The sequence below is a fragment of the Urocampus carinirostris genome, chromosome 1 (genome assembly GCF_059441175.1).
Source record: "Urocampus carinirostris isolate Australia breed hairy pipefish chromosome 1, RoL_Ucar_1.0, whole genome shotgun sequence".
Lineage (NCBI taxonomy): Eukaryota > Metazoa > Chordata > Actinopteri > Syngnathiformes > Syngnathidae > Urocampus > Urocampus carinirostris.
Window position 1 is genome coordinate 26,712,963 of NC_142349.1, and position 144,179 is coordinate 26,857,141.

At 39.2% G+C, this 144,179-nt stretch overlaps 5 protein-coding genes and 1 pseudogene across 12 annotated transcripts; 3 read left to right on the forward strand and 3 right to left on the reverse strand.

Annotated features, from left to right (window-relative positions):
* Nucleotides 1–1,459: 1,459 nt before the first annotated feature.
* On the reverse strand, nucleotides 1,460–10,611 carry LOC148374117 (somatostatin receptor type 5-like). Of its 2 annotated transcripts, none has more exons than XM_088332707.1 (4): nucleotides 10,356–10,611; nucleotides 6,389–7,104; nucleotides 5,917–6,327; nucleotides 1,460–2,356 (listed from the first exon to the last, which is right to left on the reverse strand). In XM_088332707.1, exons 2-4 carry the CDS (start codon nucleotides 7,061–7,063, stop codon nucleotides 2,273–2,275), a joined length of 1,170 nt encoding a protein of 389 aa, XP_088188833.1. In that variant the 5' UTR covers nucleotides 7,064–7,104; nucleotides 10,356–10,611; the 3' UTR covers nucleotides 1,460–2,272. The 2 variants fall into 2 exon arrangements, with proteins under 2 accessions (XP_088188833.1, XP_088188823.1); XM_088332697.1 differs by having other exon boundaries at nucleotides 1,460–2,359.
* Nucleotides 10,612–15,208: 4,597 nt separating this feature from the next.
* Nucleotides 15,209–17,000, reverse strand: LOC148374118 (myeloid-associated differentiation marker homolog). The gene has a single exon (XM_088354420.1). The coding sequence runs from the start codon at nucleotides 16,786–16,788 to the stop codon at nucleotides 15,937–15,939; it is 852 nt and encodes a 283-aa protein (XP_088210546.1). The 5' UTR covers nucleotides 16,789–17,000; the 3' UTR covers nucleotides 15,209–15,936.
* An 896-nt stretch (nucleotides 17,001–17,896) lies between these two features.
* LOC148374119 (myeloid-associated differentiation marker homolog) lies at nucleotides 17,897–21,302 on the reverse strand. Its single transcript, XM_088354432.1, has 2 exons — nucleotides 20,945–21,302; nucleotides 17,897–18,560 (listed from the first exon to the last, which is right to left on the reverse strand). Exons 1-2 carry the CDS (start codon nucleotides 21,209–21,211, stop codon nucleotides 17,967–17,969), a joined length of 861 nt encoding a protein of 286 aa, XP_088210558.1. The 5' UTR covers nucleotides 21,212–21,302; the 3' UTR covers nucleotides 17,897–17,966.
* Nucleotides 21,303–26,964: 5,662 nt separating this feature from the next.
* On the forward strand, nucleotides 26,965–34,394 carry LOC148374120 (LITAF domain-containing protein-like). 2 transcript variants are annotated; one of them, XM_088354444.1, is made up of 5 exons: nucleotides 26,965–27,146; nucleotides 31,055–31,206; nucleotides 32,564–32,578; nucleotides 33,873–34,017; nucleotides 34,127–34,394. In XM_088354444.1, exons 2-5 carry the CDS (start codon nucleotides 31,065–31,067, stop codon nucleotides 34,230–34,232), a joined length of 408 nt encoding a protein of 135 aa, XP_088210570.1. In that variant the 5' UTR covers nucleotides 26,965–27,146; nucleotides 31,055–31,064; the 3' UTR covers nucleotides 34,233–34,394. The 2 variants fall into 2 exon arrangements, with proteins under 2 accessions (XP_088210570.1, XP_088210579.1); XM_088354453.1 differs by lacking the exon at nucleotides 32,564–32,578 and having other exon boundaries at nucleotides 26,974–27,146.
* A 2,069-nt stretch (nucleotides 34,395–36,463) lies between these two features.
* Nucleotides 36,464–62,948, forward strand: spag9a (sperm associated antigen 9a). Of its 6 annotated transcripts, none has more exons than XM_088332737.1 (31): nucleotides 36,464–36,986; nucleotides 41,402–41,522; nucleotides 45,179–45,249; nucleotides 45,334–45,422; nucleotides 45,529–45,679; nucleotides 47,040–47,126; nucleotides 48,497–48,632; nucleotides 48,752–48,845; nucleotides 48,922–49,043; nucleotides 50,337–50,348; nucleotides 51,113–51,170; nucleotides 51,275–51,427; nucleotides 51,508–51,559; nucleotides 51,625–51,755; nucleotides 51,833–51,889; nucleotides 52,753–52,917; nucleotides 53,027–53,156; nucleotides 53,302–53,391; nucleotides 53,476–53,592; nucleotides 53,705–53,882; nucleotides 54,358–54,576; nucleotides 54,636–54,840; nucleotides 55,220–55,324; nucleotides 55,418–55,498; nucleotides 55,613–55,680; nucleotides 55,805–55,953; nucleotides 56,041–56,212; nucleotides 56,295–56,408; nucleotides 56,875–57,051; nucleotides 57,214–57,351; nucleotides 60,332–62,948. In XM_088332737.1, the coding sequence occupies exons 1-31, from the start codon at nucleotides 36,687–36,689 to the stop codon at nucleotides 60,448–60,450; spliced, it is 3,861 nt and encodes a 1,286-aa protein (XP_088188863.1). In that variant the 5' UTR covers nucleotides 36,464–36,686; the 3' UTR covers nucleotides 60,451–62,948. The 6 variants fall into 6 exon arrangements, with proteins under 6 accessions (XP_088188863.1, XP_088188846.1, XP_088188855.1 ...); XM_088332720.1 differs by lacking the exon at nucleotides 50,337–50,348 and adding an exon at nucleotides 50,859–50,873; XM_088332729.1 differs by lacking the exon at nucleotides 50,337–50,348 and adding an exon at nucleotides 50,859–50,873 and having other exon boundaries at nucleotides 54,358–54,573.
* Nucleotides 62,949–116,130: 53,182 nt separating this feature from the next.
* On the forward strand, nucleotides 116,131–116,361 carry LOC148374122 (U2 spliceosomal RNA; annotated as a pseudogene).
* Nucleotides 116,362–144,179: the final 27,818 nt, after the last annotated feature.

Here is a 144,179-nt window from a genome sequence, read left to right on the forward strand (position 1 = left end):
ATCCATCCATTATGTGCAACACTTATCCTCAGCTATCTTCGGGCAGTGGGCAGGGGAGACCCTGAATTGGTTGCCAGCCAGTCGCAGGGCACACAGAGACAGACAACTCACTCGCTTGAATGTTTTTGGAAAGTGGGAGGAAACTGGAGTGCCTGGAGAAAACCCATGCAGGCAAGGGGAGAACATGTAAACTCCACACTGGGATGCTGTGGCAGCTGGGATTTGAACAATGGACCTCTGTACTGTGGGGCTGCGCACTAACCACCCAGCCGCCGTGACACCCTTAATATTGTCTCATCTCATCTCATTAGCCGTACCGCTTATCCTCATTAGGGTCGCGGGGGGCTGGAGCCCATCCCAGCCATCTCCAGGCAGTGGGCAGGGGACACCCTGAACTGGTTGCCAGCCAATCGCAGGGCACACGGGGACAGACAACTCACTCGCTCGCTCATTCACACCTAGGGACAATTTAGACCGGCCAATTCACCTGAAATGCATGTTTTTGGAATGTGGGAGGATACCGGAGTGCCCGGAGGAAACCCACGCAAGCACGGGGAGAACATACAAACTCCGCACAGGAAGTCTGGAGCTGGATTTGAACCCACGACAGGTTCCCATGACATGAACTGTGCCGCACAAGCGCTAACCACTGCGCTGCTGTGCTGCCCTTAATATTGTTGTTATCATTATTATTATTATTAATATTTTTTTCTTATATTATTATTATTATTGCTCTAAGACTGGAAGGCAACCAGTTCAGGGTATGCCCTGCACAATGCCTCAAGTCAGCCAGGATGGGCTCTTACAACCAGAACGAAGGAATAAATAGTATTAATGTTGTTGTTGTTACAATATTATGATTATTATTAATTTTATTATGTAGCAGTAGTAGTAGTAGTAGTAGTAGTAGTAGTATTAGTAGTAGTAGTAGTAGTACTAGTAGTAGTAGTAATATGTTTTGGGAATTTTCGGTACTGATCATGTGAAGGCAGGGGTCTCCAACCTTTTTCAAGTGGCGAGCTACTTTTAGTTACTAATTATTGCAAAGGGCACCCAGTTGATATGTGTTTCTAAAATAACTTATCATGTGATTACTATGTTGTTACCGTGTGATTACCAGGTTAATTATTGAAAGTATTGTTTCATAGACTCAGTCAAGCACCCCAAAAATAATGTTCCTATAAAATCAGAATTACCCATCACTGGTCTACTTTTTAAGAACACGTCCCTGGGCACCTTAGCTGTCCTTAGGGGGCAACCTAATGCCTTTGGAGACCCTTGTGTTAGACTATATTTTTGACATTCTCTACAACAAAAAGATGCAGAAGTAGACTTGATACGATAGCTATTAGTTTACGTTGTGACAAAACATCCTGAAAAGTGTCTCTGTTACTCTAACGATTAGTGGCAGAGCAAGGGTATTGAAGTCATTAGTTGATTTCAATTCATGACCGCAAGAGAGAAGCACAAATGAGTTTTTTTTGCCAAAAATATCTCCCAACAGGATACAGGAAACACACACAATTAACATAATGTGAGGAGAGTGCATTCACCGTACATAAATTGTATGACAGTATTTATAGCGACACCATTTAACAGAAAAAAACAACATAAGTTGTTGCTTTGCCCTGAGCGGACAAGAGGGTCTAACAAAAGCGAGTTGGCATGTGTCAAAGCTCTAAGCCAGACGATGACTATTCAAAATTCTCACAAAGCTTTGACGACTTCTAAAGTATCTTCACATCAAGTCTTCCCGCTAATGTTATGTTAGCAAAAATCTGCCTTTTACACAGAAGTCAGACGCAAACATTTTGAATAATTTAGGGATTCGCAACACAGTTTTATGTTTTTAAAGCACCTGCATGGACATAAGTTGTAAGCATTGAAAAACAGGTTATAGAGTTTTTAAATAGCAAAATAAGCAGAAAAAAAGAACATGAAAAAAGATAGTTGCTTTTTAAATGCAGCATGTGTTCTGTTGTTCCATACCACATTGGGAATACATGACTTCATGACACAGTTTATGAGCCAAGTTATTGATATTGCAAAACACATTTGCAAAAGCTATCAGACAAGGTCTTCCAAAATAATAGGGATGAAAAAAAACAACAATAAAATCCTCTTGCCTGGGTGAAAGAAACTTCAATATAAGAATGCAAAAATGTAACCCTCTAATGGACGATGAGTCCAAACTAAGAGACTCATCACTGGTCTGAATCTAGTTTTAAATACACCCGTTTTTCTTTGGCAGGGCCGTGATTCTCGTATTGTCTCAATGGATTGAATGTCCGTTCTGGCCATTTGAAGATTCGTCGTCACATTTGTTGCTTTTCCCAAATGTTTCCATCTGGATACACTGCTAACACAAACACAGACCACTGTGAACATCAAGTTGCAAAATTACCAGTGAAACAAGACAAATAATTTAGAAAAGACCTCAACAAGTTTTTAGGATGTTGTTGGCGTTTATGGATACTTTACAAAAGACTGCAGACATCTAAAACGATTATGGATATTCTTAAGTTAGTAGCTAAATTGCTGGCAATAATTGGAAATGGCCAAATTGGGCCCCTTGCACAACATTCTTGTTTCAGGTGGCTCACTGATTGTGGCAAATTTGCAATATTTAATTTGCCACAATATCATAATTTGTAGTCACAAAGTACATTGTTGCACATCAGTTACAGACTTGAGTTGTGTATTCTTAACTGGTTAGTTTTCAGGTAGTTTATTTTTGCATAAGAACATTTTGTGGTGGTTATGCACTCATAACAAAAATATTTTTAAAGGGACAACAGTGTGTATTATCTAGCGTCTCTTAGTGGTGGAAAAAATCATTAAAAAACAATATCGTTTAGATTATAAGCTGTCATGATCACCAATGTGATGCACCTGTGCCCGCTCATTTGGCAGCAACTGCCTTGGACTCTGATTGGCTCTCTGTCCCTATTTTAACCCACACCTATCAATCCCCTTTTGTCAGTCTGTCTACGAACCTCAGTTAACACTAGGCAAGCCTTTTTCGACCCTGACTCCCACCTGCTTTTTGCTCCCGTCTGTCCCCCGACTTAGACCCGTTTTTGATCCTGACCACGTCTACTCTCCCGTCTCGACTTTCGACCTCTTTTGTGCCCGACCACGTCTATTCTCCTTTCCTGGCTTACGACTCGCTTCTGACCCCGACCACATTTTTGCTCTCCTGTCCCGGCTACTGACCTGTTTTTCCGTTCCCGACACCGCCATCGCTCGCCACGCGTTCAGAGCGACCTGCTTCCCGCGTCCAGCAATCGCCGGCACGTGGGCACAACCCTTTCTCTTCCTTCAATAAAACTTGTGAGAAACGTAACGCAATTGGGTCCTGTTTTCGTTCTGGTCCTGACATAAGCAATAAACATGCGCTATCCTTTAAACGTGCACTCCTGAAAAAGATCAGAAATGAGCTTTTATTTTACATAAGATGACCCTTATCTGAAGGGAGCTGACATGTCCATACAGGCCTAAAAACTAAAAACCTCGTAAAAATGCTCAGCAAAAAATGTAAAGATAAATGGTGCATTTTGGTCAATTTGAGTCTCCGCAGTTTGTATTCTTCTTTGTGCTTTTTTCCATAGTTTTTTGGTGTGCTACACAATACAGTGGCATCTAGTGGTCAGGTAGTACACACTGTCCCTGTGAAAATCTCCAGAATAGAAGATTAATATTTGGTTTAAACATGGATTATTATGAGTTGCACTGTTGAGCCAGCACTTTGACAATGAACCTGCCTTGCTTATTTCTCTGTCACATTTGTACTTGATTTCCATAATAAGAGCTTGTTTTGTTGTTTTGAAAACAAGTTTTCATACAGCGGACTGTGAATATTTAAAATTGACACCCTAAGCAGAATGTTTAATATTTTGAGGATGGTAATGTTTGTATCTAGTTATGATAGATTTGATATCGCAGGTGTGTCATGATTACTCATTGCCCTCACCTGTGCCCGCTCTTTTGGCGCCAGCTGCTGCTTGTTGCCTGATTAATTTCCCCTCCTATTAATACCCAGTACGCCAGTCTCTCCCTGTCAGTCTGTCAGCGAAGCTCTGCATACGCAAGGGAAGCACTTTGACTCTGGCTCCCGTTGGTTTCACCCGTATACCACTCGTCTGATCCTGATTCCCCCGTTTGGCTCCGGCTACGACCCATTTTTGACCACCGACCACGCTCTGATCTCCTGCTCTGGCTAACGACCCGTTTTTGACCACCGACCACGCTCTGATCTACCGCTCCGGCTAACGACCCGTTTTTGACCACCAACCACGCTTTGATCTCCCGCTCTGGGAGATCCATTTCTGCATTCCGAAAACGCTCTGATCCCGTGAGCGGCTTGGTTCCCTCGTCCAGTGAGCACCGGATCGCTGGCATTTGTTTTCCTCTATATCTCAATAAACTTTGATTAAACGCCACGCATCTGGGTCATCCTACTTTTCTGTTATTCTCTTACTGAAAGGAGAATCTGGGTTAAAAAAAACAAGGTTAAAAATGGACACTTAAGGCCCATTAAGAACATTTAATTTATCATTGTCTTTTTGTCTCTCAAAACCTTAGTTTCATAGTCATTCATTGCAACAGGGGGAGTGTTCACTGTTTTACGATACACAAAATAACTAGTTAGTGGCTTCTGTCTTCCAAAAAACGCACATTATTAACAAAATACAGGTCAATTCCTCGCATTTTTCTGAACTTTGTCAACCTAGAACCTGGCTCTCCCCTTTTTTTAATTTTTACTTGATTTCATTTTTTTCAACAAATGGACACAATTTAGGACCAAAATAAGCTAACTTTGCTCATTGCAAAATCATGTACATTTGCCTTACAACTCAGATCTTTTTGCATAACTCAGAACTTATTGTTTACAAGGTACCACTATGCATTTTATTTATTATGTGTTCACTGTCTATTTATCCGTCGTACTGTCTACATGTGCGTCTTAGTGTAGTGTGTCCTAGTATAGTCTTTTGTGTTTTTTAATTTCTAGACACTGAGGGCTGAGAGAAACACAATTGAAATTCTCAGTTTTCGCAGCAGAATTGACAATAAAGCTGACTTTGACTTTGACAAAGGAGGGGGTCTCGCCCAGGGAGTAATTTAGTGTAGAACCCCCACTGGATGGAAAATATATTGTGCTCAAGGTTGTTTAATTTTTTTTCCAAGATTGAGTTTTTCTTCGGTGTTCCTGGTCATCATGTAGGTTTAAGATCGGCAAATGTTGTTACAACCTGTCAATTGTGGGCTTGTGCACCGCTTTGTGACTCTTATGATTTAGGGCTTTAAAAATTATTGTGACATTCTGTGACATTGTTAGGTGGCACAAATGGACTGCTCTAATATCTAATCAATGTAATCTAAATCTAATCAGTCTAAAATACTTTATAAATGTGACTTGTAGCTTCCAAAATGGCTAGCCCGAGTTTCGTGAAAATTCACACAGTTGTACTTTAGTCCTCCGCGAGTGTTGTTAGCTAGGTTTTGTGTTAAGGCACACCTAATAAATAACGACAAAATTGATAAATATCGGTTTTGGTGTGGTCTACTTTTGTGGGCTCTCTAATGCCCACCGGTGACCAAATTGTGTACTGCAGCTCCCACATCCGACATCTCCGAGCAGCCAAATACTATATTCCGTCGGCCCTGTTCATTTTGCTTACGTACAAAAGAAATATTCTTTGACTTGAAGTCACTTAGATCCCTTTATGGTTCATCCTCATCAAAAGAGATGGATTAGCACATTTTTTTGTCCAACATTATCATACAAATGTGAGTGTTAATATGTATTTTTCTACTCAAAGACCTATTTGATGTTTCCCACAAGGCTAGTTAGTAAATATTGGAGATTTTACTTCATATATGTTAATATTATATCTTTTATATCAATCATACCTGATTATTCAGTGTGTTTCCATTGTGGCTTCGATTACGGTCTGCGAAAAGCGGACCACGGATTTCCCGGCCTCCTGCATTTGTTGCTTCCCTCCGGTTGACAGAGGCAACCCCTTCATGTTTATGCAAACAGAGCACCTTCTGAAAGTTCTGTCGGAATTTGTCCGAAAGGAAGCCGTAGAGAAGCGGGTTGGCGCAGGAGTTCACGTAGGTGAGGATGACCAAGAAGAAGTAGACCCCCGCTGTAGCATTGTTCTCAGGGATGATGTGCACCAGGTTGACAATATTGGTTGTGAAGAAGGGCATCCAGCACAGGACAAAAACCAGGACAATGATCACCACCATGCGAGTGACCTTACGCTCCGATTTACGCCTCTTGGTCACCCCTGCACGGACGCCAGCAGACCTCACCTGAAAGGAAATATTGTAAATTAGCTCAAGGAAACTTTAATGGGAAAAGTGAGACCTCTACCTCGATGACAATGAGCAGGTAGCAGATGCTAATGACGAGTAGTGGTGCAAAGAATCCCAATATGGATGTATAGAGGATAAAAACAACAGACCACCAGTTCTGCATCTCAGGCCAAGTGATGTTGCAGGTGTCGATGTCCTCCTGGACATGGGAGTAGATGGTGACTGGGAGCACCACCAGAAATGAAACAAGCCACAGGACGCCGCTGAAAATCTTGGCCACCCGCGGTCGTCTCCACGAGGTACTTTGGATGGGATGAACCACGGCCAGGTAGCGATCGATGCTCATCACCGTCAGGCAAAATGTTGACATGAACTGGCTCATGGCATCTGCTGTCATACATACCTTGCAGAAAAAATCCCCATAAGGCCAGTAGTAAAGCACACTGTTGGTGCCCAAAAAGGGAATCCCCAAAATGTATAATTCATCCGCCACGGCTAAATTAAGGATGTAAATGTTGGTCACAGTCTTCATTTTGGTGTAGCGGAGCATCACAAAGATGGCCAGTGAGTTGCCCAGGAGACCCACGATGAAGACAATGCTGTAGACAACTGCCGTCACCAAACTGAAGGACAGCGGCTCCGTTGCATTGAACATTTTGGAATTGAAGTCCGGACCCTCGTACTCTGGGAAAGGGACTTCCCTGGGGACTGCCGTGATGTTGTACTCAGCCATCTTGAGGTAGTGTTATCCAAATGGATTATAGTTGGAAACACCTCGAAGTAAAAACAAATAGACAGTTTAAAATTCAAGAGCATCACATGCAGTTCACCGTGTGTCAGCAGACGTTACACCTGCTCATTGTTTGATTGAGTTTTCCTTCCACACTGAATACACCAGTCATATAATAACAAACAAGGAAGGAAAACAAGATTAATTTTCGAAGTTAGTCTACCACATTTGAAGTGATAATGAATGCATCTTTGTCATATAACATATCGCAGAAACAAGTGTTTACAAAAATGCCCAAATTGCCAATGTTAAATCTAATAATATTGACAATATTGGCCTGTATGGGCCTCTACTAGAGTAAACATGGAATTCTGAATTTGAAGAATGAGTCAAAATAATATCCAACTCTTTTAGATTTATCTCTGAAGGGGATAGTTTAGTGCTTGGTATTGAGGGGATGATGATATCAGTCTTGCTCCGGCTTAAGTTGACGACCGATCGGCTTGTCGTGTTCTAAGATATGTTGTTATCTGAGGGCAACATTAATGTCATACACCCTTAATACCAACTCTTAAAATGACCCTATCAGCTAAACTGTAAAATTTAACGTTTATTGAAGACAGATTTTTGGGGTGTAGGGCCTACAGTTACCTAGTAAGATTTCCCTTCTGTGTGCTTTGCCTACCAGCTAATTGTATTACTGTATGTAGTGTTAGAAATCTACCAAGAATATGATTATGTGTTGACACACATTTGTGACAGGAGGGGTTGATTACAGAATAATAATAATAATAATAATAATTTCCTTGTATTGTCATTCTCTGTAACAATGTACACAGAACGAAATGTCGATTGCACCTGACCCGTTGTAGCGAGCCGATGCAGCCGCAGCCAACAGAGGGCGCCGCCGACCACTTTTTAAGTCTTAGGAATGACTCGGCCGGGGCGCGAACCACCGACCTCCCAGTCTCAAAGCGGGCGCCTTACCATCTAGGCTACTGAGCTGGTTGGATAGAGAAAAATTTCGGACAGTGAATTTGTACACGGAAATTACAACTCGAGCACAGCAAACATTTTGAGACATATGATGATTATATTACATTTACCAAGTCTGTAAATGATGACAAACTGCCAAAATAGATTTTTCACCTCATGGCCATTCCTTATAATAATATATCTGTTCAGAAAATGTAATTTCATTGTCCGTAATACCAAAAATCGGGAACAGTTGATCAAGTATGTTGCCTTCAGAACTGCTTCAATTCTTACTGGCATAGATTCAACAAGGTGCAGGAAGTATTCCTCAGAGAGTTTGTTCCATTTTGGCACAATGGCACCACACAGTTGCCGCAGATTTGTCGGTTGCACATCGATGATGCGAATCTCCAGTTCCACCACATTCCTAAGTGCTATATTGGATTGAGATCTGGACACTGTGGATGCCATTTGAGTACAGTAAATTCATTATCATGTTCAAGAAATAAGTCTGACATTATTTCAGCTTTATCATCCTGCTGAAAGTAGCTATCTAAAGTTGGGTACATTGTCAAGTCAAGTCAAGTCATTTTTATTTGTATAGCCCTAAATCACGAAGAGTCTCAAAGGGCTTCACAGATCATTACACTATATTACACAGACCATTTTTCAGAATATTATCATACATTGTGATAATAAAGGGATGGAGATGGTCAGCAACAATACTTAGGTGAGCTGTGGCGTTGCAACAACGCTCAATTGGTACCAGGGGGCCCAAAGAGTGCCAAGAAAATATCCCCTATACAATTACACCACCACCAGTCTGCACTGTCGTTTCAAGGCAGGATGGATACATGCGTTCATATTGTTGATGCCAAATTCTGACCCTACCATCTAAATGTCGCAACAGGAATCGAGAGTCATCAGACCAAGCAACATTTGTGCCGATCTTCTATTGTCCAATTTCGATGAGCTTGTTCAAATTGTAGCCTCAGTTTCCTGTTCTGAGCAGAAAATAGCGGCATCTGGCATGGTCCTCTGCTGCTGTGGCCCATTGCCTTAAAATTTGATGCACTGTGCGTTCAGAGATGCTCTTCTGACTATCTTGTTTGTAACAGGTGGTTATCCGAGTCACTGTGTCTTTTCTATCAGCTCGAACCAGTCTGACTATTCTCCTCTGACCTCTACCATCAACACGGCATTTCTGCCCACAGAACTGCTGCTCACTGGATTTCTTTTTCCAGACCATTCTCCGTAAACACTAGGGATGGCCGTGTGTGAAAACCCGAGTAGTTTAGCAGTTACTGAGATACTGGACTGAGACCAGCCCTTCTGGCACCAACAACCATGCCACGTTCAAAGTCACTCATATCACCTTTCTTCCCCATACTGATGCTCGGTGAGAACTGAAGGAGATTGTCTCGACCATTTCTACATGCCTAAATGCAGTTGCCGCATTAGTATCTTACATTTACAGGTAGACTTCAATGAGATGAACTTAATAGGGAGTAAACAAGAAAACCGAATTCATCCCCGTGATCCAAGATCAAATGGTAACCAGTACTCCTGCACGGGCTGGCTTTGAGAGAGGGTATCAAATTCATATTCTGTGTCCTTATCCTGGGTGACCATCAATAGTTTCATAAATTTTAGCCTTCAGCTTTTACTACCTGGGGCGCTCGAAAGATGTTTCACAAATACAGTTACTGGTTTGATGTAAAGATTCAGTGACCCACGTTCCAAAACAGGAGTGACGTGCAACCCGTATCGCCATGTTGGGAAAACAAACACTGTGTTTGCTTCAGGCTACGTGCTGCATCTTGGGCCACCGGTTGGAGAGAGCTTTATTATTCATATTACCAACTGACCAAAGCGAGACTTTGTCTTCAAATTATCTATCCATGTATCTGTCTGTCCGTCTGTCTGTCTGTCTGTCTCTCTCTCTCTCTCTCTCTCTCTCTCTCTCTCTCTCTCTCTCTCTCTCTCTCTCTCTCTCCTCTCGCTCTCTCTCTCTCTCTCTCTCTCTCTCTATCTATCTATCTATCTATCTATCTATCTATGTAATTGTGAATTCAGTGCTTTTATAATACTGATAAAAAATGAAAAATAAATCAGCTTTGCCAATGAAAAACTACCAGGCTAACAGGATATAAGAATAAGCCCTTTTTTAACTTTGAAAGTAAGTACAATTATAATCTCAGTGTTTGTGTTGTGATGCCAAAATTATCCTAACATATCTATTTTTAGGTTATTTTACTTGACTGTTACTACACCCGGTGGTTGTTTGTATATTAAGTGATAAAAATAGGAATCACCCTACCTGTCTGCATTAACTTCATCTTCTCTGGAGCGACGCTGAGCTCACTCAGCATCGATGCAGTCTACGAATTCTGAAGATAAGAGAGAAGATCTTCCCAGCTCAGTTCCTGCGTCATTTTGAAGGGTCATTATTGCAGAGGTCAGTCTGCTCAAAAGCCCAAACGCGTTGGTGAACTTTGTCCTCTGCAGGTGGGTTTGGAAGCTCGAGACGGCACCATGATGAAAAACCGCATGTGTGCCCGCTGTGTATTTATTAGAGGAAAATGTCACCACACCCTCCACCATCCTGTGATGCAAAAGTCCCACCCATTTGTGGGTGTATCACAGCTGAACAGTGGCAAAGTACATGTTTCATCCCAAGTTAGTTTACTAACAAACAAACAAACCTAAAAGGTTCTACTTCTTTTGTATGATGGTTACTTATGATCTGATGGAAGGATAAAAATGACATAAGTGAGTGGAAAGGTTACAGGGGATACTGTAAGTGAAATTTATGTGCCTGACTTTCCATATGAGAAAGGTGTTTCTTTTGTTTTTCTTCACAGTGGTCAGTTGCTGACTTTTTTTTTAAATTACCTGTTTGGCTGGTTCCAATTTGGGCCAGGTTGTAAGTCAACACACAGCTGTGTATAGAAATTTACCCCGCAGGGGTGTGCGTTGCCAAACAACACAAAGAGGCTAAGATACGGCTCATTTAGGTGAGATCTCAGCTTGTAGGGTTGAACTGGCTTAAAATACACAGAACATTTGATGTTTGGAAGATTTGAAGAAAAGGACTGAATCAAGAAATGACACCAATATTTTGAACACCTGATAAGGAATTTTTCCGTGGAATTATTTATCCGTTTTTAACAAATATATATCATATTTCATAGGAGTTGCTACCGGCATCATTGCATGTCTGAAATCATCTTTTTTTTCTGGTTTTCCTTTTGTGTGACCTGTTTTTGTTGTTGATTTGATTTGTTATTTCCGCTAGTTAATCAATGAGTACTGTCGTTTTTTTGTGCCGTGCCTAAATAAAAAGCCACAAACAAACAAACAATACATGTCACCATACTTAAGTCCTATTCGTGTAGCTATGTCCCAGGAATAAATTCAGCTTTAGACATAACCAGGATGCATGCAAAAAATGACAATAATACTATATGTCATGTTTTGCGCCGACGGTCCTTCACCAACAGATGAGAGTACTGCCTCATTTTCCAGTTTCCCTGACTTTCCCGCGCTTCCCTAAGTGTTTTTGATCGAGACAATACGCCACTTCCTCTTTAAATACTCAAGCCTCGCGTACTTCTTTGCAGAACCGTCCTTGATTCCAGAAGTAATTTATATGTCAAGATTTTCTCATGCACCTTTTCCTCGACATGAAACTCCTTCCACCCTCTTCAGCTTCCCAAGTAGGCCCAGACCCCTCTTGTGGTTCCGGTTCGTCTCCCTAGTAAAGTTTTTTTATTGGTTGCTGTTTCATAAATAGACCCCCTCCCCCCCATTGGGGTTTTGGTTGTGCCTTGCATTCCGTCTCCCTGTTGCGTTTGGGTTTGTCAGACACCTTGTGACTCTATGTACATATTTTAAAGAATTGGACATGAAATTACATGGAAGTTCTATTTGCACTGCTATTAAATGTCCTAAAACACTTACTGAACTGTCATTTAAAATAAATACGTATACATTTTGTAGTTTTTGAGATCAGATCATTATTACTGCGCCAACAGAGGGCCAACAATAGGTAATATTCCCAAAACTATTATTTAAATATACATGATATATACTGTAATTTCAATATACAGTAATTAACTTAGCTCAGGTAATAATATTAAATAATATATAAGCAATATTTTGTTGTTGTTATCGCTGTGTTTCTCTGAAGATTATTCGACAGTCATGTTGCCTTCTGACGCTCAGGAACAGGTGCATAATTAGACACAGAAAAGACTCGAAGTAGAATAAAAAGGATTTTAACTACCATCCATTTAGCTTGGACTTCCCTTGGACACAAAAGGAGAGCCACGAAGCCCTTATTGGTTGGCTGTCCAACATGCACTCTTACATCCTTGTCAGGTTTCCAGAGTGTCTGAACACAAGAATGACAAAGTGTTCAAAATTGATGTGCCAGGTGTAGTGTTCAGGTCAATGGCCATTTACACATCCGCTGTGACCCAATAGTCAAAACCTAATTGTGAGGATGGCCACCACTCTCTCTTTTATTGCATCCCGTGAAGTGGCCCTTTGTTTTTTGTTTTATAAGTGTGGTAGAATACGCATTTTGGCAGGTTGCTCTGGTGTGAAAGATTTGTGCTAATTAGCTTGTTGTTGTGCTAAAACCAAAGGTCACTGCAATCATTTTTAAAGACGGAGCCAAGATTTAATGGCAAGCTGTACTGATGTAACTTGGCACTTGAAGCCCTGAAGGAAGTCTTTAGCTGTCATCGGTTGTTATTAAAAAAATACAAAATTAAGCTAACTGTTCCACATAAACCTTGGTGACTTTTTTCTAAGATCTCTAGAAGCTTGTCGTACTTGTCAAAAATCTTCATGTCCTCCCAGGATATTTGAAGTATTTGCCTTCCCAAAATATCCTTGATGTTTAGGGTATTCCTTTATTTATTTTTGTGTCCATCCGGGCACATAAATAAGAGTTGTCCGAGCACTGGCCCATGGTCTACCTGCAACCTGAGGGCCCCTCAGAATAGATGGTGCTTGAATTAATTTTGCAAGATACAAAGAATGTACATTGTATGGATTTACTTATTTTTGCGATATTGGAAAAAAATCTATATTTACTAGGGGTGGGTAATAATAGGATTTTTTATATCGATATGATCCAAGTATATACAGGGCAATATTGATCGAAACCGATTATTTTTTTGCCTGAAATATTTAAATCAATTCTAAACCTCCCAATTGAGTTAGTTTATAATTACGATAAAAACAGCTTAAAATATTCTTATTTTATCAAATAACCAGGGTTGGGTAGGGTTACTTTAACTGGATTACTTTCAATTACTTTTGGATTACTCCAATACCAAATATGCTAATAAAAGACAAAAGAAACTAAATATGAAGAAAATTATGACTCACAACACGTGGTAAGCTTTCTCTCCTGGCTTTGATCTCTTTGATCTCCGGCAAAACTAACATAATGCGACAGAAATAAATGAAAATAAATCCAAAGAGCTTGCCAACATCATTTTTGCCATTCTATGTATTCCGTTACTCCCCAAGCCTGCACAAAATTTAGTAACTTTTTTCTTTTTGTTCTCTATTTACTTTTTTCCTACGTTTCTTTCTTTTCTTTTTTTCTGGCTTTTTTCTAAATTTTTCCTTCTTTTTTTCTCTTCCGTTTGTTTCTTTTTTTCTCAGATTTTTACTACTTTTTCATTTTGGTAATTTGGTTTTGTTTTTGTTCTTTTCCCCCCTTCTTTTAAGTCATTTTATGCATAGTTTTACATAATATTTGGTCATGTTGGGATTAAAGAAGCAAAAACAACCTGAAGAGCCGTTTAGGACCCGAAAGAGCCCGTTCCTTTTAGTGAGCCGAGCCGAAGAAGCCGGTTCTCGACAAACTCGACTAACTTTACTCAACTTCATTCTACTTCGACTCGACTACAAAATACCGCATTTAGGACACAACGTCGGGGTAACCCGTGTATTTTTACCTTCAAGCACTGTAACTTTGACTTAAGTCGCTTCTTAATTAGTAATTTTGAGCCCTCATTTTTGTGCGCTGGCTAGATTTTCTTATGCACTGAGAATGTGCGAGCAGTGCGCAATTGCGCACGCGCGCAGCTTAGAGGGAACACTGGTCACGACTCGATTGTATCACGACTTATATTACAATTCTCGATAATTGCGATTCAACAGTGATTTTATATAATTGATGATTGCGATTTATTTTTCTTTCTTAAAAAACAAGTAACTTAAATCATAAACTCCTGGACAATGAATCATGAAAGATGTTCGAACAATGCACATCAGTCTGTAAAATTGATGGGCAGCGGCCTTAGTTCTCGTTGCTTGCTTTTTTCTCAATTTTTCTCTTCTGTTTGCTTTCTAGAGCTGTCACGATTAGGAACTTCTGGAGACGATTAATTGTCAAATAGTCACGATTGAGAAATATAATCCCCTCAGTATTATATACTAGTGTGATAATATCGGCTTAATCGTAATACTGAACACCTTGATAAAGAAGAGCAATGCTCTGGAACTCATTGCCGCCTGACCTCCGAAATTCTGCGACCCTGTCGACCTTCAAATCCGGAATCGAAACTCATCTTTTCAGACTTGTCTTTTTTTGACCATATGCCAGTAAGGTCTCCTTAAAATTCAGAATCCGTCCCGTCTACAATTATTTCTGAATAGCTGGGGAAAGCAGAGATCAAATCAGTAGACATTTATTATGACTGATTTTCACAAACTTTTACTTTACACCCACACTCCCACCCATTCATAGTTGAAAGCAATTTCTTTGATTCAAGCAAAGTGTCTTCTATTCAAATCACTTGAAACTTTGTCGTTGTTCCCATTTGTGCCCATAAAAGCAAAGGCTATAACTGCAACTGGAGAACAAACAACATCCCCTTTCACATTTGTTTTATTGAGGATATTTACTTTCACAGAATTGGGGAAGTTACTGATAAGAGCATTTCATCATGATTGCAGAAATCAAATTTATTATTTATTTTATAACTGTGGTGGTTTGCTAAAATCCAGATGGCACTACTTGAGTTTACCCAACTCATGTTGTTTTAATTTAGATATTGTCATGTTACTTCTTTATAAATCTAATTATGTTGTGTGGCACGAAATGTGAATTTGACACCAAAGTTAGGGGTTTACAGGAGATAGGGGTGACTTTTATGCTCATTTATTGAAAAAAACAAACAATTAAGAATACAACAAAGACCAAATAATATTGTGTTGACAATTTATGTAAAACAACTATTGTTGTGACTCTGTGCTACATGCAAAATTATAGTAATATAGTCGTTTATGATCCTCATAGAGTGATGCCAAAAGCATAATGATAATTATTGGATTCTTTTCATCCCATCCAAATCCAAAGTTCTATAGGTTTCTGCTATCTTTATGACAGAGTTCCTCTTTTAATAATTAACTAAATTCCAGTCTAGTACTGAAAACTTGAGATGTTCAATATAACTTATTTTCAGCCCAATACTGTTATGAGTAGGGATGAACAATAAAACTTTTTTCAGACAGATAAATTACACAACACTGGAATAAGCAATTCCAGATACCAAAACTTGTAGTAAGTAATTATCCTTCCCTCTCCCCATATTGACTCTTTTAGGAAATACATATAAATACCATGTTATATTATGGGCAAGAATTGTAAGATATCAATGACAATAAGTTTAGTCTAATTTAAAAAAGTGACCTTTGCCCATCCTTACGTTAAAGCATTTATCAACATAAACAAAGATGGAAAATCAACTCTAACTGTTTAAAAAAATCAAAAATGTTCCGTTGAATAAATAAGTACGATGACATAATCTAAAAACAGTATATCTATCAAAAATGTGTGGCACAAAATAAAAGCACAGGATCAAACAAGGTGTTTACTGCAGGCTGACACACAACACGAGTCTTATTGAGTAAATACAGTCCAGGGTGTAAATACAGAAGTTGAAAATTGTCATGAAGGTGATCAACACCAATTTATCCCACGAACACAGGAAGCCGCAGTTTACCGGTCTTGGATTGTTCTGAAAACTAAAAAGTGGCCAGATAACCATGGCTGTCATGTACATCAGTGCCGCTAAAATGTCATAAGCGATTACTATTTTGTCAAAGTACGGGATTTGTGAGTTCACTTGTCCAACGGTCAGGAGGATGATGAGCACGGCAAAGATGAAGCACAGGGCGAACACTGCCACGCACCACTGCAACTCAGGAGCGCCTCTGTACTGGCTTTCTTCAAGAGATGTGAAGATGAGGCAGGCCAGGAACGCCTCCAGCATCTTCATCATTCCAGGCAACGTGGAGAGGAACCCCCGTATCTGCCCACTTGGACGGATACGGTTTAGAGTCACCTCGGCGACGTACGCCCCGCAAGACGCCAACGAAACCACCGAAGCTGCGATCTGTCGATAGCAGACGCCGCAGGTGAAAAAAGTTGGGTAGATGATGGAGGCCGCAAAGCACATGAGGCTCGCCAGCATGGCAAAAGCGGTGGTGAAGTCCTCCCAGGCAAAAGGCAGCTTGCCGCTGACGGTGGTGAACTCCAGGATGAGGATGAGGAGGGTGAGCACAAAACAGAAGCACCAGGTGAACATGCACCACGACCAGTACGAAGAGGACACGTAGCCCGCCGACGCAACCAGGCTAAATGATATGCAGACAAGGACGGCTGCCAGCAAGCGCAGGAGGCCCACCGGCTGGCTGAGGGAGCGAACGTCAACCCCGATCATGCCTTCGCCTTATGGAAAGATCCTCGTACAAGACTCCTCAGCTCATTCCTTTACTTTGCTCTGGTAGCAAAGTCAAATGAGGAGCATATTCCGTGTCGACGAGAAACGCATCAGGATTGTTCCTTCAAACCAAAATTTAAACACCACATCCTTGGTTCAACTGCAAACTTTATGGCCTGGCTTCGTCATTGCTGATTGGACCTGCACTGGTTGTTATCAAGCCCACATCAAGTCAAACACCAGTTGGACTTTGTCCTTTCTTCCTCGTTCATGGGCTTATCAGCAACACAGTTATCCTCTGGGATGGAAAAAAAAAGCACTCAAACTACAACCTTTATTGACATCATGCAGAAACTACTGGAAATGCAAGCTTGTGCTTCAAGGCTCTTATCTATTAAATGTAAAAAAATATATATATATTTCACCGAGAAAAAAATACCGATGGGTGCTTAAATAAAAAAATTACAAAAAATAACAATACCTAACAGAAATGTTTATTTGTATTAGAAATACACACATTAATATAACTATGAACATTCTTCATTTTCATTTGTGTTTATGATTTTATGAACACGCTTTTCAAATGTAAAACATTAGATACTGATCAGGCCTTAGTTTAGAATAATGCCTATCAATTGACTTTTTGGACTAAAACTCACCTTCTTCCTTGTGAAAATTCTTGGATACTGTTGACGTGGTGCCAAATTTTGTCGTTAAACTATATTTTTGTTGCAAGTGAATACAAACAAATCAGTACAACTTGGCAGGGTAATAAATGTTCATCAAATGAAACTCAAAAACACACTGTTCTAAATATTTCAGGCCATATGATGAAACGCATGGCTGTTGTTGGCACACTACTACACACCCATGCAATCAGTCCTTGAAAGGTGAGGGGTGCGCCACTTTGGTTAACTAATCTTATCCAATAAATCACTCTTTTGTCGCATGCAAACCGTCAACTAATTTCACACTGGCAGGAAAAGCCTTTATTGATTTGATGTATGATGACATTTGTTGTGCACGTGAAAGCGCCAATCGGTAACAACATAGAAATTAAAGGCAGAGAATAGGTTGAGATAAGAGACATCTGTCTTAATTAAATAGCTTTAAAATGTATAGTATTACATATACATCCAATATAAATGTCAAAACACGGTTACAATCTAAACTAGACTTCAGGTTCTAGTCATGAAGAAGACCAGCCGAAAGGAATAAAATGTATCAACGATGTAAGCAATGAGGTTGACGCAGGTCATAAATGTGACAACAACCAATAAATTCCACCTACATGAATTTGGAAAGTTATTGCAAAAACTCGGTCTGGGGTTATCTTTTAAAGTGTAATAGGGCCAGATGACCACAGCAGTAATGTACATCAAAACAGACAATACATTGCACACAATAAGAACTTTATCAAACGGCGCTGGGAATAGGGCGAGGAGTCGGCAAATAGTGAAGATGATGACGAGAGTGGCGAAAATGAAGCACATGGAGTAGACGGCCACGCACCACTGGAGCCCTGGGTATAAACTGTAAGGCACGTAGGGCAAGCAAACAAAGATGATGCAGGCCACGTAGGCCTCCAGCACCTTCAAGAGACCGGGCACTGTGGAAAGAAAACCGCTGATCTCTCCAGGTCTGGCGCGGGTCAAGCCAACTTCTGTAGCATACAAGATGAAGGCCAGGAAGGACGTCACACATGCGCCAATCAATGTGGAACATGAAGAGCAAGTGAAGAAGTTGGCGAAGATGATTGATGCACTAAGCACCTTGAGAAAACACAATTTTGTAGACTCAGTCAGCACTGTATGACAAGAGTTTCACTTAGAGTAACAATTTAACGGCTTATACACCTTTCATGTTGCGTTAATGCTGTTTCCTGTCATATTGCCCCTCCCCTCCTTCCATCTATTACTTCTCATGATTTTATTTCATTACTTTGTTTATCTCCTAATATACCGTATTTTCCGCACTATAAGGCGCACCTAAAAGCCTTTATTTTTTTTCAAAAGCTGACCATGTGCCTTATAATACAGTGCGCCTTATTTATGGATCAATATTAATTCACAAAGTCTTGCAACTAACTTGCAGCCGCCGACTAGATTTTCCCCCGAACGCCAAGTAGTCCGCGGTGTATGCTGGGATTTATTTACCGGCGTTTCATTGGCTAACCAATGTGTCAATCATCATTTGAATAGATCACTATTGGCTAAAGTTATTCGGAGGTCAAGGGGAGGATCCTTTTTATCATTTACAGGCTGGCATTGGCTTAAACGGCAAACAAAGCCTGCAATTGGCCGAAAAAGATGTGTCAATCATCAGTTGAATCGATCACTATTGGCTAAAGTTATTTGGAGGTGAAGGGGCGGATCCTTTTTATCATTTAGAGGTTGGCATTGGCTTAAACGGCAAAACAAAGCCTGCAATTGGCCGATAAAGATGAATGCGTATAGCACGTGGCTGACGGCATACAGAAAGCATTTTTTTACTATTTTGTATTTGTAAATATTTTATTCTCCTGGATTTACTAAACTCACGGATATAAGAGGACCACGGCTGCACATTATTATGAACACAACGACTTCGGTGAGCTACTCCGGCTATATATATTATTCCTGTATCTTGTTTCAGACTGAACTCGATGTTTCTGTGATAAGCGGTGCAGATAATGGATGGAATGGAGTGTCTATTTTTAAATTAAACTCAATTCCAAGTGTTTATTGTCATATGCACAGTAAAGTTGCGAGCGAAAAAGAAAATATAAACTAAGGAATGGTTGGCATTTCTTGAATCCCAAGACTTTAACCTTCCGAATGATGGAACGATGCATTTGAGTGACATCGTACGGACACCGCATCCGCACGTGTTCTCGACACGTATTTGCGTCTTTGCAAGCTTTCGGAATGTTAAGGGGGTAATAAGTTTGACTGAACTATCTGACTGTTTTGTCGATGTTCCCATTGTAGCGCCTTATAATCCGGTGCGTCTTATATATGTCAAAAATAGGACCAAAAACTATTTTTTCGGGGTGCGCCCTATAACCGGGTGCGCCTTATAGTGCGGAAAATACGGTACATTCGATACCGAATGGGAAACAAAAACTGGAATTTGAAACTCTACTCCAAAAACCTTAAGCTTTCTTGCACCCAAAAGAGCCTTTCTGGACCCATTATATGACATCACAGCAACCAACAAAGGTCAACTTTAAGTCATCCGTCAAAGGAAGTTTGCTTACTGTTTCTTATTAATGAACTTTGCCCATGTCCATCCCTGCATGAACTTCAGCCAATTGGTTTATCTTTCATTTGTGTCAAAGTCTGAGAAACCTGTAGTCACGCCCGCAACGACCCTTTCCTCCTGTTTCCAACCGCAGTGGCGGGTTTCTGAAGAAAAACAAAACTGAAACTTGTCTAGTTGGCCCATCAGCAGATTCACACCACTTTTATTTAAGTTTATACTTTTAGATAATAAAGTCAGATGTACATATTAACTAAATTGCCTCAAATCAAAAAATCAAGACAAAAAAGTAATGTCTAAGTTATAATCTATCTTTTGTATATATATGCCATAAAGCCTCAAATATACCCCATTAGAGTAATTTTGAGTAATTTAAAAATGCTTCTGTAAATATACACAAGATTACCATGCTTTGGACAGCCCAAAAAATCTACCATTTTTGATAAGTTACCTCAAATGTAGATCTCGAAACCCACACCTGTCACTATGGCCGGCCATACGGGGCCTGGACCCCAACCCCAGTAAAGCTTGTGCCCACCATTGGAAGCCTGTTTTTAATGTAGTATAACATTTGTGCCCCCATGCACTTAATATATTGCCCACTGAGACTGATGTCCGGTGACGGGTCTGTCTGAATCCCAACCCTTATGGAGTTGGCCGATTTTATATTACAACCCCCCACTCCCACAGTGCTGTACAAATGTGCCACGCAAATTCGCAATACTAAAAATTCAATTTACTCACAGATTTACTTTGCGGGAAATGTATATTTTCTGCTTAATAGAAAGATTATACTCATACAAAAAGCCTACAGTTATTTTGAATTCTGAATGTTTTTGTTAAACCACAGTGGTCATCGTTAACCCGACCTGCGATATGCAACAAGTTATTCTGAAGTTCGAAAAAGAAGACACACCATAAGTGTGGCCAACATGGCGAATGCAGTGGTGAAGTCATCCCAGGAAATTGGCAGCTTGTCACCAAGGCTCAGGAACTCCAGCAGAAGGATGAGGATTGTGACAGCGAAGCAGAAGCACCAGGTGAAAAGGCACCAGGTCCAGAAGGAGTCTGTCGAGCTGCCGTATGAAGCCACCAGGCTTAAGGAGATGCAGGTAAAGATCACTTCGAAGATCCGCACGATTCCCACTGGCGCCGAAAGCGCCCTGGTGTCTATGGTCACCATGACGTCCCTGTTGCTTCCTGAAAGTTTTCGGATTATAGACGAGCCAAAAGTGTTTGAGTGTTTGACAGCAACACTTAAGCTGTCCTCAGTGGCCACTTCTCATCCTCTTTCTGCCGCGCCAACATGATCTGCCTTCAACGTGAAAGCGCCACTCCCTTCCCGCTTTCTGCACCCATTTCACATCCTCCAATGGCCGGCAAGCTGTGCACGTTGCAGTATAATTTTCACAATGTTTGCATTAGAGGTGATTGCTTCTGTTTGCTGATCTTTACACTTCCCAATTGCGCCCACTCAGTATGACACAGCTCAAAAGAATGCTTCTCTAATTAATCTGTCATGGCGTGGTAGTACATTAGTAACTTACATGTGAACATCTCACAGGAGCAATTGAACATGAACCTTCGTAACAGAACAAGGAAGGATGTGTGAGTATACGACCTGGAGATAAATTATACATTCACTTTGGACATACAACTGAACTTAGTTAGACTCTTGCACAGATATAGTCATTAGTATCTTTCATAAATGATGTCAATCCCATGTTATGAATTAGAGAATTTTCTCTTCCACCTTTTTTTCAGCTTACTTGGCGCTCTTTTTATGACTACAACCAAAACTAGACAAATCCCGCGGCAATTGTAAGAGTTGTGATTGATTTGGAAGATGATTCCGCTATGTATATATAGCCCCGGTTGTTAGCATTAGAAGTTAGCATAAAGTTTTTAGCTCAGAGAGATGTTTCTGTCATTTTTTACTTGGTTCTGTGGGGGGACTCCGCCCCCCACACCCCCCCCGGTACTGGCAAGTTCATTTGAGATGGGCCCACAACCGTTAGCAACAAGGATATGCCTTGTGGAGGTCTAAAAACACATTTATGGTAAAACCATAGTAATAACACTGTTATTACACATTAAAAACTTTTAAAATATACATTTTTAAATGGAATGGGCCGTTCGATTTGAATTGGCCCATCCGGAATGCATTGAGCCCATTCAATTTGCTGAGTTGTTAGCATGTTAGCATTAGAATAATTTTTCAGCATGAAGAAGTTAGCATTTAGCCGTTAGCATCACTTTTTAGCATGTATCCGTTAGCATAACTCATCAACATGAGGCCATTAGCATAATTTGTAAATATGAAGTCGTTACAATATTGCCATTACCAAAAGTTTTTAGCATGAAGAAGTTAGCATTTAGCCGATAGCATCACTCTTTAGCAGTTACCCATTAACATAACTCATCAACATGAGACCATTGGCATAATTTGTAAATATGAAGTCGTTAAAATATTGCCTTTACCAAAATTTTTTAGCATGAAGAAGTTAACATTTAGCCGTTAGCATCACTTTTTAGAACGTACCTGTTAGCATAACTCATTAACATGACACCATTAGCATAATTTGTAAATATGAAGTCGTTAAAATATAGCCGTTACCAAAATGTTTTACTATGAAGAAGTTAGCATTGCCGACAGTGTTACAGCTAGCTTGCGCAAATACTTGGGCTGGCTGTGACAGCCCAACTAATAACCAACAGTGTTTACAGCTAGCTTGCGCTAATTTTTGGGCTGGCTAATGGTAATGTGGGTCGGGCCCCCTCAAGCCACCCTGGACAGTCCCTGCTTACTATGACTACACTCTGGAAAAGCCCTCGTTTCCATGACTACCCATAGAAATGAATGGGCCCATGTATTTTGGATGGGAGAATCTCAAAACCCATTATTCCGGATAGGGACTTTTTTTGGTCGCCTTGTGTCGCTGTCAAAAGACAAGCCACAAGAGTCCCGGTCGGGCCGGAATTTTTGGTATATGAATCGATGGGGTACTCGAAAAGCTCTGGGAGGAGTTCCCCGTTAAAATTCGGCGGAAGAAGATAGATATAATAATAATAATAATATCTCGGGGGATTATAATAGTTGTGCTTGCTTCACAGCACTTGGCAATGTAGTCGTGCCTTGCTGAAGCAATCACAACTAATGACCCGACATTGCTAAGCCAATGGAAGATTGTATGGGCTTCTTGGTGTGGTTGGTGGTTGGGAGCTAGGTGTTAGAGACCCTGCGAAAGCAGACCACACGAAAGCCGATGTTTGTCAAATTTGTTGGTATTTATTGGGGGTGCCTTATCACACTGAAGGATTTTATACATTGGACGATAAAGGATTTTATACGATTGAACACAAATTACATTTAATGCAAAAGATATTCACTGACTGGGCTGTGGTGCGAGGTCAGGGAACCCTGGTGGAAAATGTTGTTTACAGGAACGGCGGGAATGGGACGTACGGCTGATAAGATAATCAGCACATAAAGACGCTGGTGACGCAGAAAGGCCCTGTAACGTAGAAACACTCGGTGTTGTTTTGAGTACCCCAGACATCGGGACTCTTCTACGAGATGGTGAAGCCGAGGGGGCTTCCTTGGCATGCCCATGGGAGGAGTTGGCACGCCATTATGCGGGGAGAAGATGGCCAATAGGAGAAAGCTTAAGGATCTGAGACAAAGGCTTCCCAGAGACTTCAACGTCGCTAATTCGGCCGTTTTCGATGGAGTACACTTAGTTAAATTTTTAGGGAAAATAAATCTGCCCCGGTGTGAAAATGTCGGCTTCCTGTTCATCTTTTCCCTCAAGAAACGAGCGCGCATAAATTGTTGGGTGAATGTAGGTTGTGTTTGGTTAATGGAGTCAGATAACTAATTTGAACAATTTGGTAAACGGTATATTTTGATATTCGATTCCAACAATTCGAAAATTATCTGAGGGCACTTATAGAGGCCTTAAGTGTATGCATATACCCCATCTCCCACTCACACACACACAACAAACATTTATTTTTTTAATGAGGAGCCACACCGTTTTCTGCTTCTGGTGGTTTCCAAAAAGCATCTTGATATGTTACTTTGTCTCTTCCTATCTATAAGCACCCATATGGAATCCTAGCACAATAAAAGTACACTACAAAATTAGAGCACCAAGCATGGACTGACACTTTTCCTACTCCGCTAGCCTTAGTGGCGCAGCTGCAACAGTTGGATAGATAATCCAATAACCCAAATGCAGCTGGTGCAATGTTTTGATCCAATTAGAGTGATTATCGGTTCAGTTTTCCCGGTGCTCTGCAGCAGAGTCAACAGGGCAGAAAAGAGTGCATAGAGACAAATGAGTGCAGAAAAGCTCGCAATATTTATGCTGCTCATGGTCTTTTGATCCCGGTTTATCTCTTAAAGCAATGTATGTTCACACCCACACACTTGTCCACTGACAACATTCAATTTGTTTTGTGGTGGTCGAATGCACAACAAGTCACAAACAGACACAACAGTTTAGAATGCATTCAATTCATGAACGAAAGTGACCTGCTGTAACTCTGATACCGAGTTATTTTGATCTATTAAACAATGACTGTAAATTTATATACATATTGTAATTGGAAATTAATTCATTAGTACTGTATTATTGGTTTGCCTATGTATGTTTTTTTTTGTATTGCAGTATTGTTACTGTTATGTACTACAGTATTTGCAATTATCTATCTAGCTAAAAAAACTGCTGAAAATGTATCTATTTTCTATGTATCATACTGACCTCTAGTGGTTGTGTAGTCTGAATGAGTTTTTCTTACATGTACTGCAGGTGGCGGTAGCTAGCGCTCAGAATCTAGCCTAGTGAAATTTGCAAATTGTTTGGACTAAAGGATTGGGACCAAAAAAGACGAGGCCAAATTATCATGTAATTATTATTATTATTATTGTTATTATTATCATTATTATTATTATTATTAGTAGTAGTAGCACTAGTAGTAGTAGTAGTAGTAGTAGTATTACTGTCATTAACAATAATAACAATAATAATGATGATAATAATAATAATCATTATCATCATCATCATCGTCATCATCGTCATCATCATCTTTTCTATTTAAAAAAAGTTCAGTTGAAAGATATGTTTACAAATGTTCAACTTGTTTCCTTTTTTTTAAAAAAAAAAAGAATTAAATTCACGAGTTCATTTTTTTAGCCGCTTATTGAAAGGGATGCAAGGGTGCTGTAGCCCCTCCAATCTGACTTCTGGCAGGGGACGCCCTGGACTAGGGGTGTTAAACTCATTTTAACTCGGGGCTCACACAATAAAACAAAAAAGAGAGAAAGGGAGAAAAAAGAAAGAGAGAGAGAGAGAAAGAGAGAGAGAAGGAGAGAGAGAGAGAGAGGGGGGGGTGAAAAACAAAAGAGATAAAAAGAGAAATAGTGAGCGATGGGGAAAGAAAGAAAAACAGAGAAATCCAAACATGAATTGAAACAGAGAAAGAGAGGAGAAAACGAGAAGGAGAGAAAGAGAAAAGGGGAGAAAAAATAAGAGTAAAGCAAGAGAGAGAGAGAGAGAGAGAGAGAGAGAGAGAGAAGAGAGGAAAGGAAAAAAGGAAGAGAGAGCAAAAGAAAGTAGAAAGACACACAGAGAGAAAGACAAAGACGAACAACGAAAAAAAAGAGAGGCAAAGAGAGTGAAAGAGAGAGAAAAAGGGAGGAAGAGAGAAAGTGAGAGAGATGGGGGAGAGAGACAGAGAGAGGGATAAAAGAAATCCAAGTAAAGCGTTTGTGAGGGGCACCTGGCTTTGGCAACATCAAGTGGACATATTTTAACCTGCAGCTCGTGTTTCTCTTGCCCTTCCCTCAGCGTTGTCTCGCAGGCCCGGTTAAAGCCCTTAGCAGGCCTGATCCAGCCCGCAGGCTGCCTGTTTGACACCCCTGCACGTTGCCAGCCAATCACAGGGCAGACAGAGACAGACAACTTACAGAAACTCTCCTGGGGTTTTTTCTACCTGCCAATCGACAAACCCTGCATGATTTTGGTACTTAAAAAAACTGGAGAGCCTGCTTCAGCACAGCTACGACATGCAAACTCCACACAGAGAGTTTGTAGCTGGAATTGAACCTGGGACGTCTGAACTGTGAGGCAGATGTCTGCTAACTTAGGGGTCTCCAACCATTTTCAAGCTGAGAGCTAATATTTGTTTCTAATTAACGCAAAGGCACACGGTTTGATATGTACTTCTAAGATAACAACGTATCATATTCTTAGTATAATGTTACTCTGGTTTTACCAGGTTAATTTTTGGATGTAGGGTTAAATAGAATCAGTCAACCACTAAAAAAGCATTTATTCTCACTTTTATCATCACCCACAAAAAAAACCCTGATCAGGTACGAGTCCTTGGTGGGGGGTGGGGGTTCAGGCCCCCTATGGCTTGCCCATAGTGACGGGTGTGCTACTGATGTCACGGTAAATCGTTCTCATGGGATCCACTCCATTGACCTCTCCTTGGTCTCCAACTAATTGTCATGAGGGCTTCTGTCACATGTTGTGAAATGCATGTGTCACAGGACTGTCAGGAAAAGTAAGACAGAAATGTCAAAATGGTTACATTTCTCTAAAGTTGCTCGTATGTCTCAATAACTTTCAGAATTGGTCATATTTTCCATTCATTTGGTGTGCTTTGCTTAAAATGTGTCACGTGCATAACTGAAGTGCAATGTGAGGAAAATAAGAAGTACAATAGTACCATTTCCTGCCGTATTGAAAAAAAAGTGTCTAATTAGGTGGAGTATTTTGAAGTGACATTTTTCGAAAAATAGTATTTTATTTCACCTCCAACTTTTTGGAAGACGCCAACTGATTGAAATGCGCAAAAACGCACTGAGCCTTGTGAAAGGGGAGGTTGGGTGGAAGCGATGGGCGGGGCACCTGACCAAGTTGAGAGCCGGGATATTAAATTGAAACACATAAGAGAATACATCCTCTTTTGGTCTTTATCTAAATGATCAAGTGCTGCTTTTGTCATCACTTTTGAGCGTGATTTTGTGCGTTCCTGTCCTCACCCGCTCACAGTCAAGAAGATACAGTGAGAAGGCTTCTCTCTCTTTGCTAGTGTAAAAGCCACAGGTAAGAAATAAACATATATATTTTTATGATCAAAATATGGCATACTGTTATTATTATGTTATGTTATCTTAAAGCATTTGAATGAAATCAGAATTTCCGCGCAGCTTATTTTGTGTTTTTCTCCTCCTTGTGCAAAGAAAAAAAATATTTAATCGGATCTTCATTTTAATATGCTGCTTATTCCTGATTGTTTATGAATTCATGTCGTTCTAAAATTTTTGAAGCCTCGGTGTTGTGTCGTACAAACCAGGGTGAGGCACTCGAGCAAGTAAGTCTGTGGTGAGCAAGAGTGCTTGAGTGGCTTCTGCCCTCTCTTAAATGATTTAGTATGGATTCTTAGTCAGACTCGGCATGGATGGCAGGGAATACGCAATGAGCGATACGGGATCTGGACTGGTGCCAGGCAATATGATCGCAGCTTTTAGACATAAAACATGCCTCGCCCTCCAATGAAATTATCGATAAACAAAGGTAGAGTGCTCTGACTTTATGATTCCTGGACCACGGACTCGGGGGCATCGCATTTATTTCTGATATTCAAACGATCTACTACGAATCATCAAAGTGGACACTATAAAAAGACGGCCCTGGTCAAAGGTTTAAAAGAGGGACAATATGTTTTGCAGAACTTAAAAACATTAATTATTTTCTTGTGATTTGAAATCCTCTACTATTTCACTATTTCCTAATTTGATGGGGTTCATAAGGTGGGGGAGTTCCTAGGTTATACATACACTGGACTGTGTTCGCTGTAAGATCAAACATCCAGTTCGATCCACCCCCCCACCCCCCTCCGGAGGAAGCAGAGCCTATTTACAACTAAAACATGTTCTTTGTTCCTTTATCTCTTTGTTTCATTATCCTCACTGTAAAATGTGGAACTGGAGTCGTCCAATTTCGTTGTTATAATATATCCCATGTTGTAACAATGACAATAAAGGCATATTCTATTCTATTCTAGTGAGCTTATAGTTGATTTCAAAGTAATCTAGGTTGTCATGTTCTGTACTTTCTGTTATGATCTGTGTTTTGGTGCTTATATTGGGATTTTGTTTTTCTTCAAAGATATAACGCCACAAATAATTCTTGACAGTATATAAAGGCACTCACATCTTCCACAGTTCAATTTGATTGTTCATTTCTCTTCTGGCCTAAAAATATCTGCATTATTTGATGTTAATTATAGTTTTGTCCATCAATACTTAATTAAATAATTCCAAATTTTTGGTCATCGTCCTGTCATTGCTTTCCCCTGTTTGTAACAAGGGGCCTTCACAAAAAATCTGAATGCCTTGGCTCATAAAATCAGTCTTTGAGAAAGCTGTTGGTTTAGCCAATCAGATTCCAAGCTCGCGTCTCAAAGCTAGCTAAATGTCACTGGTTTCACAAACTATGACTGGCTTGGAGCAGTAATCCAAGATATCTAACGCGCCAACAGCCGTTAAACAAGGGAATATATTGTTCTGTTGATTTAATCGCAAAAGGTCTGACAACTCCGAAGCGAGCAAGCCTCTCGCAAGCAGGAAACGGTTTTGTTCGCCATTTTCAGCCCAAAGGTAAGATCTTAGGCCTGAACCCAACCTTGTCGTGACCAATGTTCCCTGTAATTTTCCACGGGTCTGAGCGTTCACACAAAGTTGGTGAGCAACGCTCGAAACAACGGTGAGCAACAGCAATCCCAAGTGTGGCAACTAAGTCAATATCAAACATGTTCAAAACTTGACATCAAGTTACATTTCCGGCAATGCAAAACAATTTTTCACTTTTGAATGAATTGACTAATGTATTATTGCAAAGGTTGCATGGCCTACAAACATCATTTGTTTTTACAATTCTTTCACAAGATTTCCATTTCTTTTATTCTTTTGTCGCATAATACTAACATTTTTGGGGGCTTATTTAGTTGGTTGCACGATACAAAACAGTATTTAATCACATTTTTAGTGGTAGTAGAATGTTGGCAACAAGATTGACTTGGTAAAATTGGAAATTATTTGAATACAACACAAACTTTTTCTTCTTTTTCCCTGTTTTTTTTCCATTTTGTTTTAATTCCTTTAAAAAAATCTCATTGTGTTTATTATTTCCTAGCTGTTACTTTTTTCATTTTGTTCTCTATTTCCTTTTTTCCTTTTTTTCTTTCTTTTTTTTCTGGCTTTTTTTTCTGAATTTTTCCTTCTTTTTTTCTCTTTCTTTTGTTTCTTTTTTTTCTCAGCTTTTCACAAATTTTTCATTTTGGTATTTTTTTTGTTCTATTCCCTCTTCCTTTAAGTCATTTCGTGCATGATTTTACATAATATTTGGTTATATAGGGATGACAGAAGCAAAAACAACCTTCCTTTTAGTGAGCTGAGCCGAAGAAGCCGGTTCTCAAAAAATTCTACTGACTTTACCCAACTTCGTTCCACTTCGACCTTGACTTCCAAATACCGCAGTTAGAACACAACGTCAGGGGAACCCTTGTATTTTAACCTTCATGCACTGTAACTTTGACTTAATTCGCTTCTTAATGAGCAATTTCGAGCCCTCATTTTTGTGGCTAGATTTTTTGGTGCATGGAAAAGCTCTAGGTAGTGCACAATTGCGCACACATGCAGCTTAGGAGGAACATTGCGCTGGATAGATTTTCTTGTGCGCTGAGAATGTGCGGGCAGTGCGCGATTGCACACGTGCGGAGTTTAGAGGGAACATTGGTCGTGACCCAAATTTTGAGTCAGCAAGTTCAAGTCGGGCTGAGCGTCTCGCTGACTTTTTAAAAAATTATCCACCCATCATTTTTTATTGTTAATAAAGTCTTGTTTAAAGGAGGTTTTATTATGTGATTTTTTGTGTCGCGCGTAATCCCTTTTTTGTTTTTTGGGTGTGATGGCAATTTTGTGATGTAATATTTAAAAAAAACAAAAAAAAAAACCACGTTATCTCAAAATTGTTATCTCTCTGTACTGTTTCCCAACGGTTATTATGCCCTTCCTTATTGCTTACCCTTCCTTAAAGCTTACCGTCATCATTCCTTTCATGTGGTAAATTCAGTATTTTATGGTCTCACCCCTAAGGCATTTCCGTTATTGTTTGAATATATTTCCTGCTTTGTGGTCCTTTAATGTGTTGTTCAGCTAGAGTTAGTTCATTTGTTTGCATTTCATTTAATAGCATTCTCGTTGTTCTTTTCACACACGAGTATGTTCCCTGAAATGTACTTTCTTCATGACTCGTTCCATGCGAGTTAGTTTTGCTCTCTGTGTTTTTGGATTTAGATTTAGTTAGCATTTAACATTGTATAGAATGGATGAGTTACCAAGCCTGTGCTGGAGGGAGAATTTTCAATGTATTTGTAATATGAGGATTCTAGTGAACGTTGTCATTTTTCTGTGCACTATTCGATACAGATTCATTTTATGTAAATCATTTTAAAATCTTATTATGGGGTCTGTCTTTTCATGTTACATTGTTAAAAGGGCTAAAAATATGTTTACAAGGAAGAGATGAAGAAATACTCGGGTCAAAAACACTATGAGTCATGTTTTGTAAAAATTAACTGGTTTGACGTACAGTACGGACACTCCTTGAACACACAATAGTACGGACATGGAAAAAGCCAAGGAAAGCTGCAAGACCACAAAGAAGATTCAGGTGTGCGGCAGAATGGAAACATGAATTTTATTTTGAAAACCAGGATTGAAAACACCCAGTGTAATTTTGTCGCATGAACCACAGCAAAGAACTCTAAATATTGACTATACGTGTATTTGCTGAACCACACCTTCCTAGTCCAATAATAACATTTGAAACCCATTCAAGTGTTAAATGAGCTCTAAGTTTTCTTTTCCGCAACAAATCTAAACGTTCTGTCTGTCGGGTTTCTTTTCATCTGCACTTTGTCGGAACAATATTTTGATTTTCTATCCAAGCTTCCTAGAGATGGAAAAAGGATACCCTGGACAAGAAGCGGCTCCGCCTTACCCTGGACCACCCATGACTTATGGTCCTATGGGTGCTGCACCTCCACCTGGGATGCACCCGCCACTTAATGTTGGACCTCCACCTGTTGGATACCAAGGAGGTATGTTTATGCGGCATGTCGAAAATGAAATTTGATGATGCGGGTTGTAAGGTTCAATTGAGAATTGTTCTCATTGAAAAATCAATGCACATATCTGAATTAATAAAGAACTTTTGCATCAGAGCATTTGGCACCTGCGTAGGAATGCAGCTAATAATAATTTAAATAATCGATGAATTGGTCAATTATTTTTTCAGGATTAATCAATTAATCAGATTTTTAAAAACTTGTTTTCCATTTCCACCTCTTTAATATTAAACTTTTGTGCTGATAGAAAAGTAGTCCACAAAACGACAAAATATTATATAATATTAAATAAGCAAAAACCCAAGTGTTTGTGAAATAGCTTAACAACCAACAAATATACATACAAATGTATGCTATACATTTGCAAATATGTACGATATTTTTGTATGAAGTTTAAAACAAAGAGGAAACATCGGAGGATAAATTTACTATTTTGTCGGACCTTGTGTATTATTAATGTTTTTTTTCTTAATCCTTTTGCATGTTTACGTTTATTATTTGTTTCACTTGCACTGAAAGGAGAACCACTCCAATTTCATTGTGCTTGTATAATGAGAATAAAGTTCATTTATTCACTCATGCATCAATATACGATCTCTTTGTTCCATTATTATCATTATTATAACTTGGGCCAGTTTTCTAAGCACAATATTATTATTTTTTCTTTTGCTTTATATCCCGATAGTTTTCTTGCAAGTCATTATTACATGTTTTACCCTGGAGTGCCATGTCTAATGTTGTTGCATACAAAGTTTCATAACATTGACATCAATCACAATAAAGACTATTCTAATCTATTCTATTCTAGCCTATTCTAGCCTATCTTAATATACTATAAAACAATAATTTTACATAAAGCAACTGTGTCACATAGAATAATTGACAGTAATTGACAAAATCAAGATATTGTATTATTGCAGGGCAGCACGGCAGCGCAGTGGTGTTTGGTGTGGAGTTTGCATGTTCTCCCCCGTGCTTGCGCGGGTTTCCTCCAGGCACTCCGGTTTATTCCCTTGTTCCAAAAACATGCATGTCAGGTTAATTGGCCGGTCCAAATTGTCCCTAGGTGTGAATGAGCGAGTGAGTTGTCTGTCTCTGTGTGCCCTGCGACTGGGTGGCAACCAGTTCAGGATGTCCCCTGCCCCCTGCCAGAAGATAGCTGGGATGGGCTCCAGCACTCACGTGACCCTACTGAGGATGAGCGGTGCAGATAATGGAAGGATGGATGTCTTATTGCAGTTGATATATGGAATGTACTGCAAATTAATTGATTCTGTGGTGTTTTGCCTTTGTTTTTTTCTGCCACTCCCTGCATTCATTGTGATGCCAGGTGGATCCACTACAGGTGAGCTGATCCAAAATAGTAATGGTGCGATTTTTTGCAAACTGATCTCATCAGTACACATACGGGTATTCAAATATTATTTCAGGCTGTACAAAAATATATGTATAATGAAAAACAACAACAACAAAACATCAGCTACATTCATAAATTGCTTGTCTTTGTGTCCTCATTTTTAATCCTAATCCCGCCCAATCACATGTTTTGTGGTCAATTAGGAAACTGAGGAAACAAAGTTCATATCACAGCTTCTGTAGACGTCATATACTATGTCATATACAATTATTGGACTAAACAAGCTAAATGGCTTCTAATGACTTGTTATGTCAATGGAGATAGACCAGAAGTGGGCACTCTGGCCCTCAAGGGCTGAATGTCCTGCATGATTTTGGAGATTTATCTTACTCAACTCAGATAATACAAATGATCAGATTGTTAGCAAGCTGGCCGGGGCTTGGTAAAAAGCAGATACTCCTCGAAAATCATGCAGGATATGCAGTCCACGAGGACCAGAATACCCACCTTTCTGATTGGTACTGATGTCACGTGATTGCTGCTTTACTTAACAGCGTCCTCTGCTGATCAAGTTATGCAATTGCAGTAATGTGTGACCGTTCTTGTACCTCCCCATAATGCATCATATTAGAATATAAACAACGAATGCTACATTTTGTAAAAAAGAAAAAAAATCAACTAATTATAAAGGTGATTGAAATAAGAAGTTCATGATTAAGGCAAAGTTCTATTTGATATGTTTGGAAGTAGAAAATACAATTCTAAAATGACAACTTTATTCTTCTAGTCAAGTTTTTTTTTTAATTTGTATAGCCCATAATCACAACAAGTCTTTAAGGGCTGTTCAGTCTACAAACTTCTATTACGCCATATAATCAACATGAAATATAGGTAATAACAGAATGTCTGGTTGACAGTTTCCTGAGGTCAACTTAATGTAACATTTTTTATTTCAGAAAAGACACCTTTAAGTCTATTTCGAGACTACACAAGTGCAGGGTGTGCAAAAATAAATAGTTTACACGCTTTTTCAGTTTTGTTTCCGGTTCCATTTGAATAGACATAAAGCCACCAGCATACGTTTTCCAGATTTGGCTTTGTAGAGGGCATTGGCTTTTATATCACTTAAGTTTAGAAATAAAAGGGCTTTATTGTGGTCAAATTTTATTTTCATGCTAAAATGATATATATTTTTTGAATATCGGGTCAGGTCAGTTTGTCTTGCTCAGCATTGATTGCTACCTCAATAATAATGAATATATTCTATTTACTTAAACCACAGTGACTCACCTGGTGGTAACACCTTCCCTGCAAGACAGCCCCGGACAAGCCGTATGCCCTCACTGTCAGCAGACTGTGGTGACCCATGTAGAGCGCACAGCAGGCTTGATGACCTGGGCCATCTGCGGTGGCCTCACAATCTTTGGGTAATTAGAAAAAAAAAACAAAATACAAATACAAACTATTTAGTGCAATTTTGATTACTTTGTAATTGTACATTCCACACTGAAATTATTTTTTTCCTTTTCATGTTAGGTGTTTTCTCTGCTGCTGTATACCATTTTGTGTGGACTCCTGCAAAGATGCGGAGCATCACTGTCCGAACTGCAACAAACTTATTTATGTTTATAAGCGATTATAAGACGCTCCAAAATGAGGATTTGATGGTGATCGCAAGATTTCAATTAATGAATGTATCTGACAAGGTAAAAATCGCAAATGCTTAGGTCTGTGAATTTGTCTTATGTGGCTGTGGCATGGCAAATGATGTGATTAAATCATTAAACAGTCAATGGAAAATGTACTTAGTATTCAGTTCCAAAATGGTTTATTCTCTTTCAAGACACTTTTACAGTGCTGTGGTTTTAAAGATATACACCCACTTAATTATACACTGTATCTGTTTCCTCTTTTGTTAAACTGTAAACAGACCGCAATGAAAAGTGACGGTTAAGGTACTGCATCCGAGTAAAAACGGAAACGGAACTGTGAACCCAGAAATATGACTGGCTGGAAAAAACATACACTGCCGTTCAAAAGTTTGGTCTCACCTAGACCATTTTGTGTTTTCCATGAAAAGTCACACTTTTTTTATCAAATGAACTGTCCAATGTCTGTGTTCTTTTGCCTGTATTCTCTTCATTTGTTGGCCAGGCTCGTATATTCGTTTTCTTCGCCTCTTTGCCCTGAATGTCAGCACCTTGGAGTTGCCTCTTCACTGTAGATGTTGACACTGGTATTTTGCTGGTACTATTTAACCAAACTGATGGTTGAGGACCTGAAACTTGAGATTGTCATACACTTGTCCTCCTGCTTGGTTGTGCATCCCACTTCTCTTTCTACTCTGGTTAAAGCTTGTTTTTGCTGCTCTCTGAATGGAGTAGAACACACCGTTGTTAGAGGTCCTCAGTTTTATGGCAAATTCTTGCATTGAATAGCTTTAATTTCTTAGAGTAAGAATAGACTGCCGAATTTCACTTACATCTTTGCTTTTTTGGCCGTTCTGAAAATTTAATTTCATTTCATTTCATTAGCCGTACCCCTTATCCTCATTAGGGTCGCGGAGGGGCTGGAGCCCATCCCAGCCATCTTCGGGGAGTGGGCAGGGGACACCCTGAACTGGTTGCCAGCCAATCGCAGGGCACACGGGGACAGACAACTCATTCGCTCATTCACACCTAGGGACAATTTGGACCGGCCAATTCACCTGAAATGCATGTTTTTGGAACGTGGGAGGAAACCGGAGTGCCCGGAGGAAACCGACGCAAGCACGGGGAGAACATACAAACTCCGCACAGAAAGTCTGGAGCTGGATTTGAACCCACAACAGGTTCCCATGCCGCACAAGCGCTAACCACTGCGCCGCCGTGCTGCCCACTGAAAATTTAATCACACCCACAATTGTAATGCTCCAGTCACTTGACTAGCTCAGTTTTACAACTGAAGTTAGACTGTTTTAAGCTGTGCTAACACAAAGCTTTTCTAATAATCTACTTCCCCTCTAACATAATTAGCAAACACAATATACTGTAAAAATTAAAAAATGGAGTGCTGGTTGATGGAAGTGGGCATCTATACACTTATGTACATCACACACAGATTTCAGATTCCTTAACCATTAGGGTCGTCGGGGCATCACCTCTTGTGGTGTGTCTTGGGCAAATACAGGCAGGCGGTGCCCATCCCTTTTTTGAGTAGGGTTTCCTGCCCCACATAAAATAGATAGTACTGGTTTCAATTATTACCAGCATTAGGAGAAGCTTTCTGATCTGACTCGGATACAGCATATTCATCTACTGGACAGTGTTGTTATTCGGTGTTGCATTAAAAAGCAGACAATTGCTGCTAAAATAATCATTTACCATGCATGGGGTGCATTTCTGACAGTTCTGATTTCTAAATTGTTATCTTCATTGGAAAACAAAACAGTGTATTTCCATAAAAATCAAGAACATTTCTAAAAGACTTAGAACTTTAAAACGTTAGCGTGTATTTTACAAAAATATTCGTGACGTCATGGTGTGAATCGCGTCAACAACTCAGCTGTTGTCATGGTGCATTCAAAAGCATCTGGAAATTGACAAACGGCGATAACTTCAACCGTATTCTACGTACGATTCTACGTACGTTTCCGTCGTATTTTATTTCATGTTCTTTTTTTCTACAGTAAAACAATTATAGAAACCACTTTTCTTGTCAAGAGAATGATCTCCCCTATGGTCGATCTCAATTTGCTACATAAATTAAATCGTGATGAACCATATTTTTATTAAATAGATAGTTGAGTTGAGCGTGGATTTCTATGCGTATTGCGTGTTTATCTCGAAGGAGGCGTACGGATTATTTTTGTTCATTCGGATTGTGAGAGAGCGCAGCAGCCCTATAGAACATGAAGGCACCATGGAACAAGAGGGAAAAAAGAGAAAGATATCCACGTCGTCTCCCGCATCGTAACGGTCCGGGTCCAGTAATGTTTTCGACTCCACCACTTCATTCGAGAAGAGCTTAAATGTGCTCATATTGGCTGGGAAACGGGAATTTAGGACATAAACACATGCTCCTGTGCGGATAATAAAGAGAGTAGCACAAAAGCATCATGGAGCTGGAAGACGGAGTTGTGTACCAGGACGACCCGGGGACCTCAGCGATGATGTCTGAGCGGGTATCGGGCCTGGCAAACTCCATCTACCGCGAATTCGAGAGACTGATCGGGAAATACGACGAGGACGTGGTCAAGGAACTGATGCCGCTGGTGGTGGCCGTCCTGGAAAACCTGGACTCGGTGTTCGCAGAGAACCAGGAGCACGAAGTGGAGTTGGAGCTGCTCAAGGAAGACAACGAGCAACTCATCACACAATATGAACGCGAGAAAGCGCTCAGGAAACATGCCGAGGAGGTAGGAGGACGCTACTTTGTTTGGTTCGGGATGGCCGCAACAACGACAGCTAGCTCTTGTTAGCCTAGCTGGAAATTCAAATGCGCTTGACCAGGCGGCATCCAACATCCGTCCACATGTAAACACAATGCTGTCATGCTAACGTTATAACGCTAAACGTGGGCGCGCCACGCGCCCAACTGAAAGACACCATGCGATCCAAATGCACTTGTTTAGCGGTCTGGTCTCACGTCAAGTCAGTCAATGCATCTTGTCACAGTCCTATCAGGCTATGAGACCAGAACCCGGACTGCTGTGACTCAGCACTTTAGGGCCATCGCCCATGAGCTGGACCCAAAAGTTAGCATACCTGTCAGCCTGTACGGTTTTATAAAATAATAATAATAAAGTACTTTTATTATGCATTTAAGACATGTACAACGTACGAGAAAATCTGTAATGTAAAACGCAAATTTCTCACTAATGGGTACCATCCGGTATACACCGACTATCACGAAACGGCAAACCAATCCTGTCAAGAGTTCGCTGCGGTAGCCTCTATCTCGGTATCGTTTTTATCGTTGCAAACGAAGCGAGCGGTTTGATGTAGTGAAAGGAAGTCCGTCTCTTTTTAGAGAACCGGCTTTTTCGGCTCAACTCACGAAAGAGAGCCGTCTCTCAAACGGCTCACTTGCTTTGATGCATTATATTACGAATTATTATGTTGTATAAAGAAGTTAAGAAAAAAAGGAAGTATTAAAGGAGAAAATGAAAAAAAGACAGGTTTGTGGTTATCCCTTTAATCAGTATATTACCAACAATAGTTTAATGCAGAAATTGAATTCATAATTTGAATAAGAAAATGCATTATTCTACTTAATTATATTTGCATGTATTTTTCCTTCTACAGTGAACATCCAAGCTACTTAATTTCTGAACTTTTTTTTTATAATAAACTTCATTCATGTAGAGCAACTCAGGATGATATAATGAAATACATGTACAATATATATACATATATATATATATATATATATATATGCATTCTTTTGGCTTTATTATTGTACTGTTCTCAGCTCAGGGATGCTGCTGGAAATGTGAATTTCCCTTCGGGGATGAATAAAGTATCTATCTATCTATCTATCTATCTATCTCTCTATCTCTCTATCTCTCTATCTATCTATCTATCTATATAACATGATAAACTACATAAATAAACATGTTTGAAAAGAGAAATATGGTGTAAGATTATTTTGTATTTTGTAAGGGAAAATACGAGAATTTGTTAGGGCATGGAGCCATGGAGGTTGACAGGTATGAGATAGAGAAAATATCCAACTTAGGGTTAATTTCGTTTGAATTTTGTAGGGGTCTTTCTGATTCAATTTTGCAAAAAAGGTGTCAGTCTTCAGGTACAACGATGAAGACCACCAATCGAAATATTCTGATTGCTCTGGTCCTTCCTTGAAAGGTTGCAATTATCTCTGTCATCCTCTAAATAATAATTGATAACATAACAACAAATCTTTTGGGGAAAATATTATCCATTTTATTTTCTGATATGCTACAGACCAGACCATTAAGTGAAAACAGATTATTAGTATCTTTGTGAGTTTGTTATAACTATGCTTTCAATTTGAAACGTTTTTTTAATCAAGGATTTGGATGAAAACCATATTCATACTTCATTGATTAGTGCTCAAAATAATTCCAACCGTCCATCCATTTCCTGCGCCGCTCATCCTCACTAGGGTCACTGGGGTGCTGGAGACCATCCTAGCCATCTTCGGGCAGTGGGAAGGGGACACCCTAAATTGTTTGCCAGCCAGTCACAGGGCAGACATAGACAGACAACTTACTCGCTCATTCACACCTATGGACAATTTGGACTGTCCAATTAACCTGCCATGCTTGCCTTTAGAACATGGGAGGAAAACGGAGTGCAGGCACGGGGAGAACATGCAACAGCTCAATAATCGTAAAGATCGCTGGTGTAAAATTGTGACACATACGAAACTATTGCGGGAACACTCAAACTCCACACAGGAATACAGGTTGCTGGATTTGAACCCAGTAACTCCAAACATTGGAGCTTACGTGCTAACTTCTCATTCACCATGCTGCCCAAACCTAGATTATTTCATCTCATCTCATAAGCTGCACCGCTTATCCTCAGTAGGGTCGCGGGGGTGCCGGAGCACATCCCAGTAATCATCGGGCAGTGGGCAGGGGACACCCTGAACTGGTTGCCAGCCAATCGCTGGGCACACAGGGACAGACAACTCGCTCGCTCAGACCTAGGGACAATTTGGACCGGCCAATCCACCTGAAATGCATGTCTTTGGAATGTGGGAGGAAACCAGAGTGCCCGGAGGAAACCCACGCAAGCACGAGAGAACATACAAACTCCGCACAGTAAGTCCGGTAGCTGGATTTGAACCCACACAGGAGGTTCCCAAGACCTTAGAACTGTGCCGCACACGCGCTAACCACTGTGCCGCCGTGCTGCCCACCTAAATTATTTATTTTCCAAATTGTGTCAAGGCACTTTACATACTGTGCAAGATCAGAACTGAGTCGAACATGTTGAAATCAACCGGAAGTAACCTTTAAATCTTCCTGTGACAGAGAAAACACCTGAGACAATACCAAGACTCAATCTGCCACAGACAGAAGATAAAGCAAAATGTGGAGCCACCAATGGGACAAATGTCATCTGCCATTGTGGTACCAACAGTTATACTGTAGAAATGTATTTGTACTATAAGTAGAACCAGTGTATTTATTATAACTGTGTAATAAAACGAATACAGTATAAAGTACAAGATATTATAAAGTTTGCTTTTCATGTGGTAGATTGAACTACAACACACTAATGTAGGACACTTATACAAGTCTATCCTAATAAAGAAGTATAATAATACTATAGTGGAACTTAGCAAGCGTGTGGATAAGAGAGTACTCAGTTGGTTTGGACACATGGAGAGGATGGATGAGGAGCAAATGTTGAAGAGGATCTACAGAGCTGAAGTAAATGGAAGGAGACCAAGAAGAAGGCCGTGATTGACGTGGATGGATAGTGTTATGAGTGCACTGCAGGAAAGAGGTCTAGATATAATGGAAGCTAGAGCTCTTGTTGGTGATAGGAAGGAGTGGAGAGGTGTTGTGAAAGGGTAGTGGGATTGTGGACGCGTTCTAAAGGATGAGCTGGGCACCCGTATGATGCGGCAGGGGTAAACCAGTGAAAACTGTCGGGCCCTGCTGTTGAACAGAAGAGTGTGTTGTGTCACCCTGACCCAAGTGACACGGTCGCTTTCTTGTGTCCCGTTTCATCTGGAGGGACGAAAGCATGACCAACTTAGGTGCCGAGGTGCCTAACTTGTTTGGGTATTTGGGCATTTGGGTTGGCCATGATCCAAAAACGTTTGTGTGTGTTTTTTTATTTTTCTATTTTTGCAAATTTTTTCCCCCTTTTATTTTCCTTGATTTTCTGTGTTTGTCTTGCTGTCGGTCACCCCTCTTGAGGGATATGACCAAGGTAGATAGATAATAATACTTGGGGTGTGAGTTTGAAGTATGCACATCCTGGCTCACCTGCCCCAATAAGTGTTGAGTCTCAGACTTTATGTAATTGCTATTACCTTGGTCCACTGCATTTGTGGGCAAGTTACTAAAAATGTACGACAGCTACAATTTTTTGCTGTTGCTTAATAGTCTATCACACAGTGCAATTGAAAATACATTTGTACGTGTGACAAAATAGAATTGTTAGGAAGGACAATGACAAAGAGGAGGCAGAAGTACCTCTACACTGAGCAAAAAACTTGTATAAAGAAGCAGGGACCTGGCTATCACATTCAGGTCATGTGATTTTTTTCAAGGGAAGTGGCAGAAATGAGCATCCCACTGGTCACAACTTGTGTTTCCCTTTTTTCCGCCCAATTGAGTGTTTAAATAATTTAGAGTGTGCGTGTGTACACATTCAAGTTAATGGCACTTTCATTGACTTACTTAAATTTCCCACTTTCTGTTCTGTAACCCACTTTGGATTATATTATCCTTTTAATGTGTATCTGTTGTCAAAGTTACTAAAGAACATCAGCATAAGCTTTGCTTTACAATTTTTTTGTGGAAGTGAAAGAAAAAATTAAGTTTCAGTCGTTGTTTTTTTGCTTTCTTAGTAGATATCTGCACTTTGGCCTAATGTGCCTGCATAGTTGTGCTTTTTTATACCAGCAGCCTTTCATGCTTAATCTGCTCGGGGGAAACAAAATAGTAAACGGATTAATTTAACAAACCAATACTTCAGTACATTGTAGCTGAAATAAAACTAATTTCAAAGCGATGCAATTGCTATAATTTCTTACATTAGCCATAAAATGACCTGATGGATTCCTTAGAGTCTAACTCTGTTTATGTCATTTTTCTGTGCGTAGAAGTTCATTGAGTTTGAGGACACACATGAACAGGAGAAGAAAGACCTGCAGAATCATGTGGACAGAACCGAGTCCCACTCACGACAACTTGAACTCAAGATCAAGAACCACGCTGACCAGAGTAAGCTCTCATGTGCAGTTGCTGTGGAAAAAAACCCTGCCTAATTTATGATGATGTTCACAAAGAAACAGATTCATTGTTACACACATTTTTACTTCAAATGCAAACACGCACACAAACACACATAGGCAAATTTCGGGGTGGGCGTGGGGGGGGGGCGTGGTGGGTTCTGTCTAATTGGATTATAGGATTTATGTTATTCCCATCCTAATGCAGCAATGCATCACCACTATTCTTGTTGATGGATTAAGGAATTTGGGTTGGGTACTTTCGAACCAATGGACTACAATTCACTGTTAAATTTTGCTCTATACGTCTGCTAGTAAACTGTGTTAAATCTTTCAATTAACATGAAGCAATAGTTAATCAACTTAACATATCTTGTCACCACTCCACCTCTTCAATTACTTATTGGTTGTCTTAAATTTAGTGAGTTATGGCAGCGGCACAAAATTTACTCTGCTTGCTCGATGTCTTCCTATTTAAATGCTACTGAAATACATTTGCACGATCGCTTTTGCAGCCTGTTTCCGGAAAGCTTTGGAAAAAGAGGACATGCTGTTATTGGATTAGGCCATTTTTGTCACTTTTTCAAGTGGATTACATAGGAAAATCCCTGCGTCATCTTGAATTTCCACAATAAGAAGGAAGGATACTGTAATACCCCAGTCTGTCATGCGATTTATGTCGCAATAAGCCTACATAGTATTTTACATTACACAAATAGAAATTCAGTGTTTTATACGGCCTGGATAAGTTCTTTCTGACCGCCAGAGGTGGTGCTTTAATCACTGGATGTTACCTTCGTGCATGTGCAGTTTTTGAAATGCATACCACAATTAGTCATTATTTCATCACACCTGTAGTCTATAAATTCCAGTCTTACCACAGGTTTGTTTCCTTTTATCTTTGTTTGGAGATGTTGGAGTTTTGCCTATCTGCTGCTTGTTAGCCTTGTGTTTGTTTAGTCAGAGCTTCGTGTTTTTTCCCTCCAAAGGCTGCCTATGGTTTGTTTGCCTGCCGGCGTTACGGCGTGCTTCCCTTGTTTGCCTTGGAGGTGCTATGACTGGAAGTGCTTTGGCTGCCCTACAAGATGCGGTTGGTGCTGGCTTGGTCCAGATGCCTGCGGTGGAACCGGCCATTGCTTCTTTGGTTTCTCCCCTTCTGAGTCCCTTTGTCCGGCTGCAGGTTTCCTTCGGCTTAGGGTGATGGATAACCTCACCAGTGCCTGTGCTGCTGGTGTGTGTTTTTTGGGGATTTGAGGCTTTGACCCATTTTCTTCTGGCCCTGTCTGCCTTCCTTGACGGGGGCCTCGGAAGAGTGGGTTCTCCGCAGGATGTGACCAGGTTAGTTGGCCCTGCTGGTAAGTTGCCCCTGTTGGGTGGTTTTTTTCCGCCAGGAAGGTCGCCCCTGCCGAGTAGGTCAATCCCTTCCAGGTGGATCTTGGGGAATGTGACCATGATTCTTTGAGTCCTGTACGACTGCCCGAGCATTTTGTCACTTGGAATCCTGGTCTTCATGCGAGACGATTCTGAAGCAAACCGATGAGACCGGAATTTAAGACATTCCTGGGCCACAGTTGTGATGAATGACGTAAGAAATGCATTTCTCGAACTGTGCATGTGTGAAGGTAACATTCAGTGCTTAACCCCTCAACGCCCGGGGGGGCAGTCAGACTGTTTTTTTAACAATTATGTGTCTTTATGCTGTCACTAGTCACTGAAATACATCATCCCACATATCACAGAAAAGCCTAAAGTTTTGGGATTCAAGATATGTTGACCATTTCAAAATGTTCTCATCACAGAAACATCGTGATCAGTCTGAAACAAGAAAACTATAAGCCGGTGTAGATCACCATTTACGTCTCCTTGCAGTCATTAAATGAGTTAAATGTACGCAAACGTGGAGTCCAACTGTGTGAAATATTTACTCCAAAACGCACGATAATGCTGACGGATTAAAAATTAAAAATCTGCCTGAAAAGTATTTCTGCTTCGTCGGACATTCCATGTTGTAATTGGTTCGTTTCACTCCAAAACTCCCCTTAAAAATAAACAGACTCGTAAAAATATTCGTGAAAATATAGTTGTTAAACTTTAGAGTCTTACCTTTCAAAAGAGACCAAAATCATCCATATTCTCCCAACGGTTTAATAACAGCAATTCATTTACTTTGGGTACTTGTTGGATTGGAACTTTAGGCATATTTTAAGTAAAGGGGTTAAAGCACCGCCTCCGGCCGAAGTTATACTTGTAACTTTTGTTATATGGTACTTAATTTTTAACATAGATGCTTCTCTAGAGCTGGGGTCTCCAAGGGGGTGCCTAAGGAAAGCTAAGATGCAGACCTGTTCTGAAAATAGCTCATCAGTGCTGGGGCATTGTGATTTTCTTGTAAAATGTTTTTTTAGTGGTTGATTGAGTCTATTTAACACTACTTCCAATTAACAACATAGTAATACAATTATGTTTTTATTTTAGAAATGCATATTAAACTGGAGGCAACTGGTGGTTAGTGCGCAACCCCACAAGTAGAAGGTCCAGGGTTCGAACCCAGCTGACGCGGCCTCCCTGTCCGGGGTTTCCATGATCTCCCTGTGCCTGCGTGGGTTTTCTCCGGGCACTCCGGTTTCCACCCCCATTCCGAAAACATGCTTGTCAGCTTAACCGGTCGTTCCAAATTGTCCCTAGGTGTGAAAGAGTGAGTTTTCAGTCCCTGTGTGCCCTGCAACTGGCTGGCAACTGGTTCAGAGTGTCCCCCGTCCACTGTCCCAAGATAGCTGGGAAGGACTCCAGCGCCCTCACAACCATAGTGAGAAAAAGTGGCACAAAAATTGGATGGATGGGTATCAAACCGGGTGCCCTTTGTACTAATTAGAAACCAAAAGTAGCCCTCAGTTGGAAAAAGGTTGGAAACCCTTGCCAGAAAATTATTTAGCAATTGGCATGTACTGTTGTTTTTTCTTAGAATGTGGCAATTGTTGCACTGTAAGAATGTGTGTGTCGTATTTCGAGGACGACCTCTCCTATTTTGGGAATATGTCATGATTACCGATTCAAGGCACCTGTGATTGCCCAATTGGCGCCAACAGCCCTGAGAGCTGATTGGCTAATAGAATCTTTTCAAACCCCCGGCTTTCAAGAGAACCCTGTCAGATCGTTGCTCCCAGCTCGGCAAGTTCTCACTTTCAGACACTTTTCCTGCCCTGCTTTTCTCTGCCTGATACCCGTTGCCAACTTGTTTCCAGACCTGACCCTGCTCTGTTCTGCCTTTCCGACATCCGACCTGTTTTGCCCCGCTACCTGTCTGACACCTGTTGCTGACTTTGTTTCTGAACTTGATACCGCCCTTGCTCTCCCGTCCCGGCTAATGAATAGTATTCCTGCAACATCATCCTCGCTCGACACGGAAGTGCCACTTCCGCATCTCCAGCTACCTGCTACCGTGTCCGTCAACCATCGGATTGTGGAAGCAAGCCCTACTCTCCCTCCTTATTAATAAAACTGAGTAAACGAGCGCTATTGGATCCTGTGTCTGTTTCTGGTCTGTGACAGAATAACCCTGTAATGCAAAATTGCAGTGCTGTCGGTACACCCCCGAAGCAAATGATGCATGCTGCTAGTTGACTGACAGGGTTTGTACCCTTTGTTTAGTTGGCAGGCTAGAAGAGCGAGAGGTGGACCTAAAAAAAGAATACAACTCGCTCCATCAGAGGCACACGGAGGTAATTAAGAAACAAGAATGAAAGGATTGATAATAACTTTAATGTAATTCCAAACGTGCATTCGTTCTTCGGGGTTGCTTGCAGATGATCCATAACTACATGGAGCACGTCGAGCGGATCAAGATGCAGCAAGCTAGCGAGACGTCTGAACCAAGCAGTGTTGGACGGATTCGGTAAATTTCCCGGTTTTGAAGTTGGAATACTGAAATCAGAATGTGTTCTTCTGAAACCTTGCACGGCTGATGAGATAATGATGTCTTCTTATCCATGTCTGCACAGGAGAGACCGTCCACTTTCTTTGGGCATCTTTCCAACATCCGCTGGCGGATCTCTTGTCATTCCAGATGCCCAGACCCGTGCAGAGACGCCAAGCACAGAGGGATGGAGGTTCAATGAAACGACACACACTCGCTCCAATACCAGCCTGCAGGTGGGCACCGTGGATGATCAACACTTTTCCGCAAGCACAAATGTTGTATTGTAGTCAATACACGAAGGACACATTCAGGCAATTTATTTTCTTGAGGTGCTATGGCTTTGGATCACCTCAGTAAATAGACCCTTTGATTGGGGGTGCATTCTCACATCTTTTAGAAGGCTTCTGACATAGTTCTCTATTTTAAGACGTTGTATTTGAAAGAGCCACATGAATATGCAAACGGTCTTGTGAGCAAACAAATCAAAGTGATGTGCTAATGTCATTTTCAGTTCGTGAGGTGCTCTAGATGAACTGTCAGGAGCTGGCCGAGGTGGCGGCAAGGTTATTTAATCCCTTTTCTCCATTTTCATTACAACGGGAACAGTGCAATGCATAATGGGAGCTAATGCCTCTTAGTAGCTGTCAGACAGACGCTGATAGAGAGGCATACTCGCCAGACTATAATAGTATTTTATGTAATCAGTAATGCAGGATTTGTTGCGCCCTAGCCTCTTGAACTCCAGTGAGCTTTGATATGAGGACAGCTTCTGATACTTTCAACATGGATATGTTAAGCATTATGAAAGACAGTATGCTCCTATAGAGTTGTGACCTAATAATGTATTTAAAATGGGTTACATATTACACCTTCTTTATTAATCTTAACCTGTTAAGTCATGTGTTGCTTAGTGAGGAAATTCACTCAAATGCAATTGGAATAAAATATATGAAACATTTGTTAAATATGATTTTCTTTCTTTCTTCCTTTCTTTCTTTCCTCCTATCCTTCTTTCTTTCCTCCTTTTCTTCTTTCTTTCTTTCCCTCCCTCCTCTCTTTTTTCTATTTCTCCTTCCTTTCTTCTTTCCTTCCTTCCTTCTGAACCTACTTACACCAGTGCACCTCCTTTACCTTCCTCACATGAAAAAGTACAGTAAAAGAGAAAAACAATTAACTAGTTCATTGGAAAAATTGTACTTCAAAGAAGTAGTGCGGTGATATTTACTGTACGAGCACAAACTGTTTTTGAGTATCCCTCTAAAATTATAGTTGTTACGTTGCCAGACAGTATTAAAGATCATTGAAATCTTGACTTTTTAAAGCAATCTTAAATCCTCAAATACTGTAGGTTATCAGTCCGTGTCAATTCTTACATTGCGCTCAATCATTATTTGTCAATACTTTCCATGTGCAACATTGATTTGAGATACCAGAGATTTTTTAATTTTGACCATGGTCATGGAATAAACTTTGCTCATAAGTTAGAGTCTTCTAACTGCCAGCCACTTCCCAGACATGCGCACTTGCTTTGGCGCATATGCATTTCAGCTCAATGCACACCTGAGCTTCATTTGTACTCTTCCCCCCAAGCAGCAGGACTTTGGCATCCCCCCAAGGGAGAGGGGTGGTAAGAGTGCACAAGACTCTACTTGGGGGAGTTCACTGGCTGACGACTGCAAGGTAGTTGAATGAATGTCGGATGGTGGATAGCATAGACACGCCCCTCACACACACTTTCGTGTGCGCGTGCACGTGTGTGCGTGGTAGATATCATAGTCGTTTTTGCCTTGCTTTTTGGTGGCATCGCTTCACAGGTCACCTGTTCTCGAGGTCGCTCCATGCAAATGTGTTGTGTGTGGGAGGACAACCTGCGGCTCGTAATTCTTTTTTTAGCAAATCAGTATTCTGTCAAAGTAAAAAACAACACATTTGCATCTGAGTGCTCTATAGTTCCTCATTACTTGTAATTTCTGCATGCTTTTCATATATTTAAACGTTTTTTTTTAAATTTTGGTTTCTTTTAAATCATCTATGACCTTACTCATTGAAAAAACAAAACTGCTTACAGTAATGTCACTGTAGTCAACAATAGGCTTTGGCTCATATCTTGTGTCCTGTGATTTCTAATCTGAGTGTAACTTCCAAATTTATCAACTTTTAGGCTTAAAAGTATTGTTTGGTCTTCCCATACAGTTGGTATCTTCTGTGACACTTTCTCGGTTTATGAGTTCAAGGTTTTTGGTGTATTAACCTCAACAGCCCTCACCAGCCCCACAATGCTTACATGACCAATGAGCTTTACTCTATCTTTTTTTTGGATCTCACTACTCCGTCTCTCAACTATTATCTCTTAAAATGAAAAAGAAAAACAAATTAATTACAGTTACTGTGATGGCCCATAGGGACTTTGTTGGGCCTTTTTTGGAGTTTAGGAATGTTACAAAATTCTCAGCAATCACAGAGTCTCATGTTTACTTATCATGTTGCCTTGTTTCTCTTTGAGCTTTTTTTGTCCACTGTGGCCCAAAATATGGTCAGAAGAGCTGCCAGAAATTTCAAGTCAAGCTATCACAATCCTGTTACATTAGTCTAACTTACCGGACACAGGCAGCCGTACTCCGTATTTTAACTCCTTATTTATATCGTGGATTGCATTGTTCCTACATCAGTCCAACTGTCAATGTCAACTAGTATCATATAATGTATTCCTTTTTAAACCAGGATGATACTCAGTACCAAGCAGCCAATGATTGTCGAGTCAGGATTGCCTTCTGATGGCCGATAATTAGTTTTAGTGTCAATCTGAAAGAAAACCATCTTGTTATGAATCTTATTCACAAATTAGAAAATAGATTTTGTGTCTTATGTGTTGCACGTAAAGGAATTCATAACATGTACTGTGTTTCCTTTCCCATTACAGTGTCATGTTAGTTTTTTCTGTCCATTTGAACTTGTCACTTGGCTCAATCAGATTTTTTGTGGGCCATTTTAACTGAAAACCTAGTGGCTACAATCCGAAAACAGAACTAATCTATTGATGTTTGTTGCAGGATGAGATGTCAGACTTCTCTGGCTCAAAGTCCGCAACTCCCATGTCCACTACAGCTTCAGATGTTGGAAGGGAGGATGGGAACAGTAAGAGCACAGAAGTGCAAGTGGCACCTGGGACCAGAACTATATCCGTTGGTAAAATGCAATTTACTTCTTTTTTTTCTCTTATAAATGTACTTAAAATGACCAGATTGCTATATATATGTATATGTATATGTATATATATATATATATATAATGTATATAATATATAGGTTTGCCTGACAATGAAGACAGTGCAGATGTGCAGGACATAATTGAATCCACACCTGAGCTGGAAATGGATCTGACTGGATACAAGGGCTGCAGGTACTACAAACAATACTCAGAGAGAAATTCCAACTTTGAAAACAGTTAACCCCCCTCACTACAATTGTTTTGCCAGTACTCCAACCAAAGGCATTGAAAATATGGCGTTTGACCGCAACACAGACTCTCTGTTTGAAGAGCTGTCGTCTGCTGGCACAGGACTCATTGGGGATGTAGATGAAGGTGCCGACCTGCTGGGTGAGTCAAAACTCGACTTCCAATTGTGTGGAGGTTTCCACTTTAGGTGGCTCTACACTTCTCACAACTTGCTTAGTGTTATTGATTGCAAGGATTATTAACATTTTATATATTTGTTTTTGTTTAAACATTTTGTAGTTGTCTTTTTCCTCCAGCAGTTGTATTGATTTTGTTCTTTCAAATAATGAGAGCTGAGTTAAAACAGTGTTGTAATGGAAGCACATCTTTAAATTTCAACTAATTGAATTATCCCCGCTTTAGCACTGATATTTATTACAGATATTTTGCACAATTAAATTCAGTATTAAAAGAACTCTGTCCAAAATGCACAACTTCAATTACAATTGTTGTTTTGCTAATGCAGTTGTGGTTGCATGGAAAGTAGATTTGTACAACACCTAAAGCACATACAAGTCTTAAAAGACCTGTTGCTATATATTTAAAATATCTTCTGCTCTTAAACCCACACGTGAACAAGGAAAAAATCCAAAAACCTAAACACAAGCAAAATGAAAGTAATAAAATTGCCCAAAACATTACAATGCAGGACAGTTCTACATCTTAAATTATACTTGTACTTCTCCAAAATTATAATAGCATTGAAGATTATTTAATTCTATTTATTCAGTCGATACTAATTTTAACATTTTTTTAAATAGATGTACTGGATTATTCGTTTAGTTTTAACGTTAGTGGCCAAGATGAAAAGGTAATTTTTTTAAAAGCTTGATAAATAATGTTTTCTTTCAAAGATACACTACAAATTTCTACACAACAATTTGACATTTCTTCTTCTGTATAGCCAATGAGTATGCATGAACACATCTATTTTGAACAAATAAAATAAACTTAAATTGTCATGTTAATTCTCAAAATCAAAAAATAAATCACAGTGTTTTTATAATAATAGTCAGTTTTGTAAACATAACATTTCATTCACATACTTTGGATTTTTAAGGTTTATTTTCTTCTCATTATACATTTTTAATCAAAACACATTTAAATTTTTTAAGTTTAACAACCTTGTACTCATTTATTTTTTCCTCTTTATTTCATTTATTTATGACATTTCTTTTGTTCATAATCGTAAAGAATGTATTCAAATATTTAGCATGTTTTCCAGGCCTTCAAAAACTACCTCCACAGAAACAACATCCAACCATGTACTTGTACAATTCATTCGAAATTTACAGCATTACAGTGCTTTCAAACACATTATACCATTTGCCTTTGTTAACATCACCTCTCTTTTTCCTCCATGTCCCATCTCCCCGCTTTTGTCCATAATCCCAGTGGAGTACTCCGGTGTGTATAACCGAAAAACTTTTCCCTAGCCAAGCATTTTTTTTTGTTTCGTCCCTAAAACATGAGCTGCACATGCATCATAGAGGCAACTCAACAATCATACTTAGTATTTCATGCATCAAATAGCTTAGATATCTGTAAATGCTTTTTAGCAGTCAAATTTTGATTGACTTACTCAAGCCAATCCGATTTTTAGTTCGATGCATGGAGGCTTTTAGTTTCCCTTGAAACTCTTTCTATAGCGATGAAACACATAAGGGTGGTCTAACTTGTCTTAGCTTAGCTACAAAATGTTTCATTTGATTTATGTTCCTTCCCTTTGATTGTTGTTCTGCATCAAATGTCAACCAGCCTTATATAGACCAGGCAACATCTATATTTGCTTATGGATTGCGCTGCAAAACATCATCATTTCAATCATTACAATGTCTCAAACTATGTCTGCATTTGTTTTTGTTTCTCTCTCCTCTTTATTCTTTCCACCTGGCTGGGATTGCATGGTTTACTCAGACCTTAGTTTGATTGGTAAGACCTCACCTGCTCTAGCCATTCTTTTGCTTGCCTGTCATGTTGTGCGTGCTTTGTGCTAAAGCTTGAGTGTTTGAAGCTTCTAGTGTTGAAAAGGTGCTGTAACTAATTATATTAATTAAAATGTAGCCCTGCTTTAATCACTTCCTTGAATATGTAGTGCTTGAGTAGTACATTTGATCGCCGTGAAATTATGTACAAAAAATACACCTCCTCGTACTCCTATTTTTTGTCAGGAATGGGCCGAGAGGTGGAAAATCTCATTCAGGAGAACTCACAACTGCTTGAAAGAAAGTGAGTTTGAGTTTGTATATGGCTCCAAACTCTGATACTCACTCCGTATTTAAATTGTATGCTGCGCTGATAGCATTTGTCATGAAAAAAACTTTCCGCTGCAGGAATGCCTTGAATGTGGTAAACAAAGACTTGATATTAAAAGTGGACGAGTTGACGTGTGAGAAGGAGATGCTCCAGGGTGAGATGGAAACGGTGCAGCAGGCTAAAACAAAAATGGAGGAAAAAATCAGAGACCTTGAGGAGGAACTCAAAAAGTAAGTCCAAGTCTGTTCATAGTGATAGCAGTAGCTTTCCACAGTAGCTTCTCCTTTCTGAATGTAATGTTTCTTTGCAGAATGCGACTCGAAATGGAGGACATGCTACAAAAAACAAAAGAAGAAGAGGATGTGAGTCTGTGTGGTAGCATTTCTTAACACATTAAAACTTTTTAAATGCATGTGGTCTGCCACAGAGCGAAGTGCCTACTGCCCAGCGGAAACGCTTCACCAGGGTGGAAATGGCTCGCGTGTTGATGGAAAGGAACCAGTACAAGGAGAGACTGATGGAGCTTCAAGAAGCTGTGCGGTGGACCGAGATGATTCGGTAGGGAGAAAAGCAGTTAAAGGTCAAATATGATGATTCTGATGCATTTTCATGCTAAATGAGGATGTTGTATTCAGGGCCTCCAGAGAAAATCCGGCTCTTACAGAGAAGAAAAAGTCCAGCATCTGGCAGTTGTGAGTGCCTACCAATTTATTCTTTTGTTTAGTCCCAATTCTTTGCAAATACTAGACTTCGTTTTTTTCTCTTTTCTTCGGTAATTGCGTTTGAATTGGCAGCATTAGGTAAAAGGGGTTTAGTAAATAATCCCCCACTCCAACGTAAAGTGTCCCCGTACCATTTGAAGCAGAACTTCCCTTGGTCTCTGTTACAAACTTTGATCATCCACAATATTTTGTCTTTATACAAGTGCATCTGTTTTTCTAGATTAAAAAGAAACGCTCACATCAATGTCCTTATACCCTGGTTTCTCCTTTCTCCTGCATGCATTTTGTCCGTGCTGGTATTTTCCTTTTTTGTTGGTTCCAATGAGGAAATTCGAAACATTTAACAAGTGGCTTTAGTTGTGTTAAAGTATGTTTTGTTAGATTATGTTTGCATTTTTTCATGAATTACACATCAGAACTCAAACTCAAACCACTGAGGGTTTTTGTAATAAACAAGGTAGTTTACTCAATTAACGATGTGTAATAACTTGCACTTGCTGTCACTGTACGTATGCATGCTGCCATGCCTGGTCAGACTCTCGCTGTGATTTATTAAAGTTCAGATTTAAATTCTGGACTGTTTATGATCAAACAGATTGTAATAACAAATAAGGTAGATCTCAAGTAGCAACTTAATCCAAGTCTACTGATGGTACTTTTCGTCTAAATTGTCGCATCCTCCCAGCATGCTTGGTTTTTCATAATGTAACACAAAGTGAGATGATTTGCAGTGGATGTTTCATTGTCAAGTGACACCCTGTTTCTTTTTTTCTGCTCTCATTACACTTTGTGGCTCAATGTCCCCCTTGTCTATGTGACTCCTCTCCCTTCAGCTTCAGTAGACTGTTTAGCTCCTCATCCAGCACCCCTGCCATAAAGAAGATAGAGCCTCTGTCCAACGTAAAATTCAACGCCCCGGGTGGCATGGTTAAACGAAGCAGCACTTTCTCACAGTTCCCTACGGAGAAGTGCAAAACGTTTGACTTTCTCAATGAAGAGTAAGTACTGCACAATGAGTCGTGTCATTATTACTAGACATGCACGGTGTGATAGAAACGCCTCAACTTGAGTACTTAGAGGACTCTGATCTTTTCTAAAATAACCCAGAAAAGACCAATGTAGTTCCCCGTCGCGTAAAGAGCAGAAGCGAGCCCAGTACAGACAGGTCAAAGCTCACATGCAGAAGGAAGATGGTCGGGTCACAGCTCACGGCTGGAGTCTACCAAGCAAGTTCAAGGTAAGATTTTAACAAGGATTAAGCCAAAATCAATCTGAATATGTTGAAAAGAAAATCATAGCTATTGGTCATGTTTTTGGGTAAAGATGGATCAATTTATATGTTGGGGTGTCTGCCCTTAAATTTTTATTTGTCACTCTGACAGGGGGCAAACGGTGGACAAACAGAGACCAAAATAAACCTTCCTGTACCTGTCTATTTGAGACCTTTAGAACAGAAAGATTCCTCCTTGAAGGTAATTTAGCAGAACAACTAAACTGAAATATGTACAGTAGAACATTGCTTAATTCAGAGATCTTCTTTGGTTTGGTTCCCGAAGCTGTGGTGTGCTGCTGGTGTCAACCTCTCTGGGGCGAGAACGTCACAGCAGTCTGAGCTTTCAAAGCAGATGAAAGGATCTCAGAGTAGCCTGGACCATTTGGAGCAAGAAAACAAGGTCAGTGTGAGGATTTAAAGATTAGCTGGCTTCAACCGTGTTTGTGCTTTCCACCTGGAACGTCCACCAACCCCCAAAAATCCCCAAAACACGTTTTTCTTTCCCGTGTCAGGATCGAGAGAAAGTTGAAGAGCTTATCCTTCAAGATGAATTGTCAAGTCGGGTGTGGGTTTGCACCAGCGCCCACTCGTCCACCAAGGTCTTAGTTGTAGATGCTGCTCAACCATCTGACCTTGTTGACAGCTTCTACGCCTGCAACACACATGTTGTTTGCATTGCCAGTGTGCCAGGTACGGGTTCTTAATTTCTATTACAGATCTTATATACACTACCATTAAAAAGTTTGGGGTTGGTTAGAAATGTCCTTATTTTTAAAGGAAAAGCCATGTTTTTTTCAGTGAAGATAACATAAAAGTGTCAACATCTAGAGTAAAGAGGCAACTCCAAGATGGTGGCCTTTACGGCAGAGCGGAAAAGAAAAGGCCATATCTGAGACTGGCTTACAAAAAGAAGAGGATAATATTGGCAAAAGAACACAGACAATGGACAACTCATTTGATAAACTTAAGTGTGACTTTTTTCATGGAAAACACAAAATTGTCAGGGTGACCCCAAACCTTTGAATGGTAGTGCAGTCGACTGATTGGTAGTGTTGGAAGTGGTGACAAGCATTTGCCTTTTACGTACTATTCTACACAATTTCATTTTTCATATATAGGATTTACCAGTAGTACTGGTGTTATACTTAGTTGACTTTTTTAACAGGTGTGTCGGAGTCCGACTACCCGGCAGGTGAAGAAGTGCCTCAAGAAGTGGATGCTAATCAGGGCGACGTGGTCTCGTTGGCCGGCAGCGTGGCTAGTGTTGGCTCAACAGGAAGCAGCGGTACCCTTGCGGCTGAGGGGACCACCGCCATACCCCAGACAGCCAGCACAGGCGGCCTAGAGCAGCTTGCCGGACACAGTGCCATCCCTGACTCAGGTTGTTAGCAAATAGACTGGGAGAGCACATGTACGGATAACAACTATCATTTCACTCCACAGCTGAGCTCTCCAGACAGACCAGTCCAACAGAGGTTCCCACCGCTGAGGAGGCGACAGAAGCAACAGAGGCAAATGCTGGTGGGAGTGAAGAAGGCGAGGAAGAGCAGGGACCAGAGCAAAACCAGCCTGGAATCTACACAGAGCATGTTTTCACTGACCCGCTAGGGGTGGCACCAAATGAGTCTTCCCCAGAATACATGCAGAGGTGACTGATATTCTATTATCTGGGTTACTGTAAACATAGTTTCAGAACAGAAATACAACTATCCCACACTTCTGTACTACCCTTGAATGTGCATATTGAGAAACTTAAACAGAATTCTTATCTCACTCAACAATTAGTCAAATCAATTTCTGCCAGCTCACCACTAAAAATGCATTTAGTTAGTAATGGATGGGACAGCAACCAGTTCAGGGTGTCCCCTCCCCACTGGCCAAAGATAGATAGGATGGGCTCCAGCACTTCCTCAACCCTACTGAGAAAATGGGATGGATGGATGTCACTGGAATAGCGTAGTGCATTATATTGGACGCAAAACTACCACCACTTTTTAAGATATTTTTATCTTGTCTTTTTGATACAGCGGCTCTGTGCCACCCTTGCCCGAGGACTCTGACCCCTCAGCTCTAGATGTCAAGCGAATGAGCAGTGCCCTCCCCACCATGTGGTTGGGAGCTCAGAATGGGTGGTGAGTGGTTTCATTAAATCCAGAAGAGGGCGCCAAATGTTAACTGTTGAGCTAAATGTTGTCGATAATCGGAGTTTTCTTGTCTTTTTCAAGTCTTTATGTCCATTCATCCGTTGCGCGATGGAGGAAGTGTCTTCATGCCATCAAACTTAAAGATTCCATCCTCGGCATAGTGTGAGTACGCATGAGAGTCAAAAACACCGTTTCATGTTTTTTAATGCTTTGAATTAAAATGTATTATTAATATTACCTCTCTCAAACGCTGATACAAATTTTTTTTTTGCACAGGCATGTTAAAGGAAGAGTCCTAGTAGCACTGGCGGATGGAACATTAGCAATTTTCCACAGAGGCATCGGTAGGATGTTTTTCTGTTATGAATTGACATGTTCTCTGTTCATTATGGAGCTGTTTGATCTTAAGGATTTATTACAGAGTGCCATAGTTCAAAATGTGTTCTGCATTTTTATCAATGAATGCAGACGGCCAGTGGGACCTTACTAACTACCACCTGTTGGATCTGGGACGACCCCACCACTCCATCCGCTGCATGACGGTAGTGCACGACAAGGTCTGGTGCGGATACAGGAACAGGATTTATGTCATCCAGCCCAAAGCCATGAGGATAGAGGTAAGGTGACACTGCATGCTCAATAAAAATAATTACATAAAATGCTAAGACGCAAAATACCCAACTTTATCCATTTTGTTTGAGTAGAAATCATTTGATGCACACCCACGTAAAGAGAGTCAGGTACGACAACTAGCCTGGGTTGGCGATGGCATCTGGGTGTCCATTCGTCTGGACTCTACTCTTCGATTGTTTCACGCTCACACTTTCCAGCACCTGCAAGACGTAGACATCGAGCCCTATGTCAGCAAAATGCTAGGTATACCTACCTGTCCTCTTCCCTGCTTAACAACCCAATTTCATTGGAAACAATCTCAAGAAACTAAACGTTTCCTCTCCAGGCACGGGTAAACTGGGGTTCTCCTTTGTGAGAATCACAGCGTTAGTGGTGTCCTGCAGCCGACTCTGGGTTGGAACTGGAAATGGAGTCATCATTTCCATTCCACTGTCGGAAGGTAACATATTGCTTTCTATTTGATTTTTCATTTTTACTGAACACATATTGAACAATATTGTTCCCATGTTCTGCAAGTGATACTCATTTTTGCGCTGTCTGATTTCTTTTACTGCTTTAAAATAAAGTAAGCGGTTGTCTAGCATACATCCTGTATCATGCTGCTCTAAATGCAACAATTGTTGCTCCCTAAGCTCCTTGAATACAAGATGACTATGTTACCATGGATACTGGCTTTGCAGGCACACTGTGCATTCAACCGTCCAACTCACAATCCTCTGGATGTTTGTCTCTAAACAAAACATTTCGAGCAATTCTGCTCTACACAGGAAAGAAACGTGTTTGCGCATGTGTCTTCAATATTTTCTGCTTGTACACATTTTAGGTTTTCATTGCTTATTCTTCCTATGCATCATGTATGTGTGACCAATCACAAGTAGTTTGACAAGTTCTGACTTATCTGGCAGCCAACAAGACATCTGCAACAGTGCTTAATTGGCCTGGCAGTGCTGTCCGAGTTTACAGTGACGACGGCGCGGAGGGCTCACTGCCAACTAGCTTCGTGCCGTACTGCTCAATGGCACACGCCCAGCTCTGTTTCCATGGTCATCGGGATGCTGTCAAATTTTTTGTCACTGTGCCAGGTCGGTGTCAAGAAGGTGAAACACCTTCTTTTTTAGGATTACTGTGTTTGATATTTATATAATGAGATGAAGGTCAAAATCTGTCAGAAATTTCGAACACATTCCTATATATTTTTGTCATAGTTATCAGACTTTATACTTTTTGTATTTGTCTCCTGCCAGGTCAGGCAGTTCCACCTCCTGGAACGGTTGATTCGGGCTCCGATGACCCTGCATCCGAATCTTCGGACACAGCACAGTCAGAGCCCAAAACATACCTCGTGATGAGTGGAGGCGAAGGCTACATTGACTTTAGAATGGGTGAGTACATGAGTTTTGCTGTAGGTGTTTTCAAAATGTAGTATAACACGCTTATGGGGGTCAAAGATTTTCTGGTAGAGGGTGTTTATGATGTTACCCTTAGGGAAATAAATGCTTACCATAGCATTAAGCCACCTGAAACTAAACTCTACCAGAACCTAGTTGGTTGAGCGCAATTTATTCATGATAAATGAGGAGGGACTACATAATACCAGAAATCGAAGCTATTCTACTATTCAGTAATTCCTCGTTTTTCGCAGGGGCTGCATTACAAAAGTAACCTGCGATAGGCAAAATCTCCAAAGTAGAAACCTTTATTTTTATTGCAATAATGTAAACAATTAAATACTCTATTATGCATTGGAAACAAAGAACAAGCCGTATTTACAGGCTTGAGCATTTGTTAAACAAAAAAAAATACTGTACTTTGTAAACGTTTTTTTAAAGTAACTGCTATACTGTCTAGTTTTCATTTTAATCATCAATTTGAACTGATGGCTTCAAATTGCCATGATTATTAACTGCATACCGCGACCCTAGTAATTGGATTTAACTGGAGAAAATGAAAAATGATTGTAAAAACATACAAATTACAGTAGATCAAAAATTTCTGAAGCGTTTTCTTCTTTTGGTTTGTTTTTTCCCAGAGATGAACATATTGATAGACAATTTTCTCTTTTTTTCTTGGCAAAAGGATTCTTATACAACGACATGCAATGATGTAGGTTTGCAATGGATAATGGTGGGGACCAAATCACAACCAAAACAACCAAACATAATAGTAGATAAACAAGACGTTGATCGACTGATCATTTTTTTGAAGGGGTGAGGGTGATCACATAATATTAGTGGGCACAGAACACTGATTGCTCAATATTGATAGGGACATTTCCCTTTCATTAAAGCAAAACTACGCCCTTGTCGACATCTTACCTTTGGTTACTTAGGAGAACTATAATAAACAGCTGTTCTATTCGTTTAAGTTCACGAAACGTAAAATGACAAGAGAATTTACGTGGCGTAACATAAATTGCTTTTTCCGTACGTGAAAAGGTGGAGTGACTATTAAGCCAATAAGAATGCAGAACACAATACACAGAAAATCTGTGTAGCAGTGAAACCGCGAAAGGTAAACCACGATATAGCACGAGATCACTGCATTGCAAAATGGGAGGTTTATCTTTTGTGTTCCTGAAGGACTGTACATGTATGAAAAAAAACAGCATGACCAAGATGTGTGAAAAGTGAGACGCGATGGAGGGAGAGAACAAATTGTTACCTTGTGTTACATACTCGCCAACACTACCGTTTTATGTAATTGACTACCACTTCTTTTCCCTTCAATACACCTACCAATTTACCGAAAAAAATCTAATGTTACTTTTCTTAATTTTTTAATTTTTTAAAATAAAAACAACAACAACAAAAAAACTAGTATACTAGTCAAGACTAGTATTTCTAGTTTTATTTTGAATCAAGACTAAGCCTTTTCGTGTGAATAAACTGCTCCAATGATTGCGTTCGATTTCCGTTTTTGTAAGTTTGCCACTTCGCATTTTAAACATTTAATATTTCGGAGATGGATTTTGTTTTAGGCGCAAAAATAATACATCTGCCTGTTTTTTAATGTCAAGAGGTGTCAGCATTTTTGCAATACCCCAAAAACAAAACTGACTGCGACATCATACGTCTATTAAATTTTAAGACTTAAAAAAAACTTAAGAAAAAGGCAATCACATGAATGAATCATGTCATATAAGCAATGTCGCCAGCCCAAAACCCACTTTGGGCCGCAATTACGATTAAGTTATTAGTCGACTATTGAAACGATCAGTCAAATAATTGGATGATTATTGATTTTTTTTCCCCCTTAATTTTAGCATAAGGTTGTTTCAATTACGTGGGATATGGGTACAATGAAAAATACATATTTTATCAAACAAACTGTGGATTTGTACAAAAAATAACTGACCATCTAAAACCAATAAGGCACTGTGCTCTGTTAGTAGAGACATACATTTTAAAAAAACATGCACATTTTTTAGGGGACAGAATCAAGTAAACATTTTTGTCCTTGCAAACCAAGTACAAGCTCCATTGTAGCAGTAAATAGGTTGCTGTTGCCTTCTTTCCCATCGCTGCCTCAGTCGCTTCCCGGACCCAATGACAATCCATGGAGCACACGGTGGTGATCACCATTTCTTTGCGCTATCCTGACGGTTTTCGGAGTCCAATTTAAGTAACGAATATCTTATCTATATAATGAGCCGCTAAAATTGTCGCTTAGGTGTTTGTTTTGAGGGGTAATGACTTGTGCACCCGCTCACCTGGGCTGTCTGACTGAAAGCATACAACAGCCGATCACAGTCACACCCATCCGACACACAAAGCCCGCTCTAACTCGCCTCTGTGATAGCATTTGCTGTATGCTGTCTGCGCTAGATGATATGTCAAGTCAAGTCATGTTGATTTGTATAGCCCTTAATCACAGCGAGTCTCAAAGGGGTGCACAGACCACAGATGATTGCAAACCACAGACTATTATTACACCATGCCCTCATATGAAACCTACACGAGGGCAAGGAAAAACTCAAAAATCTCAACATGAGGAAAATGATGAAATCTTGAGAAGTGACCGCACATGAGGTAATCCCCTGGATGTTGCAATAACAAACAATACACACATATTGTCAACATGAAATATAGGTGATTCATAAGCTATAGAATAGAAGTGTGTTTAAGCCTAAATTTGAGTATATTTTCAGAAATAAGCGCAACACTTTTACCCTTCTTCAAAAGGCGTGCTACATATCATGTGATATCAATGACTACAAAGACAATTCAAAATCTGCGATGCAATGAAGAAGCGATAACCAAAGCGCGAAGTAGCGATAGATCTCTCCATTTCCATTCTCCTTTTTTGTTAACAACGTTGATGTCGCAGCCGTACTTAGTACTCAGTGGCCATTTGAATCCTCAGGTGACGAGAGCAGCGAGCTGGACGGCACGTCGGAGCAAACATCGGGCCAGCAGTCGGCACCGAGCAAGGCTGAGCGGAGTCACCTCATTGTATGGCAAGTGCCCACCTCTTCCGATTGAACAGACGCACCAACCTCAACCCAGGTTTTTTTAATTGGATTGGATTCTTCATTCATCCATAAATTTGTAAAAAGACAACAATAATTGTTTAGTATGAATATTTTTTGTACATTTTATTTGTGAGATTAGTGGGGTTATGTTACTAAGTTATACAATACGTCCAAGCACTCCTTTTATCGGAACTGCGATTCGCAGATGCTATTGCACACCGCTGTTAAAAGTGCAAACATTTTCATCAGGACATCATTTCTCACTTGAGGACTCTAGAGGCATTTCTGCGGAAGTGGGAAGAAAAGGGAGAAGGACATTTTGGATTTTATCGGACTTTTATTTCATCCCGTACATGTTTAAGACTTTTGCATTTGTATACGCCAAATGTCAGTGTGAGCGCTTAGAGATGTGTGTTTGTGCGAATGCATGCTGAACCGACTTCTGTTCTCTTTCAAGCAGTTTACTGACATTGGTGTGTTTAGCTCAGGGGTTCTCAAACTGTGTTCCGTGACCCACGTCTGGGTTCCGCAAAATCGTTTAAAAAAATATGTATGTTTGTTTTTTGAAACTGCGTCGCTTCAATATAGGGTCACTCTCGCCATTAAAACATACATACATACTAAATCGTAACTCCTCCCTCTTAAAGAGACAGTGTGTATTACTTATCGCCCCCCCTAGTGGTAAAATATGTCACTAAAAAAAAAGCAACATTGATTCCTATTTGGGCAAAAATACATGAACTATTATATAAACATGTGTTTTTTGAAACACTCAGAGAATAATAAATTTTGATTTATTATACATATCATGAACATCAACCAAAGCGAGCTGCCTTAATTATCTGCCTTTTAGCTACTATGGGTACCCAAGAACTTTAAAAAGAGTAGGCAAAAATAAAAAGCAAAATGTTGCGTTTTAGTCACTTTGAGTCACCGTAATTTGTATTATTCCTTGTACTTTTTAGCACTTGTTTACAGTTGCATTGCAGCATACAGCATACACCAACATCTAGTTGTCAAATGATACACCCTGTCCCTTTAAGGAAATACAAGTCTTATATAAATGTTTAAATATTGTGAAACGACAATTGATTTAGAATGAGTTTTTAAAAAAAATCAATTTAAATCTTAGTTTATACAGCCATACCTACGATATTTCGTATCGGAATGAAAATATCAGGAAGGGAGGAGTTTGTTATCAATGGATTGGTGTAATACACATTTTGGTATCGCTTAAAACACTCGATAAGTAGGAAACAACTGCGGCCCGGTGTAAATGGGTCTACCAAACATTTTTGTGTATTAAACAAGTTGGAATATGCTTGAGAAATCTCCCGAGTTTTAAATATACAGGGATCAGAATTGGTTTATTCCTGGACGCTGGCTATTTCAGCTGAAAATGAAAATCTCCATTCTGATCCCTGAATATAACAAACAGTTGAATAAGATCAGAGTTTAGAAAAGAACAGCCTTTGCTGTGATTGGTTCACAAAATTTTAATTGTCTGTGGCTAAATGTTCTCCCCTAACCAATTGTCTTCTTCTTCAGTTCTTCGTGTATTTTAATGCGGGCTGTTCTATGAACCAGTAAATGTTTGTCTATTTATCTTTTAAGAGAAAAAGAACCCCAATGTTGGTGCTTCCGTTCCTGCTCCATTGGAACTTTACAATGAGAAAAATCCATTATATGATTTTACAATCAAGCTGAAATGGTCTTGTGTGCCATTACTGAGTTGTGTTAAATAACCCAATGAGAAAGGTCTGAGAGGTCCTTCTTTGTCAAATCAACATCAATAAGATATTTTGGACACATGTAAAGATGCAATGTGGCACCTTTTAGTGTGGAAATGCATATGTGGTTAGTGTTCCCCGTGTTGGGGAATTCTTTTCCTTTTTACTTCAGGCATTTTTTATATATAACCCTTTCTGAAAATTTGGCGTATGTAATGATGCCCTTTAAAATTCTGGCAGACATTTTTGGTGTTGTAAAGGGTCGGCCTCACTCTGGTCTTCTGGCATTTCAAACAATGACATTTGTTTTGTGATTTTACCATTCCAGTATTTATTTGATTCGTAATAGAGCCTACCTTGGTTCCGAATGTAACTTTTCGTAAAAACATTGTAAAATAATCCAGTGTGATTAATTTACACCGTGGTTGTTTAAAAAAAAAAAAAGGTTGCAAACCACAATATCACCTTTACCAACAGTAAGAACAGATTTCGCCATTACTGTACGAAGCTATGCATGTTTTTATGACAACACTGCAATGTCATTGGCTCTTAAGCGCCACAAATGTGTGTAGGGTGGATGCGTGAGTGTGAGGTGTTTACACGAGCTTGGATGCAAAACACATTTGTCCTTCCCTATGCGTGCGTGTATGTGCTTGTGTGATATTCCATCTGAAAGCGAAATCTGGATGCCATAACAGTGTTCCCTCTGTTCAGTGTTAAATACGTGAACATCATAGCCTTATTTTTAACAATCTATTAAACTCAATTCCACCAAAAATCTCTGCGATCTTTTGGTATCTTTGTTCATTACCTTTCAGATGAACTGAATCTGTGAAATTGTCTGATGGTGGAGACTTAAGGCACACGGACATCAAGAAAAACATCAACAAATGATCCAAGCAGCCATATACAAATTGTCACAGACAATAGTTAGGCATGGGCCTTAAAGTCACGATGCCGGTGGCTTTTGCGGCCCACGGGATGACAGTTTGAGGCTCCTGCCTTAATCTGAGATTGTGTTTTATTAGGTGTCTCCTGCTGGTCAAAAATAGTTTATTAAAGGTGGGGTGCATCATTTGAGGTGTCCCTAAAAAGTAAAAGTAGAATATTTTCTCTACTATGTATGTGTTAACAATGTCCATGTTAGTTTACAAAGCCTTTAGATTTTTTTCCACCGCACCTATCAGCTTTATTCTTGTATCAGAGCAAACATTAAGAAGTATGAAAGGGGGGAGGTGGGCACGGGGAGGGAATTTATGTTCGTGCTCGCAGCTTTCTGGTAGTGTAGTGTGAAAATGGTGAAAGTAAACAAAGGACTTTTTGAATAGAGTCAAAACACAAACCCATACCCCATAGTAGATATTTATTTATTATTTGAGCAGGTGTTAGAAATGCACATATTGCATGAGCCACTCAAGCAGCTTGACCGAGGTTGCAATGACAATTTAAGCCAGAAGATGGCGCCTACAAGTAGAACATTTTCCAATTCTCAACGGCACTTTAAAAAAAGGTATTGATTTAAAAAATAAGCAAAATTCAAGAACTATAATTTTAAATGTAAATTTTAAAATACTCGTAGCGCAAGAAATTGGCGTTTTACATAACGTGAGCTCATTGTCTGCCATCTTGCTGCTTGCTGTTTGTATTTCTTTTTCATTTTTGTTTTTTTCTTTTATTTTTGTTTTTGTTCTTTTTTCCTAATTTTTCTTTTCTTGTTTTACCTTTTTTACTTCTTTCTTTTTCTTATTTTCCCTTTCTTTTTTCCCTCATTCTTTTTTTCCCATCATGAAAAGCCATGCAAAAAAACGAAAAGAGAATTGTGCGTTTTATTCTTTATGGAGTCTCTGTAGAATGTGTTTTCATTGTGCTTTTTAGCACTCGTTTTTAGTTGCACGACACAATACTTTGACATCTAATGGTCAAATAATACACACTGTCCCTTTAATGTAAGTGCAGCCTGAAAATTATTGATTTTTTATATTACTTTTTAATGTTTTTATAGTTCTTTTTTCGATCTTGTTTTGTATACCATTTTTCATATATCTAAACACAGTGGATTTGTTAAAATCCGAGGTTTTCTTGGGGAAAACCTGATTTTGCCCCACCTCATCCAGACCTTGGGTCCAGCGGCCCCCACGTAAAATGAGTTTGAGACCCATTGTTATAAGTGCACAAATTACTCTTGCGTTGTTGAGTGGACCTGACAGCAAACATCTGCTTATGGAATCACTTTTTTAACGGTAGGGGGCGCTGCAATTTAGGGTTTCTTAACAGGCAACGTCACCAAATGGAGGGGAGGGAGGATCCAAGAAATTACAACACAGCATAAAAGCCATCTTCCGCCTCTTCACCCTCCCTCTTCTGCTCCGGCCATGCGGGGGCAGATACACACACCGATGCTCCTGACGTCACAGAGTGATGTCGCCCTTTCATGGAGATTCAGAGAACTCAACATGCCACACTTGAAGTGCTCTCGGGATGAGATGCTGCAAAAAATACGACAAAAACAACATTTAAATGTAAAATCAAATAAAAAAATGGAGATTCAGAGAACTCAACATGCCACACTTGAAGTGCTCTCAGGATGCTATGCTGCAAAAAATACGACAAAAACAACATCCAAATATAAAATCAAATTAAAAAAAAAGGAAAATCAAAACCACATTTGAACCAAAGCTGCTCCATGTAGGGATCGCCTGCAAATTCTTACTTGATCAAATCCATGTGTTTTCATTGTGTAGGTTGAGCAGAAACACAATTATCCTTGGTTATATAACCAACGCTTGCCCCTTTTATGTCTGCCCTTCATAAATCTTCGTACTTATGTATTCATCGCTAGAGCTCTCTTTATTCAGGATTGTTTCTGTGGCGCTATGAGCAAAATAAATATTGTCTTCACGGGAGCGAGGCCAAGGAAAGAACAATTTCAAAACAAGAACATCAACAACAACAATGCCTTTTCTATCACATCAATATGTCGGCAATTCAAAAGCACTTTGGTTAAAGCTCCCCTTTGGTTTTGTTTGGGCTTTTTTGCTTTGCCTTTGTAGCGAAGTTTGAGACACCCATCAATTTGAAAGGCGACAGAAATCTAAGAGAGAATTGCCGCATGGCAGAAAAAAGAAAAATCGGGCAAAAGTAAGGAGAGATCTGCTTCAGGTCAAAGGTCTTAGCATTGGCCTTGAAGGGGAAGTCATTTCCGAAAAATGATGTGCCCCCGCCGGTCAAAACGTGGCTTTCTAGTTCATATTGTGTTTGTGGAGCGACAAAATTGACCTATTTTATTTGTCTTTGCTATGTGCTGTTGACTAAAAGCGATGTTACAGTTGCTCAGGTAACAGTCAAACTCAGCTCAGTTTCCGAAAACAGGCGATTTGTGATTCATTCTCCCTCTCAGTCGTTGATGTTGTTTTCAGTATAGCACCGCATGATGGACAATAATGGGTACGAAATTTTTTTGACAAACACGATACAGGAAGTCCCCGATTTACGGGGTATTTGGCCAATGACGTTATGTCTTTACGAATCCAATGTCTTGTCCATCAGTTTGTTAGATGGTGCGTTTGTGAACATATGCGCTGCATATGCCAATAACAAGTGTTTTCTGTCCAATGCTGAAAACATTCAGCATCTAATTTTATGCAAGCAACCAGCATTGTTGTTTTGCAGCTAAAATGTATTTTACCAGAGCGGTGGTAGGGAAGGCCCAGCAGTGACTCCATTTCCTGAGAGTGCTCAGGAAGAATCATCTAAAACAGCAGCTGCTGGTGTCCTTTTACAAAACCACAGTGGAGAGCATTCTAACATACTGCATTATGGTGTGGCATGCTGGGTGCACGGCAGCAGACAGGAAAACACTTCAGAGGGTCATCAACACAGCCGAGAGAATCGTTGGTTGCTCTCTACCCAGTCTGGAGGACATTGCCTGCTCTCGCTACCTCATCAGAGCAGAAAACATCATCAACCCCGGCCACCACCTCTTTGAACTGCTGCCCTCCGGCAGACGCTACAGGTCACACAAAACAAAAACTCAGAGACAGTTTCTTCCCTAGAGCAATTACCACCCTTAACACACACCGCACAAAAAAATGAAACTCTTGCAAACAGACTACCTCATACAGATGTAAAATTGTATTCATGCCTATGCTTACTTTGCACAATGTTGACTATTTTTGCACTACTGCATATTGCACTAATACGATCCCAAAACTGTATGTAACATCCTACATGCCCACATTTCTTGTGTAAATTATAACCTTTATCTTCTTTGTTTCTCTATATTGGGTAAATTATAACCTTATCTTCTTTGTTTTCCTTTATCGTCACTGTTAAATGTGAAACTGGAGTGCCACGTCCAATTTTATATGTTTATATGTTCAACCCATTTTGTAACAATGACAATAAAGGTATATTCTTTTCTATTTTCTTAAATAGTGTAATATACAGTAAATAGTCACAAAAGCGTCTCATTCATTCTTACACGGTTCACGGATTCCTTAACCTACTAGGTTGTTGACTCTGAACAGCTCTCTTCACTACTGAATAGTACTGGTCTCAGCTTGGGTCCTGACTAAGCTGGCACCAGTCCATTCCTTGAGGACAGCTATTTTTCTGTCTCCCGATCCTTCTCCCCTTTTTGACTGTCCGCTGGAGAATGACTATGGCCAGTCCTGATGATCTTAGGACGTGACCATACCCCTACAGTTTTCATCGGCGCATAGTTGAGAGTGTTTTTTTGCAGGGTCAAATCTGCCAACTTGATGGTGTTATGCACTGTTTATTTTGTCACATGGGCTTTGTAGCTGATGACTGGAAGTCCTAATTGACTGGACTTTCCATTCCAGCCTTTCTGTGGAAGGCCCTAACTCTCAAGCTTAGAGAAAGATAGAGGTAACCAGCACTTGAATGTTTTTTTTTCAACTTCTCTGCAATGTTGCACTACTACTATAACTTAGGTCAGACTCTAAGCCCTTAATCATAAATATTTTTTGATTCTTTTTCCTGACAGAACTGCACAGGTTACATTTATACCATCCCCTGATCTCAAACCAACATGCGGGCAAGGAAAACTCAAAACGTCAGCACGAGGTCTTTATTAGATGGATACCTTGGAGTGCCATGTCTAATCTCTTTGCATACAATGTTTCACAACATTGATATCAATGACAATAAAGATCGATTAAATTCAATGTTCTTGTTCCTCCATGTGGGTGTAAGTCTTTTCTGGCCATCATTTCTGGGTCTACCACTCTTCTGATTGACAGCTCTGAGATAATTAAATATGGGGACAGGTTTAATCTCTTGGGGGTTGATGGTAATGTCTGTGACGATACCCTGAGGGTTATTGGTCATTGTGTTATTTCTTCGCTAATTTCCATCCCATACTGGATTGATGCTTTGTCGCAGCGATTGATTAGATCTCTGAGTTCCTGTTCCTCTCCTGCCAGTCCGGCAATGTCATTAGCAAAACAAAGGTTAGTGACGTTATGTCCCCAATGCGGACTGTACCTTCATGTTAGTCCTGGACTTTGGTCATGAAGATGTTTAAAGTTGAAGAGAGAAGGTAGCCTTGTCCCACATGACTGTGGTTGAAACCACACTCCAAAAGTGCCATAATTCAGTATGCATCGCTGGCACTGGCGTACAGATATTCAATGGTCTAAACTACTGTAGTTTCTTGCCCATGTCGTATTTTCGAACGGTGGCTCACAAGGCATCTTGCCATACTCTGCGCACTTTTTCTGGAAATCCACCAAGACAGACCATAAAAATGGACCCTTATACTCTAGTGTTGCTTATGCTGGTTTTGTGTCTATAGTATATTCTGTATCTCTTTTACACCAAGCATTTTGATATACTTTTTACTTTAACTGTGAAACATGATTCAAAAACTAGGATGAGATTGCCAGAATTGAGACAGGACTACAGTAATCTGTAAATCGAGGACTCCTTCTTTTCGATATGGTGTAGGGCACATCAACAAATGAGATTACTGATTCAAGGTTGAAAATTTATGATGTAAATGTTGGAATAGGAGAAGGCAATAAATACGTGTGTATGTACACAAGGTGCATGATGACGTGTGATTTAAAAGCCTCCTTTAGTCCTGGTGAGAGTGCCCTTGGTGTCCCGTGGACGTGCACACTATTTCACCACAAACGGCTGGTCTAAGCAGTTTTCGAATCAGCACAACAAAGCGTGTTTGGATTCTTGCAGCACACTGGGTTTGCCACGAGCAAATTGCAAAAAAAGCCTACAGGTTAAGCAATGCAACCAACCAAAAAGTGCTGTCACGTCACAGTAAACAGGTCGGCGGAGAGAGACAATATGGTGCCACGGCGGCAGTGTGTGCGTGCTTCTATGCGTTTCTATTTTTAGCCCCCGACTAAAGTGCTGAGAAGGCTAAACTGGGTTGAAAGCGAGGACGAATAACGTGACACCTTCCACGAGGATCATCATCTCCTTGCCTATTTTAGGTGTTTTTGGTAGTTGTCAGCTTCTCAGACAGCTTTAGGGTCCCCCGAAAGAAGTAATTGCTGCACTTGACCATGCTATCCAAAGTTTGTTTGTCCCGCATCCAATGCGTGCTTTGCTTTCAAGGTCATGCAAACCTTTGAAGAGGATGTTTCAGGCCAACCATTGTGTTGGTGAAAATTCTTATCCCCCCTCTCACATTTAAAAAACTTTCAGCATTTTCTAATCTAGTAAATGTCCTAAGAAGAAAAGACTGGTGCACTTAATAGGTGAGCGAGCACTGTGAGTTTCAGTTCCTCTGCTATCTGCTAGTATAACTAAAAAAATCTATTTATCATTATTCTATTCTTTATAAGACTGGCAAATTCCTGTTTGTCATCCATCCATCCATTATCTGCACAGCTTATCCTCAGTAGGGTCGCGGGGTGCTGGAGCCCTTCCCAGCTATCTTCGGGCAGTGGGCAGGGGACACCCTGAACTGGTCGCCAGCCAGTCGCAAGGCACACAGAGACAGACAACTCACTTGCTCATTCACACCAAGGGACAATTAGAACCGGCCAATTAGGCTGAAATGCATGTTTTTGGAATGTGGGAGGAGACCGGAGTGCCCGGAGGAAACATGCAAACTCCACACAGGAAGGTTTGATCCTAAAACCTCAGAACTGTGCCTGTTTGTCATGTTGTTTACAATTGCAGCCTTGCAGTGGTGATTCTACGAACATATATTTAAGATAGTGGTATAATTTCACCATTCACTATCATTTATTTATTTATTTTCATCACAACTCTGTAAAAGAATAAATCGCAACTGTAACCGAACCATCAAATCTGCAATAGAGAAATAATCTAGTAATATTTTTCAGAGAATGACAATCCATTTTGGTCCAGTACAGTAATCCCACCCTACTTCCCGCTTTGGTTGTCGCTGGTTCACGGTCTTGCAGGTTTTGATATAGGTTAGGTTTTGCCCCTATGTCCCGGTCCGAAGCCTACGACCTGAGAGTGCCGGTCTTCTGGTGATCCCAAGAGCAAAGAAGTGTTCTGCTGGTTCGAGAGCGTTCTCCATCCGGGCACCGGTGCTGTGGAATGCTCTTCCCCCTGAGATCCGATCTGCAACCTCAGTGGAAATGTTTAAATCTAAACTCACTTCTACTCCATAACATATGAATAACTTACTCTTCTCGTCGGCTGAAAAATAGTCTGTGTAATATAGTGTAATAATCTGTGAAGCCCTGTGAGACTTCGTGATTTAGGGCTATACAAATAAAAATGACTTGACTTGATTTGACTTGATTTTAATTTAATTGTCTTTATTGTCATTGATATCAAAATATCATTATATTGTGTTCTGTTCTGAGCAGACAGCACACAGAAAATTATATCATGAGGGGCAGGTTGTATGTGTGTTGGGTGGGAATGACTGCCAGTGTGCGTGACGGTCAGTAAAAGTCAATGTGGCCATCACAACAAACTGTGAAGCATAGTGACAGCTAGCTTTTAGCAGCTCGATATGTTGAAAATAAATTCCTAAATTAAATCAGACTCTGAGGAAAATTCGGCAAAGCTCAAATAAATGGTGATCACAAGCGGGTACTTTGTGGATTATCATCGGGTCGGGAAGCAACTGAGGCAGCACCAAGAGAGAAGGCAATAGAGGTGCTCCATGTCTGGCCTACTCCTACAGTTAGGCTGTGTAATAACTCTCACAAGCTATCCATGTTGAGACTGTGTTTCACCAACGCTAGATTTATTACCCATTAAACACAATTTGTGGGAAACTGCTACATTGGGGATAGTTTGATTTTAATCATCATGAAAACCTGGGTCATGTCGAGGATACCCGTTGCTAGCGTGCAGCTAACCAGCTGGTCTTTGAGTCACTTTCTTACACTGAAAGGAGAAGCGCTTCAATTTGTTTTTCTTTTTGTACACTGACAATAAAGACAGTTAATTCAACTGCAATTCTGTGTTCTGTGTTTTTATTTGTAAATCTATAGTTGTTATTTTGTCGTATACTCCGTCGAGAAGGACGTCATCTTGGGGTAAGTTCGATCTTTGGGGGCTTTTGTGAAGGTGTGTCGCTACTTCATAGATTTGTACTTTTACTGGGGGATTCTGGCAGCACGGCAGCGCAGTGGTTAGCGCGTGTGCGACACAGTTCTGAGGTCATGAGATCGAACCTTCCTGTGTGGAGTTTGCATGTTTAACCCGTGCTTGTGTGGGTTTCCTCCAGGCACTCCGGTTTCCTCCCACATTCCAAAAACATGCATGTCAGGTTACTTGGCCGGTCCAAATTGTCCCTGGGTGTGAATGAGAGAGTAAGTTGTCTGTCTCTGTGTGCCCTGCGACTGGCTGGGAACCAGTTCAAAGTGTCCCCGGCCCACTGCACGGAGATAGCCGGGATGGGCTCTAGCACCCCCGCGACCCTACTGAAAATAAGCTCTGCAGATAATGAATGGATAGATGGATGGGGGATTCTGGTCTTGTAAATGTTTTTTTCTTTGGTAAACAAGCTCCCTCAAGCGAGGACAAAATGAAAACAGCAATAACAAGCACAACGAACACCCAGCATGGGAAGGGTGTGGCTTATACTTGGTATCAGAATTTATAATAAACGTGTGCGGTATTTTGTTTTGTTTTTATTTCTGAAACTATTGGTGTAATACCTCATGCTTGGAAAAAACAAAATGTCTTGGACAGTACCTAGAAATGAAAAGGAAACTCTTCAAGTTGCCCAGAGACAAAATGGGTATTGAGGGTCTCGGCAAAGTGTTTCCTTGCAAGCTCTCAAAATTGCACGAGCCACGAAATATGAAGGTTTCACTGCTTCCACGGGTTGGTGCACACTTTTTATTCTCTTTATTTCATTATGTGGCTTTTTAAAGCCATTTAAGGGGTCGGCATCCATTCAAGTGCGAGTAGTAACTTGTAACTAGATGGTTACATTAAGACTTACTTTTGAGTGTCATTTATCCAAGGGGTAACAACATTTCTTTTGGAACTAGTCCCTGCAACTGTTTTTCAGTTTCGTGCCCAACACTGCACATGAATACACACCTATTTATCGATCTGGTGTATGCGAATCTATTAAAGGATGCGTAGGGGGGCTTCTCTGCAGTGCGGGTGACATCAATAGCCAGGAACGCTTCACATGCGAAGCCACAAGCAGCAAAAGACAGGCAGAGCAACATGAGCCCTGCACCTCAAACTCACGGCACTCTTTTATTTATCCCCCTGCTTCCCCTGAGTTCTTGCGACTCTTGCCCATGACGTAGGCTCCTCGCTGTTGTTTTTCTCCCTCTTTTCCTGTCGTCTTTTTTTCCGCCCTGAGTGGATGGACGGCAGGATGATGAGCCTTTCACTTTTATGATTCAGATGGCCAGCAGCGGTTGTTGCTCTCTGAACGAACACTTTTGGCTTTCAGTCACTTTGGCTGTGAATCAGCTCGCCTTTATATAATCCCCAACCCAAAAGGAGGACTGATGAGATAAATATGGGATACTTTTATTCTTCAATGCTACGTTTGACGTGGCGGACTGTAAATGTTGGGACTATGTGATGCAAAGGAACACAATTACTTTTCCTGTAAAAAGGACTGTAAGGCATAGTTAATAAAATTGTATATCGATACTGTCATTACTATATTATCCATTACTGCGATAATCCGCCATTTATTAAACACAGATCACGAATTACAGTGTCTTCTGATTGCTAAATACTCCTGCACCACTCACGCTTCACATAAACTCTCGATCTACTAACGCTAAATTCCGAGGGGTGAGTGACTTTAAATTTACCGACAAAGTACAATTGAATACAGTTACGGTGTTGTTGTCTCAAACACGGAATACTAGAACACTGAACTTCTCCTCAAAGGGATATTCTCCCTAACATATATATCTCATCTCATCTCATCAGCTGTACCGCTTATCCTTATTAGGGTCGCGGGGGGGCTGGAGCCCATCCCAACCATCTCCGGGCAGTGGGCAGGGGACACCCTGAACTGGTTGGCAGCCAATCGCAGGGCACACGGGGACAGACAACTCACTCGCTCATTCACACCTAGGGACAATTTGGACCCGCCAATTCACCTGAAATGCATGTTTTTGGAATGTGGGAGGAAACCGTAGTGCCCAGAGGAAACCCACGCCAGCACGGGGAGTACATACAAACTCCGCACAGGAAGTCTGGGGCTGGATTTGAACCCACGCAGGAGGTTCCCAAGACATGAACTGTGCCGCACATGCAATAACCACTGTGCCGCCGTGCTGCCCACCATATATATATATATATATATATATATATATATATATATATATATATATATATATATATACTTGCATATAAATCTATGTTACAACTATAAAACAAAATACTGAATTTAGAGGGTCAGCTTATATGGGCTACTGTCCACAGTTGTAAACGAGAGCTCAGAATTTACGGGAAAAGTACGCTGAATTTCACTCATTCTTTTGGAAAATTGTGGTGATCGGGTAGTTTGCTACCCAGAGACCAAATGGATATGGAGTGTTTCATGTACAAACTCTCCATATTGCACAATCCAAGAAATATGAACTCTTAATGTACAGGTTTTCTTCCATTTCTTTTGTTATGTGGTCATTTTAAATGCAGTTTTAGGGGGTTTGTCTCTATTCAATTATATACCGTAATTTGTAACTAGTTACATTCAAAATAAAGTGCTACTTTTTGGTGTCAGTAATCTCGGGGCTGGGGGTTGAGTTGCAGGGTAGTTAACTGAATTACTTTTAAATTGAAGTGACTAATAAGTGTAAATAATTACTGTTTTTCAGTAATGCGCCAAACACTGCAGACTGATAAGTTTATCGTTCCTGTTCGACTATCATTCCTTATTGTCGTTTGTTATTTTGACTAATGTGCACTGTTTACATCATTGTCACTAGCAGCCAATAATATTGCCATTCTTTGATATCTACAGCCTTTAGGGCAAATGTCCATCCATCCATCCATTACCTGCACCGCTTATCCTCAGTAGGGTCACGGGGGTGCTGGAGCCCATCCCAGCTATCTTCGGGCAGTGGGAAGGGGAAACCCTGAACTGGTTGCCAGCCAGTCGCAGGGCACACAGGGACAGACAATTCGCTCGCTCATTCACACCTAGGGACAATTTGGACCGGCCAATTAACCTGACACTCATGTTTTTGGAATGTGGGAGGAAACTGGAGTGGCCGGAGGAAACCCATGCAATCACTGGGAGAACATGCATACTCCATACAGGAAGGTTCGATCTCATGACCTCAGAACTGTGCCGCGGACACGTCAACCTCTCAGCCGCCATGCCGACCTTAGGGCAAATGTATTCTAGGAGATTTAATACATAGAAAGAGCTCAGGCGAGCACCTGTAGAACAGATTGGAATCAGCATCTTGATGTTTTTTTATATGTCTTCTTCTGTTTATACAAGTTCAAAATCCATGGATGTCTTCTCTCCTTAATTTGAGATTATTATTTTTTTTTAAACCAGAAACAAATTTTACATGCATCTGTCCAACATGCTTAACTAATCCCACATTAATACGTTATGAAATCTTAATATGTGGCAGTTATCAATCCAAACGGGAGTTTTGAGGTGAAGAGAAAACACAAAGCCGCTTGGAAGCAGACATTCTCTTCATTTTACAAGAGAAGACTTGTTGCATGACTCAATGCTTGACAAAAAGCAATCTGATTACATTAAGAGGGATGGTGCCTTCAAATCTAAAACAGATGTTAAGGGGCGGCCCATAGGCTGCTATTATCAATATATGTTCCTGAGAAAACAGGAGACAAGGGATGGGTCATTTCAAAATAAAGTCCCATGAGATGATCCTCGGTAGACGGGCATCATTTTGACAAATAATAAAATCTCCTTCCAACCCACTTGAGCTGAGTTGAAAAAGGCTTCTTTCATCTCCAGCTAGCGTGTCCAATTTCCTTCTGGAGCGCATCGGACCAACTTTTACTGTGCCCCGCTTTACATTACAGTTTGTTTCTTGGCAATGTTTTATGATACCTTTATTGTGTCCAAAAAAAGCCTCATTTGCAAACTGTGTATTTGTATGTGATTGTTATGTTATATTCTGAATTATGTGGCTGGCAGCATTGAAACATTGAAGGAATTTCCCCAATCGCAGCCCTCTGCTGTTACTTTTCTAATGCAGCATTCACCTTCTGACAAATGCAACCATGCCCCACTGACAAAAACCCCTCCAGAGAAACAAAACAGTGTTGTGTAGTATGGTGTGCGTTGCCTAACCTTTACCATGGAGAGGGCAAGCAACGTCTACTGAAGACAAGATGCGGAACACAAAAGCAGCCTACCCACCTTTTTTGTTTCTTTGGCTTCAGGGGACTTTATTCAGCCTTCAGAGACTATTAATCCTCTCAGGTATGCTTCAAAATGCTTAAAATAAGTATAAGACAAAGGCAGAGTGGAATTTATGTTATAAAGAACTGATTCTGAAAATTAGCCCTGCGAGCGTGTTTGTTCCGTGATAAAAAACATGTTTCCTGATCTCAGCCACTAGTGACTTAACCTAGTTACCAGTCTTATAAAACGAGTCCCTACAGCACATCAATTCCCAAGCTCCTAATATACTTCCACAACGCTTTAATTCATGTTTTCATGAGCTATTCCCGGCTGGAACATGCTCATTACGGAGAATTTTCTCTTATTTTAGATCTCTGCCTTCTTTCTTAAGCACCAACAAGAAGCTAATCACATGTAATTGGGCGGAATTAAGAGGCCAACCTGGTCGTGACCCGGTGTGTTTACTCGGGGTGCAGAACGACCCGGGTCGGCGAATCAGAAAACTGGCCCGAGGAAAGGAAAGCCATGTTATTTTGGGGAGGGAGGTTATTCAGCACACAAGTGCAAATGTCAAAGATTTTTGTGCGCATCTCCAGATTTCTGTTAAAATGACACTTGCAGCTTAACTGCAATGTACTCGTCTCGCTTGCGTTTGCACTTGAGGAAGACGGCATGACGGAGCGGAAGAAATGACCTCTCCAACAATAGTGATCATGAACAGGACATTTAAAATCAAGAATCTTTACTATCGCAGGTTTATGTAGGGAAAGAAGAACGGAACGAAGCAGAAGGATTAGGATTCATGAAGTCTCCAAGTGAAAGGAAGAGCAAAATCCAGCATGTACCCGGCAGCTGATCACTGCTAATCTCAAGATAGAGCTTAGTTAGTGGCTAATAGCGCTTAATTTTGACACTTCCTGAGGTGGGATGACTTCAAACACTCTTGTGCTGATCTATTTGCTGATAATTTGAACTTTGATTAACATAAGTCTCTTTAAAAAATACCTGAATATCTCTGTTAGCAGTGTTAGGCGCGTTACCTAAATACAGTAATCAGTTACAGTAACGAGTGACTTCATTTAGAAGGTAACTTAGTTAGCCCCTAGATGACACCAAAAAGTAGGGAGTTACTCTAAAAGTAAGTATTGGGTTTACAAATTACCAGATATACCGTACTCGCATGAGAAACGACCCCCTAAAATTGCTGGAAAGTAGCCACGTTAAAAAAAGAAATCGGTACACAGAAAGGTGGAGGCAGAAACATCTTATCTACATTTCTTGGTTTTGCACAAGCTTGAGAGCTTACAAATGAACACTTAGCCGAGACACTCAATATCCATTTTGTATCTAGGCTTCAGACTACTTAAATATCTCCTTCTCCATTCCAAGATTCTTTCTTTTTTTCAGGCCTTGTGTATTGCAAAAATAATTTTACAGATGGAATGAGAAAAATACAGCACACTTTTACCGTAAATTATATGCTTATCTTTGCCCCATTGAGAACAGCAAAAGAGTAAAATAGTTGTGCAGTCTGGTCTAATTTTAAAGACAATATTGTGAAGCACATTGGTAGGATGTGGTTCAATGACAGAAAATCGTAAATCCATCTGCTGCCATCCATATCAGTGTGTATAAGCCTCCCTTAGGTCCCTTTCCTCACTTGGTGAGTCTGTGCCTTGCCATGATCATTTTATTTCTTTTACTGTTTGTTTTGTTTTTTATTGTATTTTAACCATTGTGTGTGTGTGTTTATCACGTGTTTTGGGTTATGGGTGGGGATAAAGGAGGGGATTTTTTTGTCCACTGAATACTTTGTACAGCACTTTGGACGTTACAAATAAATTAGATTTGATTTGATTTATCAATAACAGTACAGTACTTGTTAGCGTGAGAATAAATTGGGTTCCAGGAACGCGTTCCTTTGTAGCGTGCTAGTCCCAACACTGTCTGTTGGCACATTTCCACATTCATTCACAAGCCCAAGTCTTGTGCTTATGAATTTGGTATCGAAAACACATTTTGAACATGAACCACAGCTCCGACACATGAATTCAAATGGTGCACACGGCAGCGCTTGCAAAATACAACAGGAGAAAAAAATGGTTGATTTGTGATCCAAGCTCGCAGCCTTCATTCACTTTTGAATTCGTAACCCTTCACTTTTGAGAACTATTGACAGCAGAGTCGATATGATGAGTAAAATTAACGAATGTGCAGTGGGGGCAGAGTCGGGCGGTGGTAGGCGGTGTCAGATAGAATGCTCCCGTTCACGTGTTGAGTGACAGGATTCCATTACCGCCATTTCCGAGGTCAACATAGAAGGTCGCATGCCGTATCAGATCCATTCAGTCCTGAGGGAGTATTTATTTATTTATTTGACTGTGGGAATCAAAGTTCCACGTCAAGCCATAAATGAATGAATCGATGAATACCTGCAAACTCTTTTCAGGATAAGACATACCACAGTGAACATACTCCGTCCTGCTAAACAAAAAGGTATCCTTAAAAGTATTTTTAAAAAAAAGGTTGTTTTGTCTTGTCCCCAGTTTCTCTTTGTGCACCCTATTAATAATAAAATTATGTACTACATTATGTATAATCAATAAATAAATATGTGAATAAACAACTAGTTCTTGCCCCAATTGATTGCTAATTTTGCAAACTTTATGGACAACTTGATGGAACTGGACTGTCTAATTTTTTTGGGGTGTACCCGCAGGAGCAAGATGGCAGACAATCATCGCAGCTCCTTTTAGGTGAGGCTCATGTTATATAGGATGTTTCTTGACCTACGAGTGAGTATTTAAAAATGCACATTTATATGATAGTTCATGTGTTTTAGCTTATTACTTAAAGTATTGTTCTTTTAATGATTTTCTATGACGAAGAGGCACTAAATTATACACACTGTCCTAAGATGAAAACATGGTTCTATTAGATATCAAGCAAAAAAACATACCCATTTGAAAGTTCTGCATCTATATTTATTCATAAATACATAGGATAGCATTTTTCCACATGCAATGCCAAGGTATCGTTTTCAGACTGTATCAACTGATGTACAAAAACAAAAAGGTTCAATCATTTTTTTCCTCCCAGCCCAGCTGATTTGCTAATTTTTTAGACTAAATCCAGGCCGCTAATCGAAAGGTTTACCCACCCCTGAAAATAAACAACTGTAACGCATGTCAAATATGGTCAATAGAATGGTTTACTGATCTTTTTGAATCTGAAAACTGCTTCTTTGTTACCGATTAGTGCAAGAGGCTCTGCAAGAGGCAGACTTCAAAAAGGTGTCTTAAGACGTAAGCTGTTCTCTTGCTCTCTTTCCCTCCTTTGTACAACAACAAAAATACTTCCTTATACCTCTTGCATAAGATAGAACTAACTTTGGTAGTGCCTAACTGACCTCAATCCTCTTCCTCTGTGGGTTACTGTCCCACCCGGTGCAGGAGGTTTCTCGATCCTGACTGTCACACCAGGCAGCAATCCGACATATTCTTAGCTCAATGGCTAGCTGGGCCCGTGGTGATTATCCTTGCTATTCATACCAGAACCAACTCGGCCAATATCCTCTAAAGCTCTTGTCAGGGATGTGACAGGACAAGTTATATGCACATCGAGTGGACCTTAGTGGAGCATCAGCTGTCATGTTTACTTACTGGGTTGGGCAAGTTTCGACCAACTCGAAGGATAGAAATAGAGTAATCCCTCACTGTATTCTGGTCTTCTTTTCACAGTTTGGATTATTTGCGGATTTCCATTGTGCATTGTGTTCTGCAGCAGACAACACACAGGGCAAATTACGGAGGTCTTTCTATGTGTGTCGGGTGATAGGCTGGTTTATGCTGTCACTCAAACTGCTGGGCGGGCGCATCCAAAACAATCTGCAAAGCCCTTCAAGAGCTAATATTTTAGAGGCTCATTACATTGAAAAGAAAATATTGAATCAATTCAATCGGACTCTGAGGAAAGTCAGAAGAGCGCAATGAAATGCTGATCACCACCGGGTGCTTCAAGGATTGTTATTGGTTAGAGACTAGGGTGGTGTCATGAGAACAAGCAGAAGTGGAGCTGTAGGTCTAGCCTACTGCTGTGGCTATGTAACAACTCTCACAAGCCACCCCTTGCGAGCCTGTATCTCATCAACACGAGATCTATTACCTATAAAATGGATGACTTGGAGCTACAACTCTTGGGAAACCACTACATTTTTGAGGGTTTTCTTTTAAATTATCATGGAGACCTGGCTCAACCCAAGTGTCCCTGATGTTAGTTTGCAGCTCGCTGGCCACTCTTTAAGTCACTTTATAACACTAAAAGGAGAAGGCCTCCAATTTCGTTGTACTATTGTATAATGAAAATAAAGATCATTCTTTCATTTATTAAACTGCCATTTTGTGTTCGATGTTTTTATTTGGAAATCTATTTGTTTTTTATCCAGACGTACAGTATATATTATTAGTCACGGGTATCCAATAAATACATGGATGTTTCTACTTTGCAAGTTTTGACTACTACAGGCCTTTTTTTAACGCAACAACCTCAGACCGAGGGATTACTTCATACAATAACATCAATATGGTAGAGAGAGGGCTTAAAATCATGAATTGGGTTAAGAGTGAATCAAAGAGAAGGTCAAAAGGACTTGTAGCATGTTGTGAAGAGGTGTGGTAGTGCATGAGGAAATCTGGAGAGGCGTGTGCGGATCACTTCTTGGCTTGTTTGTACTATATACTCTAGAAACTGAAACGTGTCAAGTGTCTTTTGAACTTAAGTGACAGGAATGCATGACTGAATCGGGTCACAGGAATTGAAGATACATGGACTTTTTTTAAGTTTAGAAGAGAATTTAAAATCCTGAGAATAATGAATATGAAACCTTTTGGAGTGAAAGTAAAATGTTTTCAAAAAGTAAGGGGCCAGTACTGATATCGTCACCTCTAGCAAGCACTACGATACAATACAGATATAAACATTTGTTTTTCAAATCGCTATTCCGATGTTTGCCCTTGTAGCTGACATCGTCAAATTGAATCGGGCTCTAGCATTTGCACAGTCCTTAATTTTCTTCTTTAAAGGGACAGTGTGTATCATTTAGCACCTCCTAGTGTAAAAAGAAAAACATAAATTAAATCAAAGTAACAATTATTAAAATAATAAGCAAATATACATAGCAAGTATTTCTCAGTAGGTCGAGATATATATTCTACGCAAATATTGGGCCTCACCAAAAGGAAACTGACATAATTGTCGTCCATCTTGCTGCTGAGGGTACCCAAAACCCTAAAAAAGGCTGGGCAAAAAAGATAAGCAGGATGGTGCATTTTGGTCACTTTGAGTCTCCGTAGCTCAAATTATTCCTGTGATTTTTATCCCTTATTTTTGTTTGCACCACACCATGCAGTAACATTTAGTGGTCATATAAAACACACTGCCCCTTTAAAAAATGTTTTGTGTTGAATATTTTAACAGAGGAAAAAAACTCAAAATGTCAATGCCTTTGGACTTACTATTCATTATGTACAATTTTCGTTATTTTCAGCAAGCACTAAAGCGCCTTCATCAATATTGGCACTCATTCAAAATGATTAGGGTGCTGGATCAATAGTCAGTCAACACTTCAAGAAGATGAATAGATGATTCAAGAATCGGCATCCATCAAACTCCCATGGATGAAGACGGACCGACATAAGTAAACATTGAAAAAAAATGCCCTTGTTGGGAAGAACACGATTTCCACCCAAGGTCAAGCGTCCGTCAGCGAAGACCAAACACTTTGTCCACGCTCTAATTCAGGAGCAGACTTGATTCAATTATTCTTCCATATTTGTCACGGCTCCTGATCTGTCATTGTGCTGTATTGATTTCCACTCCATCATAAATCGTATCTTTGCAATCCCATTTAATCACCTTATGCCCTCGTAAAGACCAAGGCGATACGTCACATAAAGCAGCAAGCGAGTGAGCGTACACTTCTCAGATGTGTTCTGTCTCTTCTTCAGAGTGATGTTCTTGTGTGGAAATCCAGAGGTCAGTAGGCCCAGCTGCTCAAAGTCACCCTTGGCCGACGAGCCACAAATGAATATCTCTTCTGTCCGACCGACATGACTAAGTCCAGGGATCAGCATGCAGAGAAACCTTCAAAGCACATTTGTTTTTCTGAGGAAAAGACAGACTGCCGTTATCACACCATCACTCGTTTTGACACTTTACATTACCTTGACATTAGAGGTGGGCACGGATGGGAATTTTAGTATTGATCCAATCCAAGTAAATAAATGCTTGTATCTATCGATACCGATCCAATACTGATACTTTTTGCTTAGAAATGTCATCATCATTGAATAATTGAACTCTCCTCATTGAGTTCGATTATATTTATGATAAATTGCAGAAGGATTCAAGGCACTAACAATTTAGCATTTTTTGATGAGATAACTACAATTCAAACTTTAACAGTATTAAAAAAAGGAAATATTTCGATTACAACTGTTTCAGAACAAAAGCCAAGAGAGCGATGTCATAAAAATACAAATATAGCTAAGTCAACATACCAACTACACCTTCCATTGCGCAATATTTTGAAAATAAAGTCAGAAAGTGCAAATAGTGTAAATGTAAACAATACAATCTAAAAACTTTTAAATATATATATATATATATATATATATATATATATATATATATATATATATATATATATATATATATATATATATATATATATATATAAATATATATATATATATATATAATACTTCTACTACAACAACTGTTACAGAGCACAAGAGTCTCAAACCCAAAAACATGCAATGTAACAACCAAGTCCTTTTGGCTTTGTTTGCATAGTGACAACAGATTAACAGGTTTTTGTTCAGGAACACGAACATGTTGACATTTTTAGGGTGATTTTTTTTATGTATTAATGTAAATTTGCCACAGTAGCAGACCACTTTACCGCATAAATGACACCTGATATTGTCCAATTCTGTATTTTAAAAAAAAGTCCACACCGGGCTGCACCCGTTTGCCTCTGTCATATTTAGCTTCTGTTAAGGGTGCGCGCATAGATTTGGCCCTTTCTTCTGCCTGGCAGGCAAGATGCAGCAGCAGGCCACATAGGCAGAGGTGCTAAAAGTGTGGCTGTCAGCCGCACAAACATGCAGAAACGTAAAAATTGGCCGAAGGTGCTGGTGGACAGATGGAAGGACTGCGCTGTGTTCATATAGAAGCAGCGCTTTGAGGAAATCGGTCCAGGGGTACTTGCTTGGTATCGATACTATCCATATTTGCATCAACCCACCCACCTCTTCGTGACATCATTATCATGGAAACCTGGTAACAACCAGTCTCTTATCTCACTATGGTGACACTCATCACGCAAGGAAGGCTAAACATAAGAAGATGGACTGCACTCTCCTTCACGTTGACATCACCATGAACTTCTTTGATGAAGCAAGTGCTCTGCGAGGCCGTACGAGGCTTCACAAACACGGACCCACTGTCAAAATAGCAATGTTTTTTTAAAATAATTAAATCAATGCAGTCCTCTATTTGCTTTTTTGTTTGTAGTTCAGTTCTGCGGGCATTGTGCTGTTCTCCTGCAATACAAGCCCAGGCTCCTTAAGGGCAACATAATTCAGGTCTAAAATGTGAAGAAGTTGCCCAAATTGGCTCAAAAAACTTCTTCTCAAAGTAACTGTTAGTAACTGAATCACTCCATAGTAAAAGTAACTAGTTACCAGGGAAAGTCACTTTTTCCGTTACTTTAAAAAGAAGTTGTAGCATGTCAAATTATTTAACATTTTCTGAGCAGTAATTGAGTCAGTTGAATAGAGAACAGACACAGGTAGTTGTTACAGAACTTTGCAATATTTATTGCAACTAACCAGCAACACTTGAAGTGCAACAAGAATACATATTTAAAAATAAATAAATATATAAACAATATAATCGAGTAACAATCATCAATATGAATCCCTCCCCATGTAGGTGTTTGGTAAATGAAACAAACAACAATATAAAGTGAGTTTAATTAGTTGATATGATTCTCACTACCTGGTCAAGTAAACATTGGCAACAAACTTGAAATATTTTTTTCTCAAAATTTTCTCCCATAGTAAAACAATATAAAGTGAGTTTCACACTATGAATCACATTCTCAAGTCAGACAACTGGTCGAGTAGACATTTGCTACTGTATTACAATTTTTTTTTCACAACAAAAGTAAACCGTTCAACAATGCTATAACAACAAAGTGTGTTTGACACTGAAGTGTAAATTTAAGATCCCGAGACAAATGAGTCATTCTTTACGTCTGCCATCATGTATCCAGCGAACCAGACTATCCTATCCCTTCTCAAACGAGCGATTGTACCCAGGGAACAGAAGCTTCTCAAACCTTGCGTCAGACATCTTGTTCCTCAATTCAAAAGACAATCGAACTAAGGGTTAACAAAAAAAAACAGATTTCCATTGTAGCACAGCTTAGTTTAGCGGTCAAAAAACCTTTTGCCCTTTTGGGTCAGATACCTGGTGTACAAATATTTTTGGAATACTCTATGCCTGGAGAATAAAGAAAATGTTTTGGACAGTCCCCAGAAATGGAAAAAGAATGAAATGAAATGAAATGAAAAAGAAGATCTATAATTGGTTTGAAGCCCAGAGACAAAATGGATATGGTACGTCTCGGTTAGGTGTTCATTTGCAAGACCTTTTTAGTTATTTTGCACTGCTGCCCATTATTTTGACTATTGTGTGCTGTTACCATATTTTTCACTGTTAGCCAATCATGTCTTAGGGCTGTTTTTGTAACCTAAGATTGATTAAAAAGAAAGGGCTTGGGGACGGACCTTTTAGAACAGGTTGGAATTTCATATTGGAGGGTTTGGTACATCCCTCTCTAGTTCTTGCAAGTTCAAAATCTATTGATGTGTCCTTTCCCTTTTTTGAGTGACGACATTTTTGTCTGGTCATGTTTGTGCTCAAAATAGTGTTTATACTACTTATCAGCCTGTTGAAACATTTTTTGCTCAAAAGTCCAAGAAAATAAGTGCAGTTTTTAAAGAGTGCATGTGTACCTAATGTTGTGGCCGGTAACTCATGCCACCCAAATAAATGACGATAGTCACAAAAGGCAGAAGAGACTAGAACTCAAGCTGGAGGCCGCGTTCAAGGACAGACGCTAAATTAGTCGCTCTTATAAAGGGCCACATTTGCATTTTAATGAGCCATCTCATGGCTGTGACTCAGGGAGGAGAATATTGGAGATATTTTCACATTCCATTTGTCATGTGGCCATGCAGTAGAAACATATACGAGCTGTATTTCTCAAACAAAAGAAAAATGTTTGAGAATGTTTCAAGTCCTGATTCCATTGCCTTAGGGGTGTTTATATTAAAAAATGTATGGTGTCTTGTTGACAATTGCCATTTAATAGATTTTTTTACTGGCAGATATTTTTGACTAAAATTGAACATTCAAATGAAGTAGAATGTAGGGCTGGGGGAAGGCACTGTACTCTTGTTTTTAGATGTTGCACAACAATTTTGTTGCATTTAGACTAAGACAGCCACAACTCTTTTGGAAGCCCAGGCAAGATTATGGCTGATACCCATTTCACCCCTTTCCCCACGGTTTAACATAAAAAATGTATGCTTCTCCAAAATGTCTTCACACAGCATTTGTAGAAGCTGTTTATACTCGAGCGGGCTTCTTCATAAAGATTTAGCATTAGCACTATGCTAGCAATGTTTTCAAAACGGAGCATGTGCCATATTCAAATAAACAATGAATTATTTTTTTCTTATTTATCAAGTCTGACTATTTTAATGCAAACTTATACCAGAATTCTAAATGCTATCCTATCTAATACATGAACTTTTTCACGTATTCCTGTCGGTGTAATGCGAAGGCATGGTTGTGGCATGGACAGAGGGGATGTGTCCTCACCAATATCGAGCAATAATTTTTTAGTCACAACAAATTTTAGGTGATCACTTAATGTTTATGTCCCCACCAATGACAAAATCAAATCTATGTCCTTGGTGTGTGTAGGTCACAGATCAGATATGTTGTAAATGTGGCCTGTGCAGCCTTTTAAAATGTGCTGTAAATCAGGGCTAAATGAATAAATGTGACTTGACTGAATTGCATTTATAGACGCTGCCCGACTTACGAACGAGATGAGTTCCGGACGATCGTTCGTAAGCTGAATTTGTTCTTAAGTTGTTTCAGTGCTATTTTTTGTATGTTTAAGGTTTATATAAGTATGTTTAAGGCTTGTATGAGTAACATGTATTGTTTTGTATTAAAAAAATAAACATTTCATAAAATAATGTGCTCTATAAACATAAAAAAAGTTAAGTGTAATTTACTTTTGGAAGATATGCTTCAAGAGGTCCTCCTCCGTGGTAAAAAGAGGCAGAAAAAAAGGGTTCCGAACCTTTTCTCAGCTTTCTTATTCTACTTTCATTTCAAAAGAAAAAGCTCACCATACACTTTACACCAACCATATTGAATGAATGCATGAGATTTTAAACGATAAAAACGTCAAAGTTCTAAGCGCGCTGGAGATTCAGTACATGTAGCACTGTATGTTTACATCCGAACTTGAAAGAGTAAGCGTATTTTTTTACTTCCGGGTGGATGCTGGGTGACCTCTCACAGCGCCACACGCCGGTAGCAATGGAAAGAAGCACTACATTAATGTCCTCTACTTGGAAAAATGTGCACACAATAAAAAAATCTAACTTACAGCAATGTCCGGATATTATTCGACATCCCGAAAAAAGATGATCGTATCTACTGTTTTACATATGTCGAATGGTCGTAAGTAGGGGAGCGTCTGTATTATTTCTGGGTACTGCTTTTGGGTGTCGGTAATTTGGTGTTAATGGAACAACTTTTTAATAAAATAAATAGCATACCTCAATCAATGTCAGCCCTTCTTTCTGTTTGAAATTCCCCTTATTAAGCAATACCAAACCTTACAAACACCGCGTGGGACCTGTTTACTCACAGCAAGACAGACTACGTCGAATACTGCATCAATATATGAAGGGAATTTATTTTCATTGTAACAACTGAAATGCACAACTCAATTAAAAAGTGCCATCCTGGTGGTGCAAGAACATTTACAAGATAAAATACCACAGTTTAAGATAAAAAGTTAATGGTAACAGTACAAAAACAAGTAATATTAAATAAAAATAAACAAATAATAAAAGAACTGAATCATCTCCTGTCAAAATTGCACATTCCCTTCTAAGGATTTTACAGCTTTGGGGGTTATTATTGACCCTGGGAATGTTTCTTTTTCTTATCTATTTGTTCTAGACTCTTAAATCAGGGGGCTCACACTTTTTTAGCATGCAAGCTACTTAAAAATGACCAAGTCAAAATGATCAACCCAACACACACAAAAAAAGATTCAAGAGCAGTGTAGCATGAAAAAAAATGTCCTAATTTGTGAAATTCTCAAATAAATCAAATACATTTAAGCAGAATTATAATATGTAATGCAATAGTTAGATTGAGAAATGAAATTGTGAGAGACAGAACTGGAGTAGTAGTGGAACTGAGCAAGCGTGTGGATGAGAGAGTACTCGGTTGGTTTGGACACATAGAGAGGATGGATGAGGAGCGAATGTTGAAGAGGATCTACAGAGCAGAAGTAAATGGTAGGAGACCAAGAGGAAGGCCGCGATTGATGTGGATGGATGGTGTTATGAGTGCACTGCAGGAAAGAAGTCTAAATTTAGTGGAAGCTCAAGCTCTTGTTGGTAATAGGAATGAGTGGAGAGGTGTTGTAAAAGGATAGTGGGATGTTTGGACGCATTCTAAGGGATGGGCAGGGCACCTGTATGATGCGGCAGGGGTAAACCAGTGAAAGCTGTTGGGCCCTGCTGTTAAACAGCAGAGTGTGTTGTGTCACCCTGACCCGAGTGACATGGCCGCTTTCTTGTGTCCCGTTTCATCCGGAGGGACGAAAGCATGACCAACTTAGGTGCCAAGTTGCCTAACTTGTTTGCGTGTTTGGGCATTTGGGTTGGCCATGGTCCCAAATTTTGTCTGTGTGTTTTTTGCTGTTTTATTTTATTTTTTATTTTTCATTTTCTTTGTTATCGTATGTGTTTGTCTTGCTGTCGGTCACCCCTCTTGAGGGATAGGACCAAGGTAGATAGATAGAATACAATAGTAAACAACAGTACTCAATTCAAGTCAGTATTTTTTTCAATGTTTTTGTGCAACGATGCTCTTGCAAGAAATAAGTATCACTATTCGGCAGTAGTGCAGTTCGATAAATTGGAGAATAATTGAATACCCTGTACTCAAACTGGGAGAATACTTACAAATAATCAAAATCCCAACATATATTTCAATAGTAACATTAATTAACAGTGTTTTTCTTTATTTACTTGTAAGGCATATTAACAATCTCCAAAATCATGGGTCTTGGGCAAGTATAGCCTGGCGGCACCCATTCCTCTCCAGGCCTGTGTTTTTAGGTCGCAGTTTCTCTCTTTCACATGAAACAGATAGTACTGGTTTCCATGGATACTAGACGTGGGAGCAGACTCCTGACCTTACTCAGATACAGCACCTTCATCATCTTTTCTACGTTGTTTTTCACGGCAATATGTCATCCCACTCTTCAGTGATAAGCCGTCCTCAGCATTGATGGACAGCAGCATGTTACAATACTGACACTCAGTGTGAATATGTTTAGTTTACTAGATTTAAATGTCAACTTTTATTGATTAAAGCAAAAGCAAATATTTCATATTATTTAGAATCCTAATCATTAAACACTTATAACATCATAAGCAAATTAAAAGCAAACGATTGTAATAAATCACACCTTACGTCAATAAACTTTGGAGTTCTCCATTTTGCCACTGCTGCTAAGCTACATTGATGTCTATGCTGAAATGCTGTATTTGACATCTAGGTTGCAGCGTGTCTCAATAAATACAATGCAGTTAATACTTTCCTGCGATCTACTGGTACTACCTCAGTAAACCACTGGTAGATCGCAATCAACATAGTGAGCACCCCTGTCCTAAATTGTCTGCAAAGCAATCTATCATGACGTTGTCGTCAGCGACCAGTGAGAGCAAGACGAGAGTAGTCTTACAAAAAAACGGAATTAGATGTGAATATATATATATATATATATATATATATATATATATATATATATATATTGGATTTATTTCCTGTACAAAAGCTGTAGAATGTGATATGATAAAAAAAAACATATAGAATGGGGGAGAAACGCATAAACTATAAACTAGTAACAATAACTAATCACTGTTTTTCAGTAACGCACCTAACACTGGTCGGCGGTCGCGACCCACGGGTTGAAAAACACTGGATTAAAAAAGGGTGTTGGTATTGAATAATACAAACTTATTGTTCTTATTTCTTTCAAAACTTTCAAAAATGTAGGTCATCGTTATAGAGTGACACGTTCATGATGATTTCAGTTGTGACTGTCAGTGAATATTGTGCTCGCACAAGCGTTCATCGGAATCTGAAGCACGTTCACCAACATTCAGTGCACCCGAGCTCGTGTTTTGATCTTTTTTTTTTTCTCTCTAACCAATCTTTACAGCTGCTCATAACTCTCGCAGCCGGCAGTGTCAGCTCGGTGTATGTTTTACGACGTTCTCCCTCAAGGCTCAAAGATTGCACAAATGCAAGCTAATAACACGAAGGTCAGCGCTTTGGCTAGCCGTCACAGTGTCAGACATTGACTCTGTCGGCGGCCATTGGCATAACAATGCGTGACCTCTTGCTACTTCGCCCTTCCGTTACACCTGGTTCACTTCTCAGAGAAATAGATTGAATAAATAAAATCCAACGGACCCTTCCGAACCGCCGTGGAACGTTTCGGACAGCAAAGATTCAAGCCAATTGGCCAACACTCCTTGACTTGAGCTCTCTGATGCGTATTGGCCAGTTCTTATCATTGCCTCTATCATACTGCACTGTGGGCTTACACCCGTTCTGCAATCCCTCTGCATCCCGCTGAGAAGAGTTTGTGTCCCGCAGCCTTCCTCATGCCGCCTAAACGATATATCTGTTCTCTTTCCCTCTCTTCCAAAAAACAGATAACCTTGACTAGCTTAAAGTCTAACCGTTTTCTATGTGTTTTCTCTCTGTCTCTGTCTCTGTCTCTCTATATATCTGTTTGTAAGTTGGCAAGTCTGCTTTAAAGGGACAGTGTGTAATATTTAGTAACTTTGAGTGTTACAAAAAACTTTCATTCAGTAAAAATTTGAATACTAGGAAAATACACTGTCGAGAAATTTGCATTTCCTTAACATTGTGGAATTCCTACCTAATGTCACCACCATGTTGCTTGCTGCTACGCTGTGCTCGGAGGCACTGCTTTATCAGACGATATAACTAGATCTAGTGGTCAAATATTTAATGAAGTCGCACAAAAAAAAGCATTGATTAATTTTAAATCTCTCCCTCTCTCTCTTTCTTTCCCTCTCTCTTTCTCTCTCTCTCTATCTCTCTTTTTCTCTCTCTCTCTCTCTCTCTCTTTCTTTCTCTCTCTTAGTCAGTAAATCAGCAATTTCGCTTAAATTGTTGCGCGCCCCAAAAAAACAAACAGAACGAAAAAGGTGTAACACTTTTTGGCAGATTTTTACTTTTCGCGGTGGTTGCGGTCCCCATTAACCGCGAAAAACCGAAGGACTCTGTCATTCAGTCCCAAATAGAAACAGACAAGCGAAAAGATTGTTCGGGAGCATTTGATGAATTGTGTTTGAGTATGCGGCACTTTTTTTATTTCCTTGAGCGCAGCGGCAGTGGAATTTATACCGCCGTTGTCTGAAAATGCCCTCAGCTGCTTTATGGCTGGAATATGAATCAGAGTGGGGAGTGCAGACAGCACAGGGATGTGATCTATGTCCACATCCAGCTCTTCCATCATTCTGCTTCCCTGCCTGTGCCCACTGCAGCTCACCACGTGTTGCAGGCGATGAAATGAGTGGTTTCACAACATGCGCTGACCCAAGCGAGGAGGACTTTCAGTACTCAGATCCCCTCTTATACTGTCTGGCATCACCTTTGCGTGTGTATATTGATACTAGGCAATAAAGGAGAGGGACAAACATATACTTTCACACTTGTCCAGTGTTTATAATTATCCTGCGGCTCTCCTTACTTAGGTGCAGTTTTGGGCGTATTTCTATTAGCCCCCCCCCCCCCCCCCCCCCCCGGATTGCTGACACCCAAAGGTAGGCCGTTATTCAGAAAGTAACTACTGTAAATTCCGGACTGTAGAGCGCACCTGATTATAAGCCGCACCCACCACATTTTAAGAGGATAACCGCTTTTGTACTTACACAAGTTGCACCTGTATATAAGCCGCATGCGCCCACATTAAAACATGCAACACAAAATTCACCCAAACCCTACTTTGAGTCCCGCGATTTTGACTGAACATAAAGTACACAGTTCAAAAACCACAGCCGGCAAAATGAACGGAAAATGATACCGGTAGTCAAGATTTGATGCAGACCTGCAGAATCCAGGTCCCGTTAAAAGTGATCCAAGGAAAAAAGTGTATATTTCCAAAGGTAAGGGTGGGAAAAATATATATCCACTATTGTCTGCTGTGTCCACAAACACTCACCTTTACCGGTCCCCACTTCCCGTCATCCCCCGCGTCTGTTACGCCCCTTCTATTTAATTGGTCAGTGCAAGACTTATCAGAATAAGAGTCCAAAATAAATACAAATAAAAAAATTACAAAAATATACAGTTGCAAATACATATTATACATGGTTACACATATTTACAAAGAAAGACGGTACACATTAGCATTAGCTCTGTTTCCTTCTTTATCGGACTGCTCGATTGCGTTTAGCTTGTCAGCTGCGTCATGTGCTTTGAACTCGAGCGCCGCTGGCGGCTGTTAGAAAAATTACATAAATTGGCCGAATCACTGAATAAACCGCGGGGTTGAACGTTTGGGAAAAAAGTAACGGCTTATAGTCCGGAATTTACGGTACTGTACTTAGTTCCAAATGACAACACACTGTATATACTCGCATTAAACGCGAGCAGCTAAAACTTCTTCAAAATAGCCACAAAAGGAAAGAAATTGAATAAAATGTGTACACCAACATGTGAAAGTGAGGGTGCCTTCATATTTTTTTGTGTAATCGAAAGGACTTGTCATCAAACAGTTAGACGAGACACTTTGTATCCGTTTTGTCTATAGGTTTCAAACCACTTTTGCTGAGCACTGTACGAGACATGTTTTTTTCTGGCACGGTGTATTGCAAAAACAATTTTGCAAATGAAAAGAACAAAATTCAGAACACGTTTACCTTCATTTCATTTGTTGTTCCTGTATAGGCCATGCCCCTCCCATGCACAGCCTTCCAATCAGGACCCTATGATTTAGGTATTTTTTTTATAGTTGTAAATACAGCTTACATGCAAGTATATATGGTAGGGAAAATAACAGCAGGGCCATTTTTATTCACTCTGTGTTTGAGACGTGCCATTGTATCTGTATAAACATGCCAATTCCACTTTGACAACGTGATTAGAGGTGTGATGCTGTTGTTATACATATTCGTTAACTGTTTTAAATTAGTAGCACAGTAATAATGTTTGGGTTTCAAATTTTTATTATTAACGCGTTACAGTACTCATTACCAAGAAAAATAATTCTGTTACTATGTAACACGTTACAAATAACACTCTCCCTGTGTTGGGAAGTGATAGCAGGGGTGAATGAAGCGTCATCGATATACAGTATGACAAAGAGTAAAACCACCAAAGAAGGACCAGAACCACGAGGGACGTGTTATTCAAGAATTTTTTTCCCTCTTTAGATGGTGAAAACTGCAACGATACAAAACAATGCGTTGAGAACATGTGCCAATGTAAACAAACACAAAGTGCATGCATGATCTTTGCTTCTCTCCAATCAAAACAAAATACAGATGTTTAAACATCAATTAAACATTTTTAACCATTTACGGCATTGCCTTACGTGGCATCCACATGAATGGAGACGGATTTGACATGCCACTAAAGTTAGCCATAACACAATTCCTTTTTTTATTAAGTGTGGCCGTGTTGATACAAATATCGATGTTATCCATAATGAGCCAATACTATGATTGGATCGATACAGTTATGCAGGGATATTGTCCTCCCGTTTTATCACACACTATAATAATGTGATTAGTTCACTGTAAGATTATAAATGCATTGTAACGTTTTATTTGGATCCAATCATGTTTTTACACTTGATTTGCGCACTTTATTTTCTAAATAACGTGCAACGAAAGGAGTTCTAATTCTTTTGTTGACTCTGTAGTACAGTACCTGTATTTTGGTTGCACTGCTGCTTTTTTATTTGATCCTCTCGACTTTCTTCCCATTTTAAGTACCACTATGGTAATAATGTTGTCAGTGGATTGTAAGATTATACATACATTCAACTAAAACAGGGGGAGCAATTATTTAGTGGTTATGACATTTCCAATCAAAAACTATTGGTCTTAGATAATACCCTGTATATACTTGTATTGGATCAATACCAAAATATTGCCCAGCCCTATTGTTTACTACGAGAATCCCGAACCGGTGGTAACACCAAAAACCTGGAAGTAGTATTAATTAGCTTAAGTTCAACTAAACATGAACTATTGATGTAAAAAAACTTTTTAATGAAATTACAACTGTAGTCGTTTACAATATTTTCAATTCATGAAACGATTTATTAAAGAAAAAAAAAATAGCCTTATGGGCAACACAGTGTCAGTTAATGCATACTCGGGCCTCAATTCAGTCGCTCTGGGTCACTTGAAAGCGGCTCAGGATGTCGGCCTGACCTGTCCGAGATTATTTCATGGCTGAAAAAAAGGAGCAGTGGAGTAGACTGCAGTTTGTAGAAACGTTTTCCAAGGTAACACGTTCGAAAACGATTATTTGGGTATTCATTTCACACTTACTGTAATCGCTGGCGCAACATGGACTGTTTGACAACAAGCTATTAAAAAGCCAGAACATTTGCCATCATTTGTTCTATTCAAATGTTCCCCTGAGAACTCATCACGATAATTGCTAAAACAAACGAGTTATTTTTTTGGGGTCGTAAAAAGTCATTTTTCTACTGTCGATGTTTTACCTCCTCAACTGGTGTGTTTTCCCTGGACCAGTAGTTCCTTGGGGTCCTTGAATTAACTTAAATAAATAAAAACGATATCTAAAGCAATTATCTACATTTTGTGTAAACAGCCCAAAATAATTTAAATCCTGTTGGCGGATAATTATACCCTTCTTGAGGATCCCTATTCTTCTCTAAAGATATGTAAGTAGAAAATAATTTTCTAGTTTTAGTAAATGTCTTAAATTTGAAAATATTTGAAAATCTTTCTTTTTTTAATATAGCTTTATTATTTAATTATCTTGTTTTATAATATGTCTGACCTATTCATTTTATTAATATAAAACAAAGTGTTCAAAAATGTTGCTAATTTAAAAAAAATACTTTTCTTACTTTATTATATGTACTTATTTTTGTAAAAAAATATATTCTTATCTTGGTATATATTTTAAATTAGAAATTTCTTAAAATACCCAAAAATATTTCTTACTTTATTTCAGTTTTTTAATTTAATTATCTTGTTGAATTATATGAACATCATATTTTGGATTAACATAAAACAATAATAACATAAAAATGTTGCTGATTTCAATAATTATTTTTCGTATCTATTTTTTTTATAACCATTTCTTTGTGGTGAACTTCAAAAATCAATCCGTACATTTTATTGATTATTTTGATATATCTATAGTGTATTCCTCTTAAATAAATAAATCTATTTGTTTACAATTTTTAAATTTCATCTTGGCATATCACAGACATGTTTTCATTAGTTATATATTATTTTATTCTATTTTGACAAAATGAAAAATTCTACTGCATTTTGGGTAGAAATAAAAAAAAATGTCCGATAATTTTGTTACATAAATACCTATATTTTTTATCATTCCTGTTTACTACAATAATTTGTTTCAATACGTTTCCTCATTTAATTCAAGAGTACATTTATTTATTTTTTTAGATACGTTTTACTTTTAATAAAAATTATAACTATTGTTTCAAAGCGCTCTTTGGGACTGGGAGGTCGCAGGTTCGGCTCCGCCATGTTAAATGTGGACGTGTCCTTGGGCAAGACACTGAACCCCTTATGCCCCTGATATGCAGGTAGGCCTTGCTTGGTGTGTAAGTATGTGTCTGAATGGGTAATTCTGAAACACATTGTAAAGCGCTTTGGGAGTAAATGATAAATGGTCTTCAGTGACTTAAAAAGTGCTATAGAAATGCAGACCATTTACCATTTATGAAAATGAGAAAAATTCTACCTTAAATAAGCAAACTTTTCTGCAAACGTATCAAATGATTTTTAGATAACTATAATCATTTCAAAGTTTTTTTTTTTTAACAAAGATGAGAACAACGTATCGTTGAATTAAACGAACACTCTTGTCACTCGTTATTTCCCTATTCAATTGGAACTGCAGACGCTGCCCGACCTACGAACGAGTTAGGTTCGGACGATCGTTCGTAAGTTGAATTTGTTTGTAAGTTTTTTCAGTGCTATATTTTGAGTGGAAAGTATGTTTAAGGTTTATATAAGTAAGTTTAAGGCTTTTATAAATAACCTGTATTGTTTTGTACTAAAAAATAAACATTTCTTAAAATAATACGCTCTATAAAGATAAATGAAGTGAGGTTTAACTTACTTTTGGGAGATGCGCTTCAAGTAAAAAGTGGCCGAAAAAAAGCGTTCCGACCATTTTCTCAACCGTATCAAGCTTTCTTATTCCACTTACGTTTCAAAAGAAACAGCTTCCCTCTTCTTAACACTTTACACCAACTATATTGAATGGATGCATGAGATATTAAACAGTAAAAACGTCAAAGTTCTTTCCCGCAAAACCCATTTGAGGCACAGCAATTCCCATGGATCGTTAACAATACAATACATCTTGTTATGATTACACACGAATAAGGATGTAGAAGCCAGATTTCTTCTTCGGGGTGGATGCTAGGTGAACTCTCACAGGGCCAAGCGGCGGAAAGAAGCACTTCAGAAAAAGGTGCACACAATACAAAATCTAACTTAAAGCAATGTCCGGATATTTTTCGACACCCCGAAAAAAATGTTCGTATCTACCGTTTTGCGTAAGACGAATGGTCGTAAGTAGGGGAGTGTCTGTACTGATTTAAAACGTAGTACATTATGAAGAATAGTACTAAAACAAAATACTTATCTGTTAATAGGGCACCTTTTTATATTCGGCATTGTATGATGGCAAAGATGAAAGTATTGCACTGGTTAGAGGTGTGTAGTCACTGTGTAGTCACTAATAGTAAAGGTTAAGAAAAACCGCCAAACAAAATAACATGACCTGTGTGTACCTTTACCTTTCTTGGCCACACTTACTTACCCTGAACCTAAACCAATTCACATCTTCACATTCAAAAGACAATGTCGATCGGTCGATCGGAATAATATATGCAAAACACAAGTTGCGTTGTGTCTTTCTAGATCCCTTGAAGTGTGAGCCTTTTATGTACGCTTTCACCTTGTCATTAGCATGTGTATAGCACAGCCAGTTTATGAAAGCGTGAGTGTGTGTGTTGTAAGAGGCTTGAGTCGTATGTGCTAATTTAGACAGTGTCTCTGAAAGAACATTATTTTTTCTTTCAAACCATCGCACGAGTGAACACAGAAACGCACTTTTGAATATTTATGTATTTTAATGACAACAGGCCTAAACAAGCTATCAGCAGCCAAGCAAAACAAAAAAAACGCTGTCTCAAACTGAATTCCAACAAATGACATATACAATGAAAATCTGTTGGAGTCTGCAAGAGAACTGGGAATGGGACGCAGGGTTACCCTCCGCAAGAGCACAAACTTAAACATACAGAAATATCTGCAATGGAATGGTTTGAAACGCTCTATATAAAGGTGCTAGAATGGCCAGGCCAAAGTCCAAACCTCAGTCCTACAGAGCGATTTTTGGAAAGATCTGAAAAAGGCTTTGCACAAATGAACACCATCCAACTTGAGCTGTTTTGTAAGGTAGAATGGGCAAACATTCCAAACTTATAGAGACGTACCCCAAATGACTTGAGGCTGTGATCGCAGCAAAATGAGGTTGTACAAAGTACTAACTCAAAGGTGGCCAATATTTTGCAACATTTACTTTTCAATCTTTTTTTTTGTTAGCAGTTTATAAATTTGGTTCCTTTTCACGATTGTTTCTTACATGCTGATTTTTAAAAAATAATTGGGAGTTTTTTTTTAATCTATAAATTGTCTGAAATATGGCAATATATCAAAGAGTTTATGAGGGGGCAATACTTTTGCAAGGCACTGTAGTCATCATGCCAAAAGTACGATCTTTTGTAAGTAGGGCAGCGTCTGTACTGTACTTTTTTTTTTTTTACAAATAACTTCTGTACCTTTAGGTTAAAATTTCAATCATAATTTTTCTGTTTTATTGCAACTTTATTGATGAAGGACCCGATACAATTCACATTACTTGATACTTTGCCACCATCAAGTTCCCGTTATGGAAAACTGGATTTACCTTCCGGTTCTGTCCTCTAAAAATAAAACATTTTTGTAAAAGCACCTAAGAGCCACAGAGTGCCAAGTATCTGCAACTGGCAGGATTAGCCGTTGGAGAGGTCTAACTATGTTGGCGATAGAAAGCATCTTCCTCGGTTTAGCCACTCAAATTGCAGAGCACAATGCACAATGCACATCCGTGAAACAGTGAACCAGCGATAATGGAACCGCATAGTAGAGAGCTATCTCTGTACATATGTATGTACATATATATATTTTATAATCGATTCTATTTAGGTGCTGCTAAATATCACACAATTCCCCTTTGAATGTGTGATTGTTTTTCCACGCACGGGGAAAACATTTGTAAGAAATGTTTATTCAGGTCACTTGCGTTTGTACATGAAGAGCGGTTTGGAGGTCTCACACAGCAAATGCAAACTAAAATAATCATTTTTTTCCCCATGGGAAATCTCAATATCAATTTTTCCCATCCATCTAAGGCAACAGCTCTGTCTATTTTTCTGATCAGACAACCGTCTTGGTGTGTCCTCAGTGTTGGGAATGGCAGCAGATGGAGGGGAAAAGGGTGTGTGTGTGTGTGCCGCCTGCTACCAGGTGCTCAGGGGGTTGCGGGGGGAGCCATGGTGTACTCCTTCGGTCACAGAACCCGGACAACTCGCTCTGACCTCCGATAACACCGCAGAGACGCTTGTGTGGACTTTTCCACTTGTTTTGACCCGACTCCAAGTGGGCGGTTGAGAAAACCGATAATGTTTTTCTCTGCTGTTTTCGAGAATCACATATGTACTTTTTTCCGTGGTTCTCAGATTAGGGGGCACGTAACATCGGGTAAATAAGGGCAATCATACGGTACTTGAGATTTTAGATTTTAGATAAAATGAATTATTGATTTTAAAATAATTGTTTAAATGTCCTGCCGCTTACCCTCACGAGGGTCATGTGATGTATTCAATTTAGTCAGAAATAATAATTGAAAATGTATTCTAATATCAAAGGACTTAATTTCTCGATATAACACAGTTTACTTTAAGCAGTTTAGCTACTTCAAGGATTTACATCATGCATTGTGTTATATAATGATTGAAAAAAAGGGGTTTATTTTTATTTCACAGTTTTCACCTTTCAAGGGTTCTTTTTGGAACGTAACCCTCGCAATAAACTAAGGTTTACTGTACAATGCATCAAAAAACACATGTTAAATAGTAGATATCTTAATATGATATGTGTTATTTATTTGATAAAATAATCATCGTAAAATCTTTTTTTTAGGATTAAAAATGACTTGCCCAAAAATGTTAATTTGATTATTTTCTTTTATTTACTATTTCAAAATACAGAAGGGAAGACCACTACACAAATGAGCCTACAAAGTACAAATAGATGAGATAATTCTTTTTTAGAAAGTATTTACGTTTTAATATTCTCTTAAAATCTTCCCAATAAAAACTCTAATAATGTAGCTGTTTGTTGATTTTCCCACCCTTCGGGGGGGATCGGCTTATTGTAACCTTGTAGATCTAATAAGACAAAAAGGCTCATGGGAGGACCATCAGAACAGATTGAAATTTTCTTAACTAAGGGTTGTTTGTAGAGTCCTCTCCTTCTCTCGTTGCAAGTTCAAAAATCATTGATGCATTCTCCCCTTATTTTAAATGTCTACTAAACTATACATTTATCTATCGGGAAGACAGGCCTGTTTTACTGATCCCTCCATTACGAGAAGGCCGAGATAGAAGGGGTCAAATTTACTCTGGACGCGTGTCCTTTTGAGCCCATAGTTGATTGTTTGAACTAGCAAACAGCGACAGCATCTCGGGGTGACAACGCACTGTCGTCTGAAATTTGTTTTCTGCTCGCCTTATCTTCGCCTCGTCATCGCGAGCCTCACCGGGCATTAAGCTGATAAAGGTGACGCTTTTGGTCAGGGCTGTGCGAGCTTGACGACTCTCACTTTGCCGTGAGCGATTGCCTCTTGTTGCCTGAGACTCTTTCACCTTCTGCTTCGGTTGCCTGGATGCCAACCAGATTGCTCTCCAGGTGAAGAATCTGGTGTTTGTGTGAGCATGCGGCTGCGCACGTGAGTTTGAGAGCTGGGAACACGGAGCACTTTGGCCGTCAGCCATTGGAAGGGAGAGGGACAGAAGATGCATCAGCAGGATGCGACGTGCATTTACACAGTCTTGTTTGGCAAAGTGGCAGCTCACTGACAGCTAAGTGAGGATTAGCATGTTTAGCCACGCTAACAGAGAAAATGGGTCCCAATGTGTGGAGGACAGATTTTGTCATTACTAGAAATGAATGTATTAATAAATTAATAAATACCTACAAATATATGCCGTAGAAATAAATGAACACATAAATACACCACGTAATACCAAAATATCATACATATCGTCATGGTTAGGTATGCTGGGTGTACATACGAAGAGTAATTGACAAAACCCAAAAGATCATCGGCTACTTTCTGACCAGTCTGGAGGACATTGCCAGATTATGACACACTTCATCAGAGCTGTCAACTTTATTAAGGACTCTTCTCACCATAGCCACCACATCTTTAATCTGTTGCCCTCTGGTAGGCGTTATATGTCCCTTAAAACAAGGACCAACAGGCTCAGAGATAGTTTCTTGCCCAGGGCCATCACCACCCTAGACCAGTGAGCAAAACTGTGAAAATATATATTGTGCAACTGCTGATTTTATTGCACTACTTATTATTGCATGATTGTTATAACTTGGGTAAGATTCAAAGCACTACGTTGAAATATTCTTGGCCATTTATTGCAGCATTCTTTTATCTCTTTTTTCTCTTTAAAGTTTTCATCATATGTTTACTCTGGAGTGCTGTCTAATCTCGTTGCATACAATGTTTCACCACATTGATATTAATGACAACAAAAACAAATTCCATTACATTCTATTCTAAATACATGACATAAAAGCAAGTTGTTAATGTATTTCTGAATTTTGTCATTTATTTATTTGAGTATTTATTTTGGCATGTATTTTGTCTGGTATTTTTGTCACATCATATTGTTATTCAAATAATAATAATAATAATAATAATAATAATAATTTCCTTGTATTGTCATTCTGTGTAACAATGTACACAGAATGAGTGAATGGTTCAAACTAGCTAAGTTTTTCACCAATCAACTGCAACAACAGCCGATTTGTTCATCACTGATCAACCAATGGGTGAAAAGATCAGGCAACTGGGCCACCTCCTCATTTATATAATTATGTTGTTCGGACAAAGCACATGACAAAATATATCATGAAATACGCAGAAAATACATGACAAACCTACTGTAATGAAGAAACACACCACATAATAAGTACCAAAATAAAAATCTACAACAAAATGCACAAGAAAAAAAATATTGAAAGTTTATGAAAAAATAGATGAAAAAATACACGACAAAATTAATACCAGAATAAATAAATGACAAAATAAATGACAAACGCCAATAAATTCATCCATTTATTTATGTCATAAATTTGGGTAATACCTGAGTTGTTTATGGATTAATTTACTTATATGGCATGTAGTCGTTGGTATATATTTATTTACCTATTATTTTATTTCATATACCAGGATCTATTAACATTTTTCCTTGTAAACAATAGTTGCTAACATTAGTCATAGGCAGCATGTCAGATTTTGATAAAGATTTGTTTTTTCTCTTTAGTGAGTAGTTGCATATTATTATAATTGAGAAAAATCCTGACTTTAAAGTACTGGATATTGTCCAGACTATTGAGCGCTTTGTTTTATTAGCTGTGCTTATCATTATGTAAAATTATTTTTATTTCGCAGCAGGAATACTTGGTCTCCTCTCTATCACTTTGTAATGTGCGCAAGGGATGGGACAGCTTAAGATCAGTCGCATGACTCTCCATGACTACAGGCTGTTACAGTATGATTGTAATGGCTTCTAAATTTTTGTGTGTGCAGTACAGGGAGTTTTGTTTTCAGAATGTTGCACTCTAATCTAATTAATGTTGACTACTGAGCTAGTTGATAAAGATTGACAGCTGCGGTCACAGTGTCTTAATAGCCGCACAATGTGTTACTTTTCTGTACTAGACATTTCCCCACTGATTTATTTTCAAAATGTAATTAATGTATGTTAATGAGTTCACTTTTATGGCTGTTTAGGCCTGTGGCTTGAAATCTGGTGCGGCTTGTATAAAAACAAAGTTGAGTATCTTCCTTAAATTCTAATCAAGTGCACTCTGTAGTCCAGAATTTAGGGTACCACTGTTTTTTTAGATAATTTAGGGCTGAATTATCTCATTTTATTTATTACAGCTTCTCGAGCTATCTAAAATGTTTTCAGCCCTGTTAACATGACACAAGGGATTTCTAAACATCCATTAGCCTTCTAACACAATTAGAAGGCTGGAGAGCTGGTTCCTGCAAATAGGCTTCTATACAATATAGATAATGCAATAAAGACAGATCTTTACAACTAAAATAATAATAATATTTTCCCAAGTTAAGAATGTATGGTGTGTATTTCACATTAGTTTAATGTTATTTTCATTAAAAAATAAACAGTGATTTTCCTTCAAAAATAGGGACATTTTAAAGCGATCCCAAACTTTTGAAGGTAGTGTACATAAAATGATCAAACATGTATTTTTTCCAGTGTGTGCACCACTGTATTATCCCTTCTCTGTTAAAACTCTAATCCTACTTCCAAATTTCCAAAGATAAGAAATTGCTTGGTTGTTGACGTCAGGATCCGGGTCTTTGCAAAAGAAAGACATCCTGTTTATGGCATGATGTAACAGGATTATCAGCTCTTTGAATCAAAATGTCCTTGTTTTGAGGGATCAGAATTTGGGACGGCATCAACAAACAGCCTCCCGTCTGTGTGTGATACAACACAGACATCCATGCCAACTAATTACAGCCAGCGATGGGGGGATTAGGATGAAAGCGCTGGTTTGGGCCTGGAAGGGTGGCAGAGTATCGTGACAAAGGGGGCAGATGGCACCAAGCGAAAGCCACAACCATCTCGGCGTTAAACACCCGAACATTGAGCCGCGTACTTAAACGGGAAGGTTACGTTATGCAATCCAGCAACTGGGCGAGCTCCAGTTGCTGCCGATCCAGGGCATCTGTGCTGAAGCCGATAGCACTTGATCCGTGGCCCTGAACAGCTGCCTACATTTCACAGGTGAAACTAACACTGGTTTTAACCTTCTCTACCCCACCTGGCTCCGCCTGTTTGTGAACTTAAAGCATCTCCCACACAATCTGAACCTGTCTTTTTCTCGGCAAAAAGGGTCACAGCATCAGCTGAGAAGAGTCCTATCAACACAGTGAATTTCACCTGGCATGCATCAGGGGAATAAGTGATGTGAGATGAGTCCAAGAGGGTGTACTTACCCACTGATCAGAACATACATAGTGGTCGACAACATTTTCTGTACCAGGGAACATTTTAATGTCTGACTATATTCTCGTGGACAGGCCAAATAATAATTTCAACTTTTTTGTCAAGTATATCGTAATATCTGTTACTTTTGTTACTCTTCAAGATAGAATGTGAAGCGAAAAGGAGGGAGGCGACAGAGGCTTTAAAGTTTTGTACTTTGAAGTCAGTTTGTGTGTGCACTGGTACAGTGTGAGTAGCTTTTGTGTGAATGTTTATACTGCTTGTTGATTTGTTACTAAATTATCGACGGGACTTAATCAGCAACTGAGTGCATCATTGATCACACCAAGAGGCATTACAATACAAAATGCAGAATATACAGCACAGATTAAATTTAGTCCTCTTACCTGCATGCAATACAGATAAAAAATAGCAACAACGTCAAATTAAGAAAAAAGTTTGCATATAGAAATATATATGACTTTGAATAAAACATGTACAAAGTATGGCCGGAATCTAAATAAGCAATTTTGCATTGACTTGACAGAAGGCAAAGAGGAGGGAGGGTTAGGTTAGGAGAGAGATTTCAGATAATAATAATAACAATAACACAAAAATCCACTGTGTCAACGCGAGACACCTAGGAATCTAGATTTTTTTTCTCATCATTACACTATTTTTACTCACGGTCAGAGTTGGGCAATACAGTAAATAGATAGTTAGTGGCCGATACTAGTTCCATCATCCATCCATCCATTATCTGCACTGCTTATCCTCAGTTGGGTCACGGGTGTGCTGGAGCCCATCCCAGCTATCTTCAGGCAGTGGGCAGCGGACACAATAAAGTGGTAGCCAGCCAGTTGCAGGGCACACAGAGACAGACAACTCACTTACTCATTCACACCTAGGGACAATTTGGACCGGCCGAAAACGCATGTTTTTGGAATGTGGATACCAACGCAAGCACAGGGAGAACATGCAAACCCCGCACAGGAAGGCTGGTAGCTGGATTTGATCCCATAATCTCAGAACTGTCCCGTGGACGCACTAACCACTCAGCGGCCGTGCCGCCTAGTTCCATTGTTTAAAAGGTAGGTCTGTTACCCGCCGTATTACTGACACCCAAAAGTGGTGCGTTAGTCTGAAAGTAAAGAACTAGTTACAAATTACAGACTCTGCCCTACTTACGGACGAGATACATTCCGGACTATTGTTCCTAAGTTGAATTGGTTTGTAAGTTGCTTCAGTGCTATATTTTGTATGGAATGTATGTTTAAGGTTTATATAAGTATGTGTAAGGCTTGTATAAGGCTTGTAACCTTTATTGTTTTGTACTGAAAAATAAACATTTAATGGAGTATTATGCTCAAAAAAAGACAAATAAAGTGAAGTTTAACTTGAAAAAGGTGCACAATACAAAATCGTACGTACAGCAATGTCCGGATATCTTTCGACATCCCGAATTTTTTTTTCGTACGTACCGTTGTTCGTAACATGAATGTTCATGAGTAGGGGAGCGTCCTTACTATACATACATTGAAGCCAAGCCCCCAAAATTGTTTAAAAGTAGTTGCGTAATCAAAGAAATAGAAGAACATGTGCACACCAAACTGTGGAAGCAGTGAACCCTTCATAATTTTTGTGTAATCTTGAGAGCTTTCAAACAAAAACTAAACTGAGACACTCCATACCCATTTTGCCTGTGCACTTCAAACCATTTAGAGATATCGCCTCCATTGCTGAGTATTGTCCAAGATGTTTTCTTTTTTTCAAGAATGGTGTATATCAAAAATAATTTTACAAATGAAAACACCAAAATTCAATACACGTTTGCTGTAAATTGAGTGTTTACGTTTGCCCCATTGATTTCTCGTTTTTTTTTCCTGTAAGAGGCCACGCCCCTGCCTACGCACTGCATACCACTCGCTACCAGTGAGTCGTGACACAAACTTGTGTATTCAAACCGACCCCCAGATTTCAGGATCTTATTTTATATTTCTATATTCATCTTAGATGCAAGACTATATGGTCAGGAAATTATACAGTATGTAGGGAGATATTCTCTGTGTGCTTTGTGGTGTTGACCGTGCAACAGTAACTGTATTAAGTTGTACTTTGTAGGGTCATATAAACTTGCCAACACCAATTGAATTATGTGATTAGCAGTGTGATGCTGGTGGACTAAGAGTTCATTAATCTGTCCTGAGCAAGGAGAGAACAGGTATAGTCATAGTTTAAATGTTGTTGAACTGAAAAGTAAATATTTTTAATTTACATTTTGTTATGTGGGATTTACAGGGCTTTACAGCAACTACTTTGAAGTTGCCTAGTTTAAAGTTTAAATTAGTTAAATGCTCAGTGAAGTGTGAAAAAAATAAAGGCTATTATAATATAATATAAATTTCTAAAAATATTTATTTAGTTGATGTGTGCATAATGTTACAATGTTGTTAGTATTGTATGGAATAAAATGCCAGAAGAATCCGGAGAGCCATTTGATAGCCAAAAGAGAAGGCTCTTTTAAATGAAGTGAGTCGATAGCGCCTGTTCTCTAAAAAGAGCTGGATTTCCCATCACTACTGAGGAGGGGAGTTTTTATTCTTTTTTTTTTCTTTTTTTTTGGGAGAACATTTGGAACATGTGTGTTGAAAATTAGTTCAGCCCCAACGATGCACTTGCACTGTTGGATCAAAAACAGACTCTCCAAACCCTGATATTTTCTTTCCTCGTGTAGGAAGGATTTCAGGGAAAAGTCCAAATAACAATGAATTTGCTTGAAGGGAGATTGTGTATTATTTAGCAGATCTTAGTGGTCAAAAAACACTGTTCATATAGAATAAAAGCAATTTTTGTTTGAATAGTGAGCAAACATACATGAACTATCATATAAACTTACATTTCATTAACTAATTTACCACTCATGGCGACTTTAAATCAGTCCTGAATGAAGTGCCACATGCGGTTTTGACATGAATTCTTGATTTTCCATTTAAGTAGGTTAAATCTTAATAAAAATAGGGTGAATTGCTTTTGTGATATATCCGATGTGTCCATAAACATTTAAGATGGTTACCCCAAAGCTTTAATTCAACATTTTAAAAGGGGAAATGAAGGACTGACAACCAAAGTTTTCAAAATGCACAAAACTAATAACATATTTTTAGTCGGCAACTGTGTCAAAAAAAAGTGACGGACAAAAACGTTTGATGAATATTCAACAAAACTAAGCCTTGCTTAACTCATTGACTTCATGGACAGTTTGAAGTGAAAGATTGACGTCTGATCCGTCAATGGCACTAAATTCAGAGCTAGTTTTCGAAGTATTTAGTCATCACTGGTAGTGAGGTAAATAAATGATTGTCTGCCATCTTGATGCCAGGGTACCCACAAAAAACAAAAACCTTGTAAAAAGAATGGGCAAAAAAGAAGAAAAACTTTGTCACTTCCAGTCTTAGTAGTTTTTATTTTTCCTTGGGCTTTATTTCACTCATTTTCTGTATCACTACACAAATATCCTCATCTAGTCAGAAAATGGTATACATATGTACCTTTAAAAACATCTAAAAGTGCTCAAATGTACTCGACATTCCTGCTGTTCCAGTCTTTTTAAAAAGGAAAATAATTAACGTGCCAGTTGAATATTGTCGACCTTCACCTGAATGAGTTCAGGAACAAGTTAGTCCAGGTCATCTAACCGTTATGTAACGTCTTCATACTGTTTACTTTCATGTTCTTACCACCTGCTGTTATCACTCAGATACTGTAGTTGTCTGTATGTCTTGTGTTCCCAGAGCACAAATACAGCTGAGCTAAGCTAAGCTACATAAGTTAGATGTGCTAAGCAGCAGCATGTGTGAGTATGAAAGAGGGAGAAGAGTAATAACACGCACATGCTGGCTGTTTTCTTTTATTCCAGGGTGAAAACTATGAAAGTGAGAAAAGGATTGAAGAATTTTACATACTTGCACACACAATAAAAGGAGCAAGATAGAATATTTTGAAGTTACGGACACCATCTTTAATGAATTTACAGAAATAGACCATGGACCAGAGAAAAAATTGTCCAATGTGTAAATTGCTAATTATAAAAAATAAGGGAACTACTTAGCTTTATAATCTCATTGCCATAAAATATGAATTTGTGTGCAAAATAATTGTTCCTTAGTGCCAAATTGTAAAAAAACGTTTTATTTTTTGGTTTAGGAAAAACTATTGTAAAGGGTTTGGCTCTGCTCATAGTTAAGTATCAAGCCTCCCTATGATAATTCACCATTAAATGGCAGGAGTGGATTTGATCAAGTCTTTGTCCACACATTTAGGAAACCCACTTCCTATATCCAGCAAATAAATGTGGGTAGGCAGCTCCACATGGCAAGTGGGCGTAGTGAAGCAGTGTGGTTAGAGTCTCAAGACATGGACGGATACCAACAGTTAGCTTTTCATCAGAGCTTTTTCCTTTTGAAAAGAGATGACGACGTCACATCGTCATCGTCTAGTCAGAAAAGGATGACGATGCCTTTCAGCAGGAACACGGTCACCCAAGGGAGCACGATCGCCATGGTGACCAAAATCGTATGATCACTTCACCAGAAACATTGGCTGACGAAAAGTTCTTGCAAAGTTAATTCATAGTTCATGCAAGAGTTCAGTGTTCGTGCAATAAACTCTTTTTTTGCATCTAATTTTCCCTCTGTTGTTTATGAAAAGCATTTTTGAAAAGTTGGAGGTATCACAAATGCAGTAAAAAAAGAACTGAACTGAAGTGAAAGTTCTGCTTGAGACTTTCACATAAAACTGTTCCTCTCAGTAGTTTTCTTGGAAACAAGTATTTTGAAAAACTTACCAACGTTCAACTATTCTTCTACTAAATGATGGATAAGGCTAGAAACATACTTTTTTTTCTAATTCAAGACGAGGGGCATCTGACCAGGATGTCTCCTAGACAACTCCCTTGAGAGATATTCTGGGCATGTGCCACCGGCAGGAGGCCACGGACACAACCCAGGACACGCTGGAGGGACCACATTTCTAGGCTAACCTGAGATGATGAGTTGGATGAAGTGGCTAGGGATAGGGACGTCTGGGCTTCCCCGCTGAGGCCGCTACCCCTGCGACCCGATTGGCTAAGTGGAAGATGAGGGATACAAAATGAGTTGATATCTTTTGATATGTTTTATACATATGAAGCTACAGAATTAAAACTTTTTTAGGCTGTCAAATATGAGTCAAAATGTCCAAAATTGGCTGGCACCGGCTCTCCCAATTTGAGAAGAATTTCTGAAATTGAATGAGTTAATAAAAACATAATAATCACCACCAATATGGACACTGAAATTTAGTCCCGAGTGAACTTCCCCAAATTTTCAAAGGTTATCTTTGAGGTATTTGCAGAGGCGGTGGATGTCCTCATTGTCGTACCGGATAACCGTCACGACTCTCTGTGTATCCCGGACTGCGTGTGCCTTGCTCAAAGAGGGATTCCAGACATTTATTGACTTTATGGCCAAGTTCATTTACTTTGGCAGGAACATCCTCTGCACATGAGATCAGTCAGCAGACATCTGAGCCAAGCATTGAGAGTAAAGGAAACCATGAAAACTTGCTATGTTTTTATCCAATAGTAGTCAAAATATTTTGAGTTCTGGAATTTAACTGACTTAACTAGAGACTCAGATAAATTCCAGACGGGTCTGGTACTGATAGAATCCCTGTGTTATGTCGGAATGTTCTTGTCTCACTGATGTCACTATTGTTCATAACTAAATTTCACAAATTTATACGTTTTATTTGGAGTACAGTAATTCCTCATTTTTCGTACAGCTTATCTCCTATATATTAAAATCAGAAAACAAACCCTGTTCACAGGCTCTGGTATTGGTTTTAACAAATGAAAGTACTGTACTGTATAAAGTTGTTTTTGGTTTATTTATTTTACAAATAATTTGTGTACTGTCAAATCATAATTTAAAAAATAATCTTTTTGCTATCCTGAGCAATACTGATTCCAAAAAAATGATTTCAGGTCATTATTTATTTTATTTCAGACAAAGTCAGGCTCCTTTTAAGGCCATTTTTCAAATTATTCCAGTACCATTAAAAGAGGGAATCTGGTGTGAAACATGTATTTCCAGAGCCACAAATATATCTCCGATTTACAAATGTGATTTTCATGCAATTATCATGACATCATTTTTAGCTCTTGAGTAAATCACAACTATTTGCAGATCTTAACAATACTTGTGTAGATAATTTCGAGACAATTTTCCCCCCATGTATTTGTTGGGTAAAAATGACAGTAATATGTAGCTCACATTTTCAGTTGCAGGAAGTTCTTTCCATTAAAATTTACACCTGAAAAATGCTACCCTAATTTTTTGAATGGTCCATAATAAATGTCCATAATCAGTACGTACAGTAATCCTTGCAATAATATACATTTTGAAGTGCCCTTTTCAGGTGTAGCATGCACCTGTCCTTTTCAGCGTGGCCCATAGAGGGCGATGATTCTTTATAGGACAATGTCATACAAACTAATGACAGCTGCCATTAATCATGAGGGAAGAATAAATGCGATAGAAAAACAAAAGCCTCCAGAGAGCAGTGTTTTTGTCATTTTTAAGCAGACTTTTTGAGAATCCTGGCAAAAATTGAGAGTATTTACTAGCACTTCACCTAAAACTCAAGTGCTTTTCAACCCTTGAAATGTAACCATTTTAAAGGGTTTCAAGTGCGTATGCACACCCTATTCAAATGACATTTTGTCGCCATTATGTTGATATTATTGTATAACAAAAATGTAATGTTAGAATGCTTTTACCTTCTTTTAGCATGTGGAGAAATACAAGTTTGTCAGCAATAGAAAGCATCTTCTTCTTCCCTTAGGTGCTTTTGTCAGTCCAGAACGTTTTGTTGATGTGATGACTTTTGGAAAAAAAATCTAAATTAATAAAGACTTTTGCATCTGTAATGTAGTTTCGTCAAGCAATTTTACGTTCGCGTTCAACTTGGACCACAATGTTATCGACGTACAGGAAGAAAAAGGGCGGGGCAATTTTTAGCCAATCAGAATGCAGACCAGCATGCGCAAAAAAAGTCGATGAAATAGCGAAACCGCAAAAAGGAAACCACGATACAGAAAAGGATTACTGTACTGGAGTAGTTTGAATTTTTGGGGTCCTGGAACTTAACTAACTCAACTAGGGACTCAAAAAAAGTTCACACTGGTCTGGCACAGTGAGATCCCTGGGCAATGATGGAAAATCTTGTCTCACTGATGTCACCACTGCTCTCAGTAAAAGTTGACATGTATTCAGGTTTTATTTGAAGTATCATTTGCATCTCCAAAATAAAAATGACGAATGAGTCACGTATTTGTTATGAGTGATTCGAGCTGCTATTGTTATTCTAGTGATAACTATAGAATCCCCATGTGCACCCCAACCGCCCATGCATAAGTTCTACTTGGCTGTAACAGTTTTCAGCATATTCAATTTCTGAGGGAATTGCAATTTCCAGGTGCGTTTTATTGGCTCACATAATCCGTCTAGCCATGCTTACTGTTCAGAACAAGTGTCTATTCCCAGGGGAAGTCTTTAATAGTTCAGCCAACTCGTACAAAGATGAAGAGAGCGCCAAGAGGAAAACTGCTATGACTTTGAAAACTTCTACAGAACTTTCTCTGCTCTATCATTTTAGCAAACAACAAATAACACACCTCTCGTAAATTTGCCTTTTTCGGCTCTGCTTTCGAAAGTTGTTTGTGTCAGAGATTAGCAAGAGGAAGAGTGAACTGGGGAAATCAGCCAATCACACTGTGGGGTGGGGACGCACTTCTACCCTGCAACAGGCCACGAGTGTTTTCTCTCCAAACAGCTACAGTATGCTGTACACAGTTCGACTACTGTAACCGGGAACAGCATGGACCAAATTCTTTACTCACGTATTGGGTGACACACTCTCTCCAGGTCATCATCACACACACTGACAAACTGAAAAATTTCAGAGTTGGCCGTGTTGACACAATGACGGTAAAGACACGGTTAATATTCAATTTCAGGCATAAAGAACACGTTTCTTTATCCAAAAGACCATTAGACAGTGTTGGGTGTTACAAAAGAACTAAATTACTTTTCTCGATAACCAGTATTGTAATATATTACTGATAATGTTTTGTAACTCTACGGTCATTACGACATGGAATGTACTTTTTAAAAGCAGATCGTGAATCACAACATCCACTGCAATTTGGCAGCTGCTCATTCACTCATGAAGTCACATACTACCGTCCTTCCGCTAGCAACATAACCTTGAATATAACAATTGGACAAGGCTTGGATGTTTTTATCTACCTATAAAATACAATTGAATATGTTATGGTGGCGCTGTCTCAAGCACAAAGTATGAGGTCACGAAATTTCTGCCTACTGATATTCTGATATTCTTCCTACTGTACATACTTGCCTCTAAGCCGTATTTACTATTCTAAAATAAAATATTGAAATCAGGGTGTCAGTTTATACGTGCATAGGTATTTAGTTCACAAAAGGGAATAGTAGACAGCGTGTGGGGAGGGGGCGTGGTTTATACAGGAACATCAACATCAATGGAGCAAACGTGAGTGCAGAATTTATGGTAAAAGAAAGCAGAATTTTTGTCTTTCTATTTGTGAAATTAGGTTTGCAATACACTATTCCCGGACTGAAAAAGGAAGCATCTTGGACATTATCCAGAAATCGAGTAATAAATATTTCAGTGTTTTCCAGACAAAAGAACTAAATATGAAGTGTTTCAACTGTCAAGCTCTCAAGATTGCACAAGCCAAGAAATATAAAGGCTTTTATTTTGGCTGGATAAAAATAACGTACAAAACAGCAGAATATTCCATAATACAAAACAATGAAAAAGTTTCTTCATTTACCTCACGGTGAGGTTTTAGGTTTTTCCCTGACCTCATGTAGGTTTTAGGTTAGGGGATGGTGTTATAATAGTCTGTAGTTTGCAATAATCTTTGTTCTGTGCAGCTCTTTGAGACTCCTTGTGATAATGGGCTATTCAAATAACATGACTTTATCTGACTTGACTCGTCAAATAGCCTAACAATAAACAAAAATATATACACCTGCATGTAAGATACTGGTCTTATAAAGTTCAAAAAAAGGAGAGGCAACATCGGATAAAAATCCGAGTATTTTGTTGAATGCTATACTATTGTACATTGAATGTTTTATACAAAACATTGAGTTCCATTTTGGTGTCTGAAAAGTGCAATCTACATACATTTGGATTCGGATCAAGATGAAATTGTGCATCAAAATATGGTCTCGAAGCGCCTTCTGTCGTAACATAGTGTTATTACAAGTTCGTCACCAGATCAAGAGGAAATTCAGTGCACTCTCATTTGCATTGAATAAGGTGCAAACAACGAATAGATCATGAAATCCGATGCCAACGCTTTTAATAATTCATTTTAAGCGATTTTATCGATTTGTTGTTGCTGCCCTAGTGTACATGCTTTCTTTTGATTCTTTTATTGTGTGGATATTTTTAACCCAATATAAGTGGTCGGCTTCATTGTGAGTTTATGCAGTGTTTTGTAATTAGATTGTCACTTTTAGAGGAATGTGCTTCTCTTTGGTGTCAGTAATTTGTTATCACGATGAAACATTTTATACGTCTGTATGAATATTTATTTCCATAATTTTCACGTTTTTTTTTCTCCTTCTTTAAATCTCATTTTTGCCCCTGAAGTGAAAGTTGTCAACATTCAAATGCTGCCTTTACCAATCTTTAATGTCAGAACAAAGAGGCACGGTGACAAACTACTACACAATATTTCACAAGTATGAGTAACATTAAACAAGTGGATACCTTCTGAAAGGGGAGTTGGTTGCAGGAATACACAGGTAGTGCCTTTCTAGCTGGCTTATTCATAAAAAAATTTATTTGCTAGCACTCTTTCAGGGCTGAATTGTTTTTCTTTCAGCGTATTCTAGCGGGCGAACTGTTTTAAATGGTGGAATAAGTTTGTCGTTTTGCCTGTCTTTGTTGGCAAAATTTAGAGTGCATATCGCAGCTCTGTTTATTTGTTCTTCAGACTCTAAATAGCCAAAATACCTCCAAACAAGTAAAGATGAGGGTCCTAGGTCTACGACTATTTCAGCATGTTTTGAGGGGGTATGCTTGCTGTTACATCTCTTTATCGCACATTTTGACCGTGTCCAACATGGCGTGGAATAGCCTTTTGCTTTCACTCTGTGTGAGCCGCTCTGGCTCTACTGCTACGATTGGCTAGTCCCCGTCAACTGTCCCTCTTTGTTTCCTGACTGTTACCCTGGAACTTGTGTTTTCATTGCATTGGTGCCCCCATTTTCTTTGGGGTCAGTTGGTTATAACAGTTCAAACTATCCACTTTTATCGTGGCAAAAATATATGATGAATTTTATTGTAATTGTTTTAACGGCCAGGCCCAACTGTAACTAGTAACTTTTTTTGTAATGTACTCAACACTGCTAATAAGTCATATTGAATTAGTCGTTAAAAAATATCGTCATACTGAAAACGAAGTCTTGATAAGGGACACAGTTGAGAATCCAGTTTTAGGATTGAGCAATCGCCTTAACTGAAAAAGGTAAAAACAGGATGTTTGTTTCAATGTCGAGGCCAGACTGTGTTTATTTATAGGGATTCACCCGGCACACCAATATGGTGAGCGGCACACTAAAAGCAAGCAACCTTTTTAGCAGCAGGTGTTTATATTTGACTCGAGGCAAACACACAAATGAAGATCTAAAAGCAAGAAACAAGCGTGACTCTGTTGGCCCTCATTGGCGCTCAACTCGCATGGCCTCTTTTCTCGAGTTACAGCGACACGCTGCCCTTTTTGGCAGACTCTGCTGGAGGGCTTTGCATACTATATTTCACTTTTTAATAGATTCTCGCATTAAAAGGCCTTGTAATGTAGAGTGTACACTTTGTCCTTGGAAAATATCGCTGGGATGTTGAACACACGCTGCCATTTCCCAGAACATCTGCTTTGAGTGTTCACACCTCTCTCATGCTCCCACTGTAAATCATTCATTAAGTAAGCGTGGATGTTAATAGTTCAGGCAATAACAGCGACTGCTGAGCACACGCAAAAGAAGGACATTGCGATCCACGCACGATACACCAAATGGTTTTTTAGCTTCTGTTTCAGGCTACTATCCTCACGTCAGGAGTTTTGTCGGACTAGGATGGAAATTACGGTAACATTACAGCCATTTTCGATTAATCTACCTTAAATATATCTGTTTTAACGACACTGCTGCATTCCTACGACAATGGATACATGAATATTTATTGGCAAACATGGTGAAAGTCATCTAAAAATACGTATACAGTAATCCCTCGTTTTTCACAGGGGTTAGGTTTCCTAAAATTGTCACGCACTAGTCAAAACAAGAAAAATGGAAACAGTTTTTTATTTCCATATTCAATCATGTATTTATTACAAAAGAATAAACCAGATATACAGGTTCAAGTAATTTTTAGCAAATAAAAGAACTGTAATATTTGATATAACTTCTGAACAGTCAGATTATAGTTTAAAAATTATTCTTGCCGTTTTATTGCACAACTGATTAGATTGAGGACATGATCCACTCTGCATTATACTTTGCCACTGTCATGCGGACATCATGGAAAGCTGCATTTACCTTCCGGTTTTGTCCTACTCAAACCATATATTTTTCCATTATCAAAGGGTTTTGAAAAATCGCCGCTAGGGAGCTGCCAGGAAGCCACTAGGGAGCACTAAAGACCCGCATGTAGCGCCAGAGCAAGTTTAGCGGATCGAAAAGTCCAACTTTGTTGGCGATAGAACGCATCTTTTTCGATTCAGACGATCAGAATGGAGAGCACAATGCACGATGAAAATTCGTGTAGTAGCGAAACTGGGATAAGTAAACCACAATACAGGAAGGAATTACTGTACAGTGATTATTTGCTAGTCAAACGTTTCTACATTCAAACAAATTGGTGTTTGACCAATAGCATTTACGTAATTTTTACTACAGTGTTCGAACAAAAAAGTCAGAACTGGATCACCTGAACACAGCTAAACGCGTGACCAAGTGATATTCGTGGCCATCTTGGCTACTCTTACCCTGTTGGCTAGCATAATTTTGTTGGAGATCATCAATCAAAAAACATGTGTTTGAAATTTATTGTGATTTACTGCGTTTCATTGCTTGTGCCGATAACAATGAATCAAAAGAAAGTTAGTGCGAAAGGAAAAGCGGAAAACAGCAAGAAAGACAATTCTTACTTTTATTTATCAAGCCAGTTGTCCAATATGTGTTTTTTGGAACATATTTATCTATTCCTTTTGTTGGCCATTGTCAGATATGGCTTTTTCTTTACCACTCTGCCTTGAAGACCATTATCTTGGAGTCGTGATTTCACTGTAGATGTTGGCATGACGTTGTATTTTGCGGAACTATTTAACAAAGCTGCTAGTTGATGACCTGTAAAGCATCTTTTTTTCAATCTAGAGACTATAATGTACTTGCCATCTTGCCACTTCCCTTTCTACTCCAGTTACAGACTATTTGTGTCGTAGAACACACCATTGTGGGAGGTTGGCAATTTCTTATCAATTTCTCACAAGAAATAGCCTTCAATTCTTAGACTGTCGGGTTTCACGCAAAAGTTCTTTTTAAGTTATTTTTCTGGCTATTCTGAAGATTTAATAACAACCACAAATTGATGCTCCAGATACTCGACTAGCACAAAGGAAGGTCAGTTTTATAGCCTCTCTAACAAACTAAACTGTTTTCAGCTCTGCTAACATCATTACACAAGGGATATCTAATCATCCATTAGCCTTCTAATGCAATTAGCAAACACAATGTACTATTTAAGAGTGGAGTGCAGGTTTCTGGAAATTGGCTTCAATGCATTCACGTGCATATTGCATACAAAAAGGAAATTAGCAGATAAAATAGTTATTTACCACGTTAACAAAATATAGGGTGTATTTCAGACTAGTTTAATGTTATCTTGATTAGAATATGTGCTTTTCCTTAAAAAAAATCTTTAAACATTGAGCGCAATTGATCAAATATACCCAACTCATTGAAAAAAAGGGCCTCCCCGCAAGGCACACTTATGTCGGGATACATGCTCGACAGCTGGAATTACTGGCACAGTCTGTGTCTGGCACCCTTGGTCATCGAAAAAGAACGCATAGAATGTTTACATGCTGATTATCACGATTGTTGGCACAGGAACGTGGACTTTAAGAAATATGGTGGCTAAGCAAACCGCGGACCTGAATTGCGCAGTGGAAAAACAATAAAGACCGACGATCCCTTGACAATAGTGAAAACTGATATCATCATCAAGATCTTTAAAGCACAAAATGGATAACAATGCCTTGCTGAAAACGGAACCAGGATAAGCTTTGGTATGTTCCTATCAGACATTTTTGTTCTGTTTTTAATTTTAATTGCATTGTGAATTGATTGTATTGTAACCTTGTCTCTGAAATAAAAAAGAGCGAAAACATTTTTTATTTTCTCTGCAACAGCAATTCTTATTAGAGTTTACAATCCTCAGACTCAGACTAATTTTATTTTTATATCTTCATAGGCCAGTACATTCTCTGCTCTTATTGAATCATTTTTACTCCCTTACAACCTGCATTAGCTCCCTGTTAGCTTAAGATGTGATTTAAAGTTCTGTTGGTAGTATACAAAATGATGCATGGACTTGCTCCCTCATATCTTTCAGATTTAATTTCCCCCTATGTCCCAGTCTGGGGCCTTCGCTCTGAAAATGCTGGTCTACTCGTGATCCCAAAAGCCAAGAAGAGATCCGCAGGTTCGAGAGCATTCTCCATCCGTTCTTCATGCTGTGGAATGCTCTTCCCCCTGAGTTTCGATCTGCAACCTCAGTAGAAATGTTTAAATCTAAGCTTAAAACACACTTTTATTCTATAGCACATGAATAACTTATATTTTATGTTGACAATATCAGGGGATGGTGTCATAATAGTCTGTGATAATAGTTTGCAATAGTCTTTGATCAACTATGGTTCTGAATTCATATGCTGTATATGGAGTCAGGACCTTAGCTTGGCCTTTTGGCTGAGAGTGAGAGTCCCGGCTCCTAGCCTTTGTAGCGTATTATGAACTGACCGATAACGGATGATGGATAATGAATAAAGAAGATAAAACAATAACCCTTAAAAAATCCCCCCCATTGATTTTTGCAATCCGGAGATGGAATAAGAGCTTGCTCTGTCCACTCCACGCATCAGCCCGGTATTGCAGTACCTCCGGTAACGGTGCATTCGCAATGATCGCAGCAAGGCTTTAAGGCTAGGACCTTAGCTTGGCCTTTTGGCTGAGAGTAAGCGTCCCGGCTCCTAGGCTTTGTAGCGTATTATGAACTGACCGATAACGGATAATGGATAATGAATAAAGAAGATAGAACAATAACCCTTAAAAAAATCCCCCCCCCCCCCCTTTGATCTGTGCAGCCCTTTCAGACTCTTTGTGATTAAGGGCTATACAAACGTAATATTGGAATATAATATTGTGAATGTGCTTAATTGCTGTTGAGATTGTCATGATTGTTTTCTGTTTTTAGTGTCAATAAATTTGTTCAAACCAAAAAAAAAAATACACACGACTTGACTTGACTTGACAACAATCATACTTACAATACTGCATGTCATCATTGTATATCAGTAGAAAGTAACCAGGCAAAATTATGCTTTAACTGATATGAGGCTGCTACTTGTAAACAACTAAACATGAATTATTATGGCTTTGAAATCTCACTTGAACCTGTAATGCAACCAGTAACAATGCCAAAAACAACATTCTGTATATTTAAACGTTATTTTGTAAAGATAATTATGTCCATTTTTGTAGTGTTTCTTCTAACTTACTCCATATATTTTACCATATTCTAATTGATATATTATTTTCAAGCAGGATCTTTGAGCAATAATAGACAAAATAATCAACTCAAATAAGGGCTCAAGATGGTGAAAAAAGAAAAATAGAAGTTGAGGAAAAGTAGTGGCCAATAGAAAAACCTAGATGCACAATTATTTTCCTATATTTCTCTTCTTTTTTTGTTACAGTTTTAGCAGTACACTAGCATGGACTTATAAACAGTCATTGATATATGCTCAAAATAGGTTTCATACTATTTCTGCTATCCGTGAAAATTTTACTGAATATTTGTCAGTAGTTTCTTTTGCAAATATTATTTTCATTAGTTGTTAATACATTGACTTAAATTTATTATATAACTAAAAAAGGTCATTAGAAATGTCTTCGGTCCAAGATTCTCAATTTCTTCTTGCCCAAAATCAGCTCGGATTCCAAAATGAAGAGAAGCACTCGAAAATGGAAGCATACATGATATAAATCACCCTAAATCTATTTTTAAAATGCAGCAAGAAGCCTCAAAAGAGGCAGCTACATTATTAAATCAATCACTCTAACATGAAAATTTCTATCAGAAGTCAAACCTGTTGAAACACAGAACAGCACACGCAGGCGGGAAAAGGAGAAGATAGGCAGACACAAATGAACCCTTCAGGGCTTCAAGTTTTAAGCTGCCGCAGAGTTGGGAATTAATTATCAAGTCCAACAGCCTCCAAAGTGATTCTTTGCCAGATGTGTTTTTACATCTCAAGTTGCCAGCAATTGGCTCCTTGTCAAATGTGAGGAAACGATTGTGTCCAACTTAACAAAAATAGCAATTCTCTTGACGCTGTAGTTTAACACAGCAGAATAGCACTATTGAGATTTAGGACAATTCAACTCCAACACAGGGCATGCTTACCTGCAGGCGTATCGCTGAAAAGAGTCCGAATTTGGATTTTTGGACCGATACGGATGTGTTGTTTATATCAGTGTTTTTCAACTTTTTTCTATCCAGGGCATGTTTTTTACGTTGGAAACATTTTGCGGCACACCACTTTCCAAAAATGTTATAAAATGACGCTGAACAGTATGTTTAAATACAATATAATTTATAATACCCCTAGTTTTTGCAGCACAGACACTTGACAATGACATAATATTTGCTGCAAATGATTCATAACTGTTTTATAAGATTTTAAATTTTAAAAAGTGGCATTGGATAATCTTTCACAGCACACCTGACAATATCTCACGGCACACTAGTGTGTCGCACTGTGTGGTTGAAAATCACTGGTTTATATGACTGGTGACAAAAGAACAATCCCAGCGAGTGTCACTTGCCAGGTTCAACGAAGATCCTTGCTTGTTTCCAGAAGTGGGCAGTATCTGATTACATTCACTCCCTTACATTTACTTGAGAAAGTTTAGGGACATTTTGTACTTCTTGGAATATTTTTTAAATGAGTATACTTTTACTGGAGTAGATTTGTGAAGAAGAAATAGTACTCTTACTCCGCTACATTATTCTTCATTTAATCTTTTACTTAAGTCAGTATTCACAATCTTCCTTCGTTGGTTTTCTTTCGTGCCCCCTCCTGTGGGAACTAGCTTTGTGGCTAAAGCCCTTTTGTGTGTGTGTGATCCACCAAGGACCCCAAAGATAAAAAATACAGAAATAATTGCACAGAAATCGAACTTAAACTGTGGTTTTGTTTAGTTTACCTTTTCAAAAACTTGCTATTATATCTTTATAAATCGATGCTGTGTTTTATTGCACTGTTTTTGTTGGCCAGATAAGGGACATTATATGATGAACCTTTGTTGTTGTTTTTCCAATCCTCAGAATAAAAATGACATAAAATTGGATTTCCTAATTGCATTTATTTGGCTATTTCAAAACAATGAAACATTCTGTAATTCATTGATATAGTAACGGTATTATACAACTGAGTAGTCACGTCATTCTCCAAAGGATGTGCAGCATCAAACTTAGTCATTTTGATAGTTGGCTAATATTGATACATAGGGCATGTGTTGTGTTCATTATAAGACCTATATAAGGCTTTTATTAGATTTTTTTTTTGGTCCGATATGTTTCTTTCAACATTTTGGGGGGCTAACCTCTGGGCTAGCTTGTTTTTTTGCCCGCAGAGCCCGTTAGAAAAAGAACTTATATGTGCTACTTGTGCTTAATTGATTTATTTGATTTATCCTATTATTATCTCATCTCATCTCATTAGCCGTACCGCTTATCCTCATTAGGGTCGCGGGGGGGCTGGAGCCCATCCCAGCCATCTCCGGGCAGTGGGCAGGGCACACCCTGAACTGGTTGCCAGCCAATCGCAGGGCCTATTATTATTTTATTGTTTATTAAAGTACTTCAATTTACTGAGATTGTTTTAATTTATTTTTGAATTAAATAACATTTATTGATTGGATGGACTTTGATGATTTGCTCATCTGATAGATAGGTTGTTTGAAGAAAATATGAAATTATGTTTAACTTTTACTCAAGAATTGATTTGGATGACTACTTTTACTTCTACTTGAGTTACATTATTCTGAAGTAACAATACTTTTACTCTCGTAAACCTTTTGGCTATCCTACCCACCTCTGCTTGTTTTCTCCATGCTCTGAAAGTGTGCTCCATTGCTGGTATGCTGCCTGCCCGAAGCGTTGACTTACATTTTATATGAGTTGGCCATGCGACAGAAAACCGGATGGAGTGAATACAGCATAACAGGATTTAAGCCTTCAAGTTGGCTACAATTCCAGCACATTCCAAACCAGAATGGCAGAGAAGTGACATATTTTGGGTTTGATTCTCTAGTGTGTTTTGAGGATCACGGATCCTTTTGACCTCCTTGGGTGGTCATAGCACCACGTAGGACGCAACTCTGGACAGCACTTCACACTATAGACAGTTTTTGGCCTCCATTTGGGTCGTGGCAGAATTAGCACATGTCTATTCCTTGAGTTGTCAGCCCAGTCTGCCCTGCCTGCCCACCTCAAGTGTGCGCTGGAGAATGATCTTGGTCAGTCCTGATGATCTCGTGATGTGACCATATCCCTGAAGTTTTTTTTTTGCGCACAGTTCACAACATTTCTTCGTAAGGTTTAATTTGCCCTCTGATACTGTTGTGCACTGTTTCATTTGTCACATGGGCTTTGTAGCTGATGCTTAGTTTCCTGTAGCATCACATTGCCACGGCCTGGATTTTCTTTTCCAGCCTTGCTGTGAGAGTTTCACTGAAATGTTGTCGTCTCTCCAGATGGGTTTTAGTCTGGCAAGTGTGACTGTGGTTTGAGCTATTTTGGCCATCATCTCTGGTCTTAACCCCAACTCTGATATGACAACTCTAAGATACTTAAGTTTTGTAACATTTAGAGCTCTTAGTGGTTGATGGTGATGGCCGTATTGCTCCTTTGAGTTCGTTGATCAAGCACTAAATGTGTTCTAATTCAAGCTTTGTGTTGACTTTCAATAATAAAAATCAATTTGCAGTAGTTATTTGACTTATTCAACCATGTGCATGGGCCACATGGGTAAAAAAGTTAAATGGTACAGAAAAAAATGATTAAAAGTAGAGATAACAGAGACACATTGAATACTTGCAGTTTTACCTCAAAGCACTGATGTTTATGTCATCGGTAGCTGAGAGTACATTTGATCTTCAGGAGGAAAAAAAATAATAATAATAATTTCCTTTGTATTGTCATTCTTTGTAACAATGTACACAGAACGAAATGTCGATACACCTGACCCGTTGTAGCGAGCCGATGCAGCCGCAGCCAACAGAGGGCGCCGCCATTTTACCAATTAGGTATGACTCGGCCGAGGCGCGAACCAGCGATCTCCCAGTCTCAAAGCGGGCACACTACCATCTAGGCTAAAGTTTTTAATCCACAAACTAACCTTTAAGAGAATTGCAAACCTGTTTAGATGGATTAATAAAGGTCCCAAAATAGACCTAGATTTACTTCAATTTAGTTCACTGTCAGCACACTGGTGCATTTTTACAAAAATCTTATTAGGGACCCTATTAAAGACCCTTAATGAACACACAAATATTCTTGGCTCAATTTTTCTTCCTGTTTGGTGTTCGTCAGGTTTTTAAAGACTTGTCGTATCTTGTACAGCGTACATCCCTCAGTTTTGAAGAAGGATCCGTGGCCCTAAAAGGACACCTAATACTGAATGCTACGGGACAAATTTGTATCGTCGCATAGGTGGTGCCTGAAATGACAAGGCGTTTTCCCTTTTTTTGTTGCCAATAAACCGAGAAGCACATAATGTGGACCTTGTTTTTCCTTTTCACTTTTCCTTACCAATATCTGCGTGGATGAAAGAGAACATTTTCAGTCTCCAGTTAAACAGGAGGTTCAAAAGCACATTTTGACTTTGAATATCTCAGGAACTAGTAAGGATATAAAAATACATCTGGTAAATTCAAAAACCTTTAAACCTATTTTTTGAATTTTGGAAAATTGGAATGTTCGAATATGTTCCATGTGAGTACCATTGGTCACACAACACACTTCAAGCCAAAAGTCAAATTCTTACCAAGAGCATCACAGGATTGCTTTTTCAACAGTTGCAACAGCTTCTCTTATTGGTGCTTTCAGCTCATCCACGTCTCTTGGAATAGGCGGCAAATACACCAATCCTTTCACCAATCCCCACAAAAAGAAATTGCGTGGTATGAGATCTGGAGATCTGAGTGGCCATGAAATAAGTTTGTGAATATTATGCCCAGATCGCCCAATCCATCTGTTTAACAGTTCACTTCACTTCACTTCACTTCACTTGCAATGTACTATAAGAGTCAAGTCATGTTTTTTTGTATAACCCTTTATCACAAGGAGTCTCGAAGGGCTGCACGGACTACAGATTATTGCAAACTGCAAAATTTACACGAGGGCAAGGAAAAATAAAAAACCTCAACATAAGGTATCAGATGTCGCAAAAGCAAATAATACACAGATATTGTCAATGTGAAATATAGGTCATTCATAAGCTTTAGGATAGAATTATTTTTTAAGCCTAGATTAAACAGTTCCACTGCGATTGCAGATTGAATCTCAGTGGCCCGAATGGAGAACACTCTCGATCCTGCGGATTTCTTCCTCCGTTCTGACCACCAAATATCGGAGAGAGCCCTATATACAAAAGTACCACTGATAAACCATGTGAGGAATGGGTCCTATTACAACTAATAATAATAATGATAAATGTATTACTATTGTTATTGTCAATAATGTGTTTAGATAGATAGATAATAATAATAATAATAAAGATAATAAAATAAAAAATCCTTATTATTTCTAACTTTAAAATGATCTCCCGTTTTTGGTATGAGGGAAGAAAGTATGTATTTGTGGTATCAGTGCATGGTTTTGGTATCCATGACTACTCAAGAGTCGAATACCAGTATCAGGTTGAATTAGTATTGACCAATAAGGCTGCAACTGACAGCTATCTTAATAGTCAACACGTCACAGACTAGTGAAACGATTAGTCGAATAATTGGATAATTATTAATGTTTTTTTTTAAATCAAGATTAACTGTATTTAATTATGTGGAAAATGATGATACACACAAAAAATGAATTAATAATGAAAACACATCTTTAATTAAACATACTGCAGATTAATGGAAAAAAATGATAAAAAACAATTAGGCACTGTGCTCAGTCAGTGGACATAAATCCATAGATGATCTAGGGACAGGCAAATTAATAATAGACTAAAATCAAGTCAACATTTTTTATCCCTGTAGAGCAAGAAGTTGAGATGCGTTTGATAGAGAGTAGATAAATTGATATAAATGTCTAGTATTCATAATTAATAATTATGCTACAAGATAAAAATTATTTGCTACCTCTTATCATGTCACCTTCCTTTCTTCTTTGTCACTTGTACAACCTGCTGTACAACTATATAATACAGAACTTGATAAATAAAATGATGGACGAGCATAGTTTAGATGAAAAAAATAATGGGAATTATGTGGTATTTCTTTCTTATTTAAAAGGTTAAAAAAAAGCAAGTACTAAATAAGTCATGTCATATGAATAAATAATGAGTGCATAACAAACAATAACCTAGGTATTTATGACAAGAAGCTTAGAAACAACATCCTGTCTCTTAAGGGGCGTTAAGATTGCAGGGACTTCCATCATGGGAGGTGGGCGGGAACCTTTTTAAGACCGACCTGCTTTACTGAAGCTGGGTGGTGATGCATACATGCCCAAAAAATGAAAACAATAACGCATATGCTTGTGTACATGGCATGCATGGATTATTTAAACAAGAGGAGACGTCATGTAAATGAATGATTTAAAAACTTGAACAGCAAGCGGGGAAAAAAAAGATTATTTGAATTATTATATCATTACTGCGCATGAGTTTTTAAATAAAATCCTGTAGTCCCACAAGGATAAGACCTTTTTTACAATATTAAAACAGAACTATGAGAAGTTTATTCTGCTTGTTTTTTTTTTTATTTGGACATCTATGAAGGAAATTGCATAGGATGCCAGGTCCTTATTTAAACCACTATTCACTATTTACATTATTGTCACCAACAACCAATAATATTGCTGTTCTTTGATTTCCTCACACTTTAGGGTCGATTTGCTTTTTGGAAACTAGGAGATTTGATAAAAAGAAAAGGCCTAGGGGATAGCTTTTGGATCAGATTTGGAATTATTCATTGTGAGTGATTTTTTTGGACAATCATTTCCTGTTCTTGCAAGTTCAAAATTAATTTTATATCTTATCTTATTTTAAATGTCTACAAAACTATGAACTTTCATCCATCCATCCATTATCTGCACCGCTTATCCTCACTAGGGTTGCGGGGGTGCTGGAGCCCATCCCAGTTGTCTTCGGGCAGTGGGCAGGGGACACCCTGAACTTGTTGCCAGCCAGTCGCAGGGCACATAGCGACAGACAATTCGCGCGCTCATTCACACCTAGGGACAATTTGGACTGGCCAATTAACCTGACATGCATGTTATTGGAATGTGGGAGGAAACCGGAGTGCCTATAGGAAACCCACGCAAGCACTTGGAGAACATGCAAACTCCACACAGGAGGTTTGATCTCATGACCTCAGAACTGTTCTGCCAACTATGAACTTATCAAAGCATATTTAAACTTTATTTCAGCTATATATTGTCTCAATCGAGCACTGCTAGTGGTCCGTACCGTGGAATTAGTCATTAATCAATCATTCCTCTAAAGTTTACCAAAAGTGATCTTGTGGAAGGAAACACACACTTGCCATGCTTACCCTATAAACCTGGGCTCAGATCCTCTGGTTTAACTATATCACTTTAACTAATTTATTGCTTAAAATAAAGCGTAACATAACTACCTGCATGTTTGACCAAGAAAAAAACATCGTAAAACTGAGTATTATCATCAGTGTTTGGACTGACTCGTAACAGAAATGAAATGCAATAACTTTTCTCGATAAAAAAACACACAAAAAAAACCCCAACACATTATTACACATTGTTGCTACCTCATCTATACGAAAGATAAATATTACCATCCAGATAAAGAACACTTTTGACATATTCAGGAGTTGACTATGAATTAAAGAGTTTAATGTCAGACGAACACAGAAAAAGTCAAATAGAAAATGCGATTCTGCACATTGGTAAATGATGAGACAAATGCCTACCGGCCATGCTGTTGTTAGCGTGGTATATTCTTCCCCACACCTGATAACATTACTAAAGTTTGAAATTAGCAAAATAAATGCATGGATTTGGCAACCGGGTTGTAAATTGAAAAATCTCCCCTTTAACATGTTGCCACTGTTTACCCTCATGGGGCTTTCTTAGCCGATCTGCTCCGCAGGAAGAAAATGCCAAGTCGTCCGAGCACATCTGCTTCCGTTGGATGAATGGATGAGATGAGTAACCTCATTTAGCCTATGACGTCAATTAATGGGACGTTAAAGCTAAATATAAACATTCTATAAATGCAAACAAGTAAAAAATAAAAACAATAAAGATACCGTAATCCCTAATGGGGACCAGATCCCCAACCGAAAGGGAAAATCCGCAAAGTAGTGTTGTTCATAAAAGTCCCAAAGCGTTAAACTTACCTTGAGAGGACGTCCTTACCAACTGAGAGTATAAAACTGTAACAATATTACAACAGAACACAGAAACAATATAACAACTATGGAAGTGCAAAAGAAAGATGGTTATTGGAAGGCTTCCTTTCTGTGCAATAAATTGATTTAGAGAGCGGCTAGCTAGTTGCACACTAGCATCAGGTAACCTCGAATTGAGGCAGGTCTCTGTGATGATTGAAATACAAGAGTCAAGAATGTACTGGTTGCTCCAAGTCTTCCGTTTCATGTGTAATGGATCTGCCGTTGGTGAGACACGGGCTCAGCAGGGGTGGCTTGTGAGAGGTATTACCTAGCATTGCCAGACTAGGCCAGACTTACAGCCTCTGTATTACCTTCTCCCCGTCACTGACTTAATCGCTTCCCGGCCCCGATAACGATCCATGGAGCACCCACTGGGGATCATCATTTCTTTGCTCTCCTCTGACTTTCCTCAGAATTGGATTCATTTCTTTTGAATCACTGAGCCGCTAAGAGCTAGCGATCGCCATGCTTCCCAGTTTGTTTTGGCTGTTTGATTGAAAGCATACACTAGCCTATCACAGTCACACACAGTCATGCCCACCCAATACAGAAAGCCCTCCCTAGCCTGCCCTTGTGTTAGCATTTGATGTCTGCTGTCTGCTTCATTCAAAATGCGTTGATAGCAATGACTCAAATACATTTCAATCCAAAGTCTGCGGCGCAGTGAACCAGTAATATCTGAAGCGCAAAGTAGCGAGGGGTCTCTGTACTTAATTTTGAAATAGGTGCAAAAAACATTAGCCTGCTTGTAAAAGACAACAACAAAAAGATAGTCGCCCAAAAATTGCTCCCACCTTCTTTTTTCGATCATAAATTGGAATGAGTGGTGCCGGACTTTGACCGACCTCGCTGTAATTTGCTGTGTATAACACTCTAAAGTTTATTGATTATGTGTTCAGTATTCTTAAAGGGCCCCATGACTCAACACTTTTTTGATCTGGCTGTTTTCGGATCGCTTCTATTTTTAGTTTGGTGCCCATCCAGTTCAACAGCACTCATTGGGAACGGTAAAAGCGAAAATCTTTGCACATGAAATCAATGTGAAAGGTCCACAAGACAGTTTGTAATGAACTGGTAAGGAAGTCAATAAAAGTCGTTATGTTTTTACCTTTTATGTGACGTGAAAAAGGCTAAAAACAAGGGGACTTCTGCTTATGTTAGCACTGAATTCCTGACTACAGAGTGTACCTGATGAAAAGCCACATGCTCAAATTTGTGAAAGAAACCGATTTTTTCCTTGTATAAGCCGCACCACATTTAAAACCGTAGGCTTATACAGACATAAAAATGAAATAATTCACGTTCAATTCTTACATTTAAAACCCGGCGCATACTTGGCACCGAATGTGTGGGGAATTTTGGTGTCTTTGGCTACAGAACGCCAACAGCGCAGTGCCCCCGCACATCTGACGCTGTATTCACCAATGTTGGCTTTCAGTTCTTCTCAGAGTTGTTTACGTCACTTGTTTTTGGATCATGTGACATTCCAAGATGGTGGTTACAAAGACGAGCACCTATTTATTACTGCTCCGAAAGAAAATGCGAATGAGGACCGCGTCTCATAAAATGTGAGCTATATATGTCTAGACCAAGGGTCTCCAACCTTTTTCAAGCCCTACTTTTGGTTACTAATTAACGCAAAAGGCACTCAGTTTTATGTGCATTTCTAAAATCGTTTTATTACTATGTTGTTACTATATCATTATCAATTTTATTTATTTATTAATTATTGGAGGTAGGGCAAAATGAACCAAATTTACTAGAAAATTAAAAACCCAGCAATGGTGAGTTATTTCAGACCAGGTACTCGTGCAAGTCAGCTGTCCTTAGGGGGCAACCAGACCCCTGGTCTAGACAATAGCGCCAAGGCAACTGTACTGTGGAGAGTAATGCCATATTGAAACCACACTTGGAAGTCATCTTTGTCTTGTTGTTCTTCAAGGATAAAAGAAAATTTCAGTGACCTGAAATTGGCTCCTATGATACAGAAGAAGTGTAGCGTTGTTGACAGATACATTTAATTGCTGTTTAATTCGGATGTACAAATTGAGGACTGGATTTATGGGTGAACAAGTTGAAATATTGTGAGTATGCTGTAAATATTTATAAAGGAACTGTTAAACCTGCCATTTTGCCCACGTTATGAATTATGTGAATAATGGTTGCAAAAACACTGTCTAATTACTCCTGTCAAAGGGAGTCATGAATGTTTCCAGACGTCACAGCAGTGTTTTGAAAAGAGCAGCTCGCTGTTTTTCTCAACACTGCCATGAAAAAAAAAGAATGAGCTGCACCGTATTTGAAGCCGCTGTGTTTGAAATGTAGCAAAAAAGTATTGACTTGTAATCCGAATAAAACTGTAGATAATACTGTGTGTGCACTCTTGTGCATGTAGGTGTTTTAGGCGGGGTAGCTAGCTAAAATAAAACTTAGATGCAGGGGTATGCTAGGTAGCTGGCTAGTTTTAGACAGATAGACAGTCAGACAGACACTTTTTATACAGTTTCAGCATGTTCTAAGACAATAAAAGTGGACGTTTCCCTTCTAGCTACGCTACACTGTATGCAAGTGTGTTTTTCTCCAGAAATAGACACTGGTTCAATAACACTGTCAAGTTTATCCGACACTGCCACAAGGATATTCACGTTTCATATTTCAGCAGCACATCAAAGCTCCCATGTGCCGCCTGTGTGTACTGAGATGTAAAATCATCTGCGGTCCATTGGAAATGTGAGATTGTGCTGTCAGTTCAGCAACCGCTAGCGTTATGGTTGACCCTCTTTTCGGGCCGTTTCCAGCCCTCATAAGTCACCTATCAGCTGCTTACCTCTCCTCACATATTTTTAGCAATAAAGCTCAGTTTTCAATTGATTGGAACAGTTCTATTTTGTGCTGGACGAATAGGAGGTGAACCACATTTCTGCTGTTGAGCATCGTCCTTGAGAACGCAAGGTCATTACTGGGCTCATCATGTTGCCGCTTTAGGCATTTTCTGAACTGGCATCCCAGTCCGGCAGCTCATAGAATTTATAATACGACACCAGTGACGCTCATTTTATCAGACATGCTCAACTGCAGTACTGTAACCCTAATTGAAACACTATATTAGTATTTTGTATGAGTGGCTGAATAGTTGAAATAACAATATAATATAGAATATAACCATTTCAAATAAGGACGCTGGACATTTGCAATGTACAAAGCAGTTTCTGGTATTCCACATAAAAGTCATTCATCTGTGCCATAATGCACGGTGAATGTTTATCCCCGAAGAGAAAGGAATGAACCCTATTTATTTTTGGCCAAATGAAAACCATATATTTACAATATTACTTCTGTTATTGTGGTTAATGGGAGGCAAATTTTGAAAATGCGCAAATTACCAAGGCCCATTCATGAAAGCCCCCATGGGCTAAAGGTAGACAACTGTAACAAAATAAAAACTATAGATATACAAGTAAAAACAAAGAACACAGAATTTGCATCCTCATTGGTGACCCGATGACCCATGTGGTTAAGGGATCCATGAACTGTGACAACGTTATAATTGTTGGGTATTGGTAGGGTTAATTAGGTTCACATATCTAAATGCATCAGTCCAGCCCTCGGCTTATAGACAATTTTTATTAAGCTTTCCAACCAAATGACTCTGACACCCTTGATTTAGATTTCACACAATTAGTAGTGACCACTCTCTTTAACCACTCTGCTCTGATTATAATTTTTTGCGAATTTTCTGCTTTCTCCTTAAATTATTGGCCGATATTCATGGCAAGTGATATTTATATCCAGTTATATTTATTTGTTGCCTCCAATTTGATTGTTTCCAGTTTTGGTAATCTCTCTAAAGCTCCATGGTCAAAATCTGATCTTTGAACATACCTTTACTTTATTAAATTTAACCCATTGAATGTAAAACACAACCCGCCCCTGAAAAAAACAACAGGTATATTGTTCAGACTAGCATTTGTCTTTTAAAAGCAACCCTTGACTTCGTTGCCAGTAGCAATTTATCTCAAACAACAGTCCAAGCTCACCTAATGATTTTTCCGCCTGCTCCCCCCCTCCCGTGTTTCTCCCTCTATCTTTTCTGCCGTTAGTGCTTTTCCATGTTTGTATGCGTTCACATGCGTTCGATTATCAAGTGACCTCACCTCCTCCTTCTGCTTTCACTTCCTTCCATACGAATCTCGGTGTGCTTATTCACAATGGAGCGTGCTTGGAAATGCTGCCTCCATGAAACCTCACTTCTAGGACACTAACTGGGAACAAGGAGCCTATTGAGCGGCACTGTAATGGGAGGGGTATGCCTGGCATCCTACGAGTGGTGGGACTGACCCACACTGGTGGTTTGCAAGTTCACAACAACACAGCGTGGAATTACAATCTGTTTTTCTCATGTTTTTGTTCATCTTTTAAGGTAATCTCTAATTCATAAACATCCAAAATGAGAGGAAATGGTACAGGTTGTTTTTTTTGGATAATATACATGTCTATATCTATATTTCATTGGTATATTCTAGTCTTTTAAGACAGTACGTCTTGTTTTTGTCATCCTGAGCTGTGAAGTAATCCAAGGAACACCGACACTCTCGCAAGCCAGTTACTAGATTTTTTACGTGTTATTTATTTGAAAAGGTTACAAGTGTTTCAGGTGAAGTCTTGGTGGTTTTTGTGGAGAATGCCTATGCGTTGTGTGGCAGTAACGGTAAAACAAAGGGCGAGCAGCTAAAAAGGAACAAATGGGAAAAAAAAAAGCTCAAGAGATGCCAATGAGGGCTGACCAAAACCATCAACGAAAGATGGCCGCAGCCGCAGCGGAACGATGCAAGGTTGGCAAACCAAAAAACACACAGTGAGCAGGCAGGCTACCTGGGAACCAACAACAAAAAGTGGCTATGGCGAAAGCCAGCCGGGAATACAGGAACACAGCAAAACCAGGCTAGCCAGCCAAACAACATACAGTGAGCATCCAACGGGTGCCAACTAGGAGCAAAAATAAAGCCGGAAAGCCCCCAGCAACCTTTACGTTAACAGGAAGCTAGCTGGAAAATTATACCAACGGCGACACAACTGGTGAAAAGCGTAAACAAACCACTATTGCCTACCTACAAGCAGAAATAAGGAGTCTGCAATTGCTGCTCAATATAACAGAAGTCTGTTTAGGAGCTGGCCACACATTTGTTTTAATGGGATTCGTCATTATGAAAGTGTTGTGTGGCTTCAATGATGTGAAAGCCCTGCCGCAAACAAGCCTGGTCGGTGAACTTTGAGACCAAATTTCTCAAGTTCGCTGGCGCGTAGAATTTTTTGAGACATATTGCGGGTAAGAACACTACACGTTATGTGCCTATTTGAAAAATAAATCTGTTCGGGAATTCCTTTAATATCTAGTCCAAACATTTCTCCCTCTCGCTGTTTTGGTGTGCTTCAGCACACAACACAATGACGCAAAAAGCCATTAGGTTTAGGAGTTAATACATAGTGGCATTCCAATCCAGAATTTTTAATTGCTGGAATGTGTTAGCATGACCCTTGGCTGTGCGTCACCTCAATTTTCTGCCTCCCTGAGTGTTCGTATGCTTATCTCTAATGCCTTTTTTGTCCTGGCCCAAGGCAACACACGTATTTCAACTCGTTCCTGTTGTATGGATGGGAAAATATTGCTGCTGGCATTGCCATGGCAACTCATAAACTTCCATTGGCTGAAAAAAGCATATAATTGAACTAAAAAAAATCAAATTTATTATATTCTTTATTATCCCTGAAGGCATAAATTACACTTCCTGTGAAATTGGGAGTTACACAACACACATACATAAACTGTGCCGCAATTTCTGCATTGGGGGTAAATATGGGAGGCTGTTTGAGAAGTAAACCATACTTACTCTCACATATAATGTCATACTCTAAACACATACACAACTATACACTCATACAGACACAGTCATACTCATGCACAAACACACTATACTCTCTCATACATACTACTATACTCTCATACACACTACCATACCCACTCACACCTACTACTACCAATATATCCTGATACACGCATTATAGTCTCTAACACACACGACAATACTCTCATGAGCACATTACTATACTCTCTCACACATATTACTATGCTCTCATACAACACTACTATACTCTCTCTTACCCATATTACTATACTGTCATACACACACTACTATGCTGTCACACAGATACTACTATACTCTCTCACATATACTACTGTACTCTGTCACACATACTACTTTACTGGGAGAAACTCTAGTTTGACGTCGAACTGTACAACATGTAGAGTACACACTGATCAGTTTGTGTCTCCACGGTTACCAAAAGTACCTAAAGTAAAACAACACTGAGAAGTTAGGTGATTATGACACTAAGTGTGAAAAAAACCCTATTGTAAGCATTTCTAATGGTGTGTTAGATGGAATAATAGTATCTGTAAAAGTTTATAGTCGTTGTGTGTGTGTGTGTGTGTGTGTGTGTGTGTGTGTGTGTGTGTGTGTGTGTGTGTGTGTGTGTGTGTGTGTGTGTGTGTGTGTGTGTGTGTGTGTGTGTGTGTGTGTGTGTGTGTCTGTTGGAGTATAGCAGTATGTAAGCGAGAATGTAGTTATACATTTGTGAAAGCATAGTGATGTGTGTATGATGTTAGTATGTGTGAGAGAGTGTAGTCATATGTATGAGAGAGTGTATTAGTGTATGGGTATGACTTTGTATGAGAGTATAGTTGTGCATCTCTGAGAGTATGACGTTAAATGTGAAAGCACGAATGATTTTCTTCTCAAATGGCCTCTTATAGGTAAGGAAGGTGGCTTGCGGAAGGGCACACCAACAGAAGCCAGTCTAATGCGACAGCTCCAATAAATGAGCCATATTGCTGCACCACTGTCAACCTTCTATTAGAATACAGATAAATTAGTGGAGTATACTACTGCTGCTTAACAAAGTCCAAATTACTTATAAATAAATTACACTCCACCTCTAAGCGTTATCGATTACTGCCGCTTGAACCTTCTTACAGCTCAATGGCTCTCCCTATTTTGTTTTCCTATCCGTCTACTCATCAGGTTACTGGCTGTTGTGACCAAAAAAAATCTTGTTAACACGATTAATGTTTGTTGCAGTGACATAACCCCTGTCTGAAGTCACGGTCACCCGCATTTTGAATGACCGCTTATTTGAATGGAAACAAACAATGAAAAAAAAATGGGATCCTGTTTGGGTAAAATGTTGCTGATGTTGCAATCAAGTCACTACCTCTGAAAAATGGATATAGTGGCTGGGGTTGGTTTTTATGCGCAACTGAAGATATTCGGAGGCATCCGATTGGAATGGAGGAAGTGTCCATCGATGGTTAAGTATTTGTATTTGTGGATTACAAGGTACACTTACGCTGGCCCCTTGATTCTCCTTCTAGATCGTCCAAAAAAAGAGGACATAAGATTAAAAAATAACTGGCATTCTATGAAATCTCCTTTGCACATGATAGTAAAAACGATAAACATATCAGTTATTTTTATTTCTGTAAAGTATTTACTATTAAGAGGCTGACATTTAAAAACTGAAACAAAACATCAATTGTAAAAAAAAATACTACAATGACTGAGAAAAATATGCACATGGTATGGCACGGAACATGTATTTTTGAGTGCTTTGCATCACTTGCAGTGAACAGGCAATCCAGATGTTGTCTTTCTCACAGGGTTCAGAACATCCAGGCAAGCCTTTGGGCAGAGTGGAGCATGTTTTCTTCATAGTTCTTGCTGAGAATATGTTTTTGCTTCTAAGTCCTGATAAATTGTGATTCAGATTTTCGTCAGTTTATATAAGCAATAATGTGGGATTTCTCTCCGGCTACAGTAACAATCAATATAATTTAAAAAATAGTACATGTATATTAATTTAAACTGATTTATATTTTAATATTTCCCCTCTGTTCATCCAAATACAAGGGTACAGGTCAATCAAAATCAATAACTTAGAATAAGAAAAGCAGAAAGGAAAAAAAAGAGTTTATCTTGTCCCATCCCCTTGACACTCTAAACATTTTTCCCAATAACACATTTAGAAATAGAGATTATCAAAATAGAGTATAAAATGAATACAACTTTCACATCATCATTTTTAGAGCTGTGTTAAAACCATCTTTATCATTTGAGGTACAGTAAGAGAATGAAGAAACGGTAGTAACTCTACTTAAAAATTATTATTTTTTAAGTAGAAACACCTTTGGAATGTAAATGTGCTAATCCATTCCAAACCCCGCAAAAGTATGATTTGAAAAAAAGAAATATATAAAATAGAGCATCGGAACATGAAACAAATACATATTAAAATCAGATTACCACACTATAAACTTAAAAACATCAAGATTAAAGAAAATGATAAAAAATATTAATGTACAATTTAACTGTCTTCTTTGCTTACTGGTCATCAGCAATGTTTTTTGCCTGGCGATTTTTGAAAAAGGGATCAAATGACGTCTGCTTTTGCGGGCTTTTGACAATCCATCGGAAACGCGCGAAGCCGGCATCATTGTATTGAGCAACTTTTTAACACTTTTTCTTGGTGATTCCATTCCACAAATTCTGAGACTTTATGGAATTTTGCCAAAATGTCTTTAATTCTAGCTCATGGAATAATGACTGCATCATCCTCCTTGTTGTCTCTCAACTCCTCCTGCGCAAAGGTGTGTGTTTTCATAACTTTCTATTATCTCTTGCATTGTTTCGATGGCAAGAAAGAGTCTCTTTCTCTTTTTTCTCCTTGTCTACTTTTTTGCATGTCTTTCTTGGGGTCCATTGTGAATGATAGCTCTTCAAAGCGGTACCATATGGTAGACTGTTTACAGACTGGGAAGGGGACACAAAGCTCATGCTCAAGCTCGGGATTCACCCATACTCACCGGGTTGCGAACGGCAGCGCATACTGTACTGTATTTTTTACTTTGTATCCTGAAATGACTTTGTAACTAGAATATTTTCCCGCTCCGGTACGTCATAAACTGAAACTTTTGTATGTAGGGACATTTGTAAGTCTAGGTACCACTGTAACTTAAGATGGTTTCTTAACCAAATTTGCCCAAGTAAAGCAGTGTCTACATAAAATGTATACGTGTAGTGGGTATTTGTCATTTTTTGGTGTCAACAAATAACAAACATTATCATGTTACTAATGCTGACTTCTGAGCTAAAAAAAACACAATTTTATAACTTTTGTTATTATTATCATTATAATTATTACTTTATTTTTGCAACGCTATTGTATTTAAAACTCAACTACACGTGCCCCAATTCTATACAGGTTTTAATGCAGTGATCACTGCCATCCTCTCTGTCAATCAACACAATTGAATCTTGATGTTCTTTCAAAAGTTTTTTTTTCTACGATTTGCCATGACATGACTAGGAAGACCCAACCATGATATGGCGTCTGATGTAGATGTTTATAACAAATAATAGTGTGGCATTGCTCCAATTCAACGTCCCCGTTTATTTGTATTATTTTGACTTTTGATCAAGAATACTTCAAGTAAGTTCTCAGGACACTTGACAACTAATTTTCTCATGCAGAGAAGAAAATTTAACTAAATTATGACCATCTGTACTTCGTTCGCCGTTGCTCTTCTTTGACTGTAGCTTTAGCTATAAAAATGTGTTTCCGCTCATCATTCCTCATCTCCCTTATGACTTTATTGTTGTTGTTCCCATGGTGACCGTGACTGTGAGCCTGTGCACTCACTGCTATTGGTGGAGGTGAATGCAAATAACAGTCACGGTTAGACAGAGGGGCTCTTTTTATGAAAATGTGCCGACACATACATAGTAGATGTAACATGAAAAGGGGCTGCATTCATTTCTAGTGATTGTTTCCTGTTCTTTATTTAGACGTCTGTACCATGCGATGTAGTTTGGTCAAATATCAGACTTTTCCTGTGAACTGTGTGTCATAGATGGAAATTGACAGTTTCCTATCACATCCAAACATTTGTTTTATGGAATAGATAGTTCACAACTTTGACCTTGTAGAGTAATTGAGTCTCTGTTCGGCTACATGCTCTGTCAAAAGAGGTGGCAGGTGTACATTTGGCTAAACAAAAACAACATAAGTGGGAACATCACATAATCTTGAGTGTCAGTCAATATTCAAGACAAATTGCATCAGATTCAGATTCCGATCTACTTTATTGTCATTCTAGTACACGTGTACACAGAACGAAATGTTGATACATCTGACCCGCACAGTTTCCTTGAATGTACAGATATAAATAAAATGTTGTATTGAGTTGGAGTATTGAGTACTAATAATATACTAAATAATTATGGCTATGTATAGTATTTTACAGTAGTGCAAATAGTGCAAGAGGAGCAGCTAACCAGATGTGCAAAATGGGCAGTCAGGTAAACAAGTCAGGTAAACAGTAACAATAACACTGTAAGTACAATAGTGCAGAGAAACAGATGTGCAAGGAGTGGCTAGCTATAAAGAACTGCCAGTAGTGCAAAAAAGTCAAACAAAACCAACAGATGTACAGATTAGCAGCAGTTTAGATTTACTATGTGTTTGATTGACCATTTAACAGTCTAATGGCCAGGGGACAAGACTATTGTGGAACCTGGTGATCCTGCACCACACACTGCAGTACCTCTTCCCAGAGGCTAGCAGAGTGAACAGTCCATGATGGGGGTGAGAGGGGTCCCTGATAATGTTCTTAGCTTGGGATAGGCAGCGCTTCTGGCCAATGTCCTGAATGGAGGGGAGAGAAGTCACGATGATTTTCTCTGCTGTCCTCGTCACCCTCCTCACACTACCCCAGTCGGAAGCGCTGCAGCCTCCACACCACACAGAGATACAGCTGGTCAGGATACTCTCTACGGTGCCCCTGTAGAATGTGATGAGGGAGGGTGGGGGCAGGTGGGCTCTCCTCATCCTCCGCAGGAAGTACAGGCGCTGCTGTGCCCTCTTCACCAGTGATGCAGTGTTCACGGACTAGGTGAGTTTGTTTGTGATGTGCACCCCTAGGAACTTGATGCTGCTGACAACCTCCACAGCCAGACATGGCATACTCATCTATATTTATTTTGTTGTTGTAAGTGGCAGCCGATTTAAACATGTCCCAATCTGTGCATTCAAAGCAGTCCTGTAGTCCTGTAGTGCCTCCGGTCTCTGTCGATGATTTTGTCATTTAAAGTTGGTCATTGGCAATGGGTCATTTAACGTACCTAACTGCCTTTGCTGAGCTTTTCGCCTTCTTTTTTTACATTGGAGCCAGCCAGACAAAGCAGAAGCAACAATGCAGCTTTCACCTTTAAGTCTGCTTGACCTTGGAATGTTATTGTGGTCTCTGGGGTCCATTTCAATAAGGAGGTTTTTAAAACTGCTGAATTTAACCCTGAAAGAAAGAAAGAAAGAAAGAAAGAAAGAAAGAAAGAAAGAAAGAAAGAAAGAAAGAAAGAAAGAAAGAAAGAAAGAAAGAAAGAAAGAAAGAAAGAAAGAAAGAAAGAAAGAAAGAAAGAAAGAAAAGAAGAAACAAGGAAACATAGAAAGAAAGAAACATATAAAAAAAAAAGATATACAACTGCCTTGTCTGTACAATACAACCTTGCTTGTATAAAATCCTGTTCACAAATCCATCCAAAAAAACAATCAAAAGATGCACAAGCACCTAAGGTCCCTCAACCAAATCCCCTGAACCCTCAAACGCCCACAACCATAGTTCCTGAATTTACAAGGGAATTTTCTATTTAGATGAATTATTGCTTGAATATCTCATATCAGACTGAAAAGTGGGAAGACACAGAAATACTCAAGTTCATTGAGGAAAAACCTGCTACTGAGCAGGTTAGTTTTGAAGACACTGTTCCTATGGTAACTGGTGGAGACTACAAGTGACCTGTCTTTGTGAAACCGTTATGTTTACCCCTGTTTCTCTAGTTGGAGTTAGCACTTCTTTACGACCTGTACAACTCAGCATTTCCCTCATTTTACAGTTAACTTACTCAGGGTTCGCTCTATCTCCTTTGTGAAATAAATATTCGCTAAGTCACCATGCAGTTATAACTGCTGATCACAGCACATGCCTAAAAGCCTAAACCTACCCTTTTCAGTACCCTTAGCTGTTCAGTCACTTGCCTGACTAAAATTGGACCTTTATTAGTAACATGCCTAGTGTTTAAAAATAAAAACTTGGATTATTAATATTTTAGGTAAAGTATTCCAAAGGATGTGACAGGTTAATGGTCTACACAGGAATAAAAACATTGGAGTCAGTTATTGAGGATAACTGAGAAAAGCATTCCCTTGATCATTTTTTTAAATGCAGAATTTTGTTACTTAGCTTCATGAGAAGCTATTGGTGCCAAAAACATCAAGAATTATCATCAATAGGGACAGAGATAGCTTGTTACTGTCCCCTATATTGCTCCAAGCTCTCTTTCAAGAGCTTAAACTTACTTCAACTTAACATTTACACTATATCACGGTCTGGCTCCACTGTAAAAAACAAAAAAAAATGTTTAAAAAGGAAGGTGTAAGAAATTTGTTGTAATCATCAATTATTTCTAACATATAAAGATAAGTTGACAAAAATACTCATTCAGTAGGACAATTGCTTTCAGTTTGAAAAAGACCTTTTGGAATAGCAGCAATGAACCGAATTTGATGCGCTCTGTGGTGAAAGGGTGCCAACTTTTCCAAATGTCTACTGTTTATTGCTCCCCGAATTGGCGTCTGTGGGACTCTCCTTCAATTTCTCGGAAGTCTTAAAGACCTTGTCACACTCTCACTTACGTAGTTCTCCTTGCGTTGATCCAAATATACAGTCGCTGACACCATTACATCAAATGATGATTTGTGTATGAGACGGAAAATACGTGCAGCAGGTCAGAGGTCGGGGGAAAACACACGGAAGGCGGCTGGCCCAGTGACATAGTTCATGTTTGGTGGGTGCCATTTATGTCTTTGAAAATAATCAAGCTAATACGAAGAGAGAGCAGGATCTGGGTGCTTCCTTTTCAGAAGATGAAACAGCAAGCTGAGGAAAAGACGATTACTTCGGTTTTGGAAGCATCTTTGAAGTATAAAGTCAAGTCAACAAAAGGAAGTGCTTTTCATAAAAGGCTCGATTCTTTTTGGGCCTCCGGTCATTTGCTCAGTTAATACAGACGTCAACAACTTAGCTCTTACTCCAAAGACCATATACTTTCATAAGTAATGAGAACGGGTGGTTGAATGACAAATAGATGCTTCAGGTCTCGTCAGATAACGACTTAAACAGCACAAAGGTCAATTAGAAAATTACAAAATAATAGGAGTTAAACAAGTAAAAACACTGTAATTTTAAGTAAAATGTTTTTTTTCAAATGCCTCTATTTTGAATTAATAAACTATTATAGGAATAATTCTGAATACTATTAATGAGCATAATATATGCTGTCATAGTGGAACTCTTTTCTAATTGGATTTTTCTTTTAATGTATATTTTTTATTAAACGAGAAAACAAACGAAGTAAATCCAATGTCTGGTTACAACTATGACACTCGTAAGGGGCATAATTAATTTGATTTTTGTAGTTCAAGCCGAGTTCAAAAGCACAATGATGTGCTTTTTGTAATTATCTTTTAACAATAACATAATTTTTAATACATTATCATGAGTCTTTTTTTATATTGCCAACCTTCACGCTATCTTATAAAAATGATTGTAATGGATTTGCATTTGTTTTGCATTTTGCTTCTGTAAGGCAAGAAGAATCGATTTGTACCTCTCAACAACGTAATGAAGCCAATCGAAGCAACTCTGGAGCTTATTCCTTTGAAATTTACCTCCCTTTCATTCTTTCACCATTTAACAATTACATTTCATCATTCCCTCACCTACAAAACAAATGAAGCCACCTCCTTGTAAGTCACAATCAGATTCTCAAACGTGACCAGCTAACAGATGCACATGATATAGGCTCACCTCACACGCTTCGTAAGACAGAATCTAAATAAAGAGATAATGTGCTGAACTCATTTTAGCTATGCATCAAGTCCCCCATGATACCATATCTGTTTCCAAAACAGGAATGGAGCATTTAGCTGTTACCAGTGAACAGTACATGTGTGTGCGTGAAACTATGTTTGCACATGACCCTCTGATAAGGCAGCAGCAGGTCGAAGGAGCAGCAACACACACAAACAACGACATTCACACCAACTGAGACCAAATGTCTGGGAGGCGTACAGCACAGCGGCTACTTTATGAACTGGGAACGTGGTAAAGGTGTCTGTTTCTTGGAGATGTACTGTGGGCCAGAGTAGCACTTATGCTGTTAGGCAGACAGAAGAAAACCTACAGGAATAGTTCTAAGTTGGATGAGTGGTAACATTAAAAGAGAAAACATCAGAGTTTAAATTAATTTGCTGAAAATGTAATGAACAATTTACAAGAAAATAGACAACATTTAACATACTATATAGTTAGAAAAAACACTCCTATTTGGTTTAAGGTGAAATCATAAGTATAGTCAAACTTGTTTTCGTAACCCTGTTTTTTTTATTTGAGTTTGATGACTGTTTATCTACTCTTGTTTCAGGTGCTAACTTATTATAAGTTGAAAAATCGACATTTATGCGCAAAATGATAGGGTTTTAGATTTAACCTAAATGTGTTTATTGTCAGAATTTAAAGTCATACCATAATAAATTTCAATTACAATTTAAACGAATGACAATAAGTAAAGAAAGACAAGAACAAGAACGTTCATCAAATAAGTGAAGAAAAACACAATTCTGATTTTTTTCCCCGAAATTTCAAATCCATGGGTATCGCTGTTTTTTCCAAATTAATGAGTCCTCAGTCAAGATCAAAGAAATAATCATATGCCTACCGCTACTTTAATGAGAAATTCTAAGATGAATAAGATCTTTTTTGGATTTTTGGTCAATGGCATGTTACCACTCAGATCACAGAGATTTCCAATCGTCCAAAGAATTGACAATTTTCCCTGAAGGGAAAAAAAACTGGCCAAAACTCGTCTAGTTCGTGTTTTTCGTCCATTAAGACTCACAGCGTCACAGGGTGGTGTGATTTGTTTGTTTCCAAGAAATGTCTTATTAAGAATTGCTATCGACCCTTTACACACACGTGAAATAACCCTGTGATGACACCAAGACAGATGACAGTAAACTGTATAAACAGTGGGTAAAGCCAGTAAACAGTAAACATCAACAACAAAAGTTGTACTATTCAAGACCATTGGCAATAACTAGTCAAACAAAAATTGTGTTAGATGGGGTGCCTCACCTCGTCAAAAAGCACAAAGAGCGTTTTTAGAGAAACTGATGATAGTAATTGCATGGCTAGCTATCGACCCATACAGTCTTCCTACTGACATATTCACAGATGTAACCGAATCCTCCAGTCTGCCTGACTTGACTCCACACAATCTGTACCACTATATTATAAATGGAGTACCCCCATACACCAGTGCTGATCTAAAAGCTTATAAAAGTCTGGATGGTTACCAGTCCTTTGTAGGTGGTTTCGTTTTTGTATGTGTGTACATGTGCAGGTGTGTATGTGTATGCTTGTGTGTGTGTGTTACACAATTTAGCAGCAGCTATAGTCGTCTTGGAAAAATAGTGCTGAGTCAAGATGAGCATCCAAGCTCCACTTTATTCCAAAACAGAGTAAAGCTGAAACATGCAACTAAAATACAGTGAGTCCGACACCACACAGCAAACACCACAAACAGTCTAAAAATCACGGCACAGGTAGCATTTTCAGTAAAATGCTTCAAAAATATTTACCTACAAAAGATTGTCTTCGGAAACTTGCAAACGATGGGATCGAAGGCACAACAACAGAAGCGGGCAGAAGTAGTTGGTTATGATGCTCTTCAGGTTTAACGGCAGTTGGCACTATTATTTAAGTGCATTACCCCCTATCATAACAGATTCTCGTCTCCGCTCCACTCCTCATATAGTATAAAAAAAACATACTCCTCAAAAACTGCTTAATAATGCTTCGTATAGGCCTATCATCTGAGACCAGCAATCTTTTCAGAGACAATTATTTTATTCCTTCTTCTATCCGCTCCTGCTTAATCTTCTCCCTCTGCATGTTGTACAGTCTTCATTCCATTATTACATGCTTCACTGATTCGTCCTACTCACACTCTTCACACAATTCTGTGTTATGTTTTCCCATCAGTTCCAACGTTTTGTTGAAGGCACTGTATCCAATCCTTAATCTAGAGATGATGCCATGTGTCAAAGAGAAAGTTCAAATAGACAGAACAAATCCCAAACCCAATTCCACTCTCCTTCAAACTAAACTAAATAAACTTAAAAAAAAACTTCATAGCGGCAGAACAGTAAGTCTTATGTAGCCGTGTGATATTCTGAGACTCCATCCATAAACTCAGTGTTCTGAAAAGACACAAAAAATGAAGCAAAACAGAAAAATTGATTTTTTTAAATGCCCCAAAAGAATTGGCAGGCTAAAGATGGTTGGTCTGCCATGCATGAGGTCTCGCCCTATCTATGTTCTCGCACTGCATTAAAAAAAAGTTTCACTGAGGTCAGTGCCGATCTTCAGAAACTGAAAGAGGAATGAGAATTACCTTAACAGAGTGTTAACCACTAACATCATTATCTATCAAAAAAACACATATGTCAAAGTCACGGCTGCGGGAAAGATTCAAACCACGAATGATTTAGCTCTGCCCTTCTGGATCATATATAATTACTAAAATTAACTGGACTGCAGGCCACAGCCGTCTGCTGGTGTTTTGCACGCACTACCACATTTCCTACAATGCAATGGTAGCCTCACTGCAGCTGCTTCCTTATTTATCAGCAGTCAGAGCAGAGATGAATTCTCAGCTACCCCTACTCAAAAACCGCTAAACAGTGTCAGAGACCAGAAACGGATACAGGAACCACTTGCGTTCGTTTATTTCAGTTTTATCGAGAAGGAGGAAAAGGCTTGCACCCACGATCCGATGATCGTCGTTCACGGGTAGCAGATCGGAACGCGTAAGTGGTATTTCCTTGGCGAGCGAAGGCAGTGTCGAGAGCGGGGAAAAATAGATCGATGGCCGGGACAGGGGAGCAAAAAGGCAATCAAGTTCAGAAAAGGGGTCAGAGCCGGGAATCAGGACAGGAGAAAGTCAGGGTCGAAAAGGCTGAGGTTCGCAGATGGACTGACAACAGGTGACAGGAAGACGGGGGTTTAAAAAGAGACAAGCAGCCAATCAGCGTCCGAGGCAGTTGGCGCCAAAGGAGCAGACTCAGGTGCCTCGCATCAGTAATCATGACAAACAGAGGTGAAGAAGGTGGGTTGCTGAGAACTATGGCTTTCAAGCAAGGTGAGCTCCCGAATACATGTTAATGGATGTAGAAGGCAAACCCGTGTGTCTTCTTTGTGGGGGGGAATCTTGTCTATAATGAAAACATACAGTCTTAAAATACTGACAAGCATCTCAGCAACACACAAGACAAGAATACGGACATTGAAGAAAAGCTGCAGAAGGTGAACGATTTAAAACAGGGTCTCAAGAACAGGCAGGCTGTACACAAAAGCCAAATCACAGAGCGAGGCTGCTCTCAAGGCTTCTACGGAAGGAGAGTTTATCAAAAATGGTATTCCTAAAGTTTGTGACGGAGTGTGACCTGACAAAAAAATGCAACTATTTTCAAGCGTTAGCCTGAACATGTAGATCAGCTTTCCAGCAATCTAAAAGAGCTTGTCATGGAACTCAATCGAAAATGGCATTACTGAAAATATAGCCAATAATTGATTAAACCATTTTACAGTGCGATAATGGCCCTACTGGTTACAGATTTCTCATTCAATAATGGCTGTACTAACATGCAGTAATACCACTATTGTAAATAATTTTGTTGAGACAGTCTTCCTACCTCCCATACACAAAACAATAGAAAACTCAAGTAGTGCCATTTTCGCACCAGCTTAACAAAATATCCTATTTCAAAATATTGAAATAACATGGCAAACATTTCTTTTTTTAAACGGTGAAAGGCTTGTGATATTTCTGTCATGACTACAGATTTGAATCACCTGTGCCAGCTCATTTGGCGCCAACCGCCACGGGTTCTGATTGGCTCCTTGTCACTATTTGAACCCAGTCCTGTCTGTCCCTTGTTGTCAGTCTGCCTGCAAACCTCAGTGTATACTAGGCAAGCCTTTCCCGACCCTGACTCCTACCTGTCCCGTTTTTGCTCCCGTCTGTCTCCGCCTACGACCTGTTTTGATCCTAACCATGTCTGCTCTCCCATCGAGACTTATGAGCTCTTTTTGTCCCCGACTATGTCTACTCTCCCGTTCTGGCTTACGACTCGTTTCCGACCCCGACCACACCTTGCTCTCCCAGTCCCGGCTACCAACCAGTTTTTCCGTCCCTGACACCTACGCTACAGAAGATCCACTTCTGTGTTCGGATCACAATCCGAATACGAGAGCGACTTGCTTCCCGCGTCCAGTGAGCATCGATTCGTGGGCGCTGCCCTTCCTCTTTCTTTCAATTGTGAGAAAACGTTCCGCAATTGGGTCCACCCTATGTGCTGGTCGTGACAATTTCAGTGGATTGATAATAAATTCACAATGTATGACATTCGTGGTTTTTGATTACATTACAGAAAACAAGGAACTTCATCAGAATATTTAATTTTTCCGAAGACAGTCCAATATATGATAAGACTTTCATTCCCCCTTTGCTAACTCATGTTGAAATGATCAGTGCTTTGAAAACAAAAATATTTTTTGTTGTTATTCTTATGTTTTAAGTCTAGTACACATTCAAAATAAGGAGAGAATATCTCAATGGATTTTGAATCTTCAAGGGGAACAAGTGTAAGAGCCAAAACCTCAGATAAGAAATTTCAACCTGTGATAAAAGCCCTTCCCACAGCCCAGCGATACTAGTGAAAATAACAAACAGGCATCCTATGCAATCTACTTTGCAGATGTCAAAACGTAAAACAATAAACATATCATTTATATTTTTAATGGGTCATTTTCTTGCACATGAA

What these genes read in the sequence shown, in the direction of transcription:
- LOC148374117 (XM_088332697.1), bottom strand. Translation starts at nt 7,063, where the DNA reads ATGGCTGAGTACAACATCACGGCAGTCCCCAGGGAAGTCCCTTTCCCA. An exon ending in ACCTGCTCATTGTCATCGAG is followed by an intron (nt 6,328 to 6,388) that starts GTAGAGGTCTCA and finishes ATTTCCTTTCAG; the next exon opens with GTGAGGTCTGCTGGCGTCCG. An exon ending in GAAACACACTGAATAATCAG is followed by an intron (nt 2,360 to 5,916) that starts GTATGATTGATA and finishes TGTTTGTGTTAG; the next exon opens with CAGTGTATCCAGATGGAAAC.
- LOC148374118 (XM_088354420.1), bottom strand. Translation starts at nt 16,788, where the DNA reads ATGATCGGGGTTGACGTTCGCTCCCTCAGCCAGCCGGTGGGCCTCCTG.
- LOC148374119 (XM_088354432.1), bottom strand. Translation starts at nt 21,211, where the DNA reads ATGGTGACCATAGACACCAGGGCGCTTTCGGCGCCAGTGGGAATCGTG. An exon ending in CCATGTTGGCCACACTTATG is followed by an intron (nt 18,561 to 20,944) that starts GTGTGTCTTCTT and finishes TGTTTTCTCAAG; the next exon opens with GTGCTTAGTGCATCAATCAT.
- LOC148374120 (XM_088354444.1), top strand. Translation starts at nt 31,065, where the DNA reads ATGGAAAAAGGATACCCTGGACAAGAAGCGGCTCCGCCTTACCCTGGA. An exon ending in GGTGGCCTCACAATCTTTGG is followed by an intron (nt 34,018 to 34,126) that starts GTAATTAGAAAA and finishes TTTTCATGTTAG; the next exon opens with GTGTTTTCTCTGCTGCTGTA.
- spag9a (XM_088332720.1), top strand. Translation starts at nt 36,687, where the DNA reads ATGGAGCTGGAAGACGGAGTTGTGTACCAGGACGACCCGGGGACCTCA. An exon ending in AGCAGTGTTGGACGGATTCG is followed by an intron (nt 45,423 to 45,528) that starts GTAAATTTCCCG and finishes ATGTCTGCACAG; the next exon opens with GAGAGACCGTCCACTTTCTT. An exon ending in TTGCATTGCCAGTGTGCCAG is followed by an intron (nt 53,883 to 54,357) that starts GTACGGGTTCTT and finishes CTTTTTTAACAG; the next exon opens with GTGTGTCGGAGTCCGACTAC.